Source organism: Polypterus senegalus, chromosome 4, assembly GCF_016835505.1.
Source record: "Polypterus senegalus isolate Bchr_013 chromosome 4, ASM1683550v1, whole genome shotgun sequence".
Lineage (NCBI taxonomy): Eukaryota > Metazoa > Chordata > Cladistia > Polypteriformes > Polypteridae > Polypterus > Polypterus senegalus.
In genome coordinates this window covers 164,023,927-164,159,345 of record NC_053157.1, presented here as the reverse complement: position 1 = coordinate 164,159,345, position 135,419 = coordinate 164,023,927, and the positions used below count along the sequence as shown (strand labels likewise).

The 135,419-nt window shown below is 36.7% G+C and overlaps 1 protein-coding gene across 1 annotated transcript; it reads right to left on the bottom strand.

Moving 5' to 3' along the window:
* Positions 1 to 17,183: 17,183 nt before the first annotated feature.
* On the bottom strand, positions 17,184 to 122,811 carry LOC120527786. The gene is made up of 25 exons (XM_039751601.1): positions 122,457 to 122,811; positions 110,318 to 110,520; positions 103,235 to 103,474; positions 102,534 to 102,701; positions 101,947 to 102,056; positions 87,764 to 87,817; positions 85,503 to 85,616; positions 79,966 to 80,072; positions 77,872 to 78,017; positions 69,966 to 70,084; positions 68,361 to 68,489; positions 63,559 to 63,762; positions 61,416 to 61,562; positions 60,826 to 60,936; positions 57,304 to 57,387; positions 53,633 to 53,752; positions 46,837 to 46,946; positions 46,138 to 46,243; positions 45,933 to 46,055; positions 37,890 to 37,982; positions 32,156 to 32,271; positions 23,519 to 23,660; positions 22,886 to 22,968; positions 19,532 to 19,688; positions 17,184 to 17,308 (listed from the first exon to the last, which is right to left on the bottom strand). Exons 2-25 carry the CDS (start codon positions 110,499 to 110,501, stop codon positions 17,264 to 17,266), a joined length of 3,012 nt encoding a protein of 1,003 aa, XP_039607535.1. The 5' UTR covers positions 110,502 to 110,520; positions 122,457 to 122,811; the 3' UTR covers positions 17,184 to 17,263.
* Positions 122,812 to 135,419: the final 12,608 nt, after the last annotated feature.

The following is a 135,419-nucleotide window of genomic DNA, read 5'->3' as shown; positions in this document are numbered from 1 at the left end:
CACATAAAGACAAGGAACCATTTGCGCATTTAATAACAATGAATCAGAGAATCTAATGAGCGCTTTTTTACAGATTTTGCTCAGTATGTTGCAAGTTCGTTGGCTGTGCAAGTAAGAATTACTGCACTCTGTAAACATGACAATACAACAACTTCTACTTCTGTAGCAAAACAGAAGATCTTTTTAATTTATAGTCAGACAAATTTAAAACAACGAACCTTAAAAATAATATAAGCTTTGCTAAAAATGGATTGATAGGGGAATGTTTGTTTATGTCTTTGTGTGTTGCAATCTGTTGGAAATTTATAAAGCTTACATCAAGTGCTTTGTTGGTAAATAATGCGGAACAATTTTGGAGTGTTATGAGATACTAAAATACCTTTTGTGACAAAAACTGTAGACTAGGGGCCTCATATATAAAACTTGCTTATGCTCAGAAACATGCATAAACCATTTTTATGTAAAAATCTGGAATTATAAAACGCGAAGTGAGTGAGCGAGTGAAAATTGGCTTAATGTTACTGAAAGTTTCAACCATTCATAAGTCCTAGGCAGAACCTTTTGGTGCAGGCATTTTTGTGACCCCAGACAGCAGGACAATAAAGTGAACAGAAAACCTCATTTTGTTGCACATTTTAATGTCAGCCATGTCAGTCACATTCTAATTCATCCATTTTCTAAACCCCCTTTATCATGATTTAGGGTCATTTCACAGTTAACTGACATTTCTCCCAACATGGCCATCTTCAATGTTAGTAATTCTTAATGCATATGCTTAATATTAAATGCCTTGGTGTGACTTATCTGTTTTGTCAATACGACGGGTGTGCTGTGTGGTGTATGATATAACTGACGATGACAGTATTACCATAAAGCCAACCCTCACACACAGCATGACCCTGAAGTCTGCTTCCTACATTACTACTTGATAAAATAAAGGAATTGTGGGTACAGCTGGGACACTTCACGTCAATGTTAGTCAGACACATTTAAGCATCACATATTAGTCCACCTAATTCATTGATTATTAGCATATTTACATTAACTGTGGCCTGAAAACAATTCAGGAAAAATGTCCTTTATTTGAGATTTATTTTAGCAACACTGGGGCTCAAGTCCACCCATGTCAGTAATACCTCACATTCACATTTAGTGAAGTTTTGTTTTCTGTGCTCTCCCAAGGTGTGTAGTAAAACCATCCCTAAGGCACACATCTACATTTATATGATGATCAGATCATGAATATTTAAAATGGGCGTTTTTAAAAGCCATACATGTTTATGTTATTTTGGAGGAATGAAGTAGATTGGACTGGCAAGCTTTGTTCTGCTAAATTACCTGATCTCATGGTGATTGTGGTAATGTAATGTACCTCACTGTTGTGGCTGCAACTGTACGTGTAAAATGTATCCGGTACTGAAGTTATTTTTATAGCGTAAATTATTAGCATAAATTTATATTCACTTGCTTTCTGTGACCTTCAGTAATACTGATGGTCTCCTCATTGTGATTATGTAATCTTACTTCTTTTTATTATTTACAGTATTTTATTTATGTTCTTCTATTTTATCTCTATTTATGTTAATTGTATGTTTTTTTTCTTCTTTTATTGTAAAGCACTTTGGCCACAGCATTCCTATGTTGTTTTAAATGTGCTATATAATAAATTGACATTGACATTAAATGAGACAATTCAAATGTTATCTGAGTGCCTCATGGCAACCGATAAGGAATCCAAAAATATCTAAAAACTGTTAAATATCTGAAATATTGTAAAACACGTTTTTATGGTATGACATTGAAGTGTCTGGTCACATGCCATGTCTTTTCGGTGTATACTGTACACTGCCAATAGGTAAGATCATACTTCATGTTATACTATCACTATGTTTAGATATCTCAGATTGTCTTTCTTTCTTTTTTACAACTAAGACAGAAGTCTCACTTCTAGTGGGACTGCTTGCTACATAAAAGAAATAAAAATACATAAGCAATAAAACAAGAGCTTGTCATGTATGCCACAAAACACATTTATTATAGTTACTGCAATGGAGAGAAGTTTAATCTATTCATCCAATAATGTTTTAAAATGATCTCATATTTAGTTCTGAAGCGTCACACATTTGTGAAATTCATTCCAGATCTGAGTAGCATAAAAGATTGATTTGGTAGTACCTTCCTGTCATATTAGGTGATAATCCATCCATCCATTATCCAACCCGCTATATCCTAACACAGGGTCAGGAGGGCCTGCTGGAGCCAATCCCAGTCAGCACAGGGTGCAAGGCAGGAACAAATCCCCGAACAGGGCGCCAGCCCACCGCAGGGCACACACACACCCACACCAAGCACACAACAGGAACAATTTAGGATCACCAATGCACCTAACCTGCATGTCATTGGACTGTGGGAGGAAATCAGAGCACCCGTAGAAAACCCACGCAGACACGGGGAGAACATGCAAACTCCACGCAGGGAGGACCCGGGAAGCGAACCCAGGTGTATAATATTTAAAATATGATATTCATCAAACCAAGACATTTATAAGAGATGACTTGCTTTGTAAGTGTTCAACATAAAGAGCCACATTTAGGTTTACATGTATTCAGCAGTACTTTGAGGTGCAAAATGATTTCTTAATCAATAATTATTAATTTGTCATTGAATTTTTTCATTTTTTTGACAGCTCCAGGCCAATTTATTGTCATAAAAGACAGAGGCCATTTATCTGTTCTCATCCTCTTAGATCTGAGTGCCCATTTGACACCATTGATCATAATATTCTTAGAAATCACCTTAGTCAATGGGTAGGCCTCTCTGGCAGTATCTTAAATTGGTTTGAATCCTACCTGACAGGGAGAAAATGTTTTGTTAGTTGTGGGAATTACAACTCGAAGACACATGATATCCGATATGGTGTTCCACAAGGCTCTATCCTGGGTCCGCTGCTCTTCTCAATCTACATGCTTCCGTTAGGTCAGATTATCTCAGGGCACAACGTGAGCTACCACAGCTATGCTGATGACACACAGCTGTACTTATCAATAGCACCTGATGACCCTGATTCTATTGATTCACTAACAGAATGTCTGACTTGTATCTCAGAATGGATGAATAGTAACTTTCTCAAGTTAAATAAAGAGAAAACTAAAATTTTAGTGATCAGCAATAATGGATACAATGAGGCTATTAGAAATAAACTGGATACATTAGGATTAAAAGTCAAGACGGAGGTAAAAAGCTTAGGGGTAATTGTTGACTGTAATCTGAATTTTAAATCGCATATTAATCAGATCATTAGGACAGCATTTTTTCACCTAAGAAACATAAGTAAAGTTAGACCTCTTATATCACTGAAAGATGCTGAGAAATTAGTTCACGCTTTTGTTTTCAGTCGACTAGATTACTGTAACGCACTCCTCTCTGGACTACCCAAAAAAGACATAAATCATTTGCAACTAGTGCAGAATGCAGCTGCTAGAATCCTAACTAGGAAAAGAAAATCTGAGCACATTTCTCCAGTTTTGATGTCACTACACTGGTTACCACGATCTCCTCACTGATCATAAGTTTGACTTTTTCTGTCTAACTGAGACATGGCAACAACCCCATGACTTTTCCCAACTTAACGAATCCACTCCCCCGGGGTTTGTTTACATCTCTCAAACCCGTGGCTCTGGCCAAGGAGGGGGTCTTGCGTTAATGTATCATGAGAAATGAAAAGTCTTGCCGTTGTCTGTTTCTTCCTTCAGTTCTTTTGAATCTCTCGTATGTCAATTAAATGGACCTATTCCTACTATTATTGCAACTGTATAGATAGATAGATAGATAGATAGATAGATAGATAGATAGATAGATAGATAGATAGATAGATAGATAGATAGATAGATAGATGTTTTCCGGCCCCCTAAACCAAAAAGTGACTTTCTGAATGACTTTGCTGTTTTCCTTAAACACTTATCTACTGTTTCATCAAAGATAATACTTCTGGGGGATTTCAATATACATATGGATAATATCAACATCCCTGTGACTAGAGACTTTACATCCTGCCTTGAGAGTTTTGGATTCCAGCAGCATACTGATATTCCCACTCATTCCAAAGGACATACAGTATCTTGGACTTGATTTGCTGTTCTGGAGTTACCCCGCTTGATTGTACTGTAGATGAACTCCCCATAACTGATTACTTTCTTATTTCATTCAATGTTAAACTTGAACTTTCCAACACTAAGCTTTCCCGTCTCATGTCTTTCCGTAATATTAAAAATATTAACTTAGACTCTCTTTCCTCTAGTATTGATTCCTTTATAGACATTGATAATTTATCCACTCCTGAAGAACTGGTCTCACACTATAACACTGGACTTAATGGTATTCTCAACTCTGTCGCTCTATTAAAAACTAGATCTGTTTCTTTCTCGTTTTCTGCTGCCTGGTTCTAGCCTGAACTTGGGCTTTTAAAAGCCAAAAGGCCAGCAACTTGAATGGTTATATGAATAAACTGGACTCTTCGTTCACAAAGAGATGTACAAAAACCATATGCTTTATTACAAGGACTGTATTGCCTAAATCTAACTATTATACTCTCACTATTTCTTCCAATGAAGGAAACACCAAGTCATTGTTTTCACTACTTAACAATATCACACAACCCCCGGATTCTTTACCTTCTCACCTTTACTCAACTGAATTTTGCAATGTCCTTTTTAATGAAAAAGTCCAGAAGTTTTAGCAGTCTCTCTGTACGGATTCCTCCAGTACTTCATTTGAATTTCATCCTCCAACTCACTCATTTTCCTCTTTTCAGCTTCCTACTTTCTCAGAAATCTCAGATCTTGTCTGTAAGTCTAAACCATCCACCTGTCAACTGGACCCCTCCCTACAGTTCTGGTCAAAGCCTGCCTCCCCTCTCTGGTCCCCCTTATCTCTGCTATAATCCACTCTTCTCTCACTACTGGTACTGTTCCTTCATCTTTTAAAATTGCTGCAATAACCCCAATACTGAATTTTCAGTCCTATTTGTAATCTACCCTTCATTTCCAAAATTCTTGAAAAAACAGTGGCTATTCTACTTCATTCTCATTTATCTCAAAATAATCTGTATGAACAGTTCCAGTCTGGTTTTCGCCCCCTCCACAGTACAGAAACGGCACATAAAAATTACTAATGACCTCCTTATGGCAGCTGATTCTGGTTTAATTACTATTCTCATCCTCTTTGATCTGAGTACAGCCTTTGACACTATTTGTCACACTACTTTTCTCAATAGATTATCTTCGATTGGCATTACTCACACACCATTAGATTGGTTCAGATCCTTCCTCTCTGGCCGCACAGTTTGTTCAACTTAAAAGTTTCACATCCCAACCCACCAATTCTCCTACTAACTTTTAAGGCTATCCACAACCTTGCCCATCCATATCTGTCTGACCTTCTCCATGTTGCCATTCCCTCCTGCACCCTTAGATCCTCTTCCTCCATCCACTTGACTGTCCTCTTATTCCGTCTTACCACTATGGGGAGCAGATCATTACTCTGCTCCCCAGCTTTGGAACTCACTACCACCGGAGCTTAGAAATATTGAGTCATTTTCACTTTTCAAATCTAAACTTAAAACTCATTTGTTTAAGCTTTTTCTCTTTGATTACAATGGCTCTGTCTGATTTTATCTTTTGTATTTTACTTTTGTTTATAATCTGTGTTTTGTCTATTGTTCAGTGTCCTTGAGTGTTTATGTGCCTACAAATAAATAAAATGTATTATTATTATTATTATGTGCTTAATGATTGAGAAATTATCTGATTTTACACCCACCTGGCTAGCATATGATATACTTTCAGATATGTATTGCTCTGTACTTGTGAATGAAAAGTTCGATGGCAGCATTTGTTCAGGTTTACACTGCCCTGTTCATTGCATTGGAAATAGGAGTGTCAGTATGCCAAATTTGCAATGTATTAAAATAAACTTTGAACATGGATTTGTCCACAATGAACCCTCATCAGCCAATATTGCATTATTTAACTCAAGATCTCTGAACACTAGAATTACCAGAGCCTACGAGAAAACTTGTAAATCTGGCCCACCTTAAATCTGTTCACACCCCTCCATCAGCGTCTTTCGTCCTGTAAATGTGCCGATTAAGACAAGCAGCAAGCAGCCTGCTATTCCATCCATCACCATTGCAGAACGTGCACAAAATTCCCCCAGCTCATGCCTTGTTTGATTATCTGGGAGTGAAGTGCTGGAGTTCTAGAGTGGCAATAATTGATCGTTATTTGGAATACATACATTTCATGTGTGTTCCGTTTCTACAGTAATCTGTGTAAACACATTGTTAAAACATAAACTTTTTCATATTTTAGTAATAAATGTTACAAAATGTAGGCATAAACTTCAGAATGTGTGAAGCCTGAAGTGCAAAGATCAAATAAACACTTTCACAAAAGGTTCAAGGACGATACAACAGCTTCCATAGTGTAGCGGTAAGATTTGCTGACTTGTCATCAAGAGTCCCCAAATCGATCCCTACTGTCTCCTATATTTAATGTTTTCAGTAGTGAGCTGCTCTTATTGTTAATATCATACAGTACACACATACATTTGGTTTGCATCTGTAACAGACCGTGTACATTTATAATACTGTACTTGTAAAAGTTACCTTTTTTTTCACTTTTATTCTCTCAGTCATGATCACGATACATACTACCACCCTAGGGATCTGATGCTGTTAGTTTTTATTTGAAACTGGGAATAACTGTAGATGCGAGTAGTGTTTTGAGGCAATGGAACTGGACATTCTCTGATCTGGAGGGATAAAAGCTGACACACAAACGCTGGTGAATCTGCCTTCTTCGTATCTCATCGTCACTTTATTTTTTTTATTCAGTTTTATTGAGTGTTCCTGCTCACGCAGAATTAGTATGCACCTTATGGTTTATGATGTCAAAAAAAAAAAAACAGACGTGGGTATATATATTTGGAATTATTAATTTTATGACATTTTTTGAGGTCAATTCAGCGCTATATGCAATCATCAAATTCAAATGTTAGCAGGTCACACACATGCAAGGACAGTCCTTCCTACATTTACGACATGTGTATCTGTTGCAATGCGCACACCTCTCTATGTTGTGGTTCTTATTACACACCTGAAAGAAAGATACAATATATGTGACATTTTGAAGAAATCATTTTATGACCTGAATAGTACCAATCAGAAAACATCATCGCACTAATGCAATATTATTTGAAAATGAACAGCGTCAGATCGGGTGTGAATTTAGGCTGGTGCTGTTAATTAGAGTCAGATCAGGAGAGACGGGTGCTGTTACAGCGTGATCGTGATTGAGGTAATAAAACTGAAAGAAGCTAACTTTTACAAGTACCATAAATTTATACCCAATGTCTAATACAGTATATTTGTCTCTTTCTTTACATTTGACAAAAGTGTCTGCCTTTAAAAAATTGAGAATGGTCATGTGATATTATTATAGGAACGGGAGAAGAAGAAGGGAATGTGAAGAATGGAATCAATATGTTGGTGAACAATGGAAGACGATATCTGTGGAGTTATAATGTAAATCCATTTGAGAGATGTCTACTCCTTAAATTAAATCAACCCTTAAGAATGTATTCAAAGTGTAGGATTGCAGCCCTGTTGCTGTTAATAGTTTTAATTTTTTTTATCATGTCTTTGTCTTCTATATAACACCATTTTCAGGATTATTACTGTTGTTATTGTTGGATTATTATGTATGTTGTATCCTATAATTTTTGACCCCCAAACCCATATTTATGTGCACAGGAGCAGAACAAAGATACACTAGAGTGTATTATATTGGTTGTGATTCTAGGGTTTTGAAACATTCAGATTCTAATTTTGCATGTGTTTTGTAATTTTACTTTCATTTTGAGTTTGTGATTTTTTCAGCGTTATTTCATTGCTATTTTGTACTTTATTTTCACATGTAGTCACCATAACGTTTTGCATTTTCTAATAGCTATACGAATGTTGTTGTTGGCAATGGCACTTTGTTGCAAATACATGACGGCCAGAAGTTGTGATGCATGACATTATCAAGCCACTTCTATTTAGGATTCTGGCATGTAATCATCTGGCATATAATTTAGATGCATGTAGTTAGCAATTAAAAAGTCTCCTCAGATAGTTAGGACTGCACGAGGTTTTCTGTGTAACATGCTTAGCTTTGGTGTTTCACCATTTGTTGGTTTTTCTGGTTTCGATCTCTACCTGTGTAAGACTGCGCTTTCTCTCTCACTACTTTCTGCCTCTTTTATAACAATGGTAGAACATAACATCGCATCTGTCCTGGGACAATTTAAGAATCTCCCAGGTAATGTTGGCAGAAGTTGTTTAGGACAGGATGGTCTGGTCAGCCCAGCTGAATGCTGTGCCACTGCGGCTCACATCAGGGTAAGAGGCATAAAAATGATGATGATGATAAATTCTTTAATGCCACTGATGAAACCATTACTTCACAAACTATGCATTAGCAGGTGCTATTGCAAGCTTGATAATAAAATTTGTATTGAGCATATAGTAATCCAATGAACATTACATATCAGTAACATTCTCAAACTGTTAAGTAACTTGAGAAATACCTAGGTACACAACCAAGACAGCAGTACTTCCCACTATACCATTTTTTACTATTTAAAATCTCAAGGTTCTATCCTGCAGTGCAATACTATGTAAACAAGGTGCTATATATGACCATGATTGATTGTGAAACACCTCTTGTATTATTGTGGTATTTCCCTCTACTTAGCCTTTACCTAGGGGTAAGTGTACACATCAGATTCGTTACCAGGTTGGTCTACTGTTGCACTTTAAGATTATCACGCACATACATAGCTATACGCATGCACACAGAAACTCAACAGTGCCATATGAATGACACATACACAGATAGTTAATCTCTAGCACTTTAAATGACACAAGTCACTTATGAATAACACAACTCGTCACTCTCCTAGGACTTCATGAGACTTCCATACACACAGACCCTAATCACAACAGTGCGCCATGAATGACAAACACACAGCTAGTTAACCTCTGGCACTTTAAACAACACGCGTGCCTTAGGAATAGCATAGCCTGTCACTCTCTCAGCACTTCAAGAGACTTAGTTACTATCAGCACAAACAACATACAATGTTTTAATGATGTCTCAGACCTAAATACTACTTTTAGTCTACAAGAATACATTTAAACATACAAAGGCTCAGCATCCCTGACTATAGGCCATTTATCAGCAAAGAATGCCTTACTTTACGTACTGTTCCCTACCTTGGGTGGAGCTCTCACCCACAGCCTTAATAAACCTCGCAGCACAGAGGTAATGGCAAATCTCCGGCTGTACAAAGTGCTCAAGGAAATCTACCTTATTACTTCAATCACTTAAGATAAAGCATAGAAAGTTAAAAGCAGCATGGTATTGATTACAGGAATAATAATAATACCAGTGGAACAAAGAATAATAGAAAATAGGACTGATAGAAAAGTCTGGATATATATAGTCTTTAGAAAAAGCTTATGAAAAAGTAAAGATGACAAGGATGAATGTCACAGGCGGCTTGTGATCTAGCACTCATAGTTGTCTTTTCTGATGATCAGATGGAAACGGCCACTGTTCTCTTCTGAAGTATTCGTCCCTTCTTCTTCCTCCTTCCTTCCTATGTCACTCTTCAGACAAGGCATATTTATTATAAAATTCTACCAGGGGGGTTTTGCAAGATGTCATTGTTAGATATTCTGTTTGAGTGGCTGTCAATATGATGAATGAATTCACTCTCCATTTTCCCAAACAATAAAACATTTTTTGATGTTGCCTGAGGTGTTGCGATGTCTTCCTTTCCCAGGCTATAAAATAATTTAGCTACTTTTGTCCCAGGTGCCCAGATTATAAACTAATCAATAGCCTTAGGCACCAGCATGTCTTCCTTTCTTTATTGGAACAGGTGTTTTACAAGTGAGGTACAACTAGGAAGAGGATATGCTTTCATGTGTCCTGAATTTCGTTCATCTGTTATTTTGTCTTGAACAAAATATAATGGAAATATAAACCAAAATGTACAAATTTTGTACCCCACAACACCTTTAAATCTCATTACTGCCTAAAAGAGGACCATTTACATCCCCAAATGAGAAAAACTTGAGATGGTGTGGAAAATGCATATTAAAAAAAAGTGCAATGATTCTTAAATTTACTTTGACTTTTATTTAATTTCAGACAGTATGAACTCACAATATTTCATGTTTTGTCTGATCAACTTAATTTCATTTGTTAACATACAACCATTCCTGTATTTCAGGCCTGCAACACATTCCAGAAAAAGTTGGGACGGGGACAAATTACAGCAAGTAATGAGGTAAAAGAGTTAAATAATGATATGATTTCAAACAGGTGATTGTAATCATGATTTGTTACAAAAGAAGTATCCACGAAAGGCTTTTGAGAAACAAAGATGGGCAGATATTCAGTTTCTCAACACTTTTGTAAGAAAATTATTGAAATGTCTAAGAACAATGTTCCTCAAAGAAAGACTGAAAGGGATTTGCATATTTCTCCCTATACAGTGCATGATATCATTAAACGATTCAAGGATCTGAGGGAATTTCAGTGTGTAAAGAGCAAAGGCACAAGATAAGTTGAACACCCATGGTCTCCAATACCTCAAGTGGCACTGCAACAGGAACCATCACTTAGTAATAGTTGGTACAACCACATTGGCAAGGGATTACTTTGGGAAACCTTTGTCCAGCACTACAATACATAACTACATTCACAAAATGCCACTTTAAACTTTACTGTGCATAAAAACAGCCTTATGTTAACCATTTCCAGAAGCAGCTTCGACTTCTCTGGGCTTGTAGGCAACTGGGATGGACCATCACACCGTGGATATGCGTACTGTGGTCAGACAAATTAGTATTCCAGACCTTTTTTGGAAGAAATGGACACTCTTTGCTTCGGACCAAAAATGATGACACCATTCCAGACTGTTACCAGCAAGGAATCCAAAATAATAATAATAATAATTCTTTACATTTATAAGGTGCTTTTCTCACTACTCAAAGTGATCTCCACACAGGGAGGACCCAGGAAGCGATCCCACAATTTCCTTACTGCAAAGCAGCAGCACTACCACTGCGCCACAAAAGCTACGGTCTGTCATTGTATGGGGTTATGTCAGTGCCCTTGGAAAAAGGTAATGTCTACTTCTGTGATGGCGGCATTAATGCAGAAAAGTACACTGAGATTTAAGAGCAACATATGCTGCCTTCAAGATGACATCTTTTCCAGGGACATCCATGCATTTTTCAACAAGACAATGCAAAATCGCATTCTACACACATTACAAAAGCATGGCTGCAGAAGATAAGGATATGGTGGTTCTGGACTGGCCTGTCTGCAGTCCTGACCTGTCCCCTTTAGAGAAGGTGTGGACAATTTTGAAATGAAAAACACGACAATGACGACCCCGTACTGTTGCACTCCTTAAGACGTGTTTGCAGGAAGAATGGGACAAAATAACAGCTGAAACGCTTCATCACCTGGTATTCTCATGGCCAAAACGTCTTAAATGTTGTGATAAGGAAAGGTGACATTACAAAATGGTGAACGCTTTATCGTCCCAACTTTTTTAGGCATGTGTTGCAGGCCTGAAGTGCAGGAATGGATGTATATTAACAAATTAAATGAAGTTGACCAGACAAAATTTGAAATATCTTGGGTTAATACTGTCTGCAATGAAATAATAGTCAAAGTAATTATTAGAGTTTTTTTTTCTTTTTTGCATTTTCCATACTGTCCCAACTTTTTCTAATTTGGAGTTGTAGTTTACCATTATATCTGGGGCCTTAAGAGGTCATGTTTCTTACATTAATTCCTGCAAAGCCCAAGTATTCAAATGAAATAAGCCTAACATTCAAATGAACTATTAGCCTTAAAGAGTAACTGTTCAGCTTCATTTTAAAATGTCCACTATGCTAACATAACAGAACAATCTGGCAGAATGAATCAATTGTACCTAACAAAGGTTACAAAACCACACCTAATTGACTCTAGTCAAAACCTAATAAATAATGAAGCATAAGTCACATCACCAGTTTTACAACAAATTTTTAGCGACCAGCAGGTTATAAAGCCAAGTATGGAAACTTTACTAAATCAGAACATACAGCGTGGTCCAGATCTAATTATGTGAGATTGTCTGGATGACTTTGATTTATGCGGGGACAATTCCAGTTCAGCGCGAAGACAATTCTTCATGTCGTCAGTTCACACACTTCTCGATTGTCCAGGATTTTACGGGTGATTTTCTATGTAATAAACTTAAGTTATAGTGTAATGAAAATTGCATAATTAGATCTGTACCACCTTATATTGGTTAGTGCAAAAGTAAATCCATCCTTCATCATCAACTTGCACAGACAAAGCAAAAGTTAACATATAGCATTCTTTTTCCTCTGCCTGGGATAATATCAAGAATAATGTTTGAATTCCCCCATCCCCCATGTGCAATTCACTCTAATTTAACTTTGCAATTAATTATGCATACATAATCTTTTTTTTAAATAATCTTTTTACTAAATTTGTGAAATACAGTCCAATTTAAAGATTCTAAAAAATTGTAATACTTATAATTGCTTCCCCATAAATAAATACAATGTCAGGAAGGGGGAAGCAGAAGAAAAATGCCTAAGCTATAAGATTGGTTTGTTCAGTGAAACAAGAGCCTGGCCAAAATAAAAAAAGGTGGGTAAAACTTAAATTTAGCCAATGCCAAATAATACATCACATCCATCCATAAGCCCTTGCAAAAGTTAAGCTGGTGAAGGGTTCCTCCAGCTGACCTAAGTTAACAATGCAGCAAAGTGAACAATGTAAATGGGAGATATTCAATGAAAAGTAAAGATGGAGATAAGGTGATTAATGCCTATTGAGAATGTACAACATTTAACAGCAAAATGAAGTGGAGGTCAAAGCTAAATCAAGTAATTGGGTGAACATGGTGTTTGATTGAAAAGTGTAATCCTCAGAAAATGTTAAGAAGTCAAACTTGGAAGGGAGCTTATTTCAGATTAAAAATATTCACAGCTGAAAATTAACCTGTCATCAGGACAATGACCATAGGATCAGAGCAACACCAGAGTGAAGATGTGCACGTTGTGGAGTTGTCTAGTAAAAGACGTGACCACAGACTCATTAACAATCTATCATAAAAGTCCACAAGCAATTTCTTAAAATCCAGGAAAATCTGAAGAAAACCTGCCAGGAGAAAAAGACAGCTCAAACAAATGTTAATTTATGTGGTCTAAACATTTAAGAACATAGTATGTTTCAGACTTTGAGATACCTGCTGCAGAAAGGTAAAAAAAATAAATGTCTTTTAAGCTTAAATTTATTGACTGGGTAAAATTACATCCAAAGAAAAGTGTCATTTATAATGCTAAAATATTTTAATGAGTAACAAAAAAAAAATGTATACAGTAATGCATGACTGAACACAAGTGTAAAATGTGTTATTTTCCAGGTGATATCTCTGGATAAATATAGAAAAAAAAAATCCCTAAAGAAATGTGGGCAACTGAAATAAAGCAGGTACACTGTTATGCCAATACATGGAAACAACCCTTCAGTTTGATTTACTGTAAGGGTTTTGATGAGTACACATACTATAGCCAATCTAATATTGCACAATAATCCCATTTTTTTTCTAATTTACCATTACTGACATAATTTTAAGTACATTCCACAGAAAATAGTCGTGTACAAAACAGTATTAAAAATATCAAAGTATTGCATACACAGTAAAAATACAGTATTTTTTCAACAACTTACACATAATAAAATACTATGGTTTATGAATAATGCTCTGGAGGTGCACACTATGTCAGCACCTTACACATAAAGGGGAAAAAACATAAAAACATGTTTTTGAGATACAAACCAACAGCTCATTTCATATTAGTTTGCACAGATCTTTTAAATGCATCAAATACAGTATACTCAAACTTCCATCTATCTATTTTATTAATTTGCTTTTTCTTGCACAAAATCACAGACATCCCAGCAGCCTTGATCATTAGCCCTGAAGCAATGTTGGACAGGTTGTCAATCTACTGCCTGGCACACCTGTGTACAACATGCGCACACCCATAATTCACCACAAAGGGCCAATCCTGAGTAAAAATGTATAAAATTATTTATCGGAACCACGATCAACTACTACCCTCTACTGGAAATAAGCAGCAATGTTTTTAATTTGGTTAGCAAATACCAGAAACACTTTGGTTGAGTGTGGAACATCACAATTTCAGCCACAAAACACTATATAACTTTAAATAAATTAATTTACAAGAAATACATTTCAAGGGTACAATTGCCAACTTAAAACAAATGTAATGAGGCATTTTCCCTTAAAGTGCTTGGACCATGGTTCACTTCCTGAGTGCACTTTTAAATGCAACTACAAGTTCTTCAGGTGTTTAATTGGGTTTCTCCACACTGCCTAAAGGCTGCTGTTAGGTGGCTGAATACTCAACCATGACTCCACAAGACTGAATCTGCTGTTATGTGACTGACAGGGCCCCATCTGGGCATGAAGTAATGCATTCTTTAATCCATTTAATCTTCAATCTCTCTCTCTCATATACATAATAGCTGGGAGATGAATCATGTATGCTCAATGCATCGTGGCTTAACAATATTTATTTTTTAACCCTTTAAACCTGGCAGGCTGATTTTTAGGCCAGCCGCATAGCAGCATATAACCGAAACTTCAGTATAACCGCCTTTGCTATATTAGATAACATACATTTTAGAAATATACCACTGTCTACTTATGCTGTAATGCCACTTTTTTTTTAGCTGCAGGTCAGTTTTTTTCATAGATTTCAGATGGACTTTAGCATGGGATCAACTCAAAACAATAGATACTTATTGTATGCAGAGAAGTACAACCAGGCAAATCAAGCTTTTGCCCTTCTGAACCACGGGAGGTATCCTGCACTCCCCTTAGGGCATCTGCATTATGGTGCGACATCCCAGTACCACCCCAGTTAAACTTCCTGCCTGTTACTGTCTTTCAGCGCGGGTTGCAACGTGTCCGGGGGAATTTCAGGTGTTTGACGCCAGAAGCGAGAGCCCCACGGGAAAGGGGAGATGTTGGATGATTGATCGGAAGGCAGTGAAAACCCTGTGAATTGTTCCTGTGCATTGCTTCCAGCAATAAAAACTGTTCTGAAGCCTATCACTCAAAGGTAGAGTTTTGATGTTAGGTTCTGATAATGGAAGTAGAAAATGATGAAAATTGTGAGACTGAAACTGATACAGCTTGTCCTATAATACCAATCCTTTATTATAGCATTGTGGCTTAACATCATATTAATATAATGTGATGTAACTGTTACTGTTATGCAGAATTGTCTGTCACAGAGAAATGACCTGTTGTCACAGACATTATGCACAAAAAGTGCACTTTAATTTATGTCATTTTGAAATGTTTCTTGTGTGCAGATACCAAGCTTGAATAAATATTGTTTTGTTAAATTCAATAAGAGTCCCCCATTTTGCATACAATTTTAAAATTGTTCCAATCGAAACCACTAATGAATATAAACAAGAATGATTGAATACAGACATATGCTGCAGCCTACAGGGATTATAAGAATCCCCATATTGGTGTGATTGTATGGATCAAATTAAATCAAACATTTATGAGATACTTTAGAGGAAATTTCAAAATACTGAGATACACACTCACCAGCCACGTTTTTTAGGTATATCTGTTGAACTGCTTGTTAATACAAATATCTAATAGCCAATCACATGGTAGCAATGCATTTAGGCATGTAGACATTGTCAAGATGACCTGCTAAACTTCTAAACTAAACATCAGAATGTGGAAGAAAGGTGATTAAGTGACTCTGAATGTGGCATGGTTGTTGGTGCGTTTCAGAAACTGGTGATCCGCTGTGATTTTCATGCACAACTCTAGGGTTTACAGAGAATGGTCCGAATAAGGGAAAATATCCAGTTAGTGGCAGTTCTCTGGGTGAAAATGCCTTGTTGATGCCAGAGGTCAGAGAAGAATGGCCAGACTGGTTACACCTGATAGAAACGCAACAGTAACTAAAATAATCAGTCATTACAACCAAGGTATGAAGAAGAGCATCTCTGAATGTACAACACACCAAAACTTGAAGCAGATGGGCTTGAACAACAGGAGACCACACTGGGTTCCACACCTGTCAGCTATGAACAGGCAACTGAGGCTACAGTTTGCGCAGGGTCACCAAAATTGGACACTAGAAGACTGGAAAAATGTTGCCTGGTCTGATGAATTTCGATTTCTGCTTCAACAGTCAGATGGCAGGGTTCACATTTGGTGTCAGCATCATGAAAACATGGATTCATCATGCATAATATCAATAGTTCAGGCTGATGGTGGTGATGTAATGGCGTGGGGGATATTTTTTTGGTGCACTTTTGGTACCTTAGTGCCAAATGAGCATTGTGTAAATGCCCCAGCCTATCTGGGTATTGTTGCTGACCATGTCCATCCCTTTGTGACCACAGTGTACTCATCCTCTGGCTACTTCCAGCAGGATAACATGCCATGTCACAAACATCAGATCATCTCAAACTGGTTTCTTGAACATGCCAATGAGTTCACTGTAGGAATGGGAGATTTGCATCATGGATGTGCAGCCAACAAATCTGCAGCATCTAAGTGATCCTATCACATCAATATGGTCCAAAGTCCCTGAGGACTTTTTACAGTGCCTTGTTGAATCTATGCCACGAAGAATTACGGCAGGTCTGAAAGCAAAAGGGAGTCCAACCCGGCACTAACAAGGTGTACCTAATAAAGTGGCCAGTGAGTGTATATTGTGTATCACAAAATAGCCTTAAAATATTGTAAAATTATGTATAGGTCACATCACCCAGCCCTAATATATAAATATATAAAAAGTGAGATATACAGTAAAATAGAGTCAGATTTTCTACTGTAGAACTCGAGGCTATATAAATACATAATCACACAAAATTCCAAACAGACTTGTTAAAAAATTTTTAAAAAATCATCACAATTAAAAATATTTAAAAATAATTCTTACATTCTTTTTTGTAAAAAGAAAAAAAAAAAAAAACAATTTAAAGCTATAATTTTAGGAAAACATTTTAAACTTTCCAGATGAATTGATGATCTTATTAAAGTTGAGTTTTTATTTATCTCCAGTCTTCTTGGTTCCTTTTAAAGCTACATCAGCCTGTAAGCAGAGAACAACTTTAAGTTAAAATGATTGAGATTTGGACTGTAATTTTGACAACAGTGAAAAAAATTAAGAATTACTACAAACAAGTGTATATAATGTAACACAAGGTACTTTATCATTGTCTTAGTAAAGAATATCCTGAATACAAATAGGTGATCATAAGCCCTGGAGGCATAAAGCACAATTAAAATCCCACAGCTAGCGGTGAGGCTGTGGTGGGGTGGGGAGACAGTTGGTAGTCAGTGTAGTAAATGCCAATCTGGAAATACAGCCCCCTCCTCCCACAGGGGAAGAACAGTATGAACTTATATATATATTTATATATACACACACTGTATATGCTGGGGCAACAACACAAGCGTGGTAAACACATAAAGTGAATGGATGTATACAAGATGTCTGGCCCTATGGTTAAAATTAAAAACAGAGAAGACAGAAAAGGAAACATTACAGTTAGGAACAATTGCCTGGCTGCTAGAGGACATATAATCTCATAAGGAAACTTATAAAACCTGGCCCTTTAATTGCCAAAAAAATGCTTAGGAATGCAGTGACATCTGCTAGAAAGAATTCTAGGTTGCTATCTTGGAGGCAATAATAGGATCACCTCCGACTCCAAAAGAGATTCTTAAATATGGGCTTTAAAGCTGAAACAGGTTTTTTGAGTGTAGACTGGAGGAGAGAGGAATGAACAATCGTTTGGAAGCAGTCACTGTGAACTGTCAATATGAGGTCCACAGAGCTGTCCGTGCAAGTAAAAACAGGCCACCATTAGGGAGAGAAAGCAAAACAAACCCTTTAGAGAGATATCAGAAACACCAGTAATGTACAAATCAACCATTTGATACGTTGTTAAAGAGAAGGAATGCACTGGTAAGCTCAGAGACACCAGAAAGTCTAAACAACCATAGCAGACAACTGTGCTGGATACTCACAGAATTCTTCTTCTTGGGGAAGAAAAAATAATTTACGACATTTAGCCAACCAAGAACACCTACCTCTCTAGGAGGTAGGCCTATCATTGCCAAAGTCTATAATCATGAGAAGACTTCATGAAAGTAAATACAGAGGGTTTACCACAAGGTACAAACCATTAGTAATCCCCAAACATAGGAAGGGCAGATTAATCTCTGTCAGAAAATATTGTTTAAAAGCCAGTCCAGTTTTGGAACAGTTTTCTTTGGATAAATGAAATTAAGATCAATATGTACCAGAATGATGGATAAGGAAGAGTTTGGTGAAGAGAAGGAACGGCTCATGACCTGTAGCATAACACATCATCTGTGAAACATGGTGGAGGCAGTGTTATTGCATGGGCATGTGTGAATGTCAATGGAAATGGGTCACTAGTGTTTATTGATGATACAACTACTGACAAAAGTTGCAGGATGATTTCTGAAGTAAACAGGGCTATACTGCCTGCTCAGATTCAGACAAACGATACAAAACTGATAGGATGATGCTTCACAGTACAGATGGACAGTGAGCCAAAACATGCTGTGACAGCAATCCAAATAGTTTTCAATGCAAAGAAGTGGAATATTATTCAATGACCAAGTCAATCAACTGATCTCAGCCTAATCAGACATGCATTTCACTTGCTGAAGACAAAACTGATAGCACAAATTTCAGCAAACAAGCAGCACCTGAGGACAACTTCAGTAAAGGCGGGCCAAAGTATAACTACGGTGGAAACTCAGAAATTGGAGAAGGCCATGATTTCCAGATTTCAGGCAGTCATTGATGGCAAAGAATTTTTAATCAAGTATTGAAAATGACTGTTATATTCATGATTATTTTAGTTTGTCTAAATACTTTTCACACTCCTGAAAATGGGGAGAACTGTGTATAAAAATGGGTGTCTTTTGTAAATGACTTAAATAATGCTTTTGTTAAACACCTTAAATTAAAACTGCAAGTCTGCACTTCAATAATACTGTATCTTGATTGCTTCAATTCAAATCCACTGTTGTGGTACACAGAGTCAAAATTATGAAAATTGCATCACTTTCTAAAAACGTACGTACATTACTGTAAATGTCACCATGGTTAAATAATCACAACAGAAGTACACATGGAAACAAGAAAAGTTTTTGTAAATTTTTTTGGGCAAAAAAAAAAAAGTTAAATGATAAACTTTCCTATGGTAGTGGAAGTTCTACAGGGGTAAATACAGTGATAAAAAAAAACTTGTATATATACAAACAACTTAATTACCATTTTTATCAAGTTATCCAAGCGTTTTATTACATTTAAGGTTTCTTCTTTTTCTTTGCTGAGGTTTTCTGGCATTGGTTTCAGAACAGACATTGTGATCTGTAGTAGTCTTGGTGTTTTACTGTTTGGATTAACTTTGCCAAGAAAGCTTTTCCATCTAAAATATTAAAATAGCATCACTGTTATACAAAAACATTTATTAAATATTGCAAATGTCAGTAAACTTGCATTGCTATAAAGTATTTTCTTAAAACATTAATTTTACTATATTTACTTTAAAACAGAGGACTCAACTGGTGAACCATCCATGGTCATTTACAATCTTTTACTTAATGAGACAGCGAAGGGCTTTGGCACCCTGTGACTCTGTAACTGACTAAGAAGGTTCGGAAAATTAACATAGCAATGGAATTATTTCAGACAGTGAATGACTGTGTCGCAGCCCTGTTTTATGAACTTGAAGCACTAACTTACCATACAGATCCTACAACTTTCATGAAAGCTCCAAATATAGCTTAAAAAATATATTTCTTTTTCTTTTTTGCAAGTAAACATTTCAGTTACTCCAATCCACAAAACAAAACAAAGAAAACCCACAGTGTCATTGTTGGTCTCAACCATATTACTTTCTTTTATTAATGATAAAATTACTCATCTTTAATATTATAATAGGCTTACCATTTTATAAATGATTCTTATACCAACAAAAACAAAAAGTTAATTTTATAGAGTTCAATCTTTACATTTTCAGTGATGATTTTGAATTCTCCATATAAAACATGGAATCAGACTAGTGGAAGGCATACATAAACATACCAAGACACGTAAGGGTTGCCTTCCAGTAACATCCTTAACTGACTTTACTTTGTAAGACAAAACCTAAACCATTGAAAGACGACTACAGTACACAGAACAAAGACAAACAACAGAGGAGATATTCATTAAAAGAATCCATTGCAGCTTCTATAGAGGTGATGCAACAATACTACCTGCTGCAGCACATTGTGGCAATTATTATAAATATGTTAATATTTTACTGAAGTTCTCACATAAATGGCATGGATAACATGTAAAGCAGAGGTTTATAACAAATGTTTAGCATTTTGCTTAAAAACTGCACGCCTTCTGCTCAAGGCAGGCTCATACACAAATATGAATACAAAAACCAGTAGCATCATCTCACATGGACTTCATAAGTAAGCAGAAAGAGGTTTGTATATATGTAGTAGTACTACTATACAGTGAGATTTCTAGCAAAATCTTAATTCCTAAATTCAGTGATATGAGATATTACTATTAGCACAAATGTACATGATGCAAAGTAAGCTATGGTTGTTAAAATATACTGTATGAAGACCCAAACCCACCGAGTTCTCATTATATTAGTCAGTGGCAGACAACAATAGTATTTGGTGGCTTTCTGTAACAGGACTAATTGGATTTGTTTATATTTTTAATCAATTCAATTCAAATCAAATCACAGCCCTAGTCATTATAAATTAATAACGACACCATTAAACTGTTAGTAGGAGTAGTTGAATTTACAAATGGAAAGTGGGAGCATGCGCATTAAGTACATCATCATTTTTTTTTAATTGGTCTGTGTCACATGATAGCTGCTGCAGATATTTGCAGTTTCCATTGGTATTAATAAAACTTTTATCTATCTTTGTGTGGTAATGCAATTACTACAAAAAGTATCTAAGCCAAACACACAGATATCTAGTACCTACCATTTGCCTTGTGAATTGCAAATGTGGTTTGTAAATGAGATGTGCATGCAGGTAGTGAACTCATTTGCTGTTCATAAGCAAACAGCACATGAAAATATCTAAATAAATAAACCAGTGGTACAGTGATGTTGCAGTTATTGTTGTTGGCTTAGAGATATAGGGTTCTATTTTTTAGAGTTCTATTAGGGTATTGCACTGAATTTTCTCTATGTTTAGATGGGCTTTCTTCTCGCATTACAAAAATCAAATTGGTCAGGTGCTAGTGGATGTTCCCCGACAATGACCTGGCCTTACATCCCGGGTTGTTGCAGTCAATACTATTAGGATAAGAAGAGGCTCATTGTGCAGCATATGCTGGTTCAAATGCTAGCTGCTTATTGAATAAACAAGTTTGCTGCAAAGATTAATAATAATAACAGTAATAATATTTTGTTTATATAGCACCTTTCCCATGCTGAAGGTTTTTAAGAGACACTATACCGTATATACGTATAAGTCAGGTCTTGAAACCCAAAAAATCGATCATAAAATCAGACCCCGACTTATATGTCTGTTCAAAAATGCAACACTTACATTTTTTTTACATCTTCTTGCCTCCTCCAATCTCATATCAGTTTCTCACTACTTCAACGACGTTTAATTTAAAACTAGCTTCATATTTTCTTCTGAACGAATGCTCCACCGTAGATAAGGGATGCTCTTACGATAAAGGTGTATGAGGGTTTGAGATACAAAAACCACAAATGAGTGCAAACGTTGCTTCAGAATGGTTCAGGTATTACCGTGTGGTCATGTAGGCACAACAGAGAGAGAGAGAGATTGGTTAGGAGCAAACACTGATACAGTGCATTGCCACACCCACATAGAAAAAACGGCAGTGTGCTCCGTGGTTACTCTCTCAGGTGGGTGTTAGCATATCATAATCTCTTGAAGCAATAGCGTGAGGTTTCCGCATTTGACTTATACGTCCGACATTATAAAATACCAGACATTATATGATAAAATCAAGTCCCGACTTATCCGCGAGTATTTACAGTATGTAGAAAAAACAGAAACAGCAGGGCCTCACATACTTTATTTTTAATATTACTGGGCCAAACCATAACCACAAATATACACTATGCTTGATTTAATTTTCAGGAGATTACTACCGATGTTGATTATACTTCAAATGTTTGTAACATTCTGTATCAAATCACTACTGTTTTTTAATACAGTTCTCTGTAAAATTAAAAACAAATCTCACACAACTTTTCTTTTAAAATCTTTTTTTCTCGCTCTCTGTAATATTTAACATCATCTGAAGGAGGGGCCCGAGTTGCCTCAAAAAAACTTGCATATTGTAATCTTTTTAGCCAATAAAAGGTGTCTTTTAGCTTGACTTCTTATAACATTTAACAAAACTCCAATCTAAAATCCAAGCTGTATCAAAGAAATGATATAAAACAAAAAGCAGTCTTTGTCAAGGACAAAGAAACACAAAAACACATGCTTAATTTTTCCCAGTGTTCTGAAATTTATCTTGCTGACTTGGTGGTGGAAGGGGTGGGAGTGGGTGATGATGACAATGAAACAAACCATCAGAAAATAGCAACCATTTATTGTCACTAAATTACAGTACCTTTGATCATGAAGTTTTTTCTCAATGTTCCATTCAAAATATACGGCAGCATTTTCAACAACTCCAGATATTTGCTTTGTTACCTAAAAATGTAAACAAAGAAATTAACTGATTTTCAACAGAGACATATTTAATATAATGAATTTCACAGCCATACCAATGGCTATGCTAATGAGATTTTTCTTGGATGTTTTTGGTATTGTTCACAATTATCCAGCTTGCTAATTCCATAGGAAACTTTGTTATCTCTGTTCTGCATTTATAAACAAGATTAAAATTGTTTCTCGGCCATTACTACAAATTACACAAATTAAGTAACTTGTTAAAAAAATCATCTTTGAGGTGATTTATTCTTTTAAAGCATTGTAATGTCACTAACATTTGAAATATGCAAATTTAAATACAAATGGTACATTAATAGGATATTTATAAGCTTTTCCATCCATCCATCCATTATCCAACCTGCTATATCCTAACTACAGGGTCACGGGGGTCTGCTGGAGCCAATCCCAGTCAACAAAGGGCGCATGGCAGGAAACAAACCCTGGGCATGGTGCCAGCCCACCACCGTATAAGCTTTTCTTTAATTAAAATACATACACACAAATATAATGTAAGCACATTACAACTTACCATTTCTTTAGCATTTCCAATTGTTATTTTTTCTGAATAAGCATATTTAAGGAGTTTTTCTTTAAGACAATCAACTAAGCTCCTCTCAAAAAGCTGTATTAGTTTCTTCTCATCAAATGGCATTTTTTTCTTGCCCATGTACCTAAATAAAAGCATTCAGTTCAAATTAAATATTTAAAAAATCTTGGACTTCATGGCATAGTTTTGATACTGAAATGCACTGCAAATTTTGGAACCTTATATACACATGTCCAATTTGTCACAGGTGTACTTCAATCAAGTTCTAAACTCTTCTCAAGAAAAATGAAAGCAAAGTGCCACAGAAAATGATCTTGACTATTTACATACATGAGAGATTACAATTTTTGACTTTCAATAAATTTCCACACTATTCTAAAAACATTTTGTCACTTTGTCATTATGGGTTGCTGAGTGTAGCTTGATGGCTAAAAATTGCAAATGTATCCACTTAAAATGAAATCTAGAAAATAATAAAGTTTACAGAAAGTAAAGGGGTCGGTGCATTTTCTCAATCTAATTTATATGGAAACTCAAGGACTTTCTTCTGTATTAGGGCTGGGTAATATATAGACAAAATATCTTGATATATACTGCTCAAAAAAATGAAAGGAACACTTTTTAATCAGAGTATAGCATCCAGTCAATGAAACTTCTGAGCTACTGATCTGGTCAGTTAAGTAGCAGAGGCGGTTGTTAATCAGTTTCAGCTGCTTTGGTGTTAATGAAATTAAGAACAGGTGCACTAGAGGGGCAACAGTGAGACGACCCCCAAAACAGGAATGGTTTAACAGGTGGAGGCCATTGACATTTTTCCTTTCTCATCTTTCAGACTGTTTTTTCACTAGTTTTGCATTTGGCTACAGTCAGTGCCACTACTGGTAGCATGAGGCGATACCTGGACCCTACAGAGGTTGCACAGGTAGTCCAACTTCTCCAGGATGGCACATCAATACGTGCCATTCCCAGAAGGTTTGCTGTGTCTCCCAGTATAGTACAGTCTCAATGGCATGAAGGAGATTCCAGGAGACAGGCAGTTACTCTAGGAGAGCTGGACAGGGCCATAGAAGGTCCTTTGAGCAAGGAGGAACTGTGGAATGTGCACTGCCAGAGCCCTACAAAATTACCTCCAGTAGGCCACTGGTGTGAATGTCTCTGGCCAAACAATCAGAAACAGACTTCATGAGGGTGGACTGAGGGCCTGATGTGAGCTCTGTGCTCACTGCCTGGCACCGTCGAGCTCGATTGGCATTTGCCACAGAATACCAGAATTGGCAGGTCCACCACTGGTGCCATGTGCTTTTCAAAGATGAGAGCAGGTTCACCACGAGCACATGTGACAGAGGTGAAAGGGTCTGTATAAGCCGTGGAGAATGTTATACTGCCTGTAACACTGTTTCACACAAACGTTTTGGTGGGGGGTCAGTTATGGTCTGGGGAGGCATATCCATAGAGGGATGCACAGACGTCTACAGGCTAGACAACGGTACCTTGACTGCCATTAGGTATCGGGATGAAATCCTTGGACATACTGTCAGACCCTATGCTGGTGCGATGGGTCCTGGGTTCCTCATGTGGCGTTAGTATGTAGGCAGTTGATGGAAGATGAAGGAACTGATACCAATGACTGGCCCCCACGATCGCCTGACCTAAATCCAATAGAACATCTGTGGGTCATTATGTTCCGGTCCATTCAACGCCGCCAGGTTGCACCTCAGACTGTCCAGGAGCTCAGTGATGCTCTGGTCCAGATCTGCGAGGGGATCCCCAGGACACCATCTGTTGTCTCATTATGAGCATGGCCCAATGTTGTTAGGCATGCATACAAGCACGTGGTGGCCATACAAACTACTGAGTACGATTTTGAGTTGCTGCAATTAAATTTTGGCAAAATGGACTAGCCTGCAACATAATTTTTTCACTCTGATTTTTGGGGCGTCTTTGAATTCAGGGCTCTGTAGGTTGATCATTTTCATTTCCATCAAACGATGTGGCATCCTTTCATTCCTAACACATTACCCAGTCCATATCAGTATAGATATCCAGCAGGATTTTTTTCTTTCCCATTGAGATCTTATGTGTTTTCAAAGTGTTCCTTTAATTTTTTTGAGCAGTTAAAATATACATTTATATCTAGATATTTTTATGACGTGAATAAAACTTTAAGTAGTTAACCAAAGCCATACCAAGATATCACAAGAATTTATTTATTTATCAAAATAAAAGCTGAAATACATAACAAATTAATATATATTTTAACTTACAGGTCCACCGCACCTAAAAGAGGTACTGTATATGTTTTCAGGTAAAGAACATTGTGTAAATGTAAATAAAACATTTAAACATATGCAGAAAATGGCAGGTCTAAGGGTTCTAAAAATGAATTTGAAATTGTATGAAAATTCAGCCTACATTATAGTTAAAATAATAATAAATATAAAAAAATATAATAACAATATAAATAAATACATAAACTTTCTTGCTCTCCAATGTTTTAACAAACAAGTTAACAAACTGTACTGTACAGTACATTAGACATGTGTTAAAAAATTGTTACAGTTTTAAATTGCATGGATTTTTTTTTACAAATAAATCTGTAAAACACACTTCATTTCTGAAATTTGGGTCTAGCGCAACGGCATTTTACATTTTATGCTGTAGCTAATTTAAACTTCACTTTGTGAAATAATGTGTTTAAATGACATAACTAAATATAAAGGCAAGCAGTTTAAAACTCACTTTTACTGCTTAAATGTGTCTTTGATAAATGTAATACTTAAGCAGTTAGCATTAATTTTTTAAAACTTGCACTTCCCAATTACCAGATGAAGTCAATGCCTAAAGCACAGCATTCTTTGCCACTTCAGCGATTGCACCGCTTTGATAACATTGCTACCATTGCTGGTTGTAACAAAAAGGAGCCTCTTTTCATCAAGCTTTCAGTCTGCGAGAGTATCTTGTAGAGCTTCAGCTATGTGTTCCCCAGTGTGGTCAGGGAAATAGCTTGTTTGCTGACACACACGTTTAATCTCCCATTCTTCAATGAAATGAATAGTCACTCATAAATATGGCTCGCAGGAGTGGCTTGACCATATATCAGTTGTCAACGAGAAATGTTTTAATTTAGAAAACAGGTTGGTGAGGGTACGTATGACTTGAATGTACATGTTAGGCTGCACTTCACTTGCAAAGTAATTGCAACTGGGCAATTTGCATCGCAGGTCAAGAGTTTTAATCAGTCTTTTAAAACCTTCCTTTTCTCAAGATGAGACGTGAAGTATTTATTTTACTGTTGTAAACGCTGGCCCGGACACACACAGATGGACATCGTAAGTTCACCCAACACACTGTTTATTTACAATATTTACACTTGCCGTGCTCTCAAACCCCAGTGCCTCTTGCACCGATTCCCCCAAAGTCCAGGGCTCACAGTTTCTGTGCCTTTCTTCTGGCCGTCTCCAGTCCTCTCTCCAGCTCTGTCTTGCTTCCTCCCGACATCCACCAATGACTGGAGGGAGGTGGCCCCTTTTATGGTAACCCGGATGGGCTCCAGCTGCTTCCTGGCAATTAGTCCTGGCCACACCCCTGTGTGGTGGAAGTGGCAGCTGCGCACCCGGAAGCCGTCCGGGTGTCCCCAGTCGTCTTCCCCCCGGCACTTCCTGGTGTGGCGGAAGTGCTGGGCTCCCGGGATAATAAGGCACTGGGGCGCCGCCTGGCGGTGGCCACGGGTCCCTACAGGGCTGGGCTTTCAAGCCCTCTACCCGAGGCCCCCAACATAACCAAGATGGATGCCCCCTCTCGGTTTGGAGGAGGCACACGCCCTCCTCTGGTCCTCCTAGGCGTCTCGGCCGGGCTCCAGCCCCGGCCGGGGACCACACTGTGTGGTAAGAAACTGCCTCAGGGACACCATGCCACTTTGCTAATGCTGATGTCCACTCGCTGCTGGAACTGACCCGTTGACTAGAGGGTGCACAAGCCACCTGGAAACAATGGGGCTACCCAGGCTTGACCCCAATTTCGATCCAGCCAACATAGACTTTCAGGGTCACCGGCACCACGGGTGGAAGATGCCATAGTGTGAACACCACAGTGTGGACTGAACGCAGCTGCTTTCGCTGTAATCGACTGAGACATCTGGCTCGGGAGTGCCACCTTCCACCTGCACAAACAATGGTTATCGGTCCGGCCCAAGTATGCGGCCTGCAAGTTTCCCGCAAGGTGTTAAAGCAGGACAGTTTTAAAGGTCTTTATTATGTTGGCTGGGAATTCTCTGCACTGTTGGACTCTGGTAGCGACCTCTGCGTACTCCACCATGACTTGCTCCAGCAGACCCCTTATAAGACCACAGACAAAGTGAACATCCGCTCCGTCCATGGGGACATTAAAACATACGAGTCTATAGTACTCCCTCTGAAATTTTAAGGAAGAACTTTAAGGTATGAAATGCTTTGTACCGATGCCTATTTTAGACGTCCCCTTTGAGAGGGTGGGATTAGATATTGTTGGCCCGCTTCCCAGGAGTAAAAGTAGCATTCAGTATATGTGCGTGTTAATCAATTAAGTCAAAAGATACCAAGAAATAGCCATGCTGTGGCGGGCAGACACACGGATTATTGCAAAAGCACTCTTGGATATGTTCACACATATTGGTATCCCTCGCGAGATTCTCACTGATCAGAACACACCCTTTATGTCTCGCATCATGAAGCAGCTATGCGAAAGTTTCGGAATTAAGCAGTTACACTCCACAGTTTATCATTCACAGACGAATGGCCTGACTAAACGATTTAAAAAAACATTAAAACAGATGATTCGGCGGGTGGCCCATGACTATCCAACCTCCTGGGATACAGTAGTGCCTTTCCTCCTGTTTGCTGTCCAGGAGGCCCCACAAGCTTACATTGGGTTGCTTTCGAACTACTTTTTGGCTGCCGACCACACAGGGTCTTGGACATTTTTCAGGAAGAATGGACAGGAACTCACGAGACAACCCATGGGGGGAGGTTTGTCAACCGAGTTGTTTCACTGCAAGAGCAGTTTGCCAGATTGTTCTCAATTGCGATAGAATATCAGTAGTGCAAGCAGGAGTCACAAAAATATAATTATGATAAGATGGGTAAATACAGCGAGTTTAATAAGGGGGATCATATGCTGGTGTTGATCCTGTCTGATCCACAAAAATTTGGGGCCGAATGGCAAGGGCCGGCAAAGATAGGAGAGCATATGCCTCCAGTGAATTACAAAGTCATAATTCCCGGGCAATGGAAACCCAAACAAATTTTACATATTAGTCTTTTAAAGGAATGGCATGACCATCACAAAGTCCTGGTCACAGCCGAAGCCGTCATCCAGAACGAGGTCACCAATGGGGATGATTTAACTGACACCCAGAAAGTGAAATTGCTATCGTTGATCGATCAGCAGCACCTGGCCAGACGACAATTGCAGAATATAAGATTTGTACTCCTCCCGGTGTTACTGTACAGATGCCCCCATATCGCCTACCAGTGGCAACAAGGAAACTGATACATGAGAAAATCCGACAGATGTTCCAATTGGGCATTATTTGGCTAAGCAAAAGCAAATGGTGAACTCTAATTGTACTTGTCTCAAAGCCGGGTGGTTCAGTTCAGTTCTGTATTGATTTTAGGCATTTGAATAAGATTTCCAGGTTTGATGCATACCCATTGCTGCGTGTCGACGAGCTGTTGGAAAAGCTCAGACAGGCTTCATATATCTCCACCCTAGAACTCACAAAGGGTTATTAGCAGGTCCCCTTGGAGGAGTCTAGTTGCGAGAAGACTGCGTTCGCCACTAGGGACGGATTGGTTGAATTTACAGTGTTCCCTTGTGGTCTCTATGGTGCACCATTAACCTTTCAGCAAATGATGGACCAGATCCTGTGTCCCCATTCCGCGTACGCGGGTACCTTATCTTGACAATGTGGTCATTGTCAGTAATGACTGGGAATCTCATCTCATCCGCCTTCGGGCGGTGCTTGATATTTTGCAGCTGGGTATGTCGGAAATACATTTCCTGTGATATTCCATGGGGAAGGGTTTGTTCAATCCTCAAATGGACAAGGTGGGGGAGGTGCTTGCGTATCCCTGTCCCAAAACACAGGCATATTCATGCCTTCTTCGGACTCAATGGCGGTTCATCCCCAATTCTGCACATCGTGCTGTCCCCTCACTGACTTGACAAAGGACAGAAAAAATCGTAGTATTGTCTGGACCGACACCTATGAGATAACTTTCATTGGACCTAAAAGCCTCTTTATCATTGTTCCCAGTTCTGCACAATACAGACATTTCAAAGGAAATTATTCTACAAACAGATGCTAGTGCTTTCGGTTTAGGAGCGGTGCTCTCACAATGTTTTGAGGGGCAAGAACACCCCATCATGTCTCTTAGCAGGAAGCTGATACCCAGGGATCGTAATTATTCAACTATTGAAAAGGAGTGCTTGGCAATTAAGTTGGTGGTTGAAGCCCTCTGTTACTATCTCTGGGAATGACGGTTTACCCTGGTGACTGACCACGCCCGACTGCAATGGCTGTACAAACAGAAGGAATACGAACACCTGGCTCACTCAATGGTCTATTAGTTTCCAGGCTTTTGCTGTTGATGTTCCCACCTTGGAACATCCCCCAGCGGGACGACATGCCAAAAACTGAGCGCCGCATCTGTGGAAGACTACTTATCCGTTGCTGGGGCAACCTCAGGCTCACAGTGCTTTAGGGGCTTGCTGTGGAAGCAAATTCAAGCCGAACGAGGTAGTGCTATAAGCGCCTGTTGTCGATGAGTGATGCAAGGAACATTATTAATGCAGGGAACAGTATTACTTGGCCACTAACCTGGCCACGACCCTGCCCGACTGCTGTGTCTGTGTATAAGAGTAGTAGATCCTGCTACAATAGATAACCGTACTGTTCCTTTTTCAAGCTGAATAAAGCTGATTTTGCTAAAGTACTGAAACTCAGCCTCATGTTTTGGGGTGCAAGACAGGGACTCATGCGTCTATAGATAGATAGATAGATAGATAGATAGATAGATAGATAGATAGATAGATAGATAGATATATGGATATGGATATGGATAGATATATACTGTAGATATATAGATATACAAATATGGAGCAGTCCACTTTGCTCATGCTCAACCACAGCCACGGGGGTTGATGTCTATGTGTAGACAAAGAATAATTTTAATAATGCTATCAATCATCAAAACAAATCCTAATATGTGCCATATCACATCAGCACAGAATTACACCTTGCTGCATTCTGTAGATCTGTCTTGTTCAGCAGGCTACCATGAGGACAGTCTCATAACACAATATTAGTTGATAGAATGACTAAGGCTTGAATTGAATTTCACCAACACATAATCCTGACCTAAATATTCAGCTGCACTCAGTTCCACAGGCTCAGGAGTGTTTTCTTAGAATGACAGCAAAGATAATCAGGTGTTACTGCTTGTGTCACGCTTTCAAAAACTCTCCCAGACTCAGTCTTCGTATATGTGGAAATTTAGCTTCACTGTGGTTTGTAAGATGAAAAAAGGGTATTAAATGATTTCTTTATATAATCGAATTTTCATGAGGGCATGTTTGTTTGTAAAACTGGGAAACCTTTTTAGCAAGTGTGTTCTTCATCTTCTCTTCCACCCCTATTTCCTCTCTTTCCTGATGCAGATTTTGTATACATACTCATACAGTACAAAGATATTTCTTTCCGTTTCTTCCTTTATTTGATAAGCATAGTGGATTGCCATTAGGAGTGGTTTTGTGATCACTTATGTGCTTATCGTAAATCCTCAAAATATAAGGAATCAAAATAATCCTACACTATACAAGCTTAGCATTTCTTGAAATGTGCATTTAACATAATTATGTCTCTTTTATATTATTATTTTTCTATTGTAGTATTAATGTAAAAAATTTGTGAAATTATTGAAAATTATACAGAACATAGCTGTCATGTATATCCCTTTTAATTAAACATTATTACTTACTTTTAAAAGCTGTAATAACATTATGTCATATTGTTATATTGCCACATTGCATTTATACATTTTGGAAAAAAAAATACTCAGTAAAATGTTATGTCAAATTTATATTCAGTGTAATAAACTGCTAGTTTTCTTTGGAATCATGTATTAAACAAAGGTGTTTGTGTATGGGCAGGGGGCATTTACAGCTTTACTTATAGGAGCAAAACTGCTACAGCTGATCCCTGGAACTGGTAAAATTTTTTCCACTCAATGCTGATTTTGGTTCTATGGTAGCTTTCCTAACTCGCTGCCATGTCCAAGATAAAAATAAAATAAAAGGAGTTAAAGACAGAAGACAAGTTCAAGGCAGAGTACTGTATATCATTGTGATGAAGAGAGAGGTACCTATGTGTATTGTGTATAAAGAAAATTTGGTGGGAGAGTTGGTTGTTGATCTATGCTAGCCCATGTCGGATATATGAATGTTATTTTTGGTTTTAAATAAATTTCAGTTTCATACCCTTGCAGTAAAGCCTGCCATATTTGAAAATCTACAGTCAAACAACTAAAAATTACTTTTGAAAGAGGTAATATTAAAAAAAACACTACAATTTTAACTACTTACCAGACAATAGCTTCATCCAATTCATGATTTATTGCTTGCATAACAAATTCTTTCATCTCTGTCCATCCATTTTCCTTAAAATCTAGCACTTCTTCAAGCAACTTTAGCGCGTTTTCCTAGAAATAACAAAAATTAATGAAGTAAAATTCAAACTGAATAGTTTTTGTATAATATTCCAATTACCTACTTTTCCAAGTCATTATTATTTGTTATAGTGTTGCTTAAAATGTCTGCCAACTAATAAATAAACTTTGAAATGTATGACTGGCTATAATCACTGGGAGTGATCATGTGGAATTCGATCACTGCCAAAAGTCCATGTGCAAGAACAACATATTTTGCAAGTGTGTGTTTAATTCTGAGTATGTATGAATTTGTGAAGGACATTTTGAGCACCAGTGTCACATTCTCAGAGCAACCTCAGGACACTTAAGAACATGTGAAACTTTTTGAAAAAATGCATAGCAAGTTTTCAGTGCGCACAGCACATTTTGCAAATATTTTACTGTCATGTAACTTTTAAAAGTGTTCTTAAATAAGACTGCAAAGGTTGTTTAAACTAGAAGGAGACGAAAGCACTCAAAATGACAATGTAAACTAGAATAGGAATTGAAAACAGGAGTAGATTAGTTCAAGATGGACTAGAAACAAAGAACAGCTAAATTCACACACAAACTTGTACTGAACTCATAAAAGTACTAAGACATAAGGACTGAAATAAACTAATAATACTATTCACAAATGCAGATGAAAGGAATGTGACCAAAAGAATTCACCATATCCAAAACTGCAAAATATAAAAAGACAGGAAATGTACAGGAATGTGTAGACTATAAAATACTAACTTTAATCAAACGTTTATCAATGATAATGCTGAACATTAGAAACATTAGAATGAAACCAAAATGGTATTTAGGAAACATTTCCAAAAAGAGAGATACAAAAAAATGCAAAATGGATACATAGACAAACCAAAGGCTCTTCACTAAATTATGCAAACAAGAAGTCATCAAAGTATAAAATAGAAGAATTAGAACATGGGAGAAGCTACTACTATGAAAGATAAGAATGATTGTACAATTGTTGTAGACTACAATTAGTATGAATGTAACAAGCAAGCAATATATAGTAACTGCTACAAGCAAGGCTAACACCATGAAAATATAAATTATGAATGCATAAAAACAATATCAAATGAGAAAGAAGAGATAAGTAAATATTATAGTAGACACAAGTGTGACCAGGCAAAGCAGATTACTTACTTACTTAAACTTATTAACAGGCGATTTATTTAATTTAATATGATTATTATAAGAAGTGAAACGGCAAAAGTTGTGTTCAATAAAATTAAATAATGGAACAGATTTTTTAACTTGGCATATAAAAGAGATCCTAAAATAAGATCACAGAGTTAGTATTGTGGAGCATCCATTTTCTGAATCTACTTTTCCAACCTCAAGGGTGAGGGCAGGCAGAGGTAGAGGCAATGCCTATCCATGAAGCAAAAGACTGGAAGGAATCTTGGATCAGGACAGGGATTTTTTGGGGAAGTGCAATTCTTGCCCCCACTTAATATTACGTTTTATAAAAACTTAGGGGCATTTTTGAAAAATGTACAAAATCATGTTTTACTTTATCAGAGTAGTGAAGGCAACAATTTAGTCTGATTTTTAGCAGAAAAATAATAAATTAAACAGTGTATACATTTTTATTAAAAAAAATGTCAAAACATAACAAATGGCAAGAGTATTGACCAAAATCAAATGAATTCAAGCTTCATATAAGTCGGTGGTAGGATTGGCTAATGTCAAGTATACAGATATCCACCTATGGTCATCTGTCACTTAATAGCGTAATTACAATTACTATGTTAAATTACAAAATTTATGTAAGTGAAAATACAGAATTATGTCAGATTTGCATTACAAAGTCCCAGACTTCACCCATGGTTCATAATAACCCCTCAACATTGAAGATACTATAACCACAAGATGACTGACAGGAGTGACACAGTGCACATTACCGGCTGCATGGAATTAAATGATTGCAATGACCATAAGTGGGCTCTCCAGGCTTATGTCAAAGTGAATTCAAAAGAGAGGCCTGTGTAGTGGCCAATAAGATTTGGACTGGAGAGGCAATGAATGTGAATAAGTGCTGAATGAGAGAAAGAGAGGGGGTAATCACAATAAACAAACAAAATTGGACCAGGAAGGAGCAAAGGACTTCAAGTTTGTTCCTAATGGCTGAAGGTTTTTGTGACAAACTGGTTACTTAATTAGAAGACTATTCTTGCAGATAATGGAACTTGTGATTTAATTCTATAGCTTATTAGTGCTTTCATTCTGCCGCATCCAATTTTTCTTATATTACAGACTGATTTTTCCTGAGAGAATCTCCAAATTAATCATGAAGTCGAACAGATTGGAAAAAATGTCAGTCCTTGACTTTTCCATTTCTTTTAAAATATTTTATTAAGCATGACAAATCACAATAAGCAAACCACTGTAAATGGGACCAAGGTAGATTACCTTTCTTTTTAATTCAGTCCTAAAGGCCCTACTTTTAAATACGTAACTCTACAGGGTGGGCCATTTATATGGATAAACCTTAATAAAATGGGAATGGTTGGTGATATTAACTTCCTGTTTGTGGCACATTAGTATATGTGAGGGGGGAAACTGTTCAAGATGGGTGGTGACCATGGTGGCCATTTTGAAGTCGGCCATTTTGGATCCAACTTTTGTTTTTTCAATAGGAAGAGGGTCATTTGACACATCAAACTTATTGGGAATTTCACAAGAAAAACAATGGTGTGCTTGGTTTTAACCATTCCCATTTTATTAAGGTGTATCCATATAAATGGCCCACCCTGTATTTGTCATTCTATTAATTCATCTTTTTGCCCTGTGGACTTTACTCCTTTAATTGTAGTTTAATAACAAAATTAATAACAAGCAGAGGAGACACCTGGGTAAATGACACTGAAATTCTGCAGCTATTTATAGCTATTGTGCTCATTACTTTATATAATCGGAACACCTGAAAAATCATGATGATGAAAATCTTAAGTCTACAAGTAATTATATATATATATATATATATATATATATATATATATATATATATATATATATATATATATATATATATAGTGGCAGACAGCCAGGGCACCCCTATAATGGAAGGTCTGGGGGAGAGAGTATATCCAGACCATTACCTTCCCCAGTGCGCTAGATGGCAACAACCCCTGGTAGTGTGCAGTAGTGCAATGGGTTTGGAACATGGAAGCTCAACCCTGCTGGGACCCGTGGCCACTGTCAGGGGGCACCTGGAGAAATGCTGGGCCCTTGTTTGTAGCACTTCCGCCACACCCGGAAGTGTTGCTGGAAGTAGGTGAACGGGCACCTGAAGCACCCCTGGGTGCCTTATAAAAGTAGCTAGCAGCCACTACTCCGAGAGCCAGAGTCAGGAGGAAGAGGATGAAGCTTGAGGGAGGAATAGAGGTGGAAGAACGCAAGAAAAAGAAGAGAGACAGAAAAGGACTGTGAACTGCGCACTTAGGTGGTCTGTTCTGTGCTCTAGGGTATGAAGAAAACCACTTCCCCAGTCTTGAATAAAAGTGTGTTGTGTGCTGCACTTGTGTCTCTGCCAGTCTATGTCGGGCTAGGGTGGCTGTATGTGCCCCAGTGGTCCACAACATAATTACTTGCTACATTCCAAAAAGAATTAAGCAAACCTAGTTTCATAATTTTTGAACTGAAAACAAAACACATAAATTGAGAAAGAACAGCTAGTTTTATTATGGGAAGAGTACAGTTAAAAGCAGAAATTGGTTTAAATGAAAACCTGCAGCCACAGTAAGTCCTCTGAACTGAACTTGTGAATCATTGTATTAGATGTTTAACTGCTGGCTATTTAAGGAATTCAAACTAGTTTGTCAAGTTGTTTAATTCTAAATGATGCAGTTAAATGTTTGTAATCTTAACAAGCAATTAAAAAGAAGCACAAAAATGTTCCTTCAAAAATAATTGTTTCAAAAGCAACAATTGGCTTTGAATTAAGGAACTCCATCCCACCAGTACTGTATGTCAAAACCCTGTGTATGGCAGGGCATGTGCATATACTAACAGTAGCTTTTCAGTGTTCAGCTTATTAAAATAATTATGGTAATGCTGAAGAGTGTTGGATTAAGGCTTATCTCATTCAGGCATCTGTACATAAAAGAGGTGAAGGAGGCATAAATAATATTTTTCATTTGTTCATTAATAAAATTCTCAATTTTTCACTAATTCTCTTGGTCCATTGTAAATCTTCCCCAGATGCCCAAACAAGACAGTGACATTTACTGACCAAGGCCATAAAAGCAAATTATTTAAAATGTTTTGCTGCCCTTCACAATATTACCAGAAGCACTAGTGCTTCTGTGAGCAACAGCTCATTAGGCTTTGCTGTACAGTTCATGTTTGTAGCAGGTTTTGCATTAACTAGTAGTATAATGAAGTGGTCCTGTTTGTGAATGACAGCTGTGCAAAGGCAGGAGAGGAAAAATCAGCAAACGATCAAAAATAAATTAAAGACATAACATTAGACAGAATCTTTTTGACCTGGACACCCACAGTATTATACACAGATATATAAGCTAGTAAAATTTAAAGTTAATGAAATAAACATATACTTTTTTGGGATGTGAAAGTAATTCTGGGGAAAACCTGTATAGACGTGGAGAAAGTGCAAATTTAATTCAGTGATATGGGTTGAACACAGAACACACACTCAAAGACCTGTAAGACACTGCAATCACGAAACTTCCATTTTAAAGATCAAAAACATAACAATAAATGTAAGAGAAATTGAGAAATATAGAGAGATGTAAGTCTCAATACTATATGTTGAATAAATACTGAAAATCTAGTTAGTAAAATAATAAAGGACAGGTTACACATTAAAACTCTATTAGGAAAACAAAAAAAAAGTAATATAAAAAGACAGGAACCAAAGACTGCCGTTAAGTGAATAGACTGAACAAATAATGAAGAAGGCATCTGAGACCTGCCAACCAACTAGAAATAATGATGATATAAGTTCTTAGTGATCAGTTAACATTTTATGTAAAATGTAGGATCTTTATATATAATATGCTACCATGGCTGTTCGTTTGTCTGTCCAGGAGTTTTATTCACCTGTTTGAAGTATTGACCTGAAATTTGGTACACATACACTACGTGACGTCTACTATCCGCTTTTGCGGTGATGATTGACCTCCAAGATTATTCCTCTTTTTATTTTATTGCAAATTCAAATCTTGACGGGGCCAGTGGCATAGCTGTGCAGCGCATGCGTACGTGTGCCATTCTCATTCCCTACCACCTTCGCTGTCACTTCCCCTATCTCTTCATATCTTAAGTGTTCAATCTGCCTCAAGAATGATTTAAGTGTCAGCTTAAGTGAAAAATGAAAGAAAACATACTTAGTAATTGCAACACAAACACTGATTTAATCAGTTTTAGCACAAAAAGATGCCAACGGAAGAAGAAAAGCAGCGGGCCGCTAGGGTGGAGAAAAGAAGAGCTGCTCAGGAAGCAGCAACTGCATCAACCTCTGAGCAGACAAAATGCTAAACATACAGAGGAAGAGTCTGAAAACTATGAATGCACAAGTCAAGTGTATCCACTGCATGTTATTGTGCAGTGCGCCGTTAACTGGTAAAGGAATTATAGTAAAACTTACTTACCTTATATGTGACCATTACATCTCTCGTCTCATTCAAAAAATCTTTCATTTCAAGCTCATCAGGTTTGCCGTAGGCAATATTGTACAGTTTTACCTTTTAAAGAAAAAAATAAACAAAAAGTAACTAGTGCGTGATTTTGTATTTGAACAGAACTATGCACCAAAATGCAGTGTTAGTTGTTTCTTCTACTATAAGTTGTTTCTTATACCATCACTGAAACCTTTAAGTACCAGTGCCATTTTTTCCTGAACTAAAAAAGGAAAAAATAATCACATTTGTCATCTCTGGGTCATGGTTACGTTCCTACTGTTCTAGTGTCACAATACACGGCACTATAGCTGAAACATTTATTTTGGTAATTGAATAGTTGACAAATAAATTTCAGGTGATTATTTTTTTAACGTAACATTTGTATGAAAGTGTTAGAATTTCATTCAGAAAGAAAACAGATTTAATCCTTGCAGAATAATCTCCTTCTTAAAAATATTACAGGTGTGCTCTAAAATTAAATTTACCAAAAAAGTGCATAACAATAAGTGCTGTTGTTAAATGCAACATCTAGCTTGCAACACTTTCCAGACTATTAATCATTTCAGACTTCTTCCTTATTTGACAAAGGTTTCCTTCTTTCATTTTTTATTTCAAAGCCTGCTTTTATTTTTTTTATAGTATGGTACAAAATACTAGCAATTTCTAATTTCAAAAGAAATACCCTACAAAAGAAGTTTTGCATGTTGTTAATGCCTCAGATTCAGATAAAGATTCTGAGCTGCCACAAGAAATGGAGGAAAAAACATCCAGAGTGCAGCTGTGTTATATCCCAGTGTGAGTGAGAAAGGGATCACCATTATTCTCATGTGTTTTAAGTTGCTCCCATAACACAGTTGTGCTCCCATAATGAAAGCACTAATTTTACAGATCTTGCAACACACAGATTTGCTACTAGTTGAAATGACTCTACACTTTTGTATTTATTGAGTCTTTCCTCTGTCTCCACCATAATTCAAAATGTGATTACCGTGACTCTTGTCCAGTAAAGCCATGTACATAATATATAACATGTCAACTAATTGATAACAACATTTGTGAGCAACTATTTTCATTATGAGTTTTTATCAATTATATCAACCAGTTGTTGAAGCCCTATAAACTGCTGGCCTAAAATGATACAATTTTACTATAACCTCACCCTTCTGTTGATGTCACATTATCGTCCACAACATAGCACAGCATTTTCAGACAACCGTTCAAATACAAAGTTAAAGCCGTACTGTTAACAAAAGTTGCTCAATGTGGGTGCTGAAGGTTTTTTTTTTTAAACTATGATTTTACAGATTACCTGTTCAAGGAACTGGTTTTCAACTGAAGGAAAAGGAAACACCGGCAAATATTTTAATCAAAGTACAAAATATATTGAACAAGTGTGCATGAATCTGTAAAAGCTTGCCAAATTTTTTCAAGGTTTACAATACATTAAGCGAAGTAGCATGTTCTTTCAAAAACAATAAAGGAAGAATCAATTAGCAGATACATCTCATGCTTAGTGAATTGAAATTTATGACAAAAACTAAAGTGAAATAGCGGAATTCTCATAACCTCTGGGAGATATGGCTGCCTCGTCCTTGCACTCCACTATCAACAGCTATTTTATCCTTAAATGCCATGCTCAATCTACCATATGAACAGCAGTACCATTAGCAAAGATTCTCCAAGAACGGTACAGATTATATTAAGGCGAGGGAGACTTCCAAGATGGCAGATTGTCAAGACCAGTTACCGGAATGGCTTTATTCACTGATTATTAATCAGTCTTTCACTTTAACTTTATCTTTTAGGGAATTTACCACACAGATAAGACAGGAGCATAAAACATTTAAATCTGAAAAAAGGCCTTCTTCACGATGTTACAGCCTTACAAGAGGTGCAACAGCAGCAAGCCAAACAATTTGCTGCTATGAAAAAACAGCAGGCCATACTGACTGACAAGATCGCTGACCTTAACTGAAGTTGCAATATATGTTTTACTGGAGCGAGCGGAAGGCTGTGACCCTGATGGCTTTATTACCTCCAAGATACCAGTGTGGTTCCCAACCTTCCAAGAAGAAGGGATAGAAATTATGTAGGTACACCGTGTGTACTCAGATCCCCAATCAACATTACGCCCATGTACCCTCATTTTCTGCCTTCTTCGGTTCACTGAACACCGAAGGCTTTTAGAAGACCTTCACTTTTGAAGTACAACAGATTGCTTCTCCCCAGATTTAAGCATGGTTATAGTGGCTAAGCAGAAAGCATTACAACCTGCTGTGTTGAAAGCCAAAGAGTCTAGCCTCCAATATTGTATTCTGTATCCATTGTCACTAAAGTAGAGCTCCGGATTCTGCTTCCAGGTCTATGAGGATGTGAATGAGGCTCTCGGTGTAATCAACCACTTTTCTAATTTATGTGAGCTCCCTGCTTCACGCTGTGTCAGTAAAATTACTGAGGAACCTTGAAAGGTTACTGTTCAGAATGTGTTATCTTTAATTCTGAGAAGAATGTACGTTAGTTTTTTAATTTTAACAACTGTTGGTACTGAACATAGCTATGTCTTTATTATTATTTTTAAATGCATGTTCATGATTGAATTTGAGGCTGTTTTGCAGGGATTGTGGTTGCCTGTCTCGATACTGAACACAAGTCTGAATATAAGGCAGAAACTCTCCACTTCTGGTTTGTGAAGACTTCACTGTCTGACATTATTCTATTTCAATTCCCTTTAAATTTTACTTCACTAATGGCTGGGGAGGAAGGGTTTTGGTGGGGTGGGAAAAAGGGCTGAGTTTGGTGGGAGGGGGCGTTGTTTTTCGTTTTGAGAAAGGTTGAGTTGATATTATATATAAGATGCTTTGTCCGTTGCAGCTGCCATTTAGCTTTACATTTCTTGCATACTTCATGGTCTCTCTGTAATGACTATGGCTAATCTTACTATTACTTCCTGGAAATGTGCACAATGGTCTCAACTATCTGTCCTGTAAGTCATATTGTCTTGATATGCTATATCACTTGAATACTGATATTGTTATTTTACAGGAAACTCATTCTAAACTGCCTGATGAGTCAAAGCTTTCTAGTAGATGGTATTACGTGGCAGCAAATTACTGTGCTGCATTGAAATCATGTGGTGTGGCAATTATACTATGTCGCAATTTACCAATTAATGTTATTGCTTCTAGGGGTGATGATAAAGGTCATTTCACATATGTTCTCTCTGAGCTTTGTGGAAGCTTTGTTGCTTTTATCTGATATTACGCTTCTACGCTGTTCAACACGACATTTTTTGCAAAACCTACTGTAGATTTGCTACAATTCCCAGATTACACTTTGTTTTTGAGAGTGAATGCTAATGCTGTCATAAATCCTGCCCTTGATTGTTCACTCATTCCCAATTTAAGGCATATTCCTTCATCCACTAAAGTGCTTAGATTCAATACAACATTGTTGAAAAATTACAAGTTTTGTACCCAGTTTAAAACAAATCTAGATGATTTCATTTTAATAAACAGAAATCATGGCTCATTTCTCTCAATTGTATGGGAGGCAATTAAGGGATTTATTAGAAATAACACAATTTTGTTTGCTTCTCAGGTTAACCAAACCAAATTTAAAAATATTTTTGTATTTGAAAGTGAACTAGCAATTTTGGAACAATCACACCCTCTAGTGCACTACTCTAAATTTGAATTAAAAATTTCAATATTTAAAAGTGAATTAAACTCTTTACTGAAGAATCGAGCTGAAACTCAGTTTCACAGAACTAGAACAAATATTTATTCAACACATTCTGAACATTATCTGGCCTTATGTTTATGCAAATCTGAGTCATTTGCAACAATTCCTTCCATTAAGACAAGTAGAGGAAATATTATACCTTGTCCTAAAGAAATTAACTCAGAATTACTGTCCTATGACTCTAAATTATTTTCCTCTGATAATATCTCAACCAATAGAGAAATTAAGCATTTCTTATCTAACCTTGATATCCCTAGCATATCAGAATAAGATGCCTCCTTACTGGATGCCCCATTTTCTCTTAATAAGTTACATCTAGCACTATCTGACATAGATAAAGTCAAAGCACCTGGTATTGATGGGTTTCCACCAGATATGCTTTTAGCTTTTTTGGGATCAGTTATCTGAACCTTTACCTTAAATGCTCCATTTAAAAGCTCCAACCTAGCTTGAACATGGCAGCAATTACTTTACTGCATAAATAGAACAGGGGCCCTAAGTTATGTCAGAATTATAGACCCCTCTGTCTTATCAATACAGATATCAAATTATTAGCTTAAATTTTAGATATTCTCCTTGAAAAAAGTTATTCATAAGTTCAAATTGGCTTCATTAAGCCTCACATGTCTTCATATAATTTACACTGATTGCTCCATCATTGAATCTGCTCCTAATTTAAAACCTCCTGCTGCTCCTTTGTCTTTAGATGCTGAGAAAGCTTTTACCGAGCTAAATTGGAAATATCTATGGTCAGTCCTGTATCACATGGGTTTTGGAAATGGCTTTATTAATATGATTAAAACACTCTATTCCTTTCCTTCACCTGTAGTATATATAAATTATTTAATCTCTCCCTATAGCAAGGGGATCTCATCAGGGTTGTTTATCTCTCCACTTTTATTTGCATTATCCCCTGAACCCTGCCTATCGCTGTCCATAGTTGTGGTGAAATCTTTAATATTTGCATCAGAGGCTCCCCTCATGCCATCTCTTTATATGCAGATGATACGGTTTTACTCTTGAATAGTGCTCCAATGGATATTACTGATGTCTTAAATTTGTTTAATAATTTTGGGAAAATCTGCATTGTGCCAACTCAGTTCTAAATATCCTATTGGGATGGGTGCTCTTGAACACTGGGCACTTTTGAAATAAACAATCAGGTCCCAGGTAGCGTGCAGGCTCAGAGTTGAGTGTGGGTATGTCCAAACACGTTTCACTCAATAGTTAATTGGGTGCTTGGCCGATTGTGCCTCATACACATGCAGAGGCGGCTAGATTGGTCAGGTGCCTCAATTGTACCTTGGGTGAAGCAGCTTGTCACACTTGCACCTAATTGGAGAGGACAGATCAAAAGGAGCCTGCACAACATGGAAGGGAGACAAAAAATGATTTATTTATTGGATTTTAACCTAATTGAACACCTGGGATTTTGGATTATATATAGAAGATTTAACTACACTGCTCTTTGAACACTGACAGTTTGTTTTTGAATTGTAATAAAAGCACTTTGTCACTTTTACACCTACATGGCATCTGCCTGGCTCATCTCGATAATGTTATTTATGATGGCAGGATCAAGAGGCTCCCAGAAGGAGCCGGTAACCAGAAGCCAACCTGCACAGTCACACCTATTTAAAGTATTCCTGCTAACATTTCCATATCTAATTAGTTCAGATACTGTATTTAGGGATACATATATACCCATCACTGAACAAAATGGTTACTTCTGACTATCTCCATATTTTGAATTAAATTGAAAAATCTATCTCCTCTTGGTCCTCACTTTTTCTGTCCCTTCCTGCTTGGATTGCTGCAATCAAAATGAATACTGTTCCCAGTCAGAATTTTATTAGTGCCATGATTCCACTCTCACTTCCCTTACATTACTGGCACAATATTAAGTCTTCTCTTTCTAAATTTATTTGGAATGGTAGGAAACAGTGGTTGAAATATGCAACTCGAACTTGCGCCAAAGACACTGCTGGCCTGTCTTTGCCACACTTCGAATTATATTATCTGGCTTTTGTAGTTCGTCCCTTGTTAGCTTGGCTACATGTCTTAAGTGTTCTCCCTTTTGCCCACCACTAGAGTCCTCTATAACTAGCCCTTACAATCTACGTAATATGTATTTTATTTTGTAATCTTCCAATATGGTTTTGCAGATTCCATTTTGGGCTTTTGATGACAGTGCTGGTGCTTGGTCTAGAAAATGCTTAGTTTAATACATAGGTGGCACTGGCAAACACCTATATTTAATAATTCAACTACTGTATTCTAAATGGAGGACAACCTTACTCATTTCCTCCTTGGTTCCATCTGAGTATTGTGACATTAGGGACTATTTTTTTACTGATTCTGGACTGTAACTTATGTGTGGACTAAAGACTTATTCCATTACAAAAAGGAAATTTGCTGGAAAACTGTGTTTAAGAATGTATGTTTGTCCTCCAAAAAACCAAACTATCAGTTTTCACAACAAATTATTCTCCTCACTCCTAGGAAGTGGCACAAAATGGACTTAGTATTGGATTTATGTCATGTCATTCTTGCCCTCTAGATCTCTCTGGTGCTTTCCTTCATGTATTCTAGAGCAGCCAGGTGTCTTTGCCTTTTGGTCTGCAGTTGCCCATTTGCTTTCCTATAAAATTCCTTTTTTTTCCTTCAGTCTTTCTCCATGCTGACAATTCTTCCCTTTCCTTTAGTTACTATCAAAAAAGTGTTCTTATTAGATACCATAGCTGCTAAAAATCATTATTGCATCTAGATGGAAATCCTCAGAAATGGTGACCATTCGGCACTTGTTTATTTCATTTTTTAGTTTAATCCTTTTACAAATTTCCACTGCCAGAATGAATAATGCTTCATCTACATCTATCAACCTGTAGAAGTTGTCCTCTGATGTATTAAAAGTCTGCATATAGCTTCCATTTTCTTTTTTATTTTTGCACCTTTGTTGTCAAGTATCTCTCGTGTTCTTATATATCTATAGTTAAACCCCCAGAGCTCCTGGGAGGTTCAGGGGTTATGATTTTGTTAAATTAGTTTTTTTAAGGTGTAAATTTCATGTTGGGAAAAGGGGTGGGGTTTATTACAAGTATGTACTGGTTGGGACTTTTGTTATTAATACATTGCTATTACATTTGTTATTTGAAACTTTTTACTGTTTATTTTTATTGATGGAAAATAAAAAAAAAATTTGATCACCAAAAGAAAGTGACATTTTAATAGGAATATGCTTTATAGTAAGCAGATACAAACAGGAGCGCAGTTAAAAAAAAACTGATCAATTTTACAAATTTATCCAGAATTTCACCACTTAAGTCCAGAAAGCAATACTTTTCAAAGGCTGGAAATATGGACAATGCCTCAGATTATTTTATACATCACATGCTTTTATTTTCCAGAGTGACTTGAACTATATGTTAATATTCTTACCAAGCAGAACCCATAAAGAGTCTATGTAGCCTTCTGTTAAAATAGTTGAAGTGGTGATTAAGAGGAACAGGAGTCTATGTACTCTTTGGGGAAAATTGGCTACTATTTCATTTTAAGTTTTAACAGACCCCTTTAATTGTTTAAATACTGTGCATTTGTTACAGTTTTAGACACTGAAATAAAACAATCAATGCTATACCCTGTCACACACTTGCAACTAGGAAGGTGTTGTATGGACCAAGGTAATTTCATGTCGGGCCAGGGGGTGGCGGGTTGCACTAAACCTTCTCTTGTTATCTCTACAGACCAGCCGCGGGAAAACCTGTCTGATTTAAAATAGATGATGTGACTTCCGGTTCCAGTGCCCAGAAGAATATCACTTCCGGTTCCGGCATCTAGAAGAATATCACTTCCAGTTCCGGCTGACTAATGAAGAACATCACTTCCGGTCCCCTTACATCACTTCCTGGCCTATCCCTTAAAGCCGCCATCTTCTCAAACCCTCATCAGTTCTGTTGTGGACTCGATATAGAGAACATCTCTATATTTTACAAAGACACTTTTGCAGCCAGGAATAATATACTGGTGGCTGCCCCAAACCTTTTTAAGTGTGTTGAGTGAATTATTTTTACAACCCTTACATGGTTCATACTCCTTATTATCATTAATTAGGGGTATTCATTTAATAATTACTAATTAATACAGAAAAATATGCTTCTCAGCAAACTCTGAAGTGAGAAATAACACAAAGATAAATAAAACCCATGGCAATTGATAGATATAAAGAAAAAAATATTTTGTTTATGTTCTTTAAGAAAATAAATAAATAATTACCTTGTAGTTGGGATGTCTTCCGTTGAAATAAGGATTAAATACAGCCCTATTTGTCACTTTTGATTTACTCATTTTCCACTTTTCTGAAGCATTTCTTCCCCATTCTTTCAGTAATTTTGCAACCTGAATGGTTTAGAATTTCATTCATTAAAACAAATTTAAAAAGCATGAAAACTTCTAAATTTTAAAGTCAATTTCCAAATACCTTTCCATTGATGAATTGTTTCCTTTTTTCATTAAGGCTACTTTTGGTATGTTGCAGTATTTTATCATGTTCTTTCAAGAAATAATCTATCTTAAGATCCTTTATTCTGGAAAAAAAATAACACGTGGAAGTACAAATCCTAAATTACAATTGCTTAAAAATAACTACAGCAAACTTTTCTGTTGTTCTTTTAAAAGCATATAAAAACCATACACTAAAATATACTTTAACATTAAAACAAAGTTTTTTTGAATGATAAAGTGTTCAGGAGCTTATTAAAGTTTCGGCTTTTGTCAGTTGCTCAGTGAACAGCAATACTTTTCACTTTTTCTTGTTTGTGTACTTCTTCAATCTTCCAAACTATCTACTCTTGCATGTCCTGTGTATCTGATGGTTATGAATGAATGATGTTCAATGGGTATTTGTGTTTCTTATGTCCTGTTAAGAGCCTGCACATTACGTTGATATTACTTTAGTTAAACAAGTTAACCAGCGTTCATAAAATGTAGCAAAAACCACCATATAAACTTGGGTATCAGGTTTAAATAAAGATGGGTTATAACCTAGGCTGTAATGCAATGCCCGAGCCTATAAGAAGAACTTTCTTTAAATAATTAGTTACGTTTAAAGAACAAGCACTTGCTACCCCTGAATTATGTGTGAACTCTCATCCAAACACTGTAAATTCTTCATGCTTACTCTTTAATTTTCCAGATGCGGATTGTCTCTTCTGCTTGACTTGCTTTCCTTTTACATATGACTTCATAATGCATTGCTTTTTCTTTAAGATGAATTAAAGCAACCTTTGCCTGAAATTGAATATTAAAAATATTACATTATGTTATTCTAGATATTAAAAGTATGAGAGAGAAAACCAAGGGTCCAAATAGTTTAAATAAATACATTGCACATGGAAATACAAATGTCTCAATGGAATTTTCATATCTGAACAAATAAAACATGATTTTTCTGACATGTAAGCTATATTACAATAAGAATAAAGGATGCAACCAAATACAGGCATTAATTTGCTATATTTTCTCAAAAAAAAACATTCGAACATTAGTAAAGTTTAGACGAGAACAGACTATACTGTGCCATTCCAATTAACTTCTCCAAAATAACATCAAATCACATTTTGAAGTTTTCTAACTCCTACTCTCTACCACACAACTTGGTAACTTATTTCATGTGACTATAGTTTTATGTGTAAAGAAAAACTTTGCCCTTGTGCAAAACTTGCCCTTAACAAGTTTCAAGCAGAGTCCCTGTGTTCATGTTAAACTATTTTTAAAGTAACAGCCTGAATCCACTGTACTAATTTACTTTTATAAATAATAAAATTAGATATATTTGTAACCCAACAGTGCTTACATTAAATGAATTAACTTCGTTTCATATATATTTACAAATAAAAATATAGACTATCCAATTACTTTGAGAATGACATTCTTTGTTTTGTCATTTTAAAATGTCTAACTGCAATACAACTAAATAAAGACAACCTTTTATTTCCACCTTCCATTATCTTCTAAAAGTTTATTTCTAAGAGTTGGTGTTACGCATGAATATAGCTTTCAGCTTTGTACACCTTCAGTCTGTTTGCAAATCTAAAAATCTCTTTGCCATGCTAAAGAAATAGAGCTTGTATACCTCGGTCTGCGGCATACGACTCAAAGAAATATAATGCCATAATCTTTACAGTTGTTGGGAATAATAATATAAGCTGAATATAATGGTGCTATAAAATGTAGAAAAAAAAGCAACTTCAAGTATCATTACAGGGATGTATGATATGAGCAATAAGGAAAGATCGAAGGAGTTAAATCTATATGACTTATACATGAAAAATGTACTTGTGTAATTTGTATTGAATTTATAAATTATATTTGAATGAATGAATTACATGTGTTGTTACACTTACAGGTTAAATATCCTTCATCCAAAATGCCTGGGACCAAAAATATTTTGGATTTTAGAATATCTGCATATATACTGTATATAATGGGATCTCTTTGGAACACCTGTGATGAAGAACAGAAACGAATCAAAACCAGCTAATAATTCAAATAAATAGGCTGGAATTAGAATGTGCATTGATGTGACAAACATACTAAACTGCAAACGTGATGAATATAAAGTATAGACTATAAGTTTTGTAGATGCCTATTTACACTGCATATGCAACTTTCAGTTCCTCAGGTGTGAAAATTTCCACTTGTAAAGCCCAATGTTTTATTTTTTTAAACACCATGAAGGTGTTATTGTTTCGCTCTCCAAACCAACACTCCTCCTTGTGGCACAGCATACTAAAACTGCCAAGCAGCATCTATCCCATAACCAGTAACAGTGCAGAATGGACGCTCATATGGAGCCCTATGCTTTGCTTCCACCTTTGATGTCCTGAGCATGCATCCCTTAACTTATCTAAACTGCGCCTGTCAGTGTCCAGAGCACGCAGTCAGTACTTTTATATATTGAGGAGTGGGGGAGGTTGGATCTCCCTCAGTGTTTGGGGTGCTCACCCCTCTACTTATTTAAACAGCACCCCTCACATGGCGGCACACTAGGTGGCTGCCTAGGTCACCTAATGGGTTGACTAGCTCTGCCGTTATTGTAGTGCTTCGGGGGGACCCACCATCCCCTATAGTCAATTGAATGATGGTGCTTTGTGCCTGCCAAACATTACACTGCGGTGTCACAGGTGTAGCAGCAGCTTTAAAATCTTGGTATATCCATCAAGAAGTTACCCAACTATCTTTAAGTAAACAATAGGGGCTTGAATTTTAATGTTTGATAGATATGGGGATCTCCTCAGTGTAACAACAAATGGGGGATATTTTATAATCTTGATTGGATTTCAGCACAGATTTTATAAAGAATGACATTAGACTACTTGATCTATGTGCACACTCCATATTTATTCTCTGTATTTTCTCTCCAGTAACTGAAAAATACTGTTTACTAAACTTTAAAATTCAAACATAATTATATCAGTACTGCTGAATTAGTGAATTACAAGATCATTCGGGATAGTCATTTAAACAAACTCCTTAAATCCATCCATCTTCCAACCCGTTGAATCTGAACACAGGGTCATGGGGGTCCGCTGGAGCCAATACAGGGCGCAAGGCAGGAACCAATCCCAGGCAGGGCGCCAACCCACCCCAGGACACACACACACTAGGGACAATTTAGAATCGCCAATCCACCTAACCTGCATGTCTTTGGACTGTGAGAGGAAACCCATGCAGACACAGGGAGAACATGCAAACTCCACGCAGGGAGGACCTGGGAAGCGAACCTGGGTCTCCTAACTGCGAGGCAGCGGCGCTACCACTGCGCCACTGTGCTGTCCCTCCTTAAATCTGTTTTTGTAATATCAAGTTTTTAAAATCTGGTTTGTCAGGGAACCATTCTACAGTATCATGTTTGTAACGTTTGGTATTGTAAAAATTATATTTGCATCATTAGCTGATTAAAAACCGACTAAAGAAGAAGCGATGAGTCAAATTGATTCAGTTTTCAAATGTCACAAAATCCTGGCAATATAATTTACCATTTTTTTAACATTTGTCCAAACTTTATTTACAAATGTGAAAATAATCTTAATCCATTGGTTTGAGAACTCTTGTTGAATACCCTTTGTTGTGCTACATCTATGTTATATGACTGATCATTTTGTGATTGATTAACCTGTGTACAAATCCAGAAGTTTTTAAATAATATTTAGCACAATTCCTGCAGAAATTCTGCTATCTTGAAGACATTTCTAGACAAGACTTCTGCCCCTTTTCTTTCATCATATGTTGATGCAGCGCAGTATCATCACTGCTGTGAGCCATATTTATATGTAGTTCCAATTCATGTTTTTCTCACACATTACCGTGCCTTCTGGAATAATTCATCAACTTGCAGGCACACATGAGTGCAGCACCAACTGTTATTCGATAGTACCAATAATGTAAAAATGCTGCGTTTTTGGAACATTGTTATAAACTGGTGCCAAAAGTATAGGTTGTTTTGACATTCCTAGGTGACAGTATTTAAATAAGATTGTTAATAAAACTACAACACATCTTCTAATTCCAGACAAAGGTTGATACAGGGAAAACAATAATCTAATAAACAAGCCCTGTGTAAAACCAGAATAATTTCATGTGAACAAACCAAAAATGTAAAATGAAAGTTGTGGTCAAATTACAAAAGTATTCATTGCCAAAAATTAGACCAAACACTAATGAGAACACTATGTCCTTTCATTCTTGTATCCTCAAACCTGCTCAACCTGGAAGCGCATAACGCTGACTTTTAGGGATGTTTCAACTTTTTTTTTTTTTTTTTAAGGCCAATAGCGATCACTAATTTCATGTTACTGGATCAGCTGATTCAGTGTTTTTTTACTTTATCTGTTTAAAAAAATTTTACACTAAGCTCCAGCATAATCAGACACATAAAAGATGGTCCTATATCAAATTGTTAACTGTGGTATTTTGACAATTAATCTATAGAGCACAAGTGTTAAACGTTGATTTTTTATTAACAAAATGAAATTCTGTAGGCTTATTGTTCAGTGACCATAAAATGCTAAAATAAATTTTCCTTAAAATACATACTTTAACAAATACGTACAAAATATTTATCCATAATGCAAATGGCATAAGAAATGCTTCTCATAATTACAAGCTGTCATATTGTTACATTTTTTTCGTAATTATCTGAAATCAAATTTATTTAAAAAAAGTAGTTTCCACAATTTCTCTAACCAAAAAAAATTATATATATACACACACAATCAATTAATTGTTATTGGCAATTAAACAATGCTTAAATGTAAACATACATCAATCACACTTATATGCACTTATAGGTTTTTAATCATTTTCAATCATTGATTGCACTACAGCTTTTTTGATGTTAAAATATACTATACATATATTTCCTTTATTTATACTAGTTTTGTTTTCTTCAGTGTACCAGATAGACATTCGTAATTCTTTAGGTGTAATTCTAAATATAGAGTACCATTTTAATAATGCAGTACTTGTTTTATTCCCTATACAGTACTTACACACACAAATAATGAACACAGTACAACTCTTTAAAAAAATGTATCACATGTTCATAAGATGTTTATCAAGAAGACAAAAGGCAAACAACCTTATTAAGTTTACAAGTAAAAGACACATTCTGCTGTTAAGCTAATAAGTCTGTTGTGTACTAATCAGCAATTGCAAATTCTTCTTTATCTTTTCATTTTACAATTAAAAATGTAAACGGCTTTACTTAACATAAGCACACAAACGGTGTCCAGTTATAAATAAAAGACAAAATAGAAAGGCCTGAATTCATACCAGGAGCTTTACTTGCCGTTTGTCTAATTACACAAAGGAGTATTGCAACTAATTTACCAAAAAGCTTGTAAAAGCAGTACCTGAAAGATTGTTTTTTGTACTTGGTCAATTTACTGATCACTGATCAAGTCTTTTGTAGTTAAAATTGGCCAATTTGGATCAGTGGACAATCAATAGGAATGTCCCTACTGACTTTACACCTTTGGCCCAATAATGTCACACTGTAATAAGCTATACTACATAGTTAGGTTTTGAGGAGAACAACAATTAATTATAGGTTTTTTTTTTTTGCTTCATAATCAATTCTATAAACTTACATTTACTTGCATTGTTGGTGTAAGGAGGTTCTGGGAGAGAAACGACTAAAGTATATTGTGGAGGGAAGCATCACTGGGGTTCCCTTGTGATTTTAAATGCCTAGCTAACATTCTTGTTATTAGGGTTTGCTGGAGAGATGCAATTGCTATACGTAATAGGCTAACTGTGGTATAGCAGATCCACAGCTTGACATTTGGAAGCCCATTTTTAATAAATAATGGAATGGCACTCTGTCCTATTTGTCTCATCAGCTTTGTGTGATGCACGAGGGAGTCGAAGCACCCCATACAGATAGATAAGAATAGCCGGCATGAGAAAATGGAAGAGAAGGTCAAAAAAAATTAGAAATGGGATAAGATGATTTTAAAGCAAAGAGAGAGAGAAGCAGGCAGGATGACTGGAGAGAGAGGGGTGGGTTGGGAGATAGGCAGCTGGGAAGGAGAGCCTATTGAGTGGAATGTGTGACTGACACCCAGGGGCTGAAGAAGTGATTTGCTCAGGCTGAGCAATCTAGAGAGCCAGAGCGATACGGTGTTGAAAACGGAAACTTGCCGTGCAAGTCCGAGAAGTCAGCGTGGGTCTGCGAGGCTTGAACTGGGAGACCCAATGTGAGCTCCATGGGTACCCGAGCCCAGCTCTAGAGTGGGAGCCTTGTTGAAGTCATGGAAGGACAGGGACCCAGATGTTTGGCAGGTTGGTTGTGTCGGTCGGCAGGGAGCCTCCTCTGCTGAGAGGCCTGTACGGGATGAGCAGAGGAGATGTTGGTATTAAAGGGACGCATGACTTCCTGTGTTTTTAACCTTGACTTTTAAAATGATTATTTATTAGGATTTTAACCTCCACTTTCACTTCATTATTATTATTATTTATTTATTGAAACTTGAACTGCACTTTTTGAACACTCTTTGTTTGATTTATTTTAATAAAAGCACTTGAGCACTTTTTACACCTTCCCCTTGATTTGTGTGGAGTCCTCATTTGCTCAGCTCATCCCTCAGTTATGGTAAAGGTGATGCAGATTCCGGAGGCTCCCGGAGGTAACTGGTAGCGTGGAGCCTACCCTCACTAACACTAACATCACATTAATATTTTAAATAAACTGTTGATCCATTAGAAAATGTTAGATTGTGTAGGTATGATGTATCAGCTTTTTCTGTTCTAATACAATTTCAACAAGTATCTTTATAATGTACTGTATAGTTACATAATGCAGCAAATGAAAATGAAAAATGGAACAAAATAATTTCTTCAAGGTAAAAACCAGTTGACTCATTATACAGTTAACAAAAAGAATACCATGTGCTTTAAAATAGAACCAAGTATTCTGTGGATATTTTCTCTAAATGCGGAAAAGTTTATTTTTAAAGTTCTCTTACAGGGAGTTAATCTTATAGTAAAAACTGTATCACCTGATAAACCACAGCATATAAATCAATTTATTACACATGAGGTGCCAGTTGTAATGATGCACCTATTCTACATAGAAGGTTTTTATTACTTTGAGGAAGACTGAATGGGTTTATGTAATTAAAATTCTTATATTGGTATAAAGTAAGTTTAGAGATTCCATCTTTACAATTCTTGTAAACCATTGTATTTTCTAATAGTTATTTGTAAGTAGGTTATTTTTTCTTTCCCATTTAAGGTACATATTAACAGGGTTATCTATATTTGAAGCAAACATTGGTTACATTTAACTTAGGCACCAATACAAAATTAAAGACTAATTTCTCCGTGAAAAAACTCAAGATTAGTAGTAATGCACAATAGAGAAGAGTTCTTCAAAGAATGCAAACATTGTATGTGAAATAATCAAGACTTACATCATCTAGTTGTGGCTTCAGATTCATAAATCCAAACTGATCTAATTCTTCCATTACTTTATACACTCCAGTATGCTGCAGATTACTCTCAAATTGTCCCATAATTTCAGTAGGATCACCCTAAAATGCAAAATTATTAAAGAAATACTAAAGTTAGTAAGTATGTTATTAATATAAAAAGAAGGATGACTAATAGTTAAGCTTAGCATATACTGTATCTGTCAAACAAAAAAGGTCTGAGAACCACTTCCTTAGATAGTCAACTTTGGTTAACTAAACCATTCACATTTTCCACAATATTGGATGGAGAAGATATTTTAAGTTTTAAATATAGTATCTGATTACAACATGATGTGCAGTATAAATGTAATTAAATAATATAGTAAAGCATGAACATATTGCTAAAGAATATCTGTATTTCTCGGACACATTTATGGTAGTAAAGAAATTGGTTGCACATCCAAGTTCTCATTACATGTATATATAAAGAAATAAAAATCTTAAGGGAAACATACAATTCCTATCACTTTGAAGAATGTGTGTGGTAGTCTATTGGAAGTAGAATGTTTTGTTTAAGGGGTAGGGATAGGTTTGATGTTCTAGGTGACTTTGTGGCTAAAGTGTGAAAAGATAAAATCAATGTGACATTCAGCATTAGTAGCTTTAAGGTCTATTGAAACAGACTGTGGACATAATGTTAATCTATTCACAAGGTTTCTTTCTTCTTTAAAATTATCCTTATTATTTGTAAAGGCTAAAAAAAATAAAAAAGATCCTAAGTACAAAAAATACAAATACTATTAATACCAAAGTATTAAATAGAAATTTGTGAATTATACATTCTTTGTATTTTTGTTAAACATACTTAATTTTAAATCCATCCATCCATTATCCAACCCGCTATATCCTAACTACAGGGTCACTAGGGACTGCTGGAGCCAATCCCAGCCAACACAGGGCGCAAGGCAGGAAACAAACCTCAGGCAGGGCGGCAGCCCACCGCAGGGCACACACACACACACACACACACTAGGGACAATTTAGGATCGCCAATGCACCTAACCTGCACGTCTTTGGACTGTGGGAGGAAACCGGAGCACCTGGAGGAAACCCACACAGACACGGTGAGAACATGCAAACTCCACGCAGGGATGATCCGGGAAGCAAACCCAGGTCTCCTTACTGTGAGGCAGCATACATATACATATACATATACATATATATACAAATATATATACATATATATATACATACATATATATATATACATACATATATATACATACATACATATATATACATACATACATATATACATATATATACATATACATATACATACACAGATACTGGCGGCATGGTGGCGTAGTGGTAGCGCTACTGCCTTGCACTTAGGAGACTCGGGTTCGCTTCCCGGGTCCTCCCTGCATGGAGTTTGCATGTTCTCCCCATGTCTGCGTGGGTTTCCTCCCACAATCCAAAGACATGCTGGTTAGGTGCATTGGTGATCCTAAACTGGCCCTGGTGTGTTTGTGTGTGTCCTGCGGTGGGTTGGCTTCCTGCCCTGTGTTGGCTGGGATTGGCTCCAGCAGACCCCCGTGACCCTGTGTTCGGATTCAGTGGGTTAGAAAATGGATGAATATATAGAAATATATATAATAAATATATACATGTATATATACAGTGTGTGAACAGGATCATCTCCAGACAGAAGAGCAGCTTCAGCGAAAGACTGACCTCCCCCCACACTATGCGACTCTTCAATTCCATCTGGGGGGGGTACACGTTAAAATTTTACAAAGGTATTGTCTGTTTTACCTGCATTTTTATCACTCTTTAATTTAATTTAATATTGTTTTTTTATCAGTATGCTGCTGGAGTATGTGAATTTCCCCTTGGGATTAATAAAGTATCTATCTATCTATATACATATGTATACACATATATGTACACACATATACACACACACACATATACATATACATATATATACAGAAAGTGTGCAATAATTGTTTAAACAAAATCAGGAAGGTGCATAAATTTGGGCACCACAAAAAAGAAATGAAATCAATATTTAGTAGATCCGCCTTTTGCAGAAATTACAGCCTCTAAACGCTTCCTGTAGGTTCCAATGAGAGTCTGGATTGTGGTTGAAGGTATTTTGGACCATTCCTCTTTACAAAACATCTCTAGTTCATTCAGGTTTGATGGCTTCCGAGCATGGACAGCTCTCTTTAACTCACACCACAGATTTTCAATTATATTCAGGTCTGGGGACTGAGATGGCCATTCCAGAACGTTGTACTTGTTCCTCTGCATGAATGCCTTAGTGGATTTTGAGCAGTGTTTCGGGTCGTTGCCTTGTTGAAAGATCCAGCCCCGGCGCAGCTTCAGCTTTGTCACTGATTCCTGGACATTGGTCTCCAGAATCTGCTGATACTGAGTGGAATCCATGCGTCCCTCAACTTTGACAAGATTCCCAGTCCCTGCACTGGCCACACAGCCCCACAGCATGATGGAACCACCACCATATTTTACTGTAGGTAGCAGGTGTTTTTCTTGGAATGCTGTGTTCTTTTTCCTCCATGCATAACGCCCCTTGTTATGCCCAAATAACTAAATTTTAGTTTCATCAGTCCACAGCACCTTATTCCAAAATGAAGCTGGCTTGTCCAAATGTGCTTGAGCATACCTCAAGCGGCTCTGTTTGTGCTGTGGGCAGAGAAAAGGCTTCCTCTGCATCACTCTCGCATACAGCATCTCCTTGTGTAAAATGGTTGAACGATGCACAGTGACTCCATCTGCTGCAAGATGATGTTGTAGGTCTTTAGTGCTGGTCTGTGGGTTGACTCTGACTGTTCTCACCATTCGTCGCTTCTGTCTATCCGAAATCTTTCTTGGTCTGCCACTTCGAGCCTTAACTTGAACTGAGCCTGTGGTCTTCCATTTCCTCAATATGTTCCTAACTGTGGAAACAGACAGCTTAAATCTCTGGGACAGCTTTCTGTATCCTTCCCCTAAAACATGATGGTGAACAATCTTTGTCTTCAGGTCATTTGAGAGTTGTTTTGTGACCCCCATGTTGCTACTCTTCAGAGAAAATTAAAGGAGGTGGGAAACTTACAATTGACCCCCTTAAATACTCTTTCTCATTATAGGATTCACCTGTGTATGTAGGCCAGGGTTCACTGAGCTTACCAAGCCAATTTGAGTTTCAATAATAATAATAAATAATAAAAGTTTTGGAATCAATAAAATGACAACGGTGCCCAAATTTATGCACCTGCCTGATTTTGTTTGAACAATTATTGCACACTTTCTGTAAATCCAATAAACTTCATTTCACTTCTCAAATATCACTGTGTGTGTCTCCTATATGATATATTTAACTGACATTTTTTATCGTAACAACCAACGATTTATACAGGAAAATAATGACTATCAACAAGGTTGCCCAAACATTTTGCATCCCACTGTACTGCAAATTTTACTAGAGTTTTATTCTGTCTTTTTAGGTATATAAAAAAAGACAAATAAAAAGCTACAGTCAACTGATCTTTGCTTGATTCTATTCAAATAATTGCTGAAAACAATTATTTATAGTTATGATTTCACAGATTGAAGAGATGAGATAATACATAGTATAGTTTGAGGATAAAATGTTTAGTTACCTCTTGCATAAGAAGAGAGGAATGAAAAACTGGCAAAATCACAGAAGTATTTATACTCTTTTTGGCATCCTCTGGTAGCTGTTTCTGTAAAAAAAACAATAATACAGTACAGTAACATTTTGGTAGGGAAAATTTCGAATGCATTTCTTCTTGCAAAAAAAAAATTAATAAATAAGAATGCAAAAAATAGTCCTCATGTGAAACCTGATGCTGTCTTTACTATATCTGTTCTCAAGAGAGAAATTTATTTTCCTGAAAAGATACTAGGGATGTGTGAGATAACCAAAACTAGAAGGCTGTAATACAATCAAACACTATTAAACTATCCTGTTTACTCTCACATTTGTATAACTCTTCAGGTCTGCCATGTCCGTGAAAACATTGTGAGTGAGCCACTTTCCAGCGCTGTGCTATTCACTTGCAGCTTAACTACAATGTGTTATCCTGCATGTTCTCCTTTCCCCACATGAAACTGATACTGGCTGAGTATTTCATATTCAAATCACATTGCATGCAAAGGCTGAAAACATTGCAATGCAATTTCAGTCAAGTTTTTTTTAACTAATTGAAACTGCAGTAGTACCAACAGTTTTTTTTACATAGCCTATGATCTTTTTCATTACACATACTGAAATAATACAAATGACTATAAATAATATTTTCTATGTGATTATTGTGTGGTTGTCTGGAGTAAAGACAGACAGCAATTTTGGTAATAACCTACAATAAAAGTCTAGATTGGATATTTCAGAGTAAAAAAAAATTGCAAATACAGGGAGATGTATATTTCAGGAGAGGCACAGAGATTCACATGCGAGAACCAACATACAATGGTATTGATCATAGGAGGTCTTTGGTGTAAAGAAACAAAGAAAACATTGTCAATCATGTTTTCTGAAAAGAATTTCAGTTATAACAACATGGGCATTTGTAGCTTAGCAAGTTAGGAAAAGTCAAGGAAAAGAGGAGCAAGACATGCACACTTATGAAATATAGTAATGAAAGATTTAAAAACACAATGCCAATTGGCACTGGCCATGGTGATTCTACTGTTGAGAAATATCTGTAAAGTCTATCACATATTCCATTAAAATAAAAAGGTAAAGTAAATTAGGCAGCACAATGGGACAGTAATAAATATTTAGGATGCAAGAAAAACAATTAATATTAAGCTGTTGGAATATAAATCAACAAAAACAAGCTTTTTTTTCTCCAGACAAGAAAAGGTTACATATGTACAAAGAAAATAATTGGAACAAAAGAACTAAAAAGTATTAAATGTTAAGAGGTTAATAAGAATCATTTACAAATTATACAAGGCCTTTAAGTCTAGATTTATTGAAATAAGAGGTTCTATGAGGATTAGACTACTGAGACCCCTACTTAAGAAACATAATCTTGACCCCTCGGCTGTTGAAAATTTTAGTCCCATCTTTCTTAAGTAAAGTTCTGGAGAAGGCAGTCATTATGCAGTTAAATGACCACCTCAATAAACATGCTATTCTTGATAAATTTCAGTCGGGTTTTAGAACAAATCACAGCACAGAAACTGCACTCGTTAAAGTAGTAAATGACTTGCGGGCAAATGCAGACAGAGGCCATTTATCTGTTCTCATCCTCTTAGATCTGAGTGCTGCATTTGACACCATTGATCATAATATTCTTAGAAATCGCCTTAGTCAATGGGTGGGCCTCTCTGGCAGTGTCTTAAATTGGTTTGAATCCTACCTGACAGGGAGAAAATTCTGTTTTAGTTGTGGTAATTACAACTCGAAGACACATGATATCCGATATGGTGTTCCACAAGGCTCTATCCTGGGTCCGCTGTTATTCTCAATCTACATGCTTCCGTTAGGTCAGATTATCTCGGGGAACAACGTGAGCTACCACAGCTATGCTGATGACACACAGCTGTACTTATCAATAGCACCTGATGACCCCGATTCTCTTGATTCACTAACAGAATGTCCGACTTGTATCTCAGAATGGATGAATAGTAACTTTCTCAAGTTAAATAAAGAGAAAACTGAAATCTTAGTGATTGGCAATAATGGATACAATGAGGCTAAGACAGAGGTAAAAAGCTTAGAGGTAATTGTTGACTGTAATCTGAATTTTAAATCACATATTAATCAGATCATTAGGACAGCATTTTTTCACTTAAGAAACATAGCTAAAGTTAGACATCTTATATCACTGAAAGATGCTGAGAAACTAATTCACGCTTTTGTTTTCAGTAGACTAGATTACTGTAACGCACTCCTCTCAGGACTACCCAAAAAAGACATAAATGGTTTGCAACGAGTGCAGAATGCAGCTGCTAGAATCCTAACTAGGAAAAGAAAATCCGAGCACATCTCTCCAGTTTTGATGTCACTACACTGGTTACCTGTGTCATTCAGGATTGACTTTAAAATTCTGCTTATGGTTTATAAAGCCTTAAATAATCTCGCCCCATCTTATATATCTTAATGTCTGACACCTTATATTCCAAATCATAACCTTAGATCCTCAAATGAGTGTCTCCTTAGAATTACAAGAACAAAACTTAAAAAGAAGTGGTGAGGCGGCCTTCCGCTGCTATGCACCTAAAATCTGGAATAGCCTGCCAATAGGAATTTGCCAGGCTAATACAGTAGAGCACTTTAAAACACTGCTGAAAACATATTACTTGAACATGGCCTTTTTATAACTTCACTTTAACTTAATCCTGATACTCTGTATGTTCAGTTCATCATAATAACTATTCATGGTGGCTCTAAAATCCGTACTGACCCCTACTCTCTCTTCTGTTTCTTTTTCCTGCGCCAGCACCACCTACTCAAAGCATCACGATGCTCCAACAATGATGGATGGATTAAAAGGCAGAAGTCTACGTGACCATCATCATCAAGTCCTTCTGTGAGAACCCTAGATCCAAAGAGGACTGTTTCATTTATGTGAGGTAGAATGCCCAGAGGGGACTGAGTAGTCTAATGGTCTGAAATCACTACAGATTTTATTTTTTTCTCCAGCCGTCTGGAGATTTTTTTTGCTTTTTCTGTCCACCCTGACCATTGGACCTTACTCTTATTCTAAGTTAATTAATGTTGACTTATTTTATTTTCTTACTGTGTCTTTTATTTTTCTATTCTTCATTATGTAAAGCACTTTGGGCTACTTTTTGTATGAAAATGTGCTATATAAATAAATGTTGTTGTTGAGACACTTTACCATTTGCCTTTACAAAATATTGATATATGAAGTTGTTTCAGTGGTAGTTTATAAACACTGTCTCTGAGAATGTATCTGAAGTTTGAATCTAGGGCTCCAAATAAAAATATTACACAACTATGCAGAAGCTGTGTGGATAATTTATTTACCGGAAAAGTAAATTATCTAAATAAATGACATAATGAGTTCTCGAGTGTATGCACTCAGGAAAATATTGGAAAATATAATGGAATGGGTTTTATAACAGTTTATGGAGATGGACATTAGCATGCAGTACAACATATTCATAAAACTGTAGTAAAATCAGACCTCAAGGAGCCTTTCAAGACCTTCAATTTCTCCTTCATTTTTTTCTTCTTCTTCTTTGATAAATTCCATATCTATAATTTTAGCATCCTTTGTAAACTGCATATCTTTATTCTACAAAGTGAATATAAATTCAGTTAATTTTGCCAACATAATTTCAACATTGTATTGCTTTGCAGATAAAATAAAGGGAATAAAGAATAAAATATATGCATATTCTTTGACAGTGGTGCAAAATTAAGCTTTCAGAAGGCCACCACAGCAGTAAATATGATTAAGCTAAAATTAGAATTCAAAGTATTGTTAATCGAATGTTGAATTTTAATCAGACAAAACTTTACAGTTCTGTTCCTTTAACAGTTTGTCAGTATTTTGATCAAAATATAAAATATATAGTTTAATTGTATCAAGTAATAATTTAATAGAAGCTAATTTATTAAAAAAGAATAGTCTTTAACAACAAACTCACTATAAATTATTTTTAGCAAGATCCTGAATTTTAGCTCATTAAATATTGTATATTGAAAGTACTCAATATAAAGTATAATTCAAACTATTTAAATAGTTCTAATTGGAAAAAATAAAATTGAAACCTTCTCCTGATATGCCATGAATAGTAACATGTATTCGTCTGGAGATTTAATAAAGTTGTGAAGGAATTTGCTCTCTCGAAGGATGTCTTTTACATCTGCTTCTCCTATATTAAACGAAGATTCTGACAAAAGTAAAGTACCATTGGCCTGTAGAAATAAATACAAAAGAAAATGGCAAATTGTTCCATTCAGATGTATTTAACAACTACTTTTGTTTAATTCTATTGATTTAAGAATTTTATCAGTAAGACTAAGCTACAAATCAATAATACATGCAGTATTACAGCATACAGAAGGGCTGTGCCAACGTGGAAAGGAAAAAAGGTAAAGGTTATTTTAACACAGAGAAGAATTAAAAATAAGACACAATGTTTCGACAGAATTTCTCTTGCTTCCTTTTCTTTTCAATGTTAGAATAACCTTTACCTTTTCTACCCAGAAAGCATAGAAAGATCTAATATTAATAAAATATGCTGAAATATCCAATAGGTTAGGAATGCTTTAGCATGCTCAATTAATTAAGAACAATAATGACAACAGTTTTTCAATAGTTCCTCAAAGTTTTTTGTTTTAATACTGGTAAAATTAAAAATCACATAGTATTATTGTTTGTTCATTAGCATTGGTGGATTACAATCAATTTTAGACACATTTCAAGGATAATTAAAGCAAATAGAATGCCTCAAACTGGATGTCTACAACAAAAGTTCTGCCTCTATAAATGAAATTAATAAATTTGCAACCCTTTGTTGGGTTGGTTAATGGAATGCACTGAAAAAGAAAAAAGTGAGGATATTTATGCTAACAATATTACTTCTCTCAACTAATGTAACATAAAGACATTACCAGCTGATAAGGTCTCATGTAACAACTTTTATCAGGCTTTTTAAGTTAACGTTTGAACAAGTCTTTAGGTTAGTGTGAAAGAATGATGTGTAGGTATGTGAAGATATGTGAGACTGTTAAAAAAATAAATAAATACAATTTGGTCTAACCCTAGTTTATCTAGTTGGATTCCTTCACCTTTAGAGTCCTCAACATATATCTTGATCTTCTGGCACTGAACTACTAATGTTTACTCAGAACCAAATGCATTACATGGGGTGGAAGGTCCTTCAAATCTGAACTGAAAAACTTTCTTTTCTGACAGTGCTCATCTTAACTCAAATTTCTCTACATTTTATTTTTTCTTTTGGACATTCTGGGTTGTTGTTTTTAGTTATTTGCTTTGTTATTTTATTAATTCATTTGGTTATTGTTACTTCATTGTTTGGTCAGTGTTTTATTGTTATCTTAATAATGTTATGTTTAAAGACAATGGTTCTGAGGAAGGTTTTATACAAAATAAAACAAATATTACTAGTGTTTAATTAGCAATACTATTTAGCATTGTAGGCATAACAACACTTAAAAATTATAACAACGTTAGAAGTAAACATCATGATCATCTTTGCAATTTCTAAGCCCAAAATTGTAGCAAATAGCTAAAACATAGCTTTATTTAGATTTTTTTATAACCACCTCATGCTACTACTTTAACTTTATTTTTGAAGAAATTGGACTATGTTAAAATGTTGGAGCCCAGGCTGATAAGTAGTTTCTAAACTGTTAAGAATCAACCAAATAATCCAAATTCATTAGTAACAGAGGAGTAAGCTATGGTTAGGCTAAAAAAATAATAAATTCTGAGATTTTATATTAAATACATCATTTATTATTTCTCTTAACATCTTATTTTAATCTTGCACAGTGACTAATGCAATGCCATAACATTTCCGTTAACCTTGGTGAATTACCTCAAACTGTCACTAGGCATTTGTTATTTATTTATTCTTTTTTTCATATTTTTTTGAGTCTTCTACAACATTCCAAAGATGGCCATGTTGGGTTAACTATACTGTACACTGTGTGCAATAATTGTGCTGTACAAGAGACTAGCATCCCATCCCAGAATGGTTCCCGATATGTGTCTAATATTGCCAAACTATTTTTTTTCTAAACAACTTATTCTTGATATACATGAACGAAAGTGAAACAGGAATGACTTCATGATATTACTGTAAAAACAGAATTAATAAATAAAATTCTTATTAACAGTGATATTTTGTTCTCATATGCTAAGAAATCAGCACATTTCATTTACCTTATCTAGTATGTTCCCAATTTCATGCTGTGCAAGAGGGTCAGACTCATCTGTTCCAGGCATTTCTATTAGTTCTTTTCCACCACAGAGAAGCTTGCATGGAGCGAAGACAACAATATCTTTCACAGCTGCAATTTTCATTTCTTGGAGTTTCTTATCGTCTTCAGACACATTTGTCAAAGTAATCATTTCCCGCAGTTTCTCCTTTTGGAACATTACAAAATATGTTAAACCTTCATTGTTTTTCCATATTATTGATAAAATTTTGGATATCAACAAAATTACCGTATATACTCTCATTTAAGTTCTCCCACGGATAGGTCGGGGCTTGATTTTACCGTATAATTTCCGGTATTTTGTAATGGCTATCATATAAGTTGAACTCACGCTATTGATTCAAGAGATTATGATATGCCAACACCCACCTGAGAGAGTAACCACGGAGCACACTGCCTTTTTTTTTCTCTATGTATTGTGCCTACATGACTACACAGTAATACCCGGACTATGCTGAAGCAACATTTGCAATATTTTGTGTTTTTTGTAACTCACACCCTCATGCACCTTTATCGTAAGAGCATCCCTTATCTACGAGGGAGCGTTCGATCAGAAGAAAATATGAAGCTGGTTTTAAACTAAACGTCATTAAAGTAGCAAAAGAAATTGCGCTGCTGCAACAAAATTCGAACATTTAAAAGCCTTTACAACAGCTGTCCTACTCTTTGTCTTTTATTTCCAGCCCAGGGCTTGGTTAAATCACTTGGCACAAATTCTCATTTCGTAGGACTTGAGTTCTTGATATTTTTTAGTTTATAATTTAAAAACAGAATAAGAATCTGAAAATCTAACAACATCACAATAAATTCAATAAATTCTGAAAAGAATGATACCAAACATATATATGTAGGTCTTAAAATAAGCCAGATTTAAAGCATGACAAAAAAACGTGATATAAAAACGTCACATAAAATCGATGCAGAAAATCACAGCACTTTTAGGCTTAGGATTTTATATATATATATATATATATATATATATATATATAAACTGTATATATATATATATATATATATATATATATATATATATATATATATAGAGAGAGAGAGAGAGAGAGAGAGAGAGTTCATATATACAGTATATACTGTATATGGAGTTCATATATACAGTATATATATATATATATATATATATATACAGTTAGGTCCATAAATATTTGGACAGAGACAACTTTTTTCTAATTTTGGTCCTGTACATTACCACATTGAATATTAAATGAAACAACTCAGATGCAGTTGAAGTGCAGACTTTCAGCTTTAATTCAGTGGGTGAACAAAACAATTGCATAAAAATGTGAGGCAACTAAAGCATTTTTTTAACACAATCCCTTCATTTCAGGGGCTCAAAAGTAATTGGACAATTGACTCAAAGGCTATTTCATGGGCAGGTGTGGGCAAGTCCGTCATTATGTCTTATCAATTAAGCAGATAAAAGGCCTGGAGTTGATTTGAGGTGTGGTGCTTGCATGTGGAAGATTTTGCTGTGAACAGACAACATGTGGTCAAAGGAGCTCTCCATGCAGGTGAAAGAAGCCATCCTTAAGCTGCGAAAACAGAAAAAACCCATCTGAGAAATTGCTACAATATTACGAGTGGCAAAATCTACAGTTTGGTACATCCTGAGAAAGAAAGCAAGCACTGGTGAACTCAGCAACGCAAAAGACCTGGACGTCCACGGAAGACAACAGTGGTGGATGATCGCAGAATCATTTCCATGGTGAAGAGAAACCCCTTCACAACAGCCAACCAAGTGAACAACACTCTCCAGGGGGTAGGCGTATCGATATCCAAGTCTACAATAAAGAGAAGACTGCATGAAAGTAAATACAGAGGGTGCACTGCAAGGTGCAAGCCACTCATAAGCCTCAAGAATAGAAAGGCTAGATTGGACTTTGCTAAAGAACATCTAAAAAGCCAGCACAGTTCTGGAAAAACATTCTTTGGACAGATGAAACCAAGATCAACCTCTACCAGAATGATGGCAAGAAAAAAGTATGGAGAAGGCACGGAACAGCTCATTATCCAAAGCATACCACATCATCTGTAAAACACGGTGGAGGCAGTGTGATGGCTTAGGCGTGCATGGCTGCCAGTGGCACTGGGACACTAGTGTTTATTGATGATGGATGTGACACAGGACAGAAGCAGCCAAATGAATTCTGAGGTGTTCAGAGACATACTGTCTGCTCAAATCCAGCTAAATGCAGTCAAATTGATTGGGCGGTTCATGATACAGATGGACAATGACCCAAAACATACAGCCAAAGCAACCCAGGAGTTTATTAAAGCAAAGAAGTGGAAAATTCTTGAATGGCCAAGTCAGTCACCTGATCGTAACCCAATTGAGCATGCATTTCACTTGTTGAAGACTAAACTTCGAACAGAAAGGCCCACAAACAAACAGCAAATGAAAGCCACTGCAGTAAAGGCCTGGCAGAGCATTAAAAAGGAGGAAACCCAGCATCTGGTGATGTCCATGAGTTCAAGACTTCAGGCTGTCATTGCCAGCAAAGAGTTTTCAACCAAGTATTAGAAATGAACATTTTATTTCCAGTTATTTAATTTGTCCAATTACTTTTGAGCCCCTGAAATGAAGGGATTGTGTTAAAAATGTTTTAGTTACCTAACATTTTCCTGCAATCTTTTGTTCAACCCACTGAATTAAAGCTGAAAGTCTGCACTTCAACTGCATCTGAGTTGTTTCATTTAAAATTCATTGTGGTAATGTACAGAACCAAAATTAGAAAAAAGTTGTCTCTGTCCAAATATTTATGGACCTAACTGTACATATGTAGCTAAATATTTCTTTAAATATATCATAGCATTATTTGATACTGACTACAGATTCACATAATGAAAGTTAAAACATAACAGAATTGTTCCCATAGTTATAAGATGGTTCCTCATTGGTACTCAATGTGATTGGTCTTGAGCAAAGTTTAAAGAAGTTAAAGTCAAACCAACATGCATTTGTTCCATTTGAGTTTTCTTTTTTGCTATTAGCATTTTCTGACTATAGTCAATCTTGTAATCAATGACTGATTAGTATCATGTCTTTTATTGAAGTCTAGTTCAAGTTTGTCTGGTGTACATAATACAAAGCATTCTTCCTTATATACTGTACTTTTCACATACATATGGTGAAACATTACAGACACGAACTGATGACTGTCCAGGATGGCTGAAGACTTTAATAACAATGTTTGTCTAAGTCAGCCTGTGTTGGCTACACCACTCTGAGTGGTACAAGGTCTATGCAAGGGTGATATGCAACTAGTCAGGATGAATTCTACTGGGCCTCTATAAAGATTTGTGGGGATAAATTGAGTTATCTAGCTTTTCCTTTACATGCTGGAGAAAATAAATGCAGCAAGCCTTCTTGATTATAGTGGAAATGTGTTGTAGTAGCATTCAGTCATCAGTAAGGGTCAATCCAAGAAATGTAAAGCTGCTGGCCATCTTCACACTATTACAGGCAATAGATCCAATATATTAAGCAATTCACATTTTACATTGAGTGACAACGTCATTAGGCTGCTGCAAAATGCTACAGAAGGTTGGGTTCAAATGCTGGCCAAGTATAGAGTTTGCACATATCTAAATGGGTTTTAAATGGCATGTTCTGTTCTTCCTTTCCGCTCCCTAAAAATTTTTGTTTTATGTTATTTGCTGGGATGTGAGTGTGTCTGGTGATAGTCTTCTGCTCTTTTCAGAGTTAGAGCCAGCCTTGTACCTGATGCTGTAGAGACAGACTTCAGCATCTCTGTGTCCATGAATGGGATTAACCATATCTGTGAACAGCTGGATGGTCAGGTATAAAAATGGTAGACATAACATGTTGCTCATTGGTTGGAATGCATCAAAATAAAGATGTTGTTGACTTTGAATGAAGACTGAACCTTTGGCAGAAACTTCAGCTAGAAAAAATATTATTTTATTAGAAATAGTAGCTTTTGAAAATCATATATGCAAAAAAAGCAGGTTGTTGTCGCTATGGTAATATATGGCAGTTTAAACTTCATTAAGAAATCCATCCATAAATTCACAGAGTGGAACAATACTTTGTTCAGGAGGCTCTAAATAAAACTTTTATTACAGATATTCTCCTGACAGGTATAGTTGTCCAACGAAAACAAACAGTGGGTTGACCAATAGAAAAAGCCGCATTATCACATGGGATATCCTTCACCTTATTCACAACGACTAGCACATGTAGTAGTAATATTGTTATTTTAACAGATTACAGTGAAGTTCTGCATGTGTCTTTCATATCAAAAGAAGTCTAGCAGTCTCAAAGACATGAATTTATTTAGATCTAATATGAATTAATGTGGATGTGTGCAAGATTGTGTCCTGTGATATACTGACATAAAACTAATGTTTAGTTTTTGCCTTGCACCAAGTACTACTGGAATAGACTGCAATTCTCTGGAGATCTCATAACTGAAAAAATTAATTAAGAAAATGGATTGAAATTTCTCCCTTATTAATATAACTGTTTTGAGAGGCTCAAAACTAATTTTAAATGTTTTCAGATTTTTATGAAATAAATATGATTTTGAATATATTTTCATCCTCATTTCCTTAGTCTTAAAAACATTGCGTGATCATAACTGAGGATTATCTACACTGTTTTCACCCTAATAATGTTAGACATGTAAATTCACATGTCTGACAACTGTTATTCTTAAGATTCGTGCATCACTTCTTGTTTATATCTTTAATAACAACCAGTTAATTTACCCTAATGAACAGACGATCCTCTGTTGCATTTTTTCCAAGTCCTATAAAATAAGCTGTGGTCCCTGCGAATGTCTTCACTTCTTCTTTCAAAAGGATACAATCAGGGCTTTCAATTTGCATCAGGGCTTCCTGTTAAAACAATAAAAAATAATTAATTCTAACTAAATATTTTAGATGTCACTTATATTAAGCAAATTTTCCAAAGTAAGAAGAAAATATCTGATGTCAAAAATGGAGACTTGCAATAATGTTACAACAGTTATGAAGGGCTGGAAATGTATCTGTCCACAGCAAACAATTGACACTGACTCTTGTTTGTCAATTAAATGAAGTGTGTTTCCAGGAGAATACCCATGTCAGTAGCTTGGAAGTAGTTTTGGTGTTGAAGGAAATTCTTTTTCCATAATTTGGGAGCAGTAGCTGAAAACCAGAGTGCATTTAAGTTGGTCTGGATAGAGGAGGTATGCTTACTAGACATGCTTAGAAAAGTTTCAAAAGAACAGAGACCAGAGACTAGAGGAGGAGAAACTATTAACTTAATCCAAAAATGAGTGAAGGACTGTAGCATTTTGGGAACAATGCAAAACAGAATATATTAGTACTCCCCATAAGCTGAAAAGCTTAGGTAATGGTTACCAATAACATTACCATAGGAGAGTCATAGCACTCATAATCAGAATATATCCTAAGCAAGAAGTTGAACAGCTTAGGGAGTGAGAAATGAATAAATCTTATAAATATAGTGAAGAAAGACATCAAAAATGATGTTGATTGCAAGAGTGAGAATCAACCATAGGCATGCTGAGACAAAGGTTTGAGAGTGGAAGGGCATAAGATCTCTCTCTATATTTTTTTGAGTTCAATAAACTGGTGAGGAAGTATGCAAAAATAACCAAAAACAAACACTAAACAGCATCCTCCTTCACCCTTCCCAAAAACACTGTGTAAAATGGGTCCCTTAAAATTTACAGATGCTTTTGTAAATCTAGGAAAGTGGCCCAGCAGATACAGTGAGCCCATAAGGACAGTGAATACTTGAAAAAAGGAAGAATTTGTGATTAAGATTAATAGCACTACGTTGAACCCAAGCCAACCAGCTCCCCACCAAATGTATAGCAGCTTGCCACTTCTCAGTAATGTTTCCAGATAATTTGTTAATCCACATTCCACAGAAAATTCAATTAAGATTAGATTAAAATCCAGAGGTTTTTCCAAAAGATTTCTGAGAGTGAGTTAGGGTAAGACTTAGCAGAGATAGCACCCAGTTAGAATAACCTCTGCTGGAGGCCAAGTGAGTATTGTTGTTAGTATAAAGGAAGCTGTTAAGGGTGCTGTAAAAGGGTTTTACATGTGCCACCATTACTCAACTGGAAGAAAACAATACACTTGTGGTTTACACTTGTATATTATTTATTTCATGAAGTGTGGCACCCAAACTGTACATACAATAAAAAAAAAAGAATTTTGCACCAAGAGGGGTGAATTAATGACCAGAAAACCCTAAACAAATGGTTGTGAATAATGAGCATTAGGAGTATTTCATCTCACTTTTTGATGGAAGTTCGCAATTTCACATTAAAGTAATGACAAATTCTATATACTCACTTGATCTATATTGCCTTCCTGAAAATGTGTCGTAAGAATCTTAAATCTCTTTTCTAAAGACAAACGTTGGCTTTCTTCTCTTTTACTTTCCTTCAGACCTCTTTCTTTTCTCTGTGAAACTGAAATAACAGACAAGCACATATAAGCAAGATAATAACCTACAACCAGTTCCTGTAAAGCAATTAGGAGAAGCTGTTGGATTGAGAAGTAAAAATATGATGCAAGTATGTGCTCCAAATATTTTATGTGGATAAAAAAGAAATTCTGTAAATAAAAACTGAAGGGACAAATAGTCTTAAAAAAAAATCACAATTCAATATACACATGAAAGGTAAGGTAGTAACATGAGTTTTCAAATTATTCAATCCATTAACCTTTTTATTGGGCTAATAGCTAAAGTTTCACTAGATCTACCTCTAACTCAGAAAGTGTATAGGCACCCTTCAGACCCCCCAACATACTACCCAGCAGGGTGTCTGTATAATTTTCACTTTCTTGATGAACATATATGGCAGTCAATTTTTCATCCAAACACAGGAATTACCCTACCACCCTATACTACTGTGTACTGCTAGAAATTACACTCATCTGGGAATATAGCAGCTCACTATGAAGCTAGTGAATTCTAGGAGCACTATATTAAGGTCAGATGTCAACAGTTCACCCTCCTCAGTCAAAACACAGTTGTGGAATGCATAGCTCAGAAACATAACTTCAGTAGAGGATGTATATGCAATTTCCCTTCACTGAATACTGGTTTCTTACTTTTGTGGAACATTGCCCTACTGATCAGAAACTGGCTCTGGTCCAGGACACCACATTTCATATAATGTATAGTATACTGACCATTTTAACTAAAATTTGCTCATAAACATGAACATTTTGGTATATAATTCTAAGGTGGTTTACATAAAAAAAAATCATTACCAAAGAAGAGGCTACATCTTAGAGTGCCATTGATGACTTTTACATAAAAGTTTGTACCATGTTGCTACCTCTATATTTGAACTAGGGAAAGTTTCATTTATCAAAAGATCACTGTATATTCAATTGAAAGAAGTTGCTTTTAATTCTATGTATAAAACTAAAAGCATCACCTTCCTTTATGTTCATTGCCATAGCAATTAGCTAACTAAAGTGCTTGATGAACTGCGTTGACTCAATTTTGAAAATGCAGTTACACTCTTGCAGCTGGGTTCTAATCAAAACAGACAACACACCTGCTACAACTTGCTTTCACTGGGCACCCAGAATCAGCTTTAAAAAAAAAATTGATTACTTCATTTCTTGTACATTTCATTGATGCTACATATAACTTATTATAAAATAAATTAAGGTTAAACAAAACACTATAAATAAATTTAAAAATAGTAACAGTTTACTGTTAACCCTAACCCTACATTAAAGTACATGTTTATATGATGCTTTGACAGAAAATGCAACCACTCACAAGAAACTCCATTTTTTATCTCTTGCATGTAAAAGGGAATAGAAATCATATCTACAAGTGACATTAAAATCAGATACACTGCTCAAGTTAATCAAATTCCATCCATCCATTTTCTGGCACTTATCTGGGTACATGTCACAGGGATAGCAGAGATGCCTAAATGTCCCTTTTCCCTGCCATCTCGTCTATCTATCTATCTATCTATCTATCTATCTATCTAACTCCTCTGGGTGGAGAAATGAGGCATTCCCATGTCATCTGAAAGATGTAATCTCACAAGTGTGTTCTTGGTCTGGCCTGAGGTCTCCTCTATGGTGCACATGCCTGAAACATCTCAAGGAGGAATCCAGGAGGTCTCCTAATCAGATGCTCAACTTACTTCAACTAGATCCTTCTCATGCAGGCGAAGAGTGGCTCTACTTTGGGCTTCTCCCAAATGTCTGCACTCAATATATCTCTAAGGCTGAGCCCAGTCACCCTGCAAAGGAAATTAATTTCTATTGCTTTTATCTACAATCTAGTTCTTTTGATCACTACCCAAAGCTCATAACCATAGGTTAGCACAGAGATGTAGATCGAGGTGAGATTAGCAGCACTTCATCCCTGCTATAAAGAGCATGCATAAAGCACTGTTTCCCCTCCTGAAATGCCTGATTGTTTGCCAGAATTACAGGTTGACTAAAAGTCATTTTCCATGGCCTCACTGAACTCCTCCCATACCAGTTTTTGCTTTCAGAAATGCCACTGCCACGATCCACTTCTCCTGTCGATATCTGTCAGCTGCATCCATTGTTCTACAAGCTATCCAAGCGGCCAGACTGCTCCCTTTACCACAGAAGTACACTGCCAGGTTCAGGGATTGCTGTTGCAGTAAGCAACAATGACTTTACAGTCACAGCTCATTTGAGCTACCTCAGCATTCTCCCTTGGAATGCAAAAAAAGTTCTATTGGAACTTTGAGTTGAAGATTTCCCAGATGGGGGCCTCTGCCAACATACCTTCATTATATGTTTGGGTCTACCTGGTTTGTACAGTATCTTGCCCCACTATCTGATCCAACTCACAATCAGGTAGTGATCAGTTGATAGCACAGCCACTCTGTTCACCTGAGTTTTCAAGACATACACAGTCATGAATCTGATGACTACCAGATCTATCATCGACCTTAAGATATTCTGGTGCCAACAGCACTTAAGAACATCCTTATGCTTGAGCATGATGATCATTATGGACAAACTGTAACTAGCACAGATGTCCAACAACAAAACACCACTTGGATTCAGATTGGATAGGCCATTCCTCTAAATCACGGCCTTCTAGGTTTCATTGTTATTGCCCAGATAACCGTTAAAGTCCTCTAGCAGAATAAGAGAGTTCTCAGAGGGAGCACTTTTCAGCACTACCCACAAGGCCTCAAAGAAAGTCAATTACTCTTACCCAGCTGTCTTTACAAAAGCACAGACAACAGTGAGACCCCTTCCTTAAAGCCCTTGATTCAAAGTCAAATGGAGGCAACCCTCTTTTTCACCAGGGTAAACTCCAAAGTACATAAAGAGACCTGAGGGGCTAGTAAGCCCACACCAGCCTATTGCCTCTCATCCTGTACAAGTCCAGAGTGGAATAAAGTCTAAACTCTCTGGTTCCAGAGCCCTTGTTGTAGATTGAGGCGAATCAGACTACATCTAAACAATATTTTGCCATCTCCCACATTAATTTGGGTTTCTTCCCTGCCATAGAGGTTACATTCCATGTCCCTATAGTCAGTTAAGGCATGCGGGGATCAGTCCACCATAGCACCTTGCCTCTGACTGCCAACTGATCCACAATGCACTAGGACCCTTATGACTCCTCCTGCAAGTGGTGGGCCTACTAGAGGAAAGCCCATGTTGCTTATTTGGGCTGGGCCTGGCTGGATCCCATGGATAAGTACCCAACCACAAGGCACTCAGTGACAAGTCCCTCCCCCATTACTGGCTCCAAGATGGGGCCCTGGTTTCCCTTTTCTGAATAAGGTTACTGGGTCCATGATAAAACTTAGTCTGGTCCCTCTACCTAGGACCAATTTTCCTTAGGTAACCCATCCAGGATCCTAGGATAATTGAGAAACATAAACTCTCCACCACAACAAGGTGGAATGCTCGTGGTGGCTTAATCTTCTTCCACCTTTTGAAGAAAGACTCTATATTGTAAGAATAAAAATGGGAGTTCATCAAATCTAAAACTAAAGTCAAATTTGGCTATTGCTAAACAGTCAAAAATCACACAATTTGTGGGCATATCTTCTTATAAACAGTTTGATACTTTAGTTATGTGGAAGTACAGTATCTTATTAAATTGCTGAATGCTGAAGTACTATGAAGTTTACTTGATATTCAGTTTTTAATTTGAAGAGTATTTAGAAATGGCTTTAAATGGATGTTGGGTGCATGTGATATCCTCCTCTGCTTACTATCAATGTAACTTAATGATCTTTCTGATGAAATAACCTTTAGTCACCATTACACTCGTATAACCCTTTAAAACCAATAGAGTGAATTTTTGTGCTCCCATCGACATATAAGTTATCATGGTTAATCCATTCCAGAAAACAGATCTCCCTGTTTTCACACATCTTTATATGCAGTTTCTCTATTTTTCCAGCGCATTGAGAGCACCAGAATTTACACGCGTCGCTACACCAGTCTGTAATAAGCACCAAATGCAGGCCTGTCTGTTAGTAAACATGTAGGAGCAGTTGCCTGTCTTCCCACTGTTTGAAGTCAGTTGCTGGCGCGTCTTTTCATACAGGAAATGTAATGAAGTCTGCATTTTAGGGCCAGTTTATACTTCATGCTCAGAACACATACAAAATCAGAAGGCACTTCACAAGAGTGAAGTGAAAAACACAATGATATATTAGAGGATACAATGGTCAGGTTAACTACATATGTGTATGAAACAGTAAGCTATACTTATGCATTGCCAGCTTTTTGTTAGCCACCCAAATGACCTTTATACACCAAGGCGTTTTTTTTTCTTTTTCAAATGGCCATAGCATGTCATGAAGTTTGAGAAATAACTAATTTTTTTTTCTTAATTTAGAGCCTTCTGCCAGAAGTGTGTTTTGTAAATACATTCCAGATATAAGATCAGTTTTCTTCAAGTCCCCAAAATACTCCCAAGTTATTCTGAAAACCTCTAACAAAATGGAACATTTTGGTTATTGGTTGTAGGAGCTGAAACTGTGAAAAATATTTTCTTGTGCTACTGAGATTGTAATAAATAGGGGATTTTGTCATGCATGCAAACACACAGCCTATCTATGCATACAAACACACATACAGTATTACAGTGAACAGAGGGTAGCAGAAAATATATATTCAGAATGAATAAGTGCATGTAAGCACAATGTTTTTGCTTGCTCTTTTTATTCTCACATATTATTTACTCGGCTTTTCTAACTTACGCAGTGTGCTCCAGTCTCTCAACAGATTCCATGTGACATCACCTATGATGAGTGAATACTCCCCCATTGAAAGTTCCAGCCTTAAGCAAGTACAAAATATTTAATTGTTTCCATTCAGAGCTTCTGTAGGTTGGAACAGAAAGAATATTTGAGTGGTATAAAACTACAAAACCATTGTGATTCAGAAATGATACAAGCAGAGGTGTAGACAGATCACACTAACAGTGCTTTGAACAGAGTTGTGAAAAAATCCGCATTCACATCTTTATATGCAGTTTCTAAACTAATGTATATTGTAACAGAGCAAAAGGACTTTTTTTCTTTATTTTTACATATCCCCAGCCGCATAAAGGCTAGTTTAAAATGCAGGCCTGTCTGTTAGTAAACATGTAGGAGCAGTTGCCTGCCCACTGTTTAGTCACGCACAGAAATGTAATGAAGTCTGCATTTTAGGGCCAGTTTATACTTCATGCTCAGAACACATAGGGCCAGTTTATACTTCATGCTCAGAACACATACGCTCGCGCGCATCATGGCTGCCACGCATTCCCATCATTCATTTCACACATCCTCTGAGCACATCCTCAGAAATTAACGCAAAGCGAGTTGCAGTGCCAGCAAAAAGTCAGGGGGCGCAGTGTGATAAAGTTGGAACGTGACGTCAGAGTCTGTGTTTACTATCTACATGTGACAGAAAGCCGCTTTGTGGATCAGGATCAATACACATGCTTCAATGTTTGATGAATGGTTCAATGTGGTGAAGCAAAATGTCAACATACAAATGCATTTGTGGTGCTTCTATATTAAAATGCCACCTATTCCCCATCATAATGACACAATACATTTTAAAGGTCTCACATACCATTTTCTGTGCCGTCATTTTTTTTTTTTTTTTTTTGCACCTTCACAACAGCAACAGAATTAACAGCGGCACATTTGAGCCACAGAGGAAAAAAAAAACACAGTGAAAAGTTATATTTTTTTGATTAAAGTGGAAATTTCGGCTTGAATCGAAATGTAAACTTTAACCTCACAGTTTATTTTATCACTGAAGTAGACTATCGTAAACATCATCTTAAAAACCCAGTTGTTAATTGCTACGTGCTTCTGGGGCTTCCTCCTGCATTGACATAAGTGGCAAGCAGCAATCGCCACACAGAGCACATTCAATTTATTATATTCCAGCTCTCTGCACATTTAGAATCCTTAGATTTATACTTACTGTCACTTCAATGATGCAATGCATTAATTCATTAAACTATGCATGTTAAATTTTACAGATAAATTGTTAACTTCATTTAAATACTGAATGCTGTGAATAATTACACATGTGAGGGCAGCACGGTAGCAGAGCGGTAGCACTGCAGTCTCACAGGGAGTCACATCCCTGGTGTTCCCTGCCTGGAGATTGCATGTTTTCCTGGTGGGTTTCTACAGTGTGCTCCACTTTTCTTCCAAATATATGCAGGCTTGGGGATTTGGTGACGCTAGCGTACATGAGGGCTTGTATTCACCTTGTGATGAGCTGATGCCTCGTCCAGGGATGATTTCTGCCTCGTGCACCAATGCTACCAGGAAAGGGTGCAGCCCTGGATTTATGGATTTAATCATTAAACATCCATCCTTTTCAGAGATATTGTGGCAAGGTTTCCTTGGAATTTAATGGGTGTTTCTGGCAATTCACAACACAGCGAAGCCGAACCTGTTCTCACCATGATATCTTGTAATACCACCTGATGGAATCTTTCAGAGTTACGTAAAGTACACATGCAAGTATAAACAGCACATCACTTGCGTTGCAGCAGAGTCCGCTGGTGAATGCGCTGCATGAAGTATAATAATTGAAGGTGTATTACAGTTGTTTTTCCAGGCTGCTCTGTGATTGACAACACTTTGACACTTTGTTAAAATGATATCAAAAATGCCACTTTGTCAGTTGTTACTTCATTCATTTTGTCATGCGCTCTATATGTTCTGTTACCAATAAATTCTTCAACGGGAGCTCATCAACAAAGAAACATGGAAAATAACATTTAGTGGAAAAATAATACTAGTAATAATTATAATTAATCCATTACTTGACACCCAACAACTCTGTACAAAGACATTTTAAAAACAAATCATTAAAATAAACGTACCAACCCACTTTCATGCCATATGTGGTGCATTGCTCTTAAACATTTATTCATGTAGTTTTTTTTTTTTGGGGGGGGGGGAGGATAAACAATTTCAACAGGAAAGGCTTTGTTGTGGAACTCAAATTTAAGCTCTGTCATATGAGTGATTAAAACCTTGTAAATTAAATAGTTCAAGTTCTATGAAAAAAAAAATACCTTGCCTTTCATGACCACCCATTTAAATCAGGGTCGGATCTCATATTTCAAAAGGGAAACAAATGTTATTGCTAATACTGTGCACTTTTTTGATTTTATGTACTTTGAGATGTGCCTGGGTCAGATGTGAAAAAAATGTTGTTTTTTTTTAAATTTCATAGTTTGTGTAGTATTGCTCTACCTCAGATTATGTTCAGTTATAGGTTACATTTTTGCCTGTGTAAAAGGGAAACAATGAATAAACATTACTTATTTTTAAAAACAATCATTTGTGTTGATTCAATATTTGTCATTACCTGCTACTTAATGGCTGCTGAAAATGTCTGGCCTAGCTAAATTTCTGGGTTTGAAAACCTGGCCCAACTGAAATTGTAATTGAATAGCTCTGAAATGGCACCAGCACCATTGGAATGACGGACAGGATTAACAAACTTAGTTAAAGGCACAGGAGCAATGCTTACAGGGGAAACAAAGGCTCACACAGCTGTGACATGCATACATTAAACAAGCGCATTACATATTTCCTATTTCTGTGGGAACTATGCATATTTACACACTTCATATGAATTTTTTGGTATGATGATAGTCATGTATAACAATAAAAATAAGATTGATAATTTGTATTTCTTTTGTATAAGAAGGGTCAAAATAAGTCTGATAAATGAAGTAGTAACTCACAATCTCTTGCAATTTCTACAAGTTCATAAAGCTGATTTTGAAGATCTTCCTTGCTCATATATTTAACTTTCATTTGATAAATCCTTCCATAATGGAGACGCACAACACTCTTTGTAGTTGAGATATGTGTTTTCTTTGTTCCTTTTCTTAAAATGGACAAAACAAAACATATGAATAAATAACTTAAAAAACACATATAATTTAACCATATTCAATCCAATTAAGTGTAGCAAACACAAATATGCTCAATTTATTACTTTGTTTCAATAGTACATACATATATATTTCCATATACTTTAACCTTGTGAAAATAGCCACAAAAAAAGCAAAAATCAAAGTTAATTGTCTAAGATTATACAAATAAAAATGTATTTTATTCATCTTTTTAAAAACATAATGATGTTATCATATTTGCAACCTTACTCAGCAAAATTGAATTCTGAATTTTCCCTTGAGATTAATAAAGTTTAGCTAATCTAATCAAATCAAAAGGTGACTGTTTAGTCAGTCAAGTCATTTCCCAACCCGCTATATCCTAACACAGGGTCACAGGGGTATGCTGGAGCCAATCCCAGCTAGCACAGGGCACAAGGCGAGAACAAAACCCTGGGCAGGGCGCCAGCCCACCGCAGGACACACACACACACACACACCAAGCACATATTAGGGACAATTTAGGATCACCCAATGCACCTAACCTGCATGTCTTTGGACCGTGGGAGGAAACCGGAGCACCCAGAAGAAGCCCACGCAGACACAGGGAGAACATGCAAACTTCACGCAGGCAGGACCCAGGAAGCAAACATAGGTCTCCTTACTACGAGGCAGCAGCGCTACCACTGTGCCACCATGCCACCCAGGTGACTGTTTATTAAAAAATATTTCCTAACTTAAAACCTAGAAAGTTTTCTTAACTATCCTTATCTGGTACTGGGTTTCAAGAAAATGAATGTATTCTGACTAGAAAGCTAAGACCACCCCTTAATAGAATTCTCTTATACTGCAATATTCATGCACGTGTACCTCAAGTGTATGTCACTGGATATGAGATTTCTATGGATTCCTCTGTACAAAACTGCTGCTATGGCGATAAATGTATTATTTTAAGGGTGGAGGGGAAGGGAGTAAAACAGATCATTGTTTAAATTTAATTCTGCACTACAGTGATCCCTCGCTATATCATGCTTCAAATTTCGCGGCTTCACTCCGGATTTTAAATGTAAGCATATCTAAATATATATCACGGATTTTTCGCTGGTTCGCGGATTTCTGCTGACAATGGGTCTTTTAATTTATGGTACATGCTTCCTCAGTTGGTTTGCCCAGTTGATTTCATACAAGGGACGCTTTTGACGGATGGCTATGAAGCTACTCAATCAGAGTACTTGAAAGCTCGGACAGCACGTATTGATTTTTGATTGTTTGCTTTTAATCTCTTTCTCACTCTCTCTGTCATTCTCTGCTCCTGACAGAGGGGGTGTGAGCAGAGGGGCTGATGGGACACTGGCCTAGAGGATACGGACGCTCCTCTAAAAAATGCTGAAAGACTACCTTCACATTGCTCCCTTCCGTGCAGCTACTTTTTCCGGCGGTGCTTTGTATACTTAAAAGCCCAGAAAACCCTATTGATTTTTGATTGTTTGCTTTTCTCTCTGACATTCTCTGCTCCTGACGTGCACTTCTTTGAAGAGGAAGATATGTTTGCATTCTTTTAATTGTGAGAAAGAACTGTCATCTCTGTCTTGTCATGGAGCACAGTTTAAACTTTTGACTAAAGGGTGTTATTTCATGTCTAGAGAGCTCTAATTATGTTAAAAAAACGTATTTAGAAGGTTGTAAACAGGTTTTCTATGCTCTAACTGCAAAAATATTCGATTTATACGTAAAGAATCCTACTTCGCGGAAATTTATTTATCGTGGTTGAGTCTGGAACGGATTAACCGTGATAAATGAGGGTTTACTGTACAGGTATGCTACTCTGGAATTTCCTATAGGTTGTTACTGCATCAATTAAATGTTAATCTCAGGCTAATAGAGTTGTGAGGGTGCTCATGGCCTAATAGTTTCATTTACTGTTCAGTTTAAATTACTTACTCAGGTAGTAAGTAGGATCGAAAGTCTCTAAGATTTCCTCCATCAGATTCACAATATTTTTTCAGTGCAGAAAATGACTTCTCTTCAGCTTTCATCATTTCTGCCATCTAAAATATTAGAATTAAATATCAGAATCCAACTTGGTGATTTAAAGATGGGCCAACAAGCTTTAAAGACAGATATGAAGAATTATGGCATTAACATTACCATAAACCAAATCAGACACACTTACAATTAATGTATGACAAAACAACAAATATTTCTGATGTATTACATTACATTTTTGCACTTACATTATACTTCTGATCCTTACATTGTGTCTAGACAGAGATTCTCTCTCTCACAGAGAACTTTAAATCAGAAACAAATAGATAACTTTATGATGTCAGATCTAAGGATGGCTTCCGTCAAGTAATAGTCAAAAATTGAGGGTGATTGCCTCTGCTTTATGATAAAGTCCTCACATAATAAAGGGGCAGTCCTAAGGTAGCTCTCTTGGCATAGGGGTTCACTCTCCAAGAGGTTCAACTACAAGGACACAAGGCACTGTTTTCAATTGTAGAAATTCTCAGATGATTCTGCAATTATTGGGTGTATTGATAAAGGGGATAAGAGAGATGATATGAGTCAGGTAGAAAAGTTTGTTTCTTAGTACAAAGAGAATTGTCTGCATCTTAACATAAGATGAATAAAGGAACTGGTTATTGACTATCACTGCACCAAAGAGCCTCTGTGTCCGGTCACTATTTAAGAAGTGGATGTTGAGATAGTCCACTCCTGCAAGTACTTAGGGGTCAACATTAATGACATGTTGGTCTCAGAACACTATATAAGAAAGGGTAGAGCAGGCTTTTTTTCCTTAGCAGACTGTGTTCCTTTAATGTACGTAGTGACATCCTTCACATCTTCTATAACTCTGTGATGGCCAGTGCAATTTTTATGCTGTCATGTGCTGGGATTGTAACATCACTTCAAGAGAGGCCCACCAAATCAGGGGCAAGCTCAATTATAGTACGCACTCTGGACCCCCTGGAGGTAGTAACGAAGGAGAAAATTAAAACACAATTGAGTGCCATTATGAACACTGCTGCACATCCTCTCTGTGATATACGAACTTTGAGAACTTTCAGCCAATGAATTTTTCAGCAGAAGTGTATCAAGAAACGCTACTGGGGCTCCTTCACACCAACAGCACTATATCTGCATAATGGCTCACTGGGACTGTGACTGCCAAAACAGAACTTTTCTTTCTTTTGAATTTTCTTGCTTTATAGTCATTCTAGTGTTTGTTCAGACGAAAGTGTATGTGTATGTTTATTTATTTACTGACTTATCAACCTAATTATGTATTTTTTATTTAAAGAGCTTCGGTAAAAAGCCAAAAAGCCTGTGGACAAATAAAGTTCTATCTATTGTATACTGAAAACAAAACAACAAAAGCCGTTTTTACATGAGTGATCAGACTTTGTTACTGTCATGTGTTCAACTCCATAATTACAAAATTAATCAACTGGTGTTACTTGTAGTCAGCTAAATTGTTACTGGGGACTGCATTACATTTGCCAACATACTATTCAAATTTATACCATATGTGTTTTCACTATATTTATAACATTTTAGGGGTTATACTCGTGAACATTAGTTTGCCTTAAAAAAACCAAACGACTGAAAAAAAAATACCATTTGTAGATATATATTTTTATTGTGTTTTTTCGGCATTACTGTAACTGTGCACCTCTGTCACACATTTCTGTTAATGCATTATACAGTATGTCATGTTACTAGAGGGACATGCTTTGTCCTCGAAGCATTAAAACATTAAATTAACTTCATATTGGTATTAACAAATGAAGCAGCTCATTTCATCACTGTTGTACAAAAGTCAAGCAGCCACTTGGTTTAAAACTTGTCTTGACATTTACTTCTTACAACTGTTGTTAGTCCTATTAGTGCAGTTGCCAATTGGAAAATGGAAGGATGCTCGAACAGACATCTGTAGACATCCAACCAGACAACGAATTCAAAACCTCTGTTTCTTTATAAATACTGTGTATCACATGGTATTAAAACTGATTTATGTTTGAAGACTTCTTCTTCTCTCTTTTGTCTGCTTTGGCTTTGCCCTTGCTATAACATTGGCATTCATCCCCAGTGTCTCCCATTGGTACCCATTTGCATGGTAACACTTCTTGGTTTCTGATTATACACTGGTTCTGATTTTTGCTATCTCGCCTAACTATCTCTGTCCTAAGCACACTGATTAAAACTGAATGCTTCTTTACTATTAAAGACAGATTTCAAATTTGTATTAGAGCACATGAATTTGGTATCAAACATATAGTCACGTGCTCACAGAACAGAGACTGCTATTCTATTGCTAATGATAATGTGCTGCCATCCTATGCCTTAACACTTATGGATTTTAAGAGGTTGAATCGCAATTAACATTCAAACTAAGTACTATTTTTCTCTACTGCCCCTTCATCATCTGTTTTGAGGAGGTTTGGCGTTTGATTGAGGGAAACATTAACACTATAATTCCTGAAGCCTACAAAAAACTCAGAATACTGGCCCAACTTAAATCCTTTCGCACCTTTACCATCAGCGTCTTTTGTTTTGTAAATGCATCGATCAGCACAAGCAGCAAGCAGCCTGCTGTCCCATCCCCCGCCTTGAGCTCGGCTCGCAGGCAAAAATATCTCCTAGCTCAAGCCAAGGCTCCTTATCTGCATGTGATGTGCCTGGAGTTGTATAGAGTAAATAATACAGTATATTGTTATTTGGAATACATGCATTTCATGTGTGTTCTGTGTCTACAAAGATCTGGATAAGTGTAGAATGAAAGGAAATGCAAGAAATGCTGAACAAATACCTAAAGCAGAAACTTTCTCCATGTTATACTAATAATGACGAGAACTGTATAATGTGTGAAGACTTTATTACAAATATCAAATAAAACACATACACTTTTATTCAAGAATATAACCAAAGAAAAAAAGCTTTTGTTTTACATGTGGCTGTCAATGAGTTAAAAACTCAAGCTCAGATATTGAGAGGAAATTTACACATATTCTTGAATGGTGCAAAGGTAAGAACTGCTGCCTTATAACCCAAAGGTCCCAGGTTCGAGACTGGGCGCTCTGCGTTTTGAGTAGTGAGCTGCTATTATTATTATTATTATTATTATTTCTGCAATATAAAAAAAAAATACATTTGATTTGAGTCGGTAACATCCAGTGTAAAATTTGACTACTTGTAAATGTTAGTGCTTGTTTTTTTATTATTCAGTTTTATTCTCTCAGTGACGTTCACTTGGTAAAACTAACTTGCCTCTCCCTCTTTGAGTTGATGGCATTTATCTCAATTCTTTTCACAAGAGCAGCACTGTGGCTGGTGCCTGCTCAGAATTGTTTGTTGTAGCGGTAATCAAAGACACAATGTCCCTTAACCACTATCAGACTATACAAAGGCAGGACCATAGCAACAGGCAGCTTCTTCACAGCACTTTCACTGGCTAACAGATGGCTGAAACGCAACGCAACTCTGCTTGGAACTACTGTATAAGTAAAATAGGACTTCCACCTGCAGCCAAAGTCACTTCAGCACGCGAGCTAGTGTTAGATCTGACAGCGCTGTGCTGAGAGTGCAGAGAGTATCTGACAAAAGTGTGCTAAAAGCAGGAAGTCTGTCCAGCACAGTCTGGAGGTGTCCCTGTGCTCACTATATATCATGGTCTTCAATGTCCACATAAAGACTGCCTTCATGACCTATCCTTTTCCAATAACACCTTCTTTGACATTTGTGTTTACATTTATTTTTGGTTAGGATGTTCCATTAATCTGTATGGTCTGTATAATCTGTTCCATTAATCTGTATCTGCAGCTTACAGTAATGTGCTTTGAAGCACTTTATGGTTTCTGAATTAAGTGGCTGGAGGTGCCGTGGACACCTTAGCATCATGAAAATGACTTCATGCATTGTCCAGCCCAATGTTTCAGTCATGTGTATCGTTAAGGTATATAAACCTCCAAGTCTGGTTAGTTGTGGTACGCAGCAATCCGAGCCTCTGTCTACACACACATCTTTGTCATGACCTGACCATGGAAATCACTTGCCTGTGTCTTTTAAATATTTACTGTTTAATGTATACTGTCTGCTATGTATTGCTTTGTAAATCATTATTTATTGTCTTTTGTTGTACACCTATAAATACAAGTATGTTTTTTTTGTATATATTTCAGTTTACAACAATGAACATCCAATAAAAGCCTTCAAGAAAGGTCACCCTTGTTATTTTAATGTGGATGTGCTGAGTTGTTTAAGCTCTCTGCAGCCGCATTGCACAAACAGCACGGAGTGGGCAGAAAACCAACTTTTATAGTGTCAAGGTCACATATTCTATATAGTGAGAGACATTGAAATACTTGGGTATACCTGTTTATCTATCATTAACACTTTTCTTTTATCTGTCCCCATTGTACTACAGCAAAATATTAAAGTTCCATAATCATTGTATTGGTTGGTTACAGATGCCCTTTAAAGAAAATGGAATATTCACTGCAGTTGTATACAGTACTTGGATAATCTTTATTTTGTTGTTAAGCTTCAATATAATCAATAACTAGGGTATCTGAATTAATACCAAAACTTTCCCCACCAATTGTCTTCATGTAAATCTATTAACACACCTTGAAACACATTCATCATCAAACTTCACCTAGAAGAATACTAAATGGATGAATAGCATGTCTTTTCCTATCTTTTCAGTAAATAATATAGAAATCATCCTTCCCATTTGTTTGACATTTCATAACCATTGGCTCATTTTGTAATGAAAAAGCATCTGCACTTAGGAAAGACTATGTCTCTAACAGACATAGGATATCATACACCACATGACATGAATTCTTATTTGTCCATTCTCTGTTGAATGGTCAAAAATTACTTGCCAAGATACCTGTGGCATTCATCCTTATAAACATACATTTAATCTTTCTGCTCAACAGTCAATTCAGTGCTTATTAACTTGTATCTATTGTTACTGTATTATTTATGATATAGCCTCCCTCTACCTAAAATATGTAGTTGTATCTTTGAAAACCTGATTCTTGTCTGGATAATTTGGTAGATTAACAAGTGGTATATATAAGAACTGGTGTTCAAACCCTTTTGGCAAATTATGAAAGACTTAGAAGATTAATGAGAGTGGACTTATCTTCATGATAGCTACAAATGTTGTTTTACAGTTTTTAGGTTATATTACCCATCCTCAACTTTTCGATTATGCCAAGGAAATATTTTATAAACCACATGTAGCCTAATAATACTTCTACTCCAATTTCCTGCTACCACTACTAGAAAATGCATGTTAACATTTGTTGTAAGCAGCTTAGCACTCAAGATTAATATTAAAAGATAACTTATATGCATTATATGTTAAACAGTGCAACATTCAGGATGCTAAAAAAATGTTCCAACTTTTGTTGATATTCAACCTAAACTATATACAAAAATGATACAATTACAAAATTATTTACCCTATTCAATGAAATTGATGAAGTATAACAGCAGTTTTGCATCATTTTTAAAATTTTCTCCTTTTTCTGATCACTGTCTTCTTCTTCCTCAGCATTTTCAAGTTCCTCTGCAAACTATCAAACATTACCGTTAGATTTAAGGAACAAGACATAAAGCAGGAAGACAACTTAAATTAAACATCAGGCATGAATGACATCAATAATACTGTGATTTAAATATGAATTATACAATGTCACAATGAAAGTGAAATGCATTAGTTTCTCATACATTGAAGGGAGCAAATATTGCAATTGATAAATTAAGAAATATATTAAAAATAAAACAATTGGTTTTGACTATTTATAGTTTCTCTTTCTTTTAGTTAATCATGATTTCAAGCACACAAAAGCATGAAGGAAATAATTTGAATCATTATATTACACAAGATGCAAGCAATGTCAAACACAATTACAAAACTAACCTGAAAGCTGTTCTCTACACATTTGAAACTTTGTCTTACAAGATTTTTTTGTTTAAACTATGAATGAAAAAATGCACAGGCTCTTGCACAAGGAAATAACTCTTTGGGAGTCCTAAAGGCAAGATTCCAGGAAAACTTGGAAATGATAAATGGTAAATGATACGGTAGTGAACAATTAAAAAGGTCAAGAAAGTGACACAATCTTCAGCCACGGTACAGAACATCATGGCACATTCTATTCAGTCTAAATAGCCAAGCACATCACTTGGGTGTAAGGGTGGCTATGTGGAAGGAGCAACACATATCCATAAATAGATCCACATGTCCCCGAAGCATTATGAAACTTCACCATGATATACAGATATGATCATGACTAATGTTGAGGTAACATTGCCATTTCAGGCAAGGAAGACAGAGGTTTTGAGGTTAAGGAAGTTAGTATTTTTGTGGTAAGGTAGTAATACACACTAATCATGGTGCCGGACAGTGGCTACATGTTGCATATTGATTACTACATGCAAGTTAAGAATTTCACTCCACTCTGCACGTGGGAATACTGACCTCATGAGCCTATGAATTCATACACTGTAACAAGACACATTGTGCAGGTTATGAATAAGCCGAAAGCTGTCTGCATTTTAATGCCACTCAACAAATGAAGGATGAGCATCAGGTGCAATGCCAGTCAGGTGACAGCAGATCCAGGCATATTAGAACTTATCAAACTGGTTATGGAAAGTAACGTCTCTCCCAAGCAAGTAGCTAGAACTCACATGGCAGGCAAAAAATGCCAGTGCTAGATATAATCAAACTTACCACTATGCACAGCATCAACTTTGCTAAGGACTGGGTGCTGTGAACATCTTAGCTCGGTTCAATGTGTTATCACAATGGCCCTCATCAGGTAAGTGAAATGAAAATGACAGATGATGATCGAAAATTACATGCCTATTATGAAGCTTTGAGGATCCACTTCCTTCAGCTCTGTCCCAACCATTGTCCACCATAATGTATGCAAACAATATCAACAGGAAATTAGGGTTTTGTCAGCAGAAGGGGAAATGAGTAAATGAAAAAGTTCCACCTAATTCCTGTGGTGCTAAACTCAGTAGTGCCAGGTTTCTGTGTGTGAAAGTGGCCATGAGGGAACTTCTAACATACAAGCAAACAGAAAATGTATCATTACCCTGGGAAAAATAGTACTGTACCAGGAATATGCAATAAAACAAAAATTTCCAGATGTTTTTTTTTTTAATCACATACTGTATATGCATCAGAGCCATAGCATGTTTTTTTATATTGAAACTTTTAGTCTTTAATTTAATTTATGTCCATAAGAATTAATTATAAAACACAAGGACTGGTTATGTATTTTTTATATCTATGGAAAGTACTTAACTTTAGAACACAATTTTGCATGGCAACACCAGTAAGTGGGCAACACTACCAAATGTCTTATAACTGCTGAATGCTTTACTATGTTCTTGTCATTTGCTCAGTCTTTTCCTGACCTCCAGCATGCTAGTATAATTTGTGGTTCAAATTTGTTTAGATTCCAAGCATTGTGTTAAAGGCATTACAAAAATAAAAATCACATTAGTGTAAGCTTGGGGTAGATGGCGTAACTCTCAAGTGAACAAAAAATGCAATTCTCCACAGTTCAATTTGCTTAAAAAATGAAAAACATTATTACCTTAGTTGGAAAACATGACACATCTTTACTAATAAAACTTTGATTGGAATTAAACTAATAAAATCAAACGGTTTCATTATAGTAAATGGAAATGAAAAGCAACTCACAATTTCAGGTATTATTTCTGTATGTCCCTTTTTGTGTAGCAACTTCAGACGCTCCTGCAAACAAGGAAGGTATTAAAAGAAAAAAGGAGAACAGTATTAAATATTGTAGAAACAATTTATTTCATCATTAATTACATGTTTAAGTATTTCTAAAAATATACAAAAGGCATCTAACTGGAAAAGTAATTTCTGTATGCATCAAATCTTTATAAATGTTTTGCCAGTGACAGCAAAGAATTGGCAGGCCACAAAAAGCAGAGAGAAACGCAGCAGAAGATGAAACTGTAATCAGAAACTAGCTGGTGGAATAAACAAAGACAAAGGTTAATGTGGCTAAACCCAATACACAAACAAAATTTGAAGAACATAGCCAGAAACACTTTTAATAAAAGAGAAGTTACACATGACAGTAAAGGGAAAAACATAATATAAAAAATGATGTCATGGTTATAATAAAAAAAAGAAAAACAAACAATTGGTCCAAAACAACACCAAAATCAAAATAATAAATGACACATGTTTAGCGTATTCCAAAACCATTAAATCTTTACAACAGATGGCATTTCCTTTGTTGATTGGGTTCTGCAAGAGTGATGTGTTTAAGCAACTACCATATTATGATTTTGGTCGTCCTGGATTCATTATTAAGTTTTCCTAAAATTTAATTTTGACAGTTCTACCAGAAAGAAATTATAATTGCTTTAATAATAGTTTTTAAACATGCATACTGTATATCCTTTTTACATTGGGTTATGAAGTCTATGTTGTATGGAGCATATTCCAGCAGCTACACACATATTTATACCTGAATCAAAGCAAATGAGAACCACCAGCCAACCTTACAGCATCTGAGTATAAGAAACGACCACGATCTCTTGAAAAATTTGAAGTAAATGTACAAACACTAGGCATCCTGCCAGGATGCAACCACTGCATTACTGACATAGCTTTCAAAAACCTGGAGTATTTAAGATAAAACCAGATTTCTAATGGTTACACCATATGCATCTGTATTATGTTGCATAAAGTTAAAAGAACAGCCTTAATTAAGATAAAAAAAAGTTTCAGACAAAGAGGAAAAGCCTAACAAAACATTGTCATAAGATGAAAGGCTCATTTCTAATTAATGTATTGCATCACTGTCTAACCTTTGGACATTGCACAGTAAAACGATTTTATATTTTTGCACCATACATCTCAAAAACGTTTGCTCATCATCATCATAACTATTACCATCATCATAAAGCTCTTACCTTATATTATAAAGGACATTCATGAAGAATATCAAGAAGAAAAAACTGTCAGTTTGAAGTTTGTCATTTAAACATTAATTAAATTCTTAATTACATATTTCCTCAGAAAGTATCAATAACCTAATACAGGTCTTCCATCACTAATCTGGCCACTGGTAATCCAGTTCCACCACTAATTCAGACAAGATTTCCACAAGCGTAATTTCAAATTTCCCAAGATGATGTGCCGACCTGCTACTGTTGTTTTGGTAGCACTACTTACACCGCCAGCTGTTTGCGCAAATTCATAAACACTATAGGACAAAGTTGGCATTGCTCATTCTACTATGTTTTAGTGGTACACCAGACCTTTTAAAACAGCAAATTTAACAAGCATGCAGATATTCAGTTACGCCTTCCTCCACTTACATTCCAAAGTAAGGGACTGAACTCTTCGTGTCAGGACCAGCCTGTACTTCATCTGATAACAAATATGTAAATCAGAGTTGAATTGGCATCTTTGCAGAGACTCTTTTAGGCTAGAAGGGGCGAAACAGACACCCAAAGATCAAAGAGCTATAATTCAAAAAATAACTGTGGACAAAATAATGCACCTATGAGAAGGAATGGATTTTAATAACTGGAACTGACTTTAATTCAATCACAAGGGGTTATTCACTCCTTCAAAAACTATCTGCACTGAACTTTGAGGAAGCTCTCAGTGGGAGCTCTGTACTCCAATACAGAGAACTTTTTATAACAGTTTTATGGGTAAACTGTATAGGAAAATCTAATTATTGGTGATTTGGAAAATTTATTAATCTGGCATCATTGGGACTAGTGAATTGATGGTCAACCTGTACTAAGAAAAGACATACAAAAAAGGTAAAAAATACTGCAGAGTCAAGCATACAGTATATATTATATATATATTTCTATTATTATATCATTGTATATTTTTTATATATATGTATTTTACGACTTCTTTTCTTTAAAAAAATGCAATCACCAATAATCAAACAGTTACAATTTTTAATTGAAACTAACTGATATAAATCTCACTTTATATTTCCTTTAAACATATAAACATTTCTATAAAAGTAGAAATAACTGAGTGATTTATAATTAATACAAACAGTTTTAAAAATCACATGCCTATGCATATTAAAATAAGTTGGTTTATTGAACAGTTTTGTATTACAAAAGCAATTGAATAAACTGTGAAATACTAATCAGTCAACGGTTATTTCACATGCAATGCAAGTTAGTCTAGCACTTTGAATAGTTATGTCAATGATTCTGCCTTTAAAATTATATTATGACATTGATTTTCTCACTAGTCATTCTCCCAGTTACTTAAACATAGCAGTTCACTTGCACTGGTTGTTCAAGGAATACCACCCAGATACAGGAAACAAATTTTCACAAGGGACCAGTTTGAGAAATGTTAATTTTAAAATGAACTTTACATTACATTACATTACTCATTACTTACAAGAAAAACAACTACTGTATTTTTCGCTCCATAAGACGCACCTGACCATAAGACGCACCTTGCTTTAGAGGAGGAAAACAATAAAAAAAACATTCTGAACCAAATGGTGAAATAATATATTTAATAAAATATAGCAGAATAATATTTCAACCATGTAAAGTCAACAGTAGTATTAAGAACCATCATCACTGTCATTAACAAATGAGGAGAGACTTTGAGGTTCAAGCACTCTTCTAGTTTTCTGGAAACCCCAAGAACTCCACATCACTAGTGTCAGAATTTATGAAGCTCAGTTGCTCACAATCACTTTGCAGGAACACATACCTATCACACAGCATAATCTGTCCAAAGCCACCCGGGGACAAAGCATGTTTTGACCAATGCTTCCTGAAGTTATATCGCCAGTCTGGTCCCATCTCTATTTGTAATGCCACAAAGTCCTTCATCTCGTCTTTTGTTGTGAGTCTCCACTTTGAAAAACGAGAATGTGGTGCAAGTGCAGCCCGCGATTCAAAAAATAGCTCTGTATACCTGTTTGTCTCATCTGACAGTAGCTGAAAAACAGCCTCAGGAAAGAACAGCCTGAAGTAGTCCAGCAACTGGTAATCTGTCATGTTCAACAGCAAGCCATGCTGTCTTGTGAAGTCTGATAGCCAGCTCCTACGGATCAATGTCTGGGTATTCCTCCCACACAAACCTTGCCGTAGGTGCATCGGCTGCGCGAATGGGCTGGGGCTGCATTGACTGGTGTCCAATCAGCTGATACCAGTTCCTCACTCTCTTGCTTGATCTCCTGATCACTCTCAACAAAATCAGATTCTGAAAAATCAGAGTCCGACTCAGCAATAATGCACAAAACATCCTCTGCGGAGTATTTTGTTTACTGCACTCGCTTTGCTCCCTTGTGAGATGTTGATGCCATCTTGCCTTTGTTTACATTTCGTAACTCACGCACACGCAAGGATTAGATGCTGAGTCAATGAGTCTAACATTCCTCCAAGCAGAGAGGGAATGCCTGTGATGTAAAAGTGAGTTTTGATACCATTAACAGCTGATTGTCACCCTCTACCCCTGGACACTGAATTTTGTCAGGTAATACGCATCACGGTCTGTGACACAATATTTGCTCCATAATACGCACAGACATTTCCACCCTTTTTTTGGGGAAAAAAAGTGAGTCTTATGGAGCGAAAAATACGGTAATTATGTTATATAGTTACTAATTATAAAATGTGTTACTAACTATGCTTTTCCTTTACATTAGTTTTCTCCTAGCAGAGATAAAAAACCCATAGTTGAAGTCAAAATAAGTCTATTTACTTTGACAAAGAGAAAAAAAGAATATTGCAGCATTAATTGCTACTTCATTCTGGATGGTTTATCTAATCTAATCTAATCTAATCAAGATGATAATATAAAGCAGGACTGACTGAGGAAAAAAAAACTTTCAAATATATACCATGGTTATGGATCAGGCAGGATAGACTGATAGGGTAATTTTTAGATGTTTTAAATTACACATTGTCATAGAACATATAATTTATGAGTCACAAAATAAAACTAATTTAACCTTCAGCCCAAATGGATGGAAATATTGGCATGAGCAATTTGCATTGGTTATTGCCTCGTTTTATTGGTTACAGTATAATATAGGCTAATGGGTCTGTGTCATCTGTTGCTTAGCTGCTCGTCGTACCTGCACTGTGTTCTACGTCAGGTATCCCTAGGGACAGAGATGTCCTACTGACATTCTGTCTTCCACTCAGACCTATACCTCAACAACCTCTTTTATAGGCAGATTTGGATTAGCAGACATTACCACAGTTTACAGTGTGCATATCGTCTTGCTCTGTATGTTCCATTATACTGGGCGGTGTTTTTTTTTTTAATCATATGATGACACTGAAGCGCAACTTCACAGAGATCACAGAGGTTTTCTGTCTGTAACTTTATCACCCCACAAAAATGAAACTCATTTACTCCACTTGGTTTCACTTTAGTTGTTCACATGTTATTCTCTGCACATTGAAGAGGTGGTCTGTATATGAAATGGTGTGTATGAAAATATGAGACGGACAACGTGCTTTACTAATTCAATATGGTACGTAATATTTTATGTTCCAATGCGAGACAATCCTGTGTTATATGTAACAGCTGGTGTCTGTGGATGAAGATTATCAGGAAACATTTTAGGAAACAATCAGGTGCCAGGGACCCGCTACTACTGTTAATAGACCTGGACTCATCTGCCACTGCTTCATTAACAACATGTGAAGCATAGTCAAATTAACTGGATTATATTAACGCAATTAGGAGTTTGCATTAAAAAATTTAACGCGTTCAAAATTTCAGCAATTTGTCAGCAGCTCTAATTTATTGTTTGTACCCTAGGTACTTTTTTAGTATTTATTATTAGTCAAAATTTTACAGTTTTGCTCTTGGTGCATCTGTAAAATATGACATGCTTATAACTTGCGCACAGTTGCTTAAAATAAAACAGTAACAATACTGTTACTGAGATATATATACAATGAAATTTTAAAAATATTAAATGTAAATAAGCATTCTAGTAAAAAAGAACATTAATGTGGTCTTTTGTAAACATTTATTCAGAAAAGAAACATGCAAGTAGGCCACTAACACATTTAAAGGCTTTGCATAATTGCAAACAGCAAATTTGATGAAATATAATTTTACAATTATTCGAATGAACAGAACAGAATAAAGCCAGCCCACAGGTAAAAATAAATCCAAACCCCTGTCTTGATGCTTTTAAAAGCTAAAAATGTTTTAACCTGCAAAAAAAAAAAAAGACATAATAATCGTCCTTACTTCAAACACAACAGCTTACAGGTTTATGCTTATTAATGTTTCCGTAATTTAGAAATAAGATCCCTCTCGTTGGAAAATCTTGTATACAGACTTGCATGTATCTTGTGATTTTCTGTCCCCATTTGCCACGAAGTGAAAACATTTCCAGAAGTCCACTCTAGCTGTTCTCTTTGTCAGTTAAGCATGCTGGTAAAAGCACCAACACTGCTGAAGTTGTCATCTTATTAACACCTGTGTGTTGATAGAAACAGGGTTGCAACTCAAGACGTGGCGAAATGGACCATGAAAAATGAGTACTGAAGTAATTTTAAAATATTAAAATCTATACTTATTGATATTTTGATAGTTTTGACAATCCTAGTATGAAACTATATATTAGCTGTGACAGCTAAATATGAGCAGTGTTGACACTAAAAAGACTCTTTAAAATTATAATGATGTTATAATAATGACTGCAAAATCAGAAATATCTCACCTATTTTCCAATGTCATTGATGAAAAAGGAAACAAGCTTTTCAAGAATGGGACTAGACAAGTGCTGTACTGAAGATTAAAAGAAGTAAACACAGGCAGTGGAGGACCAGGAGTTAATTCTCATGAAGGTATGGTCCTCTAGCCTTTTAAGAAAAATTATGCCAACCTCTCAAAGAATTAGGAAAGACCTGGAACCACTTTCCAGTCGACTATAACCCCAGAAGGGTTTTTTTTACAGGCGGCACGGTGGTGCAGTGGTAGCGCTGCTGCCTCGCAGTTAGGAGACCTGGGTTCGCTTCCCGGGTCCTCCCTGCGTGGAGTTTGCATGTTCTCCCGTGGCGTGGGTTTCCTGGCAGGTTTCCCCACAATCCAAAGACATGCAGGTTAGGTGGATTGGCGTTTCTAAATTGGCCCTAGTGTGTGCTTGGTGTGTGGGTGTGTTTGTGTGTGTCCTGCGGTGGGTTGGCACCCTGCCCAGGATTGGTTCCTGCCTTGTGCCCTGTGTTGGCTGGGATTGGCTCCAGCAGACCCCCGTGACCCTGTATTCGGATTCAGCGGGTTAGAAGATGGATGGATGGATGGTTTTACAGCACATTTTAAACACCATCCACCAGCATGGATTTTCAAACAAAAGGGATGCAGAGGTACTGACCTGAGGATGAAAAATAATAATCTGGAGTTAGGAAAGTGAGTTGGGACACCATGAAGATTTTTGAGCAGACCAACTATTCCTAACATATTTTGAAGTGTCTATGTTTAGGACACAAAGGGGCATAGTGTATGTTAATTAATTTGTAAAAATTGTGACCCTCTGTGTTCTGTTTCCTTTATACCCTTCCTTGTATACTTTTTTATTAATAAATCTTTTATATTGAACCTTTGAGCTATAGAGGAAATTTACATAACTTTTTATGTTGTACATAAATAATAAGCTGCGGTGGACTGGCGCCCTGCCCGGGGTTTGTTTCCTGCCTTGCGCCCTGTGTTGGCTGGGATTGGCACCAGCAGACCCCTGTGACCCTGTAGTTAGGATATAGCGGGTTAGATAATGGAGGGATGGATGGATGGATAAATAATAAGAAATGTTTTTTTCAATTATAAATGTTTTTGTTATGATTGACTGTTTACTCACTTTACAACTTGTGGAGTGAAACTGTCTTTGATTCTACTGGTATTTACAGGTATACCAATGGTCCTAAACTGTTTGCCAAAATTAAGGAGTTAGAAAAGAAAATGTGCAGGTTGGCTGAGGTCTAAAGAGGGCAAGGATTTTTGCATCTTTTAATAGTAAAAAGTACACTTTCACATGGATACTTAAACACACAACATGAAACTATACAGTTGTTTTCATACACAGTGGCAAAAAATGAAGATCGGAGACGTCAACAGTCTATTATTGAGGTGGTGGAAGAACTCAAAATTCCAAGAATCTATATCATGTTATACATGTTGCATGTATATATAAGATAAGATATATATATGTAAGAATTTCACTTAAATGTGTACACATTATAATAAACTTAAACTTCATTAGATGTGCAAAGGCCAAACAATGGACCTAAAATCTAGAGTATATGAAGTTACTGTATATTGTGAAGCCCTAAAGGTTACCAGAATAAAGGATACCACTCGATTAGCACCAGACAGAGTAAATCACTATGACAAAACTTAACATGAAAGTTAATTTTCATGGTCAGGGAAACAGCAACTAAGCATTCCAGTAGGGTTGAAAAATAGGCATTGCAAGAACCATCTATGTGCTTAGTGCTCTAGAAGAGCAATGGGCAGGGGCCCCTTATATAAAAAAACTGAATGGTGACCAACAGGTTATGCTCCTATGAATTTATGTATGCAGGAACCCAGCAGATGCAGATGTGATAAACCCTCACCTTATCATGATGAAGTTAGTAAAGCCACACAGGGCTACCAAGTAAACACAAAGTATCAGGCCCAGCTTGGTGGCACCACAGTGTCACTATGTAAGGAAGTTAGAATAAGGTTGCCCATTTAAGCAAATGAGAGATGACAGTTAGTGACAGCTTCCTCATTGAAGATGCACACTGATCTGGAGTCTAGATAAGACTTTTTAGGCAAGTTCTCAAAGGCAGAGAGTCAGAAAAACAGCAAGCAAGCGAGAGAGAGACAGACGTGCAGACAGACATATATGACATGAGCAGGCACTTTGGAAAGTGGATAATTTAGCAACCTGTCTCATTTTATTGATAAGGTGACTACTCATGTAGGAGGGCCTCCACATATTACAGGATTTATTTTCTTTGCTTCTTTTCTTCTTTGAAATTCTCTCATTAGTTTCCTGTTCAATTAACAAATCTATTTTTTATCTATAATTTTCTTAGAATTAGTCTGTGTGTGAAGAATTATCATAAACAGATCTTAATCATGTTCTGAAACTAATTTGCAGATGTACCTTCTATTTTCCTGCCCTTCTTAGAAATTGGTTTCTACTGTTGAGCCAATCAGCAGTGTAGAATACAGATAATACAGTCATATGAAAAAGTTTGGGAACCCCTCTTAATTCTTTGGATTTTTGTTTATCATTGGCTGAGCTTTCAAAGTAGCAACTTCCTTTTAATATGATGTCTTATGGAAACAGTAGTATTTCAGCAGTGACATTAAGTTTACTGGATTAACAGAAAATATACAATATACATCATAACAAAATTAGACAGTTGCATAAATTTGGGCACCCCAACAGAGACATTACATCAATACTTATTTGAGCCTCCTTTTGCAAATATAACAGCCTCTAGACGCCTCCTATAGCCTTTGATGAGTGTCTGGATTCTGGATGGAGGTATTTTTGACCATTCTTCCATACAAAATCTCTCCAGTTCAGTTAAATTTGATGGTTGCCGATCATGGACAGCCTGCTTCAAATCATCCCATAGATTTTCGATGATATTCAAGTCAGGGGCCTGTGATGGCCATTCCAGAGCATTGTAATTCTCTCTCTGCATAAATGCCTTTGTAGATTTTGAACTGTGTTTTGGGTCATTGTCTTGTTGGAATATCCAACCCCTGCGTGACTTCAACTTTGTGACTGATGCCTGATTCTATTGATTCACTAACAGAATGTCTGACTTGTATCTCAGAATGGATGAATAGTAATTTTCTCAAGTTAAATAAAGAGAAAACTTAAATCTTAGTGATCAGCAATAATGGATACAATGAGGCTATTAGAAATAAACTGGATACATTAGGATTAAAAGTCAAGACGGTGGTAAAAAGCTTAGGGGTGATTGTTGACTGTAATCTGAATTTTAAATCACATATTAATCAGATCATTAGGACAGCATTTTTTCACTTAAGAAACATAAGTAAAGTTAGACCGCTTATATCACTGAAAGATGCTGAGAAATTAGTTCACGCGTTTGTTTTCAGTCGACTAGATTACTGTAACGCACTCCTCTCAGGACTACCCAAAAAAGATATAAATCGTTTGCAACTAGTGCAGAATGCAGCTGCTAGAATCCTAACTAGGAAAAGAAAATCCGAACACATTTCTCCAGTTTTGATGTCACTACACTGGTTACCTGTGTCATTCAGGATTGACTTTAAAATTCTGCTTATGGTTTATAAAGCCTTAAATAATCTCACTCCATCTTATATATCGGAATGTCTGACACCTTATATTCCAAATCGTAACCTCAGATCCTCAAATGAGTGTCTCCTTAGAATTCCAAGAACAAAACTTAAAAGAAGTGGTGAGGCGGCCTTCTGCTGTTATGCACCTAAAATCTGGAATAGCCTGCCAATAGGAATTCGCCAGGCTGATACAGTAGAGCACTTTAAAACACTGCTGAAAACACATTACTTTAACATGGCCTTTTTATAACTTCATTTTAATCTTAATTTAACTTAATCCTGATACTCTATATGTTCAATTTCCTCAAAATAACTATTCATGGTGGCTCTAAAATCGGTACTGACCCCTACTCTCTTTTCTGTTTCTTTTTCCGGTTTCTTTCTACTCAAAGCTTCATGATGCTCCAACAATGATGGACAGATTAAAAGGCAGAAGTCTACGTGACCATCATCATCATCAAGCCCTTCTGTGAGAACCCTAAATCCAAAGAGGACTGGTTCATTTATGTTAGGTAGAATGCCCAGAGGGGACTGGGCGGTCTCATGGTCTGGAATCCCTACAGATTTTATTTTTCTCCAGCCGTCTGGAGTTTTTTGTTTTTTCTGTCCCCCCTGGCCATTGAACCTTACTCTTATTCAATGTTAATTAATGTTGATTTATTTTGTTTTATAATTGTGTCTTTCATTTTTCTATTCTTTAATATGTAAAGCACTTTGAGCTGTTTGTATGAAAATGTGCTATATAAATAAATCTTGTTGTTGTTGTTGTTGTTGAACGTAGTGCTGGGTGGTATACCGGTTCATACCAAAAACAGTTTTTTATTTTTGTTATGATATGGATTTTTCTTATACCGGAACACTGGTTTGAATAACCTAAACAATGTTCAGAAATTGGTGCAGCGGGAAACTGTTTAAGGGGGGATCTTTTTCACTGCTGCACCGCTAAACAGGCATACAATGGAGTACATGTACATGCGTTAGTTGGAGGTATTGAGCGGTGAAAATGGACAGAGAACATTCCTAAACGGTAGCTGTAGCAGACGATAAAATTGAACATGATAACACAGAAGAACTTTTGACAAAAAAAGGTACTGTGTCTGTTGTCTGAAGATACTTTGATTTTAAAAGGTCAGATGGGGACCATTATGTTCAAATGTGTGAATATTGTTTCTATACTACTGGATAATACTTTAAGCCAAGTTTTACTCGTTTTATTTTTTTTCAATACTGTGTAATGTACCTGGTTACTGTGTAATAGTGTGACGATGCCGGTCCCCTACAGACTCCCTCTTCCCACATGGGAGTCTGTTGAACCAACACCGTAAATAGTTATGACCGAGATGAGATGAGAAATCTCATTGAAACCAGGGGATGGTGGAAAGTGCTCAAGTGCTTATGTTAAAAACAGTCAAAAGTAAAACCAAAAGTGTCCATTGTGCAGTGTTCAGAAAAATACAGTACCCAAATAAATAGCAAATCTGTAAAACCAGTGAAACGTGGGGATAAAATCCATAATAAATAAATCTGTTAAAATAGAGGTTAAAATGCAGTCTCTCTCCTCGCCCGATCGCAGCACACCACCTCCTGTCTCCACGGCTCGCCCTACACTGGTGTTGCTGCCGGAGCCTTTGCAGCACAAACTGCTTTCTGCCTACCCCTGTCTTGGCTGCTGCCGCCACATTACGCGGCGAGACCGTCCAAGGTCGGCACACCTCTCGTCTTCCTTTGCACTCGCTCAGTCGTTCCTCAGATCCATTGGGAGGCTTTACATTTCGCTCGCCCCACTCTACACGCTTAATCAGTGGGGTGAGCCAGCCCCTACATCACATCAGCCTGCGCTCCCTTCACCTTCCTGGTGTCTGGACCGTCTCCCGTGTCTGCCTTTCCCCTTCTTTAACCTCCTTGTGTTCAATCTAATCTTTTTTCCTCCCCCCTATCCTGCCGGCCCATATGTCTCCGTGGGCGCAGCGCCTTATTCACAAGCCACAGTAAGCCGATGAAGCAATTGAGAACGATCAGGTGCGACTCGCCCCAATCACCTCATCAGCTCCCCCGGTCGTGCAATCGCGCCCACAGAGACGGGCACGGCGAACTGGATTTTTTTTTAAGCCGCGGACCCACTATACCACAAACCGCATTATAAATGCAAGTTGCAGTTTTATCATTTATGTATATAGCTTAGCTTAATGCAAGATGTGGTCACCAAGTTGCACTTGTTTTATTTTATGTTGGTGAATACTGTGTAATGTACCTGGCCTTGAAGTTTTTAATTAATAGTATTATTACTGGAAGTTGCACTATTATTTGTTTTATTATTATTTCCATCCATCCATTATCCAACCCACTATATCCTAACTACAGGGTCACAGGGGTCTGCTGGAGCCAATCCCAGCCAACACAAGGCGCTAGGCAGGAAACAAACCCCTGGCAAGGCGCCAGCCCACCGCAGTTGTTATTAATTAGTTTAAATATTATGCAGTTTAATGATGGTAAAGTTGTTTAAAAAGTCACTTTAACGTGTCAGTGGACAGAGCTTGTTACAATTAACAGAAAGTGTAGTTGGTTTACAAAAAAAAATTACTATTTATTCCTTTTCTAAGACATGTTCAGTGCAATACAACGTTTGACAAGCACATCTGAATATTTTACTAAATGTCTAAATGCCTCTTTGGATGGTTGACAAAATGTCAGAATTTTAGTTTTAAGTTGTTTGCAAAATTTGTTCAATAAAAAGGTTTTGACTGCAACTGTCATGCAATGTGATTCCTTCTCTTCATTAGTACTACCTCCTTGAAAACTATCACTTTATGGGGCCATGCAAACCGGTATTAATACTTGTGTGCACATTAAAATGTTTTTTTTGTACAATGCTCATGACGGAGAAATAGGTTATTCTTAGCCAATCTACTGCAGTAATTGCAGTGGAAAATGTGGTTAACATCCACACATGCATGTGAAAAAATACCGTTGAATACCGTGAAACCAGTACAATCTTGATAAATATTGTACCACGATATAGAATTTTGGTCATACTGCCCAGCACTACTTAAACGTTATCCTGAAGAATTTGTTGATATTGGGTTTAATTCATCCTACCCTCGACTTTAACAAGGGCCCCAGTCCCTGAACTAGCCACACAGCCCCACAGCATGATGGAACCTCCACCAAATTTGGCAGTAGGTATCAGGTGTTTTTCTTGGAATGCGGTGTTCTTCTTCCACCATGCAAAGCACTTTTTGTTATGACCAAATAACTCAATTTTTGTCTCATCAGACCAAAGCACTTTGTTCCAAAATGAATCTAGCTTGTCTAAATGAGGATTTGCATACAACAAGCGACTCTGTTTGTGGCGTGAATACAGAAAGAGCTTCTTTCTCATCACCCTGCCATACAGATATTCTTTGTACAAATTGTGTTGAATTGTAGAACAATGTACAGATACACCATCTGCAGCAAGATGTTCTTGCAGGTCTTTGGAGGTGATCTGTGGGTTGTCTGTAACCATTCTCACAATCCTGCGCATATGCCGATCCTGTATTTTTCTTGGCCTACCAGACCTGAGTTTAACAGCAACTGTGCCTGTGGCCTTCCATTTCCTGATTACATTCCTTACAGTTGAAACTGACAGTTTAAACCTCTGAGATAGCTTTTTGTAGCCTTCCCCTAAACCATGTTACTGAACAATCTTTGTTTTCAGATCTTTTGAGAGTTGCTTTGAGGATCCCATGCCGTCACTCTTCAGAGGAGAGTCAAAGGGAAGCACAACTTGCAATTGACCACCTTAAATACCTTTTCTCATGATTTGACACACCTGTCTATTAAGTTTAAGGATTAAAGAGCTAATCCAACCAATATGGTGTTGCAAGTAATCAGAGCTGAGCAGTTACATGCATTCAAATAGGCAAAATTACAAGGGGACCCAAATTTTTGCACAGCCAGTTTTTCACATTTGATTTAATTTCATACAACTAAATACTGCTTCACTAAAAATCTTTGTTTCTTAAAACACCCCAGTACTCAGATGTTCCTAGGAAATGAATGACATACCACTGTTATCTTTTTTGTTGAAAATAGAGTAAATTATTATGCAGGCTGAGACGGGTTCCCAAGGTTTAATGACTGTATATAAAAAGGGAAAAAGAAAGAAAGAAAGAAAATGAATATAACCATAAATGATAATGAGAGTTTATGAACAAAATAAAGACAATTTGAGCCCATCCCAGAAAGGCAAAGATGAATGTAGGATATTAGCCTAGTTCACATTCCAAGGATTGGATGATGTATTTAACAAAGGGTTAGTTGTTCATTTTGTAAAACACATTAAACCAGTTGTTTTCACCGATCTAGAAACACACAACCTTATTTACTTTGTCATTAATTCAATTATCAGTATTTCAGCCACTTAAAGTTTAAGCCTCAATTAAACTGAATTTCAATTGAAACAATAATTTGAATTTTAAAGGAAAAAATACATGGAAAATATAATTCCTTTCTTTTGAAGCATGAGGGGTTTTTGTCTGAAATTTTAGAGTTGGAAAGCATACCTGTGTTAATGGAAGGATGCCTTCATTGTTTTTGATATATTCCTGATATTCTTCATCAGTGTCTGCAGTCATAAGCAGCAAGAGATTTAGAATGAAACTCTTTCCCTTTCCTGTTAAAACCAAAAGGGACAAATTTTATTCTAAAACTCTCATATCCTTTTGTTTTATGCTCCAAAATAAACAGACTCCCAAAATATATGGCAGTACTAAGCCTGAGATTAGGCAATTACTGTTATATTATACCATTAAAGGTTAAGTGCAGTATATTCAGGAACTGTACTTTTTAAAATTAATACAAAGTTCCTTACTTTAGAGCACAGTTTCCACAGGAAAATTAATTTACACCATTGTTGTGAAAAAAAAAACAACTTGAACTTGAAAAATACATTACTCTTTCGTAAGAATTAAGTAATTTATGAACACAATAAGTAGGAGAGGTTAAAAGCATTTCCTTTATCACATCAATATCATATGAAATATAAAAAAAGTAACTTACTTACAGGTGGTCAGAATTCATTTTAAGAAACAAAATCAAACAACATTATACCTGAGATCAAATGTGTGAGAGTGAATATTGAAAATATTACCATTTTGTGATAAAAGGCACACTTTTGTAGAAGACTGTGTTTCTCTTATACTTTGTGATATCATTTCCTCTGCATTATGAAAATCCATCACCTCAGCTATCGCTGAAAGTTTCATTCTGCCGAGTTCCTTTTTCAGCATGTGCAAAGTATACAATGCAAGGTCCATGGCTAAAATAAATAAGAACTACAAGATCAATAAAATACTAACTTGTTGAATTTTTATAAAAATCTAAACCTGCAAGTGATGAAATGTGCAATACAAGATTAAAGCCAAATATAAAGGACTAAAAAAAGGAAATAAAGCAAATATTAAAAAGGAATAGTACCACAACTTAAAATAGATATGATACTTAGATACTTTCAATAATGCAATATTCATCTGATTAGGGAAGAAATGTTTATTTAAAAATCATTTTCATACAATTCATGAAAAAGGAAAAACAAATGTGACAAAACAGAGATGTAAAAATGGTCTTTAAAGAGGTTATTCACTTTTTATCGTGCAATTGTTTAAACTTAAATCCACCTTTTGTGCTCCGTACATGTAAACATAACCCATACAAAACAGCCCATATAATTTTATAGAAGTAAAATAAAACAGAATATTAAGTTATATAATGGGTGTTTTAAACTCTTGCATGTTATAGTTTTGTAAAGATGATTAAATAAAACAGCAAACATAAGATGTATAATTAGTATACCTTGAACCTTTGGCTCTGGAGAATGATGATCTTTATCATTTACTTTCTCAATTACAAAATTTCCTGCCGGCATTATTGTTTTCATTTCAGTTATCATCTTCTGTATAATAGCATCCATGTTTAATGCAGAGGAATGTTTTAAAGATTCAGCATCAATGATAATGCTCCCTGGGCGAAACTGTCTTACACCTACCCAAAACTGGCTTAGTATGTTTATAAATGCTCCTTCCAGCTGAACACCTATATAGATAAAAAATTTTGAAAAAAACATTAAACATTTACAACTTGCCTGGCAGTTTTACATGCTAATTTTTTAACACATCTTTTCTAGAATCGCCAAAAAAATAAAAAAAATCAAGCAGTAATCCTGCAACTCTTTCTAAAGTAACACTGCGGATTTAGTCATATGTATATTAGACAGATATTTTCCCAACAAAACTCTTTGAATTATCTGATTTGCTGTCTTGCTCTAAAACTATGGAATGTTCTTCCTCTCCATGTGAACTGCTGAAAATGTTTTCAATACCTTGTCTGAATCCGCTCTGTTCAGGCTAATAAATAGGCTTATCTTCATTGTAAACTAGAGCAGGCTCTAGAAGAACACAATACAATCACATACAAAACACACAACCTCCCTCCCTCACTCACTCACTCACAGCAGATAAAATCCATCTAACTTGCTTAAAATGCAAGCTGTACTCATAAGCCACTAATCTTCAAATGAAAATATTGTCCCAGCAAATTAACACAATACTACTACTTACTACTGTGCTATATTTACAGAAAAACTTTCTTATTTTTAAACTCAAGAACAACAATCACATTTAAAATGGGTCGTTAATTTTACACTTATTAGTAATGGTTATTTTAAAGCAAGAAACTATTCAAATAACACCCACTATTCCATTTGACTCATCTTTCCGTATAAACCTTCAATCCAAATCAACTTCTGAACATAGTGTATGACTTTATCTTTTTACCTTTTTTTCCCCTATTGTTCTCTAATTCACTGATCACTTCTACCACTTTCTTTTATGTGGAATCACTCCCTGGACTATTTTTACTATCCGTATACTGCTGCTGGATTATGTGAATTTCCCCTTGGGATTAATAAAGTATCTATCTATCTATCTATCTAGTAAACTGAACTATAGAAGGCTACCTTAAGACCTGACTGCAAAAGCATTCAGGAGGAACAATGCAGATTTCATCCTGGTCGCAGAACACTGGGCCAGCTTTTTACCCTCACAAGGATTCTGGGGGGTTCAAGGGAGTATGCCCAAACAGTCTAAATGTGTTTTGTGGACTTGGAACGGGCATATGACAGCATCCCTCAGAGTGTGCGGTGCATCAGAAGTATGGGATTCCAGCCCTGATGTTGCAAGCTATTCAGTCCCTATACAACTGGAGCAAAAGCTTGGTGTGCATTGCCAGCAGCAAGTCAGACTTGTTCCCGGTAAGTGTAGGATTCCACCAGGACTGCCATTTATCACAAAATCTATTCAGATTTTTATGGAAAGAATCTCTAGGTTCAGCGTTAGGACTTTGGGGTCCAGTTTGGTGACCTCAGGATCACATCTATTCTCCTTGCAGATGATGTGGTCTTGATGGCTTCATCAGGCTGTGAACATAGAATGCATTGGGGTGGTTTATGAAGCAGCCAGGATGAGGAGCAGCACTTCCAAGTCAGAGGTCATAGTTCTTAGCCAGAAGAGTGGAATGCCCTCTCCAGTTTGAGAGTGAATTGCTACCTCAAGCAAAGGAGTTTAAGCATCTCAGAATCTTATTCACAAGTGAGAGCAAAAGGCAGCAGGAGGTCAGCAAGTGGATTGGAGCAGCATCAGCAGTCATGCAAATGTTGTACTGGTCAGTCGTGGTAAAGAAAGAGTGGAGATGAAAGGCAAAGCTCTCGATTTTACAGGTCAATCTACGTTCCTACTCTTTCGTATGGTTAGGAGCTGTGAGTAGTGACCAAAAGAACTAGCTTGCAGATACAGTACAAGTGGCAGAAATGAGTTTCCTTTGTAGGGTATCAATCCTCAGCCTTAGTGATGGGGTGAGGAATGCAGACATTTAAGATGAGCTCAAAGTGGAGCCACTGCTCCTCCTGGACACCACCCTTAGGAGGTGTTTCAGGTATGTCCAACTGAGAGACCTCAGGGCAGACCCAGAAAACGCTGGACAGATTACATGTCTCGAATTGCCTGGGAAAACCTCGGTATCCCCAAGGAGGAGTTGGCAAGGAAAAGAGAGATCTGGGCATCTTTGCTTAGACTGCTACTCCTGCAACCCAGATCCATATAAGCGGCAGAAAATGGATGAATGGATGATTGTAGAAACATTCCAAAAAAATAAAACTGACCTAAGGATGAACTATAAAATGTCACTTGGTACCACTGAAGAATTGATCAGTAACAAGCTGCTAAATTACTCAACGATTTAAATGAAAGGTAATTGAGATATATTCTATGGATGTAGATAATAAATATTCACTTCCAGAATGCAATCTTGTTCAAGTACATGTACCTTATTTTACTAAAATCACTTTCTAATTGTTTTATGTAATTTGTTGCTGCACAGCTTTGAACTTAGCCCTGCTGTAGGTATTCATTTATATCCAGAAACGTACGGCTATAACTTGTTACATCAGCCACAATCACCTCATTGTATCAGCTGCATGCCTACCTGCAAACTACAGCAATCTGCTAAGGATTGATGGGTGAGGTCTCCAGGACTCTAAACAAATCATATTATGTGATATCATCTACTGTTAAATTCTGCTAAGTACTTCTAAATTTTTTTATTTGTATACTGTATTGAGGATGTGTTCTGTTCTGTGTAGTGTATTGTATTGCCCCCTTCTTTTTGACACCCACTGCACGCCCAACCTACCTGGAAAGGGGTCTCTCTTTGAACTGCCTTTCCCAAGGTTTCTTCACTTTTTTCCCTACTGGGGTTGGGAGTTTTTCCTTGTCTTCTTAGAGAGTCAATGCTGGGGGGAGGTCAAAAGGCAGGGCCTTTTAAAGCCCATTGTATTGTGGCACTTCTTGTGTGATTTTGGGCTATACAAAAATAAATTGTATTGTATTATATTGTAATGACCATGAACCAACTGAATGGATGGGTTGTATTCGTTCTTATTCTCGTCATTACTGTTGAAAATAACTTAAAAAAGTATCTGTTTTTGACCTAAGAAAGATAAATAAAAAATACAACAAATCACTCGGATTATGTTAACATCTGCATACCTACATTTGAATTTTCAACATTTTACTAGTGTAGTGTATCAGATATACACCAAATGGCACATAAAACCTCAGCTGCAGCCTATCACTGCCCTTCTGACTAAGACATAACTTCATACCAGTACACACTAATAGATTATTTTTAGAAAACCAATTAACAAATTTCTCTCTAGAGCAGCGAGTGAGACCCTTCCTGTACTGGATCTTCATTTCTCCATCAGAAAAGAAAGCATCATTATTGTTAACTAAAATGAAGATGAAAACTATTTAGTAATAAAACATTTTCATAAACTGAAAAAAAATTATTAAAACAAATGAAAAACTAAACTGAACTATTAAGGTAGCTGAAAAAAAATGACTAAAATAAAATAATGGCTTATTTAAAAAAAATGCCGCAATCAGACTTGTGCACTGGCCAACCGGGGTTGCAGGCAGCCCAGAAATTATTTGAATATATTAATAAATATTTCTTCTTTGTTTTTCAAAGAAATATTCCTGCTTCATGTTTGGGCACTCAAGTCTCTTTTAATACCTTTTATCGTTATCTCTGACATAACAAGCCTCATGTGCAGTCATTAGGTGAAGAGCGGCTAGTAAAGGAGGGTGGATGTTGACACAGTGCTTACTGTGAGATGGATACACGCAAGTTAAGTGTCTGATGGATAAACTGATTTATTGTGTGATAATAGTGATAATTCCTCAGAAATTGGCAGCGACAGCATGATAGATTCTAGTTCTAGTGTTAGTGAAGTTTGCCAAGGCTATGATTTCGCTCTACCGGTAAACTATGATACAACCTCTGAACATGGTGTAACCCAAGAGTGTTGAGCAGCTTTCAGAGCTTTGTTGGATTTTTAGAGCTCAAGACAGAAGTGTCAGATACAGAGAATTCCTTACAGAATTTCAGTCTGTTCAAAAGTGATGACGTTAACTGTAATTGTGATTAAGCCATAATAAGTGCACAGCAACAGCAGCACGCACTAAAGCCAAGTGAAAACTCTTTTCAGTTTATTTCTCAGGGGTCTGCATTTTGTTGGCAACAATTCACTTGTCACTTCACACAGGAGAAATCCTTTTTGAAAACAAAACCATGTTTTTGACATTTGATAAAGAGATTCATTAGTGATACAAACCTTGTAAATTTATTGAGTTGGCAGTGTTTCTACTAAACTACAGGTAAAAGTTCACTGGTTTCTTCAAACTAAAAAAAACTAAATCTGCATGCTAATGTTTTTCTTTAAGTTTTTATTATTTCTTTTCCTTAGTTTTACATTCACAGCTGAGAAGTCTGATAGTATAAAAATAATGTTATCAGAATAATGTTTATATAATATTTCTCCTTCCCTTTTCTTTCTCATACACTTAAAATGGATGAAGGATCATATTATTTTCTTAACATCTGACATAAATACTGATATATTTGTGTGTTTGAGTGTGTGTGTATTGCTGCCATGAGCTAGCACCTTGTTCAGAGATTGTTCCTGCCTTGTACTGAATGCGTGCTAGGGCGCATGCTTCACGTTCCTTGCTTTAGATAAGCAGGTTTACCGACAACAACATTTTTTCAGCACCACTGCTCAAAAATATAAGCATCTTATAACATTTTTAATATTCAGGAGTTGGTTTTGTTTTTGCCTTACAATATCTACACACGTCTGACATATCACTTATGTCCTTGTATTCAATCTCTTTTTGTTGTTCTGTTATTTCACCAAGTAATAATTTCCCTTTGTTTGTGCTAATGCGATCCTTACTCTCTTTTTTTTGATACTTTTGAATTTTACTACTTTCATAATCTGTAACTTGCTCTGCATGTGTGTCACGCTCACATTTTTTTGAGCCTTTCAAATTCCACTGCTTTCATAATCTCTAACCTGCTCTCTGCATTTGTATCGTGCCAATGCTTTTGAACGTCTTTATGAAGTCTTTTTTTTCTGACCCAGGTTGGACCTACGAGGTTTTCAACTCCACTTGGTCCGGGCTGATTAATACTTTCCTTATTTTCAGAATTTGCACATAGTTGCTCTTTTTTCTTCGATTAGTCATTGATGTGTCATCTAGAATGCATAAAATTCTTTAAGAGCTGGGAGCACATGAAGTGTGTCTGCCAAAAGCAATCCAACAACTGAGAGGTTAGATGTCCATGATCTTGTCTTAAATTGTTTGTAAGTAGGGCGTGATGTGCAAAAGTGACAGTCTCACATGTTTTGCTTCCAAGGGTTACAAAGTCTAGTCTCGCTGGACGTCAAAGTCTTTCCGAGAAGGTATACTATACTATAATCACTAAAACTAATATATTCTCTCTCTCTCTCTCTCTCTCTCTCTCTCTCTCTCTCTCTCTCTCTCTCTCTCTCTCTCTCTCTCTCTCTCTCTCTCTCTCTCTCTCTCTCTCTCTCTCTATATATATATATATATATATATATATATATATATATATATATACATAAATAAAATAAAAACATCTTTGTAAAATAAAAACTAATAATACATCTTGAAAGAAAACTAAAAATAAATACATTTTTCAAGTATATAAATAAAAACTAATATAAAAAGATAATACTTTGGTTTGACTGTTGAAATTCATAGTTCAACAGTCATTAAGGCACTGTAGTTGGAGAAACATGTGGCAATAAGTCCACTTTGCTCCCTAAGGACAAACCTGCACACCACTTTTCACTCAAGAAACCAATGCTAAAATAATCACTCCTTCCTTTATTGTAAAGTCTCAGCACTAGCTCCCTCTGTTCTCTGCATCATCTCAGCACGGGAAAGCATCTGCTCAGTCCAACAGGCACAGTCTATTTCATAAGATGTAACCCACAAAAAAGGCTGGAGTGATCCTTTGTCCAACCAGATGTTTTTCATTGCCTTTTGCAACTGACATTTCTGAAATATAGTCACTCTTGCTACCAGTTATTTTCCATACTGTACTTCCTCTTACTTTTCTTCAAGCCTTTGAGTAAATGGTCTCCTACAACCAAGTGTTAAAGTGATGCAAACTTTTCAAATGATCACCGTCAGATTGATCATAATGCACCAACTTTCCTTGTCAAAAAATATTTTATCCTGCTCCTTAAATCGGATTCATATACTGTATCATTAATTTGTTTTTCTCCTTAAACCCTAAACATGGTATTGGACACAGCCATTTCCATCACATCACTAAACACCAGAATCCTGTCCCCTTCAACATTCCTGGTACTTAATGAATCTCGTAAGAACCAAAATGGCCATTCATGTGTCCACCCATTACAATGACTTCTCCCAAAGGCAATCTAAACGATGTTGACAAACTGTTCCAAATGTTCATTTTTTTTGCTGCTTCTACCAATGAATGGGACATTCTCTGCATAGTCATCAGTCACTTACAATTATTTTAACAACTACAATACACTCACTCATTCACCATCTTCACCTCCACCACATTTTCTTACCACAGGCATACCACGTCCTACTTAATGTGTCCCTGTCATTCTTCTCACTAAATATTCTCACTCAAGCTTTCAATCTCGCCTCCTTTGCACAGCAAAAACAAAAAGTTCTCTCATACTCACAATATCACAGGACAAAATCCTTAACTCTCTTCTTTACAACTCCATCTCACCTATGCTTCTCCTACATCTTGCACTAAGCCAGTTTAACAGAATGCATCATGTCTGTGACAGGGGATTACAATTTTACTGTCCCTCTTTCATGTAGTAAAAGGTGACTAAAAGGAGATTAAATGAGGCATCTGATCTTAAACATTTCTGTCTCAATATACTATTAAGGATGAAATTAATAACTGTTTCTTTAACAGGAAGTCATGAAAAAAAAAAATAAATATATGATACTGTACCTTTCAGCTCTCTTATAATCTGCAACGATGCATGTGCTAATACCAAAGGTGTAACAACATTGCCGACAGTACGTATGAATCCATCACTGATCCTTATAGAGAAATAGTTAGATACTTTTAGCTCACTTTCACCTTCCTTTTTTATCTTTTTTGATGGAGAAGATTCTTGATCTTCCTGAGACATTTCCTCTATTTGATTTCCTCTGAAAGAAGCAAATAAGGACACTTTACACAATATCTAAAGACCAAGGTACATTACTTAACAGTTTGAAAAACGCTATATAAAGCTATGTCAAGAAGGAAAAAAAAACAACAAAAAAAAACTGTTGACCCATTCATTCTCTAAATCTGCATGTAGAGCACTTTAAGAATTTTAAAGACAGCATGCCAAGGATAACATTTGAAAAAGCTGAAGTAATTTGGTACAATTCCTGAAATATCTTAAAAAAAAAAAAACTAGATGCAAAAATCACCAACAATAAAAAAATGAAATACCTTAAAATCTTAAAAAAATGCTTCCACTAATTTGATTGCAATTTGATAACATTATAGAAAAGAAGAAAATTAGCCATCTGTGATTTGTTTTTATTTCTTGACATTAGTCGGTAATGCAGATGTAATGACTGAGGTATTTTAGGAAGTGCATCCTTTTTTGCCGTAGCTGTGATTGAGTGGACAAATGCAGCATGAAGTTCATGCAAATGAATGGCACAAGTAGAACAGCACCACTGTACAAGATTAGCCTGTAATTTCGCAGAGAAATGGAGTTGGTGTTAGGTGAGACCAAAAGAAGACATGGTTAGCAAGCTGCCTCCTTGGCTATATGCTATATCTGTCAACTTTTAATTACACCACAAAATACATTAAAATATATATAAATTTAAGCTGGACTGAATAAACACTCTTATACACACACATTATTTATTTTATATATACTGTATACTGTATATACAGCATATATATTTGTCACATACATGTTTATGGGAAACAGCTAAAGGGCCTAAATAATAGTAATTCTACGCCAGACCAGGGACGGTGGAGTGTGCTAACAGCTGAAAAAACAATATACGGGTGGCTGCCCCAAAACTTCATGATGTCTGTGACTCGTTTGTGTGACGATATATATATATATATGTATATTGAATATTAGCTAATTCATTTGCACAATTGTAGAATAAACACCAGAAATATGCATCTCGATCAACTTAGCACAGTGCCACTTGATGGACCGATTACCAAGATTGTAGGCATACTATACCTAGAAGCAAAGTTGATAACTACATCTTACTCCTACAATGTTGACCAATTCTGGGAATCTTTGTGCCCCCCTTACAATATACTGCAGACAAATAATTACATGATTTCAGCAAATCAGCTTAGATTAATTTGTTTATAGTTTCCTCCAATGATGCTCCCCACTTGGTTTCTGACCTCTGCCCAAATATTGACAACAGTGTTGACAACATGTGTACTCTGCAGAACAAACACCACATTAATAAAACCACACCCAAACGGAAACCCAGAAATAAATGTTGAAGGCATGTTCCTGGAACTCTGCTTTTTCCTTGCATCTAGGAACAGGAAGAATTTAACACCACTCTTTCTGATAAGCTTGTATTTGATGTTTAACTAGCAGATCATAACCATTCAGAAGAATGAGAGAGAGGGAAACTTTGGAGAGGAGGGAGAGGAGGTTGGGAGCATGCACTGATTACAGCACATTGCTGCCCCCACCACACAACGCACCACACGGATTGGGAACCCGAGTGCAGCTGTGCAACAGGTGACACCTCGGCACCACACTGAAACAGTGTGAGGAAATTTGACAGTGGCTGGAGTGCTAATCCTGCCACCGACCCCCAAGGGACTATCTGTTTTTTACACAGGCCTTCTGTGTTAATTTTGAAAATGTCTCATAAAATTTAATATATTCTATTTTTGCCATTTAGTATACACACTGCACCAAAAAATTGTAAATGAAATGGAGCTTTCATACCTAAGTACTACATGTATAAAATGTCGAAATACACACACATTAGAATGGTATAGTGATTGCATAACAAATGTGCTTAAAAATTGTTGGATGAGATAGAGAGGTTTAGGCAAGTAAAGCGAAATGAAGTACTTTGTCATGTGGTGCAAGGAGAACCACCAGTAATTCATCTCAACAGCAGGAAGATAAAAGAGTGAAGTTGTGCATTTAAACAAATGGAAAGAAAACCTACTTTAATGAATTCAGACCCTTTTATTTTGTCCTTTAAATAAAACAGATGCTGCTTTAGTTTGGACAGTGAGCTTGTTTTATTTGCCTCTGCTTTTCAAATGAAAAATGAAAAGATAAAGACACATTTGAAATTTCCACTTTTTTAAGGTAAGGTAAGGAATTTAAGGGTAACAATTGACTCTGACTTGAATTTTAAATCACATATTAATCAGATTACTAGGACAGCATTTTTCCACATAAGAAATATAGCAAAAGTTTGATCCCTTATAACATTGCAGGATCCTGAGAAATTAATCCACGCTTTTGTTTTCAGTTGACTAGATTACTGTAACGCTCTCCTCTCAGGACTACCCAAAAAAGACATAAATTGATTGCAACTAGTGCAGAATGCAGCCGCTAGAATCTTAACTAGGAAAAGAAAATCTGAGCACATCTCTCCAGTTTTGATGTCACTACACTGGTTACCTGTGTCATTTAGAACTGACTTTAAAATCCTGCTTATAGTTTACAAAGCCTTAAATAATCTCGCCCCATCATATATTTCAGAATGTCTTACACCTTACACTCCAAATAGTAACCTTAGATCTTCAAATGAGTGTCTGATTAGAATTCCAAGTGGTGAGGCGGCCTTCTGCTGTTATGCACCTAAAATCTAGAATAGCTTGCCAATAGGAATTCGCCAGGCTAATACAGTACAGTGGTGCACTTTAAAACACTGCTGAAAACATTGCTTTAACATGGCTTCCTCATAGCTTCATCTTAGTTTAATCCTGATGCTCTGTATATTCAATTAATTATCATGATTTTTCATGGTGGCTCCAAAATCCGTACTAACCCCTACTTTCTGTCTGTTCTTTTTCCGGTTTTCTAGAGTGGCAACCTGCGCCGCCACCACCACCTGATCAAAGCACTGTAATGTCCCTACATTGATGGATTAAAGGTCAGAAGTCCACATAACCGTCCTCATCAAGTTCTTCCATGAGAACCCTGAATACCATGAGGACTGATTGAGGTAATTTATGTTAGGTAGAATGCCTAGAGGGGCGGGGTGGTCCCGTGGCCAGGAACCCCTGCAGATTTTACTTTTTTCTCCAGCCGTCTGGAGTTTTCTTTGTTTTTTCTGTCCTCCCTGGCCATCGGACCTTACTCTTTTTCTATGTTAATTAGTGTTCCCTTATTCTAATTTTTATTTATTTTGTCTTTTTTCTTTTTCTTCATCATGTAAAGCACTTTAAGCTGCATAATTTGTATGAAAATGTGCTATATAAATAAATGTTGTTAACAATAGTCTTGTTAGTTTAACAGCAAAATGTCTTTGTAAGAGCCAATCTTAGAAAGTTAATGTTTAATGTTAAATTAATGTAAGTGTTTGCTTAATTTCTACAGAACATCACTTTCTTATAGCTATCTAGAATATGGTATAGCTTTTTAACCCCAGTACATTAACATGCGATATAACATTCTTGGTTATATCTGTAGAACAGAGTGTTAATTAACCCAGTGAAGAAATAGTCCTACTGCTAGCATGGCCTGGTAGATATGATTGCAAATAGAATAGGAGATGGCATACAGTTTTCTGACCATGTTTAACGTGTCTAATGTGTTCACCTTGTTTAATGTGCCTCAAGCACAACTGTATGACCAAACTTAAAGAATGAAACAAGATACAGTACATAAGTTTTAAACAGAGCTTTTCTTTAATACCAATTTTTTCTCTATTTTTGTGTGAACTGTTTATCGTTGAAATTTTTACTGAAGCTTTTAAAACAAATATTTTTGGTCTGTGGAATGATTTGAGCACGTGTCACACCAGTGCTTGAATCATCTTATAAAGCAAACTAAAGGCTGCAGAACTTTGATAAATTTGAAAAAAATGCAACTAGTCTTTTACTTACAAACCTGTTAAGCATGTTAGTTTTGTGTCTTCTTGATAAACAACTTATGAATCTGTGATACATTTGCAGCTTTTTTTAAAAGATGATGAACAATGTATATTATTTGTTGCTTTGTGTCATACAGTATGTTTTGGTAAGAAACAAGTACTGCATTATTAAAATGGCAACCCATATTTATAAGTACACCTCAAGAATTATGAATGTCTATCTCGTACACCTGTATAAATGTAGTAAATGCATATTTTAACAGTAAAAAAACTGTAGTGCAATTAATCTATCATTAACAATGTTTAAAACATATAAGTGCAGGTATATTTACATTTAAGCAGCATTTAATTGCCAATACCAATTAATTGATTGTGTGAGTGTGTATGTTGTCACGCACATGTGATTAGGGGACCGCATACAGACCCAAACTGTAGCGTGAAGTCGCATGCCAGAAGGGAATGGCGAGGTACTAACCTCTCTCTTTCTATTCCTGCAGAAAGAAAGATGCACCGCTGCCATGAATCTGCCACGACTCCCTGACCATGCATTGCCGCTTCCACCTTCCCTCTGTCGATCCCTGATGACATCAGCGCTCCCAGCATCCATCTCGCTCTACTTCTGGTCCCTCACCATAAACGTTACCCACTCCGCCATTTTGACGGTCTGCTATTGTATATGGAAATCAATACTGCACTGGCGAAATTATTTTTTTTGCATATTTCTTACAGTATACGGGGCCAGAAACCCCAAACTTTGACGACTAGTGTGTCTTTCTTTTACAATGTATATATTTTATATACTTACTTTGGTTTTTTTGTTAGATAAATGGTGAAAACTACTTTTTTAAATAAGCCTTGTTTCAGAGAGGTACAATAAGGAAAAATTAAACAATAGGACAGCTTCTAATTATAAGAGGTATTTTATTTTCTTTTATGCCACATGCATTATGGATAAATATTTTGTACGATTTTTATTTGTATGTATTTTAAGGAAATTGTATTTATTTTAGTATTTTTATGATCACTGAGAAATAAGCATACAGAATTTCATTTTGTTAATAAAAAAATGAACAGTTAACACCTGTGATCTATAGTTTAATTATAAACATACACTTTAATACAGGACATAAGGCTTCTAGGCATCTGCAGCCTAATGCATAACAATGTGTTTAGAATTCACACTAAAACATGGTGCACGGACAAAAACAGAAATGTGCGTAAACACAAAAAAATCCAGATGCATAAATCTGTGCGTACACCTACTTCCACGTTCTTCCGCTATATAAATCCTGGTCAATGTGAAATGTAACACACGTGCACACACCTGCTACCCCACCCTGACTCTTCTCAGTATTTCACAAATTTTAATATGCAAGTCAATATAAAAAGCCCTTTCCGTTCAGTGTTCGGTGAAATGACAATGGAAAAAGCACATGAAAAGAAGAATTTCAGCAAAGGCAAAGTTGAAGTAAGGGAAAGCATACTATTTGTTGGCTTAAGCAGTGGTATAAACAACAAAAATAAGTATACCAAGTGATACAGAGTGTGGAGAAACTAGAAAGTTCAAGTTCAGAAAGTCACACAGTGCCCAAAATAAAAGTCGCCGTGAAAAGGCGAGTCGTAGCCCACCGTCTGAGTGTCACACGGAAGTGTATTAGAGTAAGAAGGAAAAAAATATAGGGACACAGTTTAAAAAAAGGTAAAAATGTCCAGCTTCAGCTTCAAAATGTCCAGCTTCAGCAAAACTTTAACAAATGTTTCTCCAATTGCAATATTATGACCTCAAAATTTTATAAACACCAGGGAAAGACATGCACATTGCAGATACACCATCCTGTTTCAGAAAACATGTTTGAAGAGAAAGTAGTGTAAGAAATGGATGCCACAGAAGCATGGAGCTCAGATGTGATCAAGTAGATCCTGAAAGCAACAAAGTCCTTCATGTAAATGGAGGCACACACGAAAGACCAGCCTAAAAAATGTAACAATCTTAACAGTCCACCTGTACTGGCCAAAGTGTCACAGTCAGCATCATGAATAGCATACTGATGAACAATAGGACTGTCATGACTCAGACCAGTCATTCTGGAGGACTGACACATTTCCTACTGGGTGCCCAGCAAACTAAAATCCAACCCTGAAAGGGACTATATTGGTCATGAGTTCCAACCACATAATCAAAAAGAACATTTCAAATTACATGAGATACCAGAATTATCATAGCTAAAACTTGGGTCTGATATTTTTGAGTTACACGGGAAGTTGTTTCTTGTAATCATAGACTACCTGACTTAATATCCAGATGTGCTTAATTGACTTGATAAAATGGCCTATACACTTGATTAGAAAATTAAGTCAGTTTTTGCGAGGCACAGAATTTCCTAAGATGCTGTGAGAGGTGATACTCACTTTCCCAGCTGTTAAATGCAAACATTTACAGTTTCTTGAGGAATTAGGCTCTTACACTTTAGTTCTGGATATCTACAATCCGATGAATTTACTGAACACAAGTTGAAGACAGTTAAACATTCTCTCAAGAGTGCCCGACAAATACGTACAGATCTGCAGTTAACTCTCGTCACTGGGAGAAACACCAGTGACAAGCTTAGATGTTTTTCTAGCACAAGGTTGGTAAATTCAGGGGGGTAAATTCACACACATCCCGCTGTGAAAATGTGTTTTTTCAAACATAGCTCATTTGGTATGTTTTTTTCCTAACTCTCATGTGATTCCCACAAAAGTCCTGGGGCCTCATGTATAATGCCGTGCGTAGAACTCACAGTATAACATGGCGTAAGCACAAAGGCGGGAATGTGCATATGCACAGAAAAATCCAGATGCAGGAATCTGTGCATACGCAAACTTCCACGTTCTTCCACTACATAAATCCCAATTAGTGTGAAAAGTAACACTCGTTCACGCGCCTGCTGTCCTGCCCCAACTTCTCCCAGAGTTATGCCTCTTTCAATATGCAAATAAATATAAATAGCCCTTAAGCTCAGCCTTCTGCGAAAAGACAATGGGAAAAGCACTGGAAAAAATATAAGAATTTCAGCGAATACCAAGTGGAGGCAAAGAAAAACATACTATTTATTGGTTTAAACAGTGGTATAAACAACAAAAGGAAGTTGATCGAGTGACAGAGTGTCGGAGAAACTCGAAAGTTCAAGTTCACAAGGTCGCACAGTGCCCAAAATAAAAAAAGAACTTGTCACATATCAAAGTCGCTGTGAAAAGGCGAGTCGTAGCCCACCATCTGAGTGTCATATGAAAGCTTATTAGGGTACAGAGAAAACAAAATAGCCACACAGTGGGGAAAAAAGCACGAAATGTCAACTTTAATCTCGAAATTTCCACTTTAATCACGTAGTTTATTTTGTCATTAAAGTAGAACATCATAAACTTCATCTTAAAATCATTTAATTTACTAGTTTCACAAATCCCATTATAACTATAAAGTAGCATGTTAAATGCTTTGTTTTGTATTTGATCTTCTATGTGCTCTATGTGTGTGAATCACTACGTTCTTCCGCGATTTCTGTTTCTCCGACAGGACACAGAATCCATTACATTCGTAATATTACAGCTCTCTGAATAATTAAAATACTGAGATGTATACGTGATATCTTTTTCATGATGATAGGAATGAAAGTATGTTATTTAACATGGGAACACGGTGGCGCAGCAATTGTGTGCGACCTTCGATGAAATTATTGCAGCAGTACTGTCTCTTTCAAATGTACTAACCTCCAATTCCTGTCCTTGCTTTTCTTTCTTCAAATACCCAATTGCCACACAATCAGCTCTGTAATAGACGTTAAGCCATCTGTAAGCTTACAATGATTCTTCAAAACTTTTAAGAAACATTGAAATATCTTCGTAGTACGTGTTTAATTATTCTATCCATCTATCCTTCCAGTGTCGTGCCAGCCCAGCAAGAATACAGCACGAGGCACTGTGCTAACTAGCGCTGCAGCACCGTGTCCTCACATGTTTAATTATTAACAATACATATTATTTAAATGAAGTTAAACCTTTATCTGTATAATATAATCAACATATTTTGCTGCATTTCATCTTAAAAATGATATTGTCATCATATGTAAATATGCGCTTTATAAAGTGGTGCTGATTGTACTTATAAGTACAAACAGTTCTACAAGGAGCACTTGATGTACTGATTGACTGTGTTTAAAGTTCTTGGGATGAAACTGTTTCTGAACCATGAGGTCCGTACGGGAAAGTCTCTGAAGCGTTTTGCCGTGGCTGAGGCAGCGTGTGCTTGATTCTGTATACTGATAATTTTCTTTCCGATCACCTGCTGCTGTGATTCCCCACTCAGATACAGTGATATAAATACAACAAGTGGTGCAGTGAGAGTAATATGGGAAGAGATGATCTGTTGTGGCAACCCCTAACGGGAGCAGCTGAAAGAAGAAGAAGAAGAAGAAGATGGTGCAGTGAGAGTAACAACGCTAAAGCAGTTATGGTATTTGGAATACTATGGCTATTCCCTGGACCATTATATTGTTACAGGTTAATTACAATCAGATGCATTACACTAATAAACAATATGCGGTTAGTTTCAGTGTATTTATAAAGCCGCGTCAGGAATGTGCATCTAAGAAAGAAAGATAAACAACACAGGAACAGTAGCATTGCTTTGATGTCTGAAAAACCGAGCGCAGAACTTGCGTACGACAGGGTATGAGGTACCGTAGAAATGTGCGTGAATTTACGCCAAGTTTAGGTTTTATACATCGTCATTTGAATGTGGAAACGTTTGTACGCAACATTTCTGTGCGTACGCACCGTTTATACATGAGGCCCTAGGTCATTTAAGTAGATCTTGTAAACCCACCAATCACACCCTGGTGTGGACCAAAACAACCATACTGAGACCCTTTGGTCTGGGTGCAGTACCAAGTGAACCCTGAAGCGGTTCACATGAGGTCTGAATTGGCACTTTTCCACTGCATAGTACGGCACGACATGGTTCAGTTCAGCTCACTTTTGGGGGGTTTTCCACTGGGAACAGTACCTGGTGCCTGGTCCTTTTTTTAGTACCTCCTCAGCCGAGGTTCCAAGCGCGCCGAAGCGTTACCAAAACGTGACGTGTAAACTCTGCTGGTCACTGATTGGCCGGAGAAAATCGTCATTAATAATTTTTAAAAGGTACACACACACGGAAGTTTGTGTCCCGTCTCTCCATCGCTGGACGCAGTTTGTTATAAGTGGATGAATGTTTCTTCAGACATTCGAAAGTTCTCCAGCCACTGAGAGTGTTTGTAAAACAGGGAACAATCACATCCCACCACTCTGAAGCACGGTTAAATGTCCAAACAGATGGTCTGTTGCGGCGACTTTTTTGCAAAATGTGGAAGATCTGTAATATACAGAATCAGCATTTTAATGTTACACTGGCAGTTAAGTTCATTTTATGCTTTGCAACAGTGATAAAACTTAGCTAGTGATGTGCTTTTTTTAGATGCTTACCCTTGCGCGTCGTCGAGCTAAAGTGTTGTCGTTGTCTGCGTGTTGTTGTAAAAGTTCCACGGTGTCACGGCAGTAGAGGCGGCGCAACTATAACGACACGTGAATAATCCCGCCCACTCTAAAGCGGTACTAAACTGCAGTCGAAACGCAAACCGAGCCGAACTGAGCCGAACCAAGGTGAGCTGTACTGAACCGTGCTGTGTCGTACTATGCAGTGGAAAAGCGCCTAAAGTGATACAACCTGGGACCAACCTAACTACATGAAATATTGTGCATTATGGATGAAATTGCTCATGCAGCACTCATAAGTCGAGGGTTAACATGGAGCATTAAAACCAATAAAAAGGTACCAGTATAAATGTACATAGTTATAAATGTAACACAATTCGCATAAACAACTCACACAATTACCAGTCAATCAGAGCAACCTAAGCACCTGTCACTGCTTCTTTAGCACATGCAGTCAGACAAGAGTTGTAAATTTACTTGTGATTGGGTCGATCAAAACACATACAGAAGTGGCAAGAAATGAACAACAGTGGCGGGTGAGAACAATGAGCAATGCCCCCAACCTTACACTATGAAAGTGATTTTTAAGAAGATGGACCACCTGCAGTAGAAGTGGCACAGATATGGTCCTTCCAGTGAGGTGTAATGATTTTGTCATGAACCATCACTGAGGGTTGAGCGCCACCAGATGGCCAAATTCTGCAACTTCTAGCCCCAGAAATATTGAGTAGGCCTAACTCACTGTCCATTGTTGGGATGACTGGTAGGCCTAACTCACTGTCCATTGTTGGGATGACTAACTGTTCATGCTTATGCACATATGCTTAATTTACACAGTTAAAAAAAGTTAGACTGTTTTTTTATCATTTGTTCAGCAAGAAAAGATAACTGAGTGTGATGCACTATAGTGTAGGTTTTAAACAAACTGAGAAACTGTGCATGTGTTTGTAACTTTAAAAATCTGCCAAATATAAATGGGGGGAATGTGGTATGTTCAAGAACTTCTATGTCTGATTAGAAAATACACCGATTGTGTGTCTAGGCGATTACATATGCCCGTGAATAGCCTTAGAAGATCTTTGGGAGTTAACCACAAAATAACTTACTGGTTGATAACCCAAGAGCGTGTAGCTGTTCATACTTTTTCTGACAAGCTACAAAGGGCGATTATAACTAGAAGAAGAAATGTTAACATTGAATAAGCAGATGGCTGCAAAGTTGTGCGAATAAGTACCGTAGGTGGCTGCAAGAGAAAAAGTCACGATATAATCTAGCAGCTGCTGAGCAGACAGATACGGTTAATTCAGTGACCAAAAACATATCAAGGCTCGCCACTATTTTATTAACCACAAACACATTACATCGCAGGGCGGCGCAGTGGGTAGTGCTGCTGCCTCACAGTTAGGACACCCGGGTTCACTTCCCGGGTCCCCCAGCGTGGAGTTTGCATGTTCTCCCCGTGTCTGCGTGAGATTCCTCTGGGTGCCCCGGTTTCCTCCCACAGTCCAAAGACATGCAGGTTAGGTGCATTGGCGAACCTAAATTGTGTGTGTGTGTGTGTGCCCTGCGGAGGGCTGGGATTGGCTCCAGCAGACCCCCGTGACCCTGTAGTTAGGCTATTGCGGGTTGAAAAATGGATGGATGGACATTACATCTCAAACACTTGCGAAACTGTCCGAATGGGTGGGACTACCAAAGAAGCCGGTGTAAAAACAGCTCCGACACAGACATGGCACTTTGTGACCACTTTGTAGGCATCTCCTGCATTTCTGCCTCAGAGACAACACCCAGGCAAATTTACTATAACAGCTAGGAGACGTGTCTGAACTTCTTTAAATGCTGGGTCTACAACATAGCGATCGCGGAGCTGCTTCTGTGTCGGCTTCTCTCGGTGGTTCTGTCCTCCTCTGACAGGTCTCCACCACCTGGACAGGCTGCCCCTCTCAAGTTCACACCCCAGATCCGCTACACTATTATTTGCACTGCGCGCCGGTTGAAAACCACCAGGTAAATAATTCATCGAGCCATACGTTAGCTAAAAGCACGACATAATTAATAGAAGAACAGTAGTTCCCTCTGATTCGGCAGTACAAGCGATTACCACGTAATTAGCCAAGAAGTAAGCAAGAAAAGAAAACGAAACTTAAGATTCAGCCTATTACCACTTCATCCGGTCGTTGCGCTGCCGCCACTTAACATTAAACGAAAGCCATGCAAGTCGGCCAGTCAGTTTAGCCCTTAACTGTATATGATTTTATAAATTCTGCGTTAAGAAACAAGCACAGTCCTAGAATAGACGGTAAGTTATGTTAGTTTTTCGGACCGTCAACTATTTTATTATTGGACTTGGCTTGTCTTGCAGAGCTTTTGCGCGCAATAAATCCGGTTGTTAAACTGTTCGGAATGCATTTAAAAGTCGTGCATTGAGACATTTCTTTTGTTGTCTGCAATAGAGGATGTGTATAACAATATAAAACTACTACTGCATTCAACGCCGACCACATGACATACATGTATTCACTTCTTACCTTGAAAGCAAATTGTCCCAGTCCTGGGCCTTCAGCGTGCAGGAAGAATGATGGACCGGCTGCTTTTGGAAATGCTGTGAAACTCGCTGTTGTGGGCAGGGTGCCAAGCTTTTTCCCGCGAATCCTTTGAACACAGTAATCCAGTAATTTTTACACCTCTGGTTAGATAAACAGAACCGATCACTGCTAATGCGCTTTTAAACATAAGACGCATTCGCATTTAATTTCCATCTACGTTCTGCAAAGTTTAAAGTTGCCGAATTTGACTAACAGACCTGCCTTTGATCACAGCCCCCATCGATTAATTTACAATAAATGGCGGGTTCATCCGTGTCAAACCCCAACAGTGACGCGGCAGACACCAATACCTCTGACGTCAGACACGGAACGCCCTCCATATAACAGAACGCACATAGCGTCAGTCGTGGAATACCCGACAGCGCGCCTCTCCAAGTAGATAAATCATGTGATTATCCTAACACCCTTTCCCAGCGTCACTCCCATCATGTCCTCTGCGAGTTAGCATTGACACGCTCGTTGCACAGTATGGTGCAGTTTTACAAATTACAACAGTTTCTATTTGGACAAACAAAAATGACTTCCAGTCTCACACTTAAGCTATCCAACCATTCTAAGCACTTTACCGAAATAAAGTCAGTTAGTCATTATCCAACCCGCTATATCCTAACACATGGTCACGCTGGAGCCAATACCGGCCAGCACAGGGCGCAAGCTCCCCGCAGGACACACACATACACACACAAACACCAAGCACACACTTGGGACAATTTAGGATCGCCAATGCACCTGCATGTCTTTTGGAAGAAATCGGAACACCCGGAGGAAACCCACGCTGACACGGGGAGTACACGGGGAAGTGAACATAGGTCTCCTTACTGCGAGGCAGCAGTGCTACAACCGCGCCTCCGTGCCGATATAAAGTAGTTTTTTTTTTTTGTTTTTTTTAATATACTCCCCAACTAAGTCAAACACCCCAGACATATTATTAACATTGGACGTAGAAAAAGCATTTGACATGATTGAATGGAAATACCTTTTTATTACATTGGAGAAAGTTGGGTTTGGCCCGAACATTTGTGCATGGATCAAACTACTGTATACCAATCCAGAAGCCTCAGTTTGTATCAACACCATTTGCTCAGACTACTTTAAAGTAGAATGTGGTACCAGACAAGGATGCCCCTTGTCACCGCTGCTGTTTGCAATCGCCATTGAACCACTGCCAATACACTGTCAAAATGCTGATCAGATAAAGGGGATTATCAGAGAAGGACTGGAACAGAAAATCTCATTATATGCAGATGATATGGTACTGTATATATCGGACCCACAAAATTCTGTGCCTGCAGTCTTAACAGCACTCACAGAATTTGAAAAGCTCTCTGGTCTCAGAATTAATTTGAATAAAAGTGTACTCTTTCCAGTGAATTCTCAAGCATATAATATTGGATTAGATACCCTACTTTTTATCATTGCAGAACAGTTTAAATACCTAGGGGTAAACATCACAAGTAAACATAAAGCTCTATATCAACAAAATTTAGCCATCTGTATGGAAAAAATTAAGCAAGACTTGCATAGATGGTCAACCCTTCATCTCATTCTAGCTGGAAGAATTAACACTGTTAAGATGAATATTCTTCCTAAGCTCCATTTTTATTTCAAAACATTCCAATATACATCAATAAATCATTTTTTAAGCAATCAGATTCAGCAATAACATCATTTATTTGGGACTCAAAACATCCACGCATCAAAAGAGCGACCCAACAAAGACAAAAAAGCAGAAGGTGGCATGGCTCTACCTAACTTCCAGTTTTATTACTGGGCAGCACACATACAAGCTATAAAAACCTGGACACGAATAGAAGAACAGACACAGACCTGGTCCGCAATAGAAGTAAAATCCTGCAGTACTTCTTTATATTCCCTGCTCTGTGCCCCAATAAATGCAAGTTATCTGCAATATACTGATAACCCAATTGTGCTTCACTCGCTTAGAATCTGGAACCAATGTAGAAAGCATTTTAAGATGGAGAAGCTTTTATCTGTGGCAACTCTGCAAGAGAACCACTTCTTTCAACCTTTGCAAACATATACAGCTTTTAATATCTGGAAAAAATTTGGGATTAACTTGCTTAGAGATCTTTATATAGACAACATCTTTGCATCCTATGAACAATTACATTCCAAATTTAACATTCCAACTACACATTTCTTTCACTATCTTCAAATCAGGAACTTTGTTAAACAGAACCTGCCTGACTTTCCTCATCTTGCACCCTCATCCATGCTGGAAAAAATATTGCTCAATTTCAAGGACTCAGACACCATCTCTGCAATATATAAAATTATTTTACAGTCCCTCCCTTTCAAAGATCCAAGAGGACACTGGAAAAAAGATCTCTTAATCAATATATCAGAAAAGGAGTGGAAAATAGCAATGCAGAGAATTCACTTGAGCTCCATATGCGCAAAGCATACAATTATTCAACTCAAAATTATATATCGAGCACATCTGTCTCATCTAAAACTCTCCAAAATGTTTCCAGGGCAAGATCCAACCTGCGAATGCTGCAATCAAGTCCCAGCCTCACTGGGTCACATGTTTTGGTCCTGCACCAAATTAGCATTATTCTGGACCAAAATGTTTAATTACCTTTTAGACAGCCTTGGACTCACAATTGCTCCTAACCCATTAACAGCTGTGTTTGGGGTTCTTCCAGAGGGGTTTAAAGTGAAGAAGGACAAACAAACTGTGATTGCATTCACTACACTCTTGGCACGCAGACTTATTCTGCTAACCTGGAAGAATCCTAACTCTCCTCTTTTAAGTCAGTGGAAAACCGATGTTTTAAACTATCTGAAATTGGAAAAAAGGATCTGTACAGATTTTTTTCAAAACATGGCAGGATCTAATCAGTAATATTTTAGAATAAGCTCTTAAAGCACAGAGGAAGCAATTATTTCTGCATTTCTTTTTCTTCTCCATTCATCTCTATTGGCTTATCAAACTCATCAATTTAGGTAAGTTTACAAGCCTTAAGTTTTACTCTGTTGGCCTTGCTCTCTCTCTCAGGGGTGGGGGTCGACTTGTTCTTAATCCTACTTTTTGTAAAAAATTGATTGATTTGTATGGAATGATTGCAATAAAACTAATAAACTTTCAAAAAAAAAAGGTTTTTTTTTTTTTTACTACTTTGAATGATTGTTCATTACGTTTTGTCCTGAACCGTTACATTATACCACTCTTTAATTAATATTGTTTTTATCAGTATGCTGCTGCTGGAGTATGTGAATTTCCCCTTTGGGATGAATAAAGTATCTATCTATCTATCTATCATTATATTAAAAGTAACAAATCTTATTACCATTTATTGTTTCAAACATAATGTTCCTCATGAAAGTCATACCTAGAGATTTTCAATCTATAAATGTATTTCATATTTCCACTAGGAAATTATAAACATGTGAAACAATATTAAGCTTAATTAATTTTTAAAAGGATTGCAAAAACAGTGCTGCATATAAAATTAGTTTTAAAATTGTCAGGGAAACATTTTAGAAAACAGTCATTTATTGATTGATTTGATCCATCAATGTTTTCATTTCTAAAAGCTGTATGTGTGAAATACTTTATGTCATGTCCATATCAATTGAACGGTATGTGACAGCCAAGAAATTTTACATTTTTGAATAACTTGTGAGTTTGAGACCATTATGATTGTTCTTAAACCTTTTTCATGCAACATTTAAGTAGATCGCAAAGATCCAACTTAGATCAACATAAAAACAAACTGTCTTTGAGTTGTCGTCTTTTTTTTTTTTTGATAAATATCAAATACTATTACTACTACTACTACTAAAAAATAGTTGGTTGGTTGCAGTGTGCATTCAGCAGGGAATCATCCAGAGGCGATCTCATTATTAAACATACAGTATTTATTGTCTTGTGCATACAATAGAATTATATTGTTACTTACATGTCTCTCCAGAACAGTGATAATAACACAAAAATATACATAGAATACAATACACAGTATAGATATATATTCAGTTATATTTCAAATATTTATACATAGTCTTTTTCTTACAATGTTTGTTATTACGATTGGCTGTTCAGTAACTGAACAACTAAAACAATTTCTCTAAAGCCATACTGTAGGCCACTGGTTCTTTACTATTTGCCAGAAGGCAGGAGCAAGAAAAACAGCTGAGCTGAGTGTGTAATAATCGTAGCAGCATGTCTTTTAGATACCCTGGACAGAAGGCAGCTGGGCGTCAGAAATATTTTCTGGCTTTCACCACCCTCTGCAGTGACCCAAGCACGTGCACCCTACCAGGATGTGATGCAGCCAGTGAAGACGGACTCCAGACAGCACCTGTGAGACATCTCAGGAAGGCATTGGTGAACTTGGCAATAAACAAAACATGCTGTTCCCTCCTCAGTTAATCAATTATTGCTACTGTACAAATTTAAATAAACTCACCATTTACACAGCACCCCACAAAAACAAATGACAGTTTAATCCGTCCTCTGAAGTCTATGACCTGCTCCTTAATTTTTGGGCATGAAGGGTCAGATTGTCCTGGGACCGCAGAGTCAAGCAGATAGACATCTTGTCTGCAAGCAATTTAATCATTGGTGGTGATCAGGCCTATGATGGTGATGGCAGTATCATTTTTAATGATGTAGCCATAGTGGTGCCTGGAAACACAGGTCACACTGGGGGATTTGCACACTATCCCATAGTGTGCCTGGATTTAGGGTGAACATAGAGGATATGATGCTGGCAATCTGCAAATCCGAGGTCTGCTTGCTATGAAGTCCAAAATCCAGTACTGGTGGCACAGCAGTGTTGAATGCTAAGCTATTGTCTATAAACATACCTCTATAAGAGCAGTTTTTACATTATTCAGATGTGCCAAGATAATATAGAGTACAAGACTTAACTGCTGTACCAGTATACATCATGGAGATGCTGAAGTGGAGCAAAGTTATGTACTAAGTTAAAGAAGTCTGAGTGAGTTGTTAGTTATAAAATGAGTTATCACATACAACACACAGACTGTTATGGACATGAAATGGATGAATAAACAGATAAGCACATTTCAAACATTACAAAAGATGTAAAACATGAAACACACACATATATATATATATATATATATATATATATATATATATATACACACACACACACACACACATACACACCCATACACATATAGTATATAATAATAATCCTGATTTGTAATGTGGCATTGTTTGATACAGTGGTTCTAATATTCAGTCCCAGGGGCTGCGGATTTTTGTCCCAACTAATTTTTGCTTTTAATTAGACTCCCATCTTGAACTTGCAAGCCTACAGTCTAGGTCTTGAAAGTTAAAGTGATGTATCAAATCACAAAGCTCATTGTTATAACTACCACATAGGGGAGAGTAACCTGTGGGGGACATTTTAGCACCCAAACCCTGGATACAACCACACACATACCCTTTCTTTACAGTGGAAATTTTGAAGACCAACAAAATTAAAACAAAACATAACAACCTAATTGGTAGAACAGCAGCAACTGATGGAAAGATTTTTTAACCCCATATTTCATCAAGATATGAGAGCATATCCTTCATGTAGTCAAAAGTAAATAACAAGGACAACATGGCTTCTTCAATATCTTCATCGTCAACACTTTCGTCTAATTTTCCAATTGTGTGTGTGACTTCTTCCTCATCCATATCCAGAATTCTTGGCCTGAGTTCTGTCCCAACAAGTCGGTCACAAGTATTCAGGATGTTTTTGATCAATGAAGACTTTTTTGTGAAAAAGAAAAAAAACAAAAACAGCGTGTGAAGTATTTTATTAGGAATATCAACAAACTAACTCAACTTTTACTCAAAGAACAGTCAAACTGGCTTATGAAATAAACCCACCAATATGACCACAGCATGTCATAGGAATGCTTAGCTTGATTGATTTCTCTAGCTTTTTGCCTCTTCTGTACTCCCTGTATTCACGAGGTAGAGTAAAAAAGAAAAAATAAACTTCAGTGTACAACCATAGCAGTTCATCTTCAAGGGAATGTCATGTCTAGTTAGAAACCATTCAGAAAGTGCACAAATAATTAGAAAATGACCAAGTGCTCTGAAGTGAAAAAAGCATACATTTTTCTTTACTAATACATTGCTGTAAGACCCATTTCAATTCGATCTGTACATCTAGAGGAATTGTACTTAAGTGAGTACCTGAAAGACAAAAATAGTCCATTTACCAAAATATAGTCCACTTGTGAAGGCCAAATTCATAATTTCAAATAATAATAATATGTAATTTAGTTGTTCCCAATTTAGCAAATATACTTTTAAAAACTACTAAAACACTCACCTAAACAAATTGCAATATAAATGTTACATGTAAAAGGTTATACATAATTTAAAGAGTTTACCATTCTACATTGATTGATTGCTTTGCTGTGTTTGAGCCGGTAAGAATCATTTCACTTCACTTCATTTCACATGTTAGGAAATTAAGGCGCTTTCTAAATAAACAGGATTGTGAGAAATTAATTCATGCATTTATCTCTAGTAGGATTGACTACTGCAATGCGGTGTTCACTGGCTGTTCAAACTGTTCTTTATACAGCCTCCAGTTAATCCAAAATGCGGCTGCAAGAATTATTACAAGAACAAGAAAATATGAACACATAACTCCAGTTCTTAAATCCTTACACTGGCTCCCAGTTAAGTTTAGGGCAGATTTCAAAATCCTCCTTTTAACATATAAAGCATTAAATGGCGAGGTCCGGCTTACTTGTCTGAACTTATCATGACTTACAAACCTGAGCGCACATTAAGATCTCAAGATGCCAGTCTGCTTAGGATTCCAAGGTTTAATAAAATAACAGTGGGAGGTCAAGCTTTTAGTTACAGGGCCCCTAAACTGTGGAATGGTCTGCCTGCTACTATAAGAGATGCTCCTTCGGTCCCAGCCTTTAAATCCTGGCTAAAGACTCACTACTTCAGTTTAGCATATCCTGACTAGAGCTGCTGATTAACTGTACATACTGCATCTCTGTTGTTAGTCATTAGCACTATAACATAAGTAACATGATAATTATATTTGAATACTAACCCTCACCTATTCTGTTTCTTTTCTCGGTACCCAAATGTGGCAATTGGTGCCACGGCCCACCTGCCAAGTTGTTTGCCTGCCTATGGTAAAGTCATCTCTGATGGAGGATCACAGGAATCATGGGAAAGAGGGGTCCTTTCATCGGAGCAACGTTTCAGCCGTGGCATGGCCAAATGGGGAGGCAGCTAGATGGATGAGGTCTCCAGGACTCTAAAAATATCCAAACCTAATTATGTCAAACCGTACTTCTAAAATTTTTATTATTATGCTTTATTAAGGAATTGTTCTGTTCTGTGTATTGTATTGTATTGACCCCCTACTTTTGACACCCACTGCACGCCCAACCTACCTGGAAAGGGGTCTCTCTTTGAACTGCCTTTCCCGAGGTTTCTTCCATTTTTCCCTACAAGGTTTTTATTGGGAGTTTTTCCTTGTCTTCTCAGAGAGTCAAGGCTGGGGGGCTGTCAAAAGGTAGGGCCTGTTAAAGCCCATTGCGGCACTTCCTGTGTGATTTTGGGCTATACAAAAATAAACTGTATTGTAAACTGTATTGTACTACTTACAACACCTGACAGGGCTGTGCCTTTGTGTGAACCACATTTTCCATGCTACAAGGCACAGCAATGCAGATTATTAAATATTATGCAGTTCTGCAAATTTCTAACAACTACACATAACCATAAATATGCTGTCCTGCAAATTCAGTTAATGCTACCTAATACCACAGATGAAACTGATCTTTGAAGAACAAGGAAAACAGTCAAAAAGCAAGCCTATAAAGCCATTCATTGCATACATTTTAAGAACAGTAAACTAAATTTGATACTATTAATTGTACTGGCATAAATAATTTAGTCAACAAAAATACATGCATTTTATATAAAGGTTTGGGTATTTATAGGTGAAAACACTTGACTTTCTGCAGTATTCCAGTTCAATAATCTCATACCACATTATTCTTTTACAAAATATATTTTACATTATTGTATATGGAGTAAGTATACACAATAGCAAGCCCTTGAGAAATGTGTGAGTAAATGAGTGAGTGAGTGAGTGAGTGAGAGAAAAGGAGAGATAGGCAGCATATGCTTCAGTAATGGAAAAGGAGGGACAGAGAAAGAAAGGTCCTATTCTCTGCCCCCATAATGCCATTGACACAACACAGGCTGAAGAAAGACACAAGTCAGTGAAGGCCTCACTGGAGGCCTGGTTTGTGACCTGCTGGTCAAAGACTTTGTGAAGTTCTAATATATAAATTGAGTGTCAGAAAACATTTAAACTGATAATTAGGAAGCACTATCTGTGGTACACAGAATGTTCTTCTTCCCGTGTGGAACATGAAGACGGCTGTCTCGGCTGGAAGAAAAGAAAAATTCAGAAATACTGTAAGCCGAGAAATTCTGATAACTGTTCTTCCCTTAAAAAAAGCTTGAAAAGTTACATACCTTTAATGCTGGCTTTCCGAAGTAAGAAGACACCACCATCCTCTAATTTATGGCATGTCTTCCTAAGAAATGTAAATCAAGAAATTGCAATAAATTCTATGAATAAAAAATAGGATTTCTTTTAATCAGAACAATGATGCTTTTAAACATTTATGAAAATATATTATATGTTGCTTGTCAATTGTAGGTAATGTATTTCCCCATTGTCTAGAGTCTAATTTCAACTATCTTGAACAGGAGATAATTGAATATTGCTTTAACACTTGACCTTTGTTTGTTGAAATTGTTAAAATTTTCCGTTATGTACTGTAAATATATACATATACAGAACTATGAAAAAAGGTCATCTAAAGTGACCTAAATGTATTCAAACTTTTGACTAGTAACATTACTATACGAGAAAAAAATAGTATATCCACTATTAACTGTGTTTGTCTTAGAAACTTGTGCTCTTTTTCCACTTTTCAGTGGAAAATCACTTTATATTGGCTCAATCTCTCTTCACTGGCTTTCTGAAATATATTTTGGTATCTAAAATACCAGGTTACTGTTTGGATTTGCTTCTGATTAACTAGCATATACGTGATATACAGGACAATTATAGGGCAGGGCTTAATTGGGTCACAGATAATTTGATTACGATCTGTTACACTTAGCTATGGTCAGTTATACTCAACAATGGACAATTACATATAATATTAGTTATTATAAAAAATAATCAACAGCTGAATCTGTTGATTTACTATTCCGAATTGAGTTTTCCGAACAGCCCTGTAACAATACGCTACACAAACGAACCTGCTTGTTGTTTAATACTTTCTAAGAGCGCTTAGTATTGCAAGGCACCTGAAAGTCGATTCAGCTATATACTTTAATACATGCTGGTATAACGTACCCTACAAGTAAAGTATGATTTTATCTAATATTAATAAAACTGGTAAACTCACTGTCATCTTGATTTCCAACTCAAACTCTGTTCTTTTTTTCCACAAAAAGCTTTCATAAAGATTTATTCAAAGTCCACCATTCCTTCGAGAGCCAACAATAAATAAATGACCAAGTATAATATTTTTGTCTCATTTGTTTAACTGGTTTCTCTTTATCTACTTTTAGGACTTGAGTGAAAATCTGATGATGTTTTAGGTCATATGTATGCAGAAATACAGAAAATTCTAAAGGGTTCACAAACTTTCAAGCACCACTGTAAGTTGGACAACAAATGTAATACGTCTGAAAGCATCATCAAAGAGGAAACAAAATTGTACGTTTTAATACATCTGCTTAATCCTTCAGCTGTAATGTCATTTCGTTCAGTGGCCTCTCTTTCCAGCGCAGCTATGACACTCATCATACACTGTTATAACGACTGTACTGCAAAGTCATGAGACAGCCATTTAGTGTCACTGGCCATTTTCAGATTAATCTGGGGAATGTTCAGAATATTTGAAATTTCCGTTATACCAGTCATCCTAACTGAAGAGTTTTGGAAAAAATAGAATAGCTGCCTTAAGATGTTCAGTTTTGTTAAATGAGGTACAGCAACTGCTGCTTGGGCACTTGCAAGGGCCAATCGGTGGTGTTACACAGTGGCAGTGGACCAAGAGTCCAGATGTTTTATCTCTAAGCCGTTTTGCCACACCTTTCTGTTCCCCAGATCATAACAGCCGCTCCATCTGAACCTAGTCTAATCAGATTAGCAGTTTTCAAGCCTAGAGTGTCCATAGTCTCACTCAGTGTGTTGGTTATAGTCTCCGCTTTGCCATCAATCATATTGCAGGTTGGTACAAAACTAATTCTGACCTCTTTAGTGATCTGGCAAACATATTTAATGTAAATAATAAATTGTTTTACAACAGATGGCTGTGGTTTCATCACACAGAATACTGAAAAAAATGTGTATATTTTTCAGTATGTTAGATTTTATTTCTGATGCTAAGACATCCAGCAGCTGTTGCATTATTCTTTCAGAGGTGTAATGTCCATTTTTACCAACATTGAGATGTTGTAAAAAGAAACAACCCATTTCTTTACAGTTTTCCAACAGCTTTTCAAACAACGTTGTATGTGGCAACTCATTTTTTGTCAACTAATACATGGATCTTAAAGCTTCCACAAAGGCATCTCTCTGTAAGTTATTAACACGGATATAGATCTTTCAATTTGACCGATTCCAGTTTGCTCTAGTACACGCTTTCCTAAAAGGTCAGCAGAAGACTCAATGTGCATGTTACTTTTTTCATGGTCCAGCAAGCTTTCTTTTCATATTATTGTGCATGGCGAATTTACCCAAGGTAACACCCTCCTTGGGGGAAGTTTGTTTGAATATTTCATGCACAATGAGCACCACATACCATTTTCTTTGACCATTAGCCAATCCAAATCTTTAAACCATTGTTTGTTTATGCCGGATAAGCGGTGCTTAGATTTATCAATTGGCAGAGTGTGTGCTGAAGACATTTCCCCAGAAGGACCAGCTTCTGCAATGTCTTTGTCTGAAATTGCCACATGAGGAGTTGACGCCGCACCTTCATTAGTTTGTGTCATCTCTCTTCTGAAATAACTGGGCAGTGTTGTTTTCTGAACACGTTTTTTGCTCATGTTCATAAAATGTTTGGAAAAAATTAAAAGTACCTATTAATAAGACTTTTGAGTGGGAAAGTGAGAGCGTGTTGGATATTCAGTGCACACTTGCACTACGGCAGGGCAAGATATGAACAAAAAGGAATGGTAAATGGGTCACTTTAACAAAACTACGAAAGCATATTAGGGCCACGGTAAAGAAAAAAAAAAAATACAGGCACAATGAAGAAAAAAAACTATATGTCGCCTATATGTCGAGAATAAAGTCGACATGTTGACTTTATTATTGAAATTTCCACTTTAATCTTGACGTTTATGACGAGAATAAAGTCAACATGTCGACTATATTCTCGACATTTCCACTTTATTCTCATAGTTTATTTTGTCATTAAAGTAGAATGTCAGAAACTAAACTTCATCTTAAAATCAATGTTTAATTTACTAGATTTTCTCAAACCCCATCATAAAGTAATGTAGTACATTAAATGCTGTGTTAAGTGTACCCGGACCAAGTTGTTAATCACTACGTGCGTCTTAAACAGACTTCCTCTTGCACTGAGAAGGCACCAGAAGAGATCGCCGCACAGAATGCATTCACTTGATGATATTCATGCTCTATGAACATTTACAATACTAAGATAAATACTTGATATCATTTTCATGATGAAATGCATTAAAGCATGTATTAAAAATGCACGGTAGTGTGGCGGTAGTGCTGCTCCCTCGCAGTAAGGGGTCCCCAGGTGTACGTTCAGTGTAGAGAACTTTATGGCAGATGTGATGAGTCTCCAAAAAACTTAATGTATGAATGGGTATCGCACAGGTTTAACTTAAATATTGTGTAAATGCTGGGTTTGTGATATGGTGGTCGGAGACACGAACACAGAATTAAACGGATGTTCTTCTGAGCGGGTTTTCTTTATTGCATGCGTGCTGTCTCTATCTGACATACCAAAACCCCAATTCCTATCTTTCTTTTTTCTTTCTCCACATAACCAATCAATCATTACATCTACGTCTGTCATCTCACAATGACATGCGAGGTGGCAGCCGGGCGCTCAACTAAATTAGTCAGGCGGAGCGCCCGGCTAAAAGACGCTAGGGAGAACACTCTGAGAGGGTTAGATAGCATTGGGCTACACTAGTTCTGAAAAAAGAAAGATGCCTTTGTTAAATTGCAGTTGAACTTTGGGTACACGGGTCAAATGGACTAGCAAATCTGTCATATTCTCATATATCTAATTAACAGATTTCAATGTGATGTTCGACTGGCATTACAAAGACGTATGCCACTGACCCACTCTAATTTTCACAGAAAAGTGAATACCTTTGGGTCTGACTGACTGGCAAACTTGGCAATGAATGAAACTATGATGTTCAATGGGCACCGTGAAAGGTTAAATGGTGCTGGACCACTCAAGTTGTCACAGTTTTGAGAAAATGTAGATGCCACTGTTACGTGAGTTTTGCACAGGCCAATGTGAGTACCTATCTCAAACTTACTGGCAAATTTGTCACATTCCCATTTTTAATGACTATAAGTAACACTGATGTTTAACAGGTGCTGTACAGTGTTGTGCAGCATTTTGCCACCCTTATTTTCATAGCTTATCATAAACTCCTATTTATGTTGCAGTTGAGATTTGCCTGGCCCAATGCAAGTTCAAGGGTCAAATCGGCTGGCGAACTTGCTATATCCAATGAATAAAGGTTTAAATGACACTGGACCACCCTAATTTTAACAACTCTGTGACAAGATGGGTGGCTTTTTTTAAATTTCAGTT

Excerpts from the sequence above, each read along its gene's own strand:
- LOC120527786 (XM_039751601.1), bottom strand. The coding sequence starts at position 110,501 with ATGTCTCAGGAAGATCAAGAATCTTCTCCATCAAAAAAGATAAAAAAG. Across the intron at positions 53,753-57,303 it reads CCTCTCTTCTTATGCAAGAG|GGTGATCCTACTGAAATTAT; the intron begins GTAACTAAACAT and ends TTTGCATTTTAG. Across the intron at positions 32,272-37,889 it reads ATGTAATGGTCACATATAAG|GAAAACGCGCTAAAGTTGCT; the intron begins GTAAGTAAGTTT and ends TGTTATTTCTAG.